The sequence below is a fragment of the Pistacia vera genome, unplaced genomic scaffold (assembly GCF_008641045.1).
Source record: "Pistacia vera cultivar Batoury unplaced genomic scaffold, PisVer_v2 Contig198, whole genome shotgun sequence".
NCBI lineage: Eukaryota > Viridiplantae > Streptophyta > Magnoliopsida > Sapindales > Anacardiaceae > Pistacia > Pistacia vera.
Genome location: NW_022195999.1, coordinates 32,776 through 140,952, shown reverse-complemented (window position 1 = coordinate 140,952; position 108,177 = coordinate 32,776). Strand labels below are relative to the sequence as shown.

The 108,177-nt window shown below is 33.4% G+C and overlaps 3 protein-coding genes, 1 long non-coding RNA gene, 1 other non-coding gene and 1 pseudogene across 45 annotated transcripts; 2 read left to right on the top strand and 4 right to left on the bottom strand.

Annotated features, from left to right (window-relative positions):
- Positions 1–9,491: 9,491 nt before the first annotated feature.
- Positions 9,492–10,380, bottom strand: LOC116128237 (ethylene-responsive transcription factor ERF036-like). The gene has a single exon (XM_031413959.1). The coding sequence runs from the start codon at positions 10,370–10,372 to the stop codon at positions 9,623–9,625; it is 750 nt and encodes a 249-aa protein (XP_031269819.1). The 5' UTR covers positions 10,373–10,380; the 3' UTR covers positions 9,492–9,622.
- Positions 10,381–16,540: 6,160 nt separating this feature from the next.
- On the top strand, positions 16,541–16,613 carry TRNAR-UCU. The gene has a single exon. It is a non-coding gene; the product is annotated as a tRNA-Arg (tRNA).
- Positions 16,614–20,756: 4,143 nt separating this feature from the next.
- Positions 20,757–25,296, bottom strand: LOC116128206 (annotated as a pseudogene).
- A 3,058-nt stretch (positions 25,297–28,354) lies between these two features.
- LOC116128207 lies at positions 28,355–74,556 on the bottom strand. Of its 12 annotated transcripts, none has more exons than XR_004127713.1 (13): positions 74,179–74,556; positions 73,849–73,922; positions 73,361–73,674; positions 72,881–73,268; positions 72,723–72,787; positions 72,075–72,283; positions 71,804–71,999; positions 71,490–71,634; positions 71,192–71,400; positions 70,388–70,982; positions 69,501–69,682; positions 69,239–69,363; positions 28,355–28,407 (listed from the first exon to the last, which is right to left on the bottom strand). It is a non-coding gene; the product is annotated as an uncharacterized LOC116128207 (long non-coding RNA). The 12 variants fall into 12 exon arrangements; XR_004127712.1 differs by having other exon boundaries at positions 72,881–73,062; XR_004127720.1 differs by having other exon boundaries at positions 72,881–73,062; positions 73,361–73,477.
- A 20,770-nt stretch (positions 74,557–95,326) lies between these two features.
- LOC116128221 (putative disease resistance protein RGA4) lies at positions 95,327–106,211 on the bottom strand. 30 transcript variants are annotated; one of them, XM_031413916.1, is made up of 18 exons: positions 103,250–105,185; positions 102,914–102,991; positions 102,787–102,838; positions 102,547–102,655; positions 102,254–102,460; positions 101,483–102,029; positions 101,292–101,390; positions 101,059–101,176; positions 100,482–100,916; positions 100,182–100,230; positions 100,002–100,057; positions 99,059–99,513; positions 98,702–98,892; positions 98,097–98,277; positions 97,687–97,860; positions 97,289–97,553; positions 96,075–96,999; positions 95,327–95,987 (listed from the first exon to the last, which is right to left on the bottom strand). In XM_031413916.1, the coding sequence occupies exon 1, from the start codon at positions 105,167–105,169 to the stop codon at positions 103,289–103,291; it is 1,881 nt and encodes a 626-aa protein (XP_031269776.1). In that variant the 5' UTR covers positions 105,170–105,185; the 3' UTR covers positions 95,327–95,987; positions 96,075–96,999; positions 97,289–97,553; positions 97,687–97,860; positions 98,097–98,277; positions 98,702–98,892; positions 99,059–99,513; positions 100,002–100,057; positions 100,182–100,230; positions 100,482–100,916; positions 101,059–101,176; positions 101,292–101,390; positions 101,483–102,029; positions 102,254–102,460; positions 102,547–102,655; positions 102,787–102,838; positions 102,914–102,991; positions 103,250–103,288. The 30 variants fall into 30 exon arrangements, with proteins under 30 accessions (XP_031269776.1, XP_031269805.1, XP_031269785.1 ...); XM_031413945.1 differs by lacking the exon at positions 95,327–95,987 and adding an exon at positions 105,843–106,211 and having other exon boundaries at positions 96,053–96,999; positions 103,250–105,092; XM_031413925.1 differs by lacking the exon at positions 95,327–95,987 and adding an exon at positions 99,698–99,872 and having other exon boundaries at positions 96,053–96,999.
- On the top strand, positions 96,464–97,520 carry LOC116128241 (ankyrin repeat-containing protein NPR4-like). Its single transcript, XM_031413965.1, has 4 exons — positions 96,464–96,659; positions 96,749–96,826; positions 96,935–97,062; positions 97,224–97,520. Exons 1-4 carry the CDS (start codon positions 96,464–96,466, stop codon positions 97,518–97,520), a joined length of 699 nt encoding a protein of 232 aa, XP_031269825.1.
- Positions 106,212–108,177: the final 1,966 nt, after the last annotated feature.

The window sequence follows — 108,177 nt, the reverse complement described above, 5'->3', positions numbered from 1 at the left end:
TGTCTTTCCATTGGGTGACAATTTTGTTAGGTGTTAATATTATTGATTAATAAATTTGAATTACAGCTAATTGAGTTTAAATATATTATTGTTATCCCAAGTGTAATTTAATTTAGTTTAATTATAGCCACTGAATTCTGATGAACTAGTTGCATATTAGTCAATTCAAGATCAAGGTTGCCCAATTAAAATAAAAGACTAGTAATTTAAACTACAATTATTTAAACGGACTCAAGTTTTTATTATTATTATTATTATTTTTTTTTTTTTTTAATGAACAATGACTATATGGTAAAATTTTGTTGGTGTACATGAATTAAATTTTTAGAAAAAAAAAATTTACCAACTGTTAAACTCGTAACAACCGGAGATATCCAATCGACCGTAATAGGACTAAGTAGGATGTGTGTGTGATTATAGATAACTAGCTTAGAATGAATTAAAATATCCACAAGGGAAGAACAAAGAAGGTTTTTAAAGTGGTTCAACAAGTTAGAATCAAGCCTAAGTCCACTGATATATTATCGCTTTTATATTTGTTTTACACATAGAGTGATTACAAATAAAACATGTAAAAACGAGATTAAAACCCTCTTTCTAAGTGGTTTTCTATGCTTGTGTGAGTAATCGATTCCCAAAACGGAGATTGTTTCTCCCTTTTATACACACCATTTGACAGTGGTTGAGAGTGATTTTTACCTGGTGGATTACACGCATAATCTCTTGTAACCCAAATCTAAGTCAGACCTTCTCATGCTTTAGTCTGAGCACCTGATAATCTTGTTGATGAAGTTATCTGCTGTGGGGATAACACATGGGGCGAGCTTGACTGTTAGATCCCGACAATAGTGTATAGACAGGTCGTACAAATCTGTTCGTCAAAAAGTCTGCAGAACACCAACATTTTTTGTAATATCAAATTTGCAACTTGAATAAGACTGTGCAACTATTATAGAATTGTTTAATAATGGCAAGTGTTACAAGAAATTGATTCGATAATGTTATTATTATTAAATCAATGAAATTGTTAGATTAAGAAGTTAATATAACATAGTATTGATCCAACGATTACGATGAGTCCATAATGTTACCGTTATTGGTAGCATAGTGAATGTACTATTACATACAGGAAAATGTCATATTCAAACAGGCAAAGGAAAAGGCAAGGGTCATTTTCATAATTGAATTATATAATAATGTCTCTATGTCTCCAAAAAAGTAAACCCAAAAACATAGGGCTATGGTTCTTGACATTGACATGGGAGCAAGAAACTTTGGCTCATTTGTGGTTGTGCTTTTACTGAATTTATAGTTTTTCTCGTTATTTATTTATTTTATTTTTTAAACAGGGCATTCACACCAGTTTGTGACGTAATTCAACTAATCTTTATAAATGACATGATCACTTGTTTAAATCCTAGAAGTTAGAAAGATTCGAACTTGAGATCGTGTGTCTTAATTACACATCCCAGCGCTCATTACCACCTGAGCTACCCGAGGGTGGGTATATAATGTTTTAATTCTAACTAGTTTGCCTTGTTTCACATGGAATTTTGAGTGCACTATTTAAAACTATTACAAAGTAAACGCTTTGTAAAATTATTTCTAACTTGTTTTGTTATTCATTGTTGAAAGTTATCAAGTACAGAAATCTTCCTGTTAGAATCTTGAATGAATTAACATGTTTTCAGTGAATATGTCTGTTTGAAGCTCGAAAACGAATATATACGAATCTAATCAAATAATTACTTGTTACAATTGATATCAGCGTGACTCACAATTTGACTATGTTAGGTAAAGGTTGTTCATGTGATACATGCAAAACATTCACAAAATTAAATAATTGTGACCTATATATTTTTTTTTAATATTTATTCTATCTTTACATTTTAACATAAAATAAATAACATTTATTTATTTATTTTCTTCGATTTTCCTAGATTCCATTTGTATATGATTGGAGAAAAGATAAGTGGGATTTGGGAAGAAGAAATGAGCTCTAATGTTAATTAAATTAGGCATTTCATCTTTAATAGTGTTTGATTAATTCTAGATCTCAAAGTATTAATTTCTGGAAACATTGACTTATAATTTTAATTTTGCAACTACAGAATTATTTTTAATAGTTTTTTTTAGATGTATGAATCATGCGCATACATAGAAAATAATATTCTAAGTCATTTACAATTTTTCAATCTTTGACTTTAATATATAAAGTTTATACCACCCACTAGTATCGTTATTATTAGTTAAATGTAATAGTTTAAGAAATAAAAATATATTTTGAATAAATAATTAATATTTTTTTATCAAATAATTGGAATTTTTAAACTAAACGGTTGATCGTTTAATGGGGTCAAACTTATGTATTAATTAAAATTAATGGGTTGATTTGGTTTAATTTAAAGGCATGAGTAGGATGATATAGCATATTGGGTGAGCTACAATGTGGATTGGATTATAATCTGACCAAACAAATTTGTATAATTTTGTTAATGTATGATTTGTAAGTTACAAGTACATACTTAGGTGAAAAGGTTTAACAACATTCTTCCACCTTTTCCTTCATATTTACAATTGATATCGTTAAGTTGTATTTGTACTATATCGTCAATTTAGTGTGTTGTTATGGACTCACGGTATATATATGTGATTGGGTTCTCTTTTCTTTTAAGTTAGCTTTTGGGTTTGAGTTCTACCCCAGCTCATTTATTATGGTATCAAAGCCACTCTTGTTTGGATGGTTCCACATTCCGAATTTATAATTTAGGGGCTGTTATAATGTAGATATGTGATAGGGTTGGTATCGCTCTTGTTTTGATTGTTTCACATTCCCAATTTAGGGGTTTTCATAGTGTATATATGTGGTTTGGTGCAATTTGGGGATTGTTATGAGATATATATGTGGTTGGGTTAGACTTCCTCTTCTTTTGAGCTAGTTTTTGGACTTAAGTCATATCTAAGCCCGTTTATCAAATTTCTATAAAATAAGCTGACAAATAAAAAAAAAAAAATTTATACAATGAAAATATATTGTGTATTATATGGGAAGCTATTTTTACTCCCCATCAAAAGAAGATCGAACGGTAGTTCTATTTTAATCATTCTGCATGATACACCCGTCCACATGGCCCAAGTTGAGTCACTGTCCAATCTTCAGTGGCAGCCATTTTTCATTTGGGCTAGACTAAAAATTGAAATATGGACCAAAAACGGGCTCTTTGAAGAGCAATAGGACAAATATATATATGGGCTTCGAAGAACGGTTCTCCAACCTCAATATAATATAGCTAATATTATAATATAAATTGAGCTCTTTAATTATTTAAATAAAAAAACAACTTAACTTGTAAATGTAAAGAAAGAGATCTAATTGCCCACCAACACCAATTAAAATATTTTCAATCCAACTTGGTGGGAACGGCATGTCGTTTTTCACGATTATTCTTACTATGTTTCCCCTTTCTTTATAGCAAACTATATGCATACTCATTTTTATTTAATAGATAGATGATCTTAAACCCCAAGATGTTGGCTTGGTGGCCGAGAAGATTTGTTTCCGTCATTGACTTCTTGGATTCAAACTAACTTGAGGTCATCTACCACATTTGTGGTTTACCTTGGAACATTAAGCTTGTAGGGTGTTCAATAGACCTTGAGGATTAGTTGAGGTGTACGCAAGCTGGATCGAACACCTTGGTTATAAAAAAAAATTTGGGTTTGTAGGATGTTCAATGGGCCCTAGGGATTAGTTCAATGATCCTTGAAGATTAATTGAGATACGCGTAAGTTAGCCCGAACACCTCGATAGAAAAAAAAAAATAGATGATCTTATTAATTGATTAATTACTTTTGGTTATGTGACATGGACATATACAAATTGATTAACTTGCTTGATTTTGATCTAATTATATCAATGTGAAAACCCTAACGTTAAAAGACATAAGTTATTGATATCCAAGGTTACTTGCTTTAATTTAATTAATAAAAACAACTTCACTTTTGTATATTACTATAAGCTATGTCTTTCCATTGGGTGACAATTTTGTTAGGTGTTAATATTATTGATTAATAAATTTGAATCACAGCTAATTGAGTTTAAATATATCATTGTTATCCCAAGTGTAATTTAATTTAGTTTAATTATAGCCACTGAATTCTGATGAACTAATTGCATATTAGTCAATTCAAGATCAAGGTTGCCCAATTAAAATAAAAAACTAGTAATTTAAAACTTCAATTATTTAAATGGACTAAGGGGTTTTTTTTTTTTTTTTTTTTTTTTTTTTTTTTTTTTTTTTTTTTTTTTTTTTTTTTTTTGATAAACAATGACTATATGGTAAAATTTTGTTGTGTAAATAAATTAAATTTTTAGAAAAAAAATTTACCAACTGTTGTTATGAAAACTTGCAACAACCGGAGATACCCAATCAACTATGATAGATTAGGTAGGATGTGTGCGTGATTGTAGATACCTACTTAGAATGTTAAAATATCCACAAGAGAAGAACAAAGAAGGTTTTTAAAGTGGTTTAACGAGTTAGAATCAAACCTAAGTCCACTATATATTATCGCTTTTATATTGTTTTACACATAGAGTGATTACAAATAAAACATGTAAACGAGATTAAAACCCTCTTTCTAAGTGGTTTTCTATGCTTCTGTGAGTAATCGATTCCCAAAACGGAGATTGTTTCTCCCTTTATACACACACATTTGACAGTGGTTGAGAGTGATTTTACCGGGTGGATTACACGCATAATCTCTTGTAACCCAAATCTAAGTCAGACCTTCTCATGCTTTAGTCTGAGCACCTGATAATCTTGTTGATGAAGTTATCTGCTGTGGGATACACATGGGGCGAGCTTGACTGTTAGATCCCGACAATAGTGTGACAGGTCGTACAAACTGTTCGTCAAAAAGTCTGCAAACACCAACATTTTTTGTAATATCAAATTTGCAACTTGAATAAATGCAAACTATATAGAATTGTTTAATAATGGCAAGTGTTACAAAGAATGATTCGATAACGTTGTTATATTATTAAATCAATGAAATTGTTAGATTAAGTTAATATAACATAGTATTGATCCAACGATCACGATGAGTCCATAATGTTACGTTATTGGTAGCATAGTGAATGTACTATTACATACAGGAAAATGTCATATTCAAACAGGCAAAGAAGGCAAGTCATTTTCATAATTGAATTATAATATAATGTCTCTATGTCTCCAAAAAGTAAACCCAAAAACATAGGGCTATGGTTCTTGACATTGACATGGGAGCAAGAAACTTTGGCTCATTGTGGTGTGTGCTTTAATTTATAGTTTTTCTCGTTATTTATTTATTTTTTTTTTAAACAGGGCATTCACACCAGTTTGTGACTTATCAACTAATCTTTATAATGACATATCACTTGTTTAAATCCTAGAAGTTAGAAGATTCGAACTTAGATCGTGTGTCTTAATTACACATCCCAGCGCTCTTACCACCTGAGCTACCAGGTGGGTATATAATGTTTTAATTCTAACTAGTTTGCCTTGTTTCACATGGAATTTGAGTGCACTAGTTAAAACTATTACAAAGTAAACGCTTTGTAAAATTATTCTAACTTGTTGTTATTTGTTGAAAGTTATCAACTACGAAATCTTGTTGTTAGAACTCTGACTTAATTAACATGTTTTGAGCGAGTATGCCTGTTTGAAACTCGAAAACGAATATATACGAACCTAATCAATAATTACTTATTACAATTGATATCAGCGTACTCACAATTTCTATGATAGGTAAAGGATGTTCATGTGATTCATGCAAAACATTCACAAATTAAATAATTATGACCTATATATTTTTTTTAATATTTATTCTATCTTTACATTTAACATAAAATAAATAACATATTTATTTATTTTTCTCTTCGATTTTCCTAGATTCCATTTGTATATGATTGGAGAAAAGATAAGTGGGATTTGGGAAGAAGAAATGAGCTCTAATGTTAATTAAATTAGGCATTTCATCTTTATAGTGTTTGATTATTCTAGATCTCAAAGTTATTAACTTCGGGAAACATTGACTTATAATTTTAATTTTGCAACTACAGAATTATTTTAATAGTTTTTTTTAGATTATGATCATGCGCATACATAGAAATAATATTCTAAGTCATTTACAATTTTTCAATCTTTGACTTTAATATATAAAGTTTATACCACGCACTAGTATCGTTATTATTAGTTAAATGTAATAGTTTAAGAAATAAAAGATATTTTGAATAATAATTAATATTTTTTATCAAATATTGGAATTTTAAACTAAACGGTTGATCGTTTAACATTTTAATATAAAATTAGTCGATCATTTGCAAAACCTTATTTAGAGATGTTAGTTGAGTTTTCTAAAACTAAGGTGAAAGTTTTTGCACCCTCTATATATTAAGCATACATTTTAGTTTTTAACTGATTAATAATATTAAAAAAATTAATAGAAATTAAATTTTAAAAATAGTAGTTGTAGAAAATATGTATTTTATTTTATTATATTTTACTTTCAAAGTAATCAAATTTGAAAGTTAGTAAGTGGTTGAAAAAATTAAAACCCAGAAACCCTTTTTTCTTATTATTGTCTCTCTTTCTAGAATAAATAGTAGTTGCAGAAATTAAAAAAAAAAAAAAGATATTTTGAATAAACAATTAATATTTTTTGTTGAACAATTTGGAATTTTTAACAAAACGGTTGATCGTTTAGGTATTATTAATGTGAAATTAGTCGATCATTTGATCAAAACCGTCATATGTTTCTTCAAAATATTACTTTCACCGTTGATAAAACCTTTATTTAGAGATGTTAGCGTTAGTTTTTTAAAACTAAAGGTAAAACGTTTATATATTAAGCTTACATTTAGTTTTTACTTATCAATAAAAAAGAAAAAAAAAATTAGTAGTAATTAAAATTTAAAAACTAGTAGTTGTAGAAAATATGAATTTTATTTTATCTTAATTTATTTTCAAAGTAATCAAATTTGACTGTTAGTAAGTGGTTGAAAAGATTAAAAGCTGCCATTTTTTCTTATTATTGTCTCTCTTTCTGTAATAAATAATAGTTGTAGAAATTAAAAAAATAAAAAATATTTTGGATAAACAATTAAAATTTTTTGTCAAACAATTTGGAATTTTTAACAAAACAGTTGATTGTTCAGGTATTATTAATGTGAAATTAATTACTCGTATGATCAAAACCTTCATACTTTTCTTCAAAATATTATTTCACCATTGATAAACCCTTTATTTAGAGATGTTAGCATTAGTTTACTAAGACTAAAGGTAAAACGTTTATATATCAAACTTACATTTAGTTTTTACTGATTAATTAAAAAAACAATTAAGTAGTCATCAAAATTTAAAAACTAGTAGTTGTAGAAAATAAGAATTTTATTTTATTTTAATTTACTTTCAAAGTAATCAAATTTGACTATAAGTAAGTGGTTGAAAAGATTAAAAGCCACCATTTTTTCTTACTAGGTTGAAAAGATTAAAAGCCGCCATTTTTTCTTACTATTGTCTCCGTGTCTACAATAAAAAATAATTGTAGAAATTAAAAAAATAAAAAATATTTTGAATAAACAATTAATATTTTTTGTCGAACAATTTGGAATTTTTAACAAAAGGGTTGATCGTTCAGATTAATGTGAAATTAGTTAGTCGTTTGATCAAAACTATCATACGTTTCTTCAAAATATTACTTTCACCGTTGATAGAACATTTATTTAGAGATGTTAGCGTTAGTTTTCTAAAACTAAAGGTAAAATGTTTATATATCAAGCTTACATTTAGTTTTTACTGATTAATTAAAAAAACATTAGTAGTAATTAAAATTTAAAAACTAGTAGTTGTAGAAAATATGAATTTTATTTTATTTTAATTTATTTTCAAAGTAATCAAATTTGACTGTAAGTAAGTGGTTGAAAATATTAAAAGTCGCCCTTTTTTCTTATTATTGTCTCACTTTTTGGAATAAATAATAGTTGTAGAAATTAAAAAAAAATTAAAAAATATTTTGAATAAATAATTAATATTTTTTGTTGAGCAATTTGGAAATTTTAACAAAAGGGTTGATCGTTCAGATTAATGTGAAATTAGTCGGTCGTTTTATCAAAACTGTCATACGTTTCTTCAAAATATTACTTTCACCATTGATAAAACCTTTATTTAGAGATGTTAGCGTTAGTTTTCTAAAACTAAAGGTAAAACGTTTGTATATCAAGCTTACATTTAGTTTTTACTAATTAATTAAGAAAAAATAATTTAGTAGTAATTAAAATTTAAAAACTAGTAGTTGTAGAAAATATGAATTTTATTTTATTTTAATTTACCTTCAAAGTAATCAAATTTGACCGTAAGTAAGTGGTTGAAAAGATTAAAAGCCGCCATTTTTTCTTGTTATTGTCTCTCTTTCTGGAATAAATAATAGTTGTAGAAATTAAAAAAATAAAAAATATCTTGAATAAATAATTAGTATTTTTTGTCGAACAACTTGAAATTTTTAACAAAAAGGTTGATCGTTCATATTAATGTGAAATTAGTCAATCGTTTGATCAAAACTATCATACGTTTCTTCAAAATATTACTTTCATCGTTGATAAAACCTTTATTTAGAGATGTTAGCGTTAGCTTTCTAAAACTAAAGGTAAAACGATTATATATCAAGCTTACATTTAGTTTTTACTGATTAATTAAAAAAAAAAATTAGTGGTAATTAAAATTTAAAAACTAGTAGTTATAGAAAATATGAATTTTATTTTATTTTAATTTACTTTCAAAGTAATCAAATTTGAAAGTTAGTTAGTGGTCTGTGGTTGAAATGATTAAAAGCCAAAACCCTTTTTTCTTATTATTATCTTTAGATATTTTCTCTCTTTCTGGACTTGTTTGAATCTTCTTGGCATAAACTGCACTCCGTTAGGTAAGAAAAAATTGCAGGTTTTTTTTAGCCTTTTCTGAGGAAATATCTAAAAAAAAAAAAAAAATTATAAAAAATAAAAATCAAACAAGAGAAATTCAGCTAATTTAAAGTAAAATAAAAAGTAAAATAAAAGGGATCTCTCTCTCTGTCTTCTGCAATTTGTCGAACATGTTGTCTACATTCTCATGAAAGTCTCTGAATTTCCAAAAACCTGGCAACGGCACATATTTTTTTGTTCATATGTATATGTCATATGCTTTTCAACTTCCAAAACAGTACTTTCCTTCAGTTTGTTCTATTCTTCAGAATCCAAATTCCAAACTTTATAATATAAAAATAAATAAAATAATTTAGTAGGGGTTTTGATTAATTACTTACATTAACAAAACAAGAATATTCATGTGCTAAAGATTGAATCAAAGAAGGACAAAAAAAAAAAAGAAAAAAATGCAGAATTTAAGGAGAAAAGTGATGACCCAAGTGGAACTACTTTGTCTTTTTTTGAGTATTAGATGTACTAATAGCTATGGTGTATATTTGCATAAAATTTTGTGTTATGATACAATAATTGAAGTCCGGCGGTCAGCAATTAATTAAAGTAGAAAATTATAAACAAACTAAATTAATTATAGCTGCTAAACACCAATTTTGCAGAATTAAATTAGTCCCAAACTGAAGAACAAGCTTCAAAGTTGCTTGGAATCAGGCACTCTGCTCCGAATATTTGCTCTGAAAATTCGCTGGAAAATTCTTCTGGAGGATACACCCACCCGTCAAACAAGTCAATTGAGATCACTTCAAAGCCACTCCCTTCTATGTTTGGTAGCTCCACAATCTCCCCCAGCTCCTCTGATTCCGCTGACACGTCAGCTGATGACGACGGTGGTTGTGACGGTGATTGTGACTGTGATGATGAAGAATCAAACTTTATCATTGAAGCAGCTTTAGTGGCTGCAGATTGAATATCGCGTGGCAGAAGCGACAATGGGCGAGGTAAAAGCTCTGCAAGTTCAGGAAAATTCAGCACGGCGGAGTCGCCTTTAATGCTTAAAGCTGCAACATCATGAGCTCTGGCTGCCATTTCTGGAGTGGCGAAAGTTCCAAGCCAAATGCGAGATTTTTTTCTCGGTTCACGAATTTCGGATACCCATTTGCCCCAACTCCGCATTCTTACTCCTCTGTAAACCGGGTGTTTGCTCCCTGAGGCAGGTGTGGTGTCACTTGCCGCTGATCTTGGTCTTTTAGCTGGTCGTTTACCGGGTTCGGAGTGAGTGGACAAGTGAGAGGGGGAAGTTTGGTGGGATTGTGAAGAGAACCCGGATGAAGATGGTGAAGGAGGTGAACAGGAAGAAGAGTTGCTGGTACTTTCAGCTTCAGAGGGGAAGTACTTGGGTTCTGAAAGTTGTGTCATGATCAGAAGAAAAATGAGGTCAAAACAGACAGAAGAGAGCAATGGCGGAGAAAAGAGAGAGAGAGGAGAGAGAGAAGGGGTTTGAGAGAAAGAGAGAGAGAGAGAGATGGAGAAGAGAAGAGTGAAGAAAAGGGTTTTTGTAGAGGAATAGAGAATACGCTCCATACATAGTGACCCTTAACCTACCATCCTTTCACCATGACAAAAACTTACTAACAGAGAGTTGGAGTTTTTAATTAATTGATTACATTTTTTAATACTTGAAGAATGTACGTTTATTTAATTTCATTGACCTTCCAAAATATATATATATATATACTGAATATATTAAAAAAAAAAAACACCCAATTAATTTTGTAATTTTGGAAGAATTTTTTCTTCTGTTTTAAATTAGCGTATGACATAAGAAAATTTATCCTACCATAAAGTGTATAAAACCCACCAATCATACCGTGTTACATCACGAAGGATTGTAGTATGTATCCTAGTCAAATTAAATTCAATTTTGGACCTAAATACCTAATTAAATGAAATCAACCAAGTAGTTAGGAAGATTATTAAGTAAGATTAATTATGTAATTACACCGTCGTCTTGTAATGTTGATAAATTAATTATCAAATTGAGATATTAACTAAAGCAAAAACAAAAACAATTTATAGAGTTAAGTGTTAATGAGACCTTTTCCCATCCAAATAATAGTTTAATGACAATTTCTCACTTACAGACTTTTAAAATACAACTTTATTATCAAAACTTATATTCTGGTAACGAACAAAGAGCAAACTCAATCTAGACTGTTGGGGTTTTTGAAGAGAGTAGGCCGATGAGTCTTTTGGTATTGGAAGGTTGGATTTCGATGGTTGTGATTAATCGGAACTTGACTTGGGAGGGGCGACTATGCAAACCCTAATCGCTCAATTGCCGACGATTGGCGGGGTCGACGGGAGTAGAGTTTGAGGGATTTTGGTGAGTGGTGATCAGAAAAGAGAATAGTGGTGGCGTAGAGTCGAAACGATGCTAGAATCAGAAATGAAATATAAGTTTAGGTAATAAAGTAGTATTTTAAAAGTTTACGGGTAAGAATATGTCATTAAACTATTATTTGGATGGGAAAAGGCCATTTAGTCCTATTTATAAAAGGAAAAAGACGAGAAGCATGGGGTTGAGGGGGGGCCCCATAAAAATGGAAAATGGGCAACGTTCAATTAAGTTTCTAAAATGTTCTTGGTGTATTCCTACGTCCACATCTTATTGTATGCCGTTAACGCTTGTTTAATTTTTTGTCTTTATTTATGTATGTATTTTAACACTCTATGATATGCCTTTATGTTGTTCAATGCCATTTATATAAAATAATGATGCCTAAATTTAAGTGGAATTTGCAGACTAGGAAAAGCACTTTCGTCTACAAGTGATTTTTAGCTTTTTGCTTTCAAATCTTAAGGTTCCTTTTTGGATATGGGGTTTTTAAGTGATTATTTCAATTTTGAATCTTTCCAAAGAGATTACAAACGGTTGTGTTGAATTTATGATACTTAGAATTATTTTATCTCAATTTATTATTTAGTCTTTCATTATTCAAAATTGGATGTCTTAATCAAGAGAGGGAAATTAGAAAAAGGGTTACGTATGTTAAACATGATTCTTTTTTCAAATTTCTATAAGTTTTTTTTCTCGTCAAAATAATTGAATTATGTTAAGAACTAAATAACACTACTGAAAAACTGGTCTTCAATAACACAAGAAATACCTTTAAGAATATATTTTCACATCACCTAGAGAATCCTTCGAGCTCTCCCTTTGTGGTCGAATGACAAACCCTTTAGTCATTATAATTAGTTATACCTATAAATTTTGTGTTGAGTCGCAGGATAATCATAATTGTGCAACCACCTTAGTCTATTGAGCTTGTAGAGGGTGTTCTGTGACGCTAAGAATTAGGCAGGCCCGCCTGACAATTATGCTTGAATATCTCAATTATTAAATAAATAATTAAAAAAAAGATAAAAAGAATCCTTAGATGCCAACCACATATTCTCTTACATACAAATGAATGTTGGCTTTATAGATATATTAAGATTTGTTTGTAACTTATTTATTTATTTATTTATTTTTACTTCATGTATTTATATATTTAAATTAAAAAATTCGTTAAGGTAAGACTCATTACATAAATCTCTTATTTATTGATGTAATTTTCTATAAAATAATGTAGTTTGTGAAGTAAATGTTTATTTTTAAAAAATAAAGATAAAGAGAGTAAAAATAGAAACCTTTAGTGGGTGGTGTTTTGGCATGTAGCAAAAAGATTCCACTTGCATCACAAATCATGCCAGCAAAAACAAGTCAATAAATCATGGGTTTTCATAAAATGGTCTATTCATTGAATTTTTTGTTTTTTGTTTTTTTTTTATATTATAAGATATATTTTCACACATGTGACAAAGTTTTAGTAGATACAATAATTGGCCCAGAAATAAATATTAAAATTGCTCTCATCATTCAATCTATAAAAAGATTATTTTGTTTTTATTCAATTATTTAATTTTTATTTTAACTCTTATACTTCTGTTGGAGATATAGATTTGTAAACTAACTCCACTACACATTTTAATTATAAGATTTAGTTCTACTCATATTAATTAACAATTAATTATTGCATAATTGTGTTCTTGTAGTTTGTTAGAGCTTCATAATCTCTTCAAATCTCAAATTTTTTATTTGTGGGATCAGAAAATTATGGCATTATTTATTATTATTATTTTTTTTTGGAAATTTCCTTTTCTTCTTGAGATTTGATTTGTTTGGTATCAACTACCTAACATTTTCCCTTGCAAATTTCTATTTTTAGTTTTTCAAATCCATTTGTTTAACAATGTGATCAATTGGGTTAGTAGAATTAATTTAATTAATGGATTTTTTTTCCCTATATTGTAATAATCTTCCCGTTTTCTTAATTATTTCAAAGTGTATTGAATTGGATTGAATTTTTAATTTATTTTCTCAATTTAATTAACGTTGTTAGATTTATATAGTTTTGGATTGACCTTGGTCCAATTTAATTAACGTTGTTAGATTTATATAGTTTTGGATTGACCTTGGTCCTTCCAAAAAAAATAATTAAACCAAATATTAAATGAGCTTACAGGGTTCATATCCCTTCACGAACACCTGCTTGACTAAGAACCATCTTTTTTCACATTATGATAATTATAGAATGAAGGTTCCGATTTCGAATCTAGTTTAAAAAAGGCGATTTTTAACCTAATCTACTATTCATTTCAACTACTTGTTGTTGTTTTAAGCCACATTACAATTGTGATTAAATTCCAAGTCACATCTCACCATATCAAATTTGTTTTTAACACTGAATAAACAAATGGGTTGCCAATTGTGACTTTAGTATTAAGGTTTCAAATGATTAATTATGCTATGTACTAAGACAAAAAGACAAAATTTATATTGATTACAATATCAGAAATTTCCTTTTCACATGAATATTAAATTAGATCTAGGTGAAACTTCTTTCATGATTTTCTCAAATATAAAATTTCACATATTTTCTTGTTAATTAACATGTGTTTTTTCCTATTTAAAACATGCTAGAATTGGTCTTTACAATGAAGTAATTTGCAATCCAAAGAATTAGATTTCACTTGTTTATAGATTTATTTAAAAATTAATTATATGGGTATGTGAGAAGGAATAAAATTGAAATAATTGGACTTAATAGAGATAATAATTCAAAAAATAAAATAATAAATTAGGAACTACAAACTATATAGTAAACTATATTTTGACTTTGTTACGAGAATTTTTTTTTTTACTAAATAAAATATCTTAAAAATGACAAAAAATATATATCTAAACGTCTTAATTGTGGAATTTGATGATGAAAAACGTGTCAAATAATTGTGGGTTTTGATTGATAGACTATTTTCATTTAAATTAAGTTTTTATTTTATTTATTTATTTTTATGAGGTTGGTCCCTCGGCCAAGGTTACGTCAATTATATTTTTGGTTATTAATAGGGGAGGAATTAGGTGTATTGATTTTTAAAGAAGTGAGTGAACATCGAATATCGTATACCATATATTTAGTTTTAATGGAATATTCTATAAATCTCTTCAAATTTTACTCATTTTCTCACCCAATCCTTGCCTTTCCCTATTAGAAATTTCTAATTTCAACTTTGATTCTAAAACATTTTCAAAGAAAACACTATAACTGTATTGCATGTTATAGGTCCAGTCATGTAAATTTTATCTGCTTTGTACTCAATTTTAACGAATTTACCTTTGAATTTTACATAATCATCACTTTATACAAAACGTACGGTTAATTGAGAGAACCTAAGATTTATAAGTTGACTTAAGTTCTCATTTGTTAGTGACGTAAGATGTGACAAAACCAATCTTCTAAATTTTTATAGTTAACTTAGTCAGATTGATCTCTTGAAATGATTTGATTTACTTATGACTTTCAAAAGTTTAATTTATATTTGTAAGTAATATTTTAGAAAAAAAAAAAAAATATATCAATGAGAGGCCAGTTGAAGTTTACTCCCATATTATTTGATGTTCGAGTTATTTCATGAACACCTAAATAACCAAAGGTTATTGTTTATTACTTCCCAAAGATTGTATGATTCGTAAGGACTTCAGCTTCAAACTCAAGTGACGGCAAGATATTTTGAATTATATAAAAAAGTAATATTGTTAAAAATAAATAAATTTATTTATTTATATATTTTCACTAATAATACAAAGTAGATTCATTTTGACAAGAGTCCTACCAGCATTAATAGCATTGTCCCTAAAATGCTCACCTTATTATGAATTTTTTTGGGGTACCATCCCTCGCTCTCAAGGGCAAAATCTTCTATGGACAATTGAATAGGGTAGGTTTGCCTTTATGTGGTTGAAAAGGCAATTGAAATGACATTGGTTGTGGCCCTTGTATAGTTTTAATATACAAAATTGTGAGGTTTATATTTCATATAAAAATATTTGATGTAAGATTTTGTCCCAAATACAATAAAATTTGCATTAACCAAACTGACCCTCTTACAACCAATAATATGGACCCAAATATGACCTTATCAAATTGTGTCCTTCATGAAGGTTGGAGGTGCAAGGCTAAATTTAAGTTATAGTCATTTCTCCTAGTCAAATCAAATAATTTATGATAACCCTTCAAATATTTGTATTTTTTCACTTTCTAATTTGGTTTGATTTTCTCCCATTTTTGTTAGGTTGGTTTTAAGAAATGAATCTAATCAATTCGTTGATTTGAAAAATAGCTTGATATAATATCAGATTTGAGCGATCCTTTCAAGGATTCAACTCATAATTGATTTTGAAATGATTGATTTTTTTCTTCTAAAAAAACATTTGATGAATTTATTCATATAAATAAACAGCAAAAATATGAAAAAGCGTCAAAAATAATAAAGATACAAACGTAGTATTGACAAAAGATCTGTAGCGTTCAAATTTATAATAAATTAACTCATCGTTTTCCTATGATTATACGCGTTAAACCTTGTTTGCAAAGAATTCCAACCTCTACATCCCAAGATAAGGTATGTTCATAGATAACGATGGATTAAGTGATAATTAACTTTTTGAGTGCCATAATCAAATAATTAGCCTCTAATCATTCTCCAAAAGTCAAGTACTTTGATGTTCATTACTTAATTGGTATTAAAATCCTTCAATAATCCAAGCTGATAATTTGGTAGTTAAAATGGTATAATCACAGCCCAATTGGACAAATATTAGCTGGAAATGAGCTTATAAATGACTTTAATTTTGGCTGTTATTTACTCCAAAATTTTTATGGGGTTTATGATATGACATTTGCTTAATTGCTTTGATTTTCCTGCTATGATTTGTATTAATTAAGTTCATTTTTCAGTATAATTTAAGATTTTATTTCATTTCAATTCAATGTGAGTCTCTAGATAAAATCATTCAATAATGCTCAACTATATTCTTCATTTATTGTGAATATGCATTGTATAATTAAATTAATGTTTCTTCAGCTAATTTTGTTATTTAGTGTTATTATTTTGTGACAATTTGAATAAATGTAAATTTTTATAATAATAAATTTTTATAATAATTGAGATAAATAAATTAAAAATTATAGCATTGTCAAATGAGCGCCCATGGCCTAATGGATAAGGCGCTTGACTTCTAATCAAGCGATTGTGGGTTCGAGTCCCACTGGGCGTGCTTCTTTTTTTTTCCTTTTTAATTTTTTTTTTTCTGCTTTAAAATTGTTTGTATTATTAAAAGAATACTTCAGAATAATTTCATAAAGAAATATAAAATATGTTTTTCCTTTTTGATAAAAAAAAAAATAGTTAATAATATGCGTATCAAACTTTAAAATTCTTTTTATTTTCAAAAGAAAACTTATAATAAATTCTGTACACTTAAATTGATGTTGTGAATTGGTCAACTTGCGTTAGATTACAATAAAGTAATATATAAATGTCACCAACCAAAAAATAATTACCAACTTTATAATATGAAACTCTTTAGATCCAAATCTTGTTTTAATCTTTTTGCTGTGCTTGATTGATTCATGTCTTTCCATGGCAATAATGGGAAACAGTCTACTTCTAGTTGGCACTAAACAATTGATTTGATTGTAATTAACAGATCCATGTGAGAGAAGAAGACATGTATATATCATCTTTTTCATTTAGAATATTCTTGATTTAGACCTTCATCCCTAACGTTTCACCAAATTGTTTTAGCATTGAATGGTTTGAAAGATGTATAAATACATCCCTTGGACTCTATCGACGATGGCGTTCAACTATTGGGGGTAATAGTCCTTTCGCTTTAAAGTTCTCCATCCAACACGTAGTGATGACAACGATATTCATTATGACCATCCCACGTTGGATATAAATGAGTTAGATCTTGAACTTTATGAGGGTCGACATGAAACATCGTTGGTTATGTTTGATTTTTTTAGTAGTCGGTAAGTGTTTGTCGACCATAAGTGGTATTATTAGAGCACACACTTGTTATTGTAAACTATGTGGGCTTTTTTTCATGAGTTTGATTGATCAGGTCATGTGATAAGGTGGAGGAGAATGTTTAAAGAGAATTTCACGTAAGATAGAACCGGATTTGTTCACGGGCTTGCATATGACAAAAAAATCTAGAATATCGCGGTGATACTACTTCAACCGTATTATGAATCGACAAATCAATTTCTCTTGTAAAATCTTTACAAATAATATGATTAAATTGAATTAGATAGAGGAGAAATAAAATAGCTATTGGTGATTGCTGATGGATATGGGATCCTGAATCAAAGCCTTTTTCAATCCTATTCAAGATGTTTAATGCTTTCTAATAATGCAAAAGAAAAAGGACCACCAATAATTTTGGTGTGTTGCATTATTTTTTTTCTATATTTCAAGCACGTGTGGTTTACATTTAATATTTAGCTTTTGCAACCTGTTGTTTTCTTTAGAAAAAATTATATCAACACTTTGTGGGAAAAAGCAATCAAGAAATTTGTGGTGAGAAATAGATTTATTTGAGGTATTTAAATGGAAATACTACTATTTTAGAATGTTTTTATTTATACATACCCCTTCTTCATCTATTAAACCCCATTTTTAGATACATTTAAAACTTACTAGGCCCCTGAGGTTTAGTTTAAATACCAAGTCCCCCTTGAGGTTTCTAAAATAACAAAATTACCCTATCATTAGTAAACCGTTGATGAGAAAACTTACACTTCTTACTGTTTATTTTAACACCTGAGATTTTTGCTATTTTAGAAACCTAAGGGAAATCTTTTCTATTTAATGGGAAAAAGTATTAACTCTAAAATTTATTCTAAATGAAAAAAAAAATAAAAATATATCTTTCTCGTAGTTTGTGAAGTCCAAAAACACATTTAAGCATTCATTTTTTTAAATGGTGACTAAAGAAGATACTAGAAGTTTACTTTGGTTAGGGCCCTTGAAGATTACTCCAGTAATCAATCTTTTAATCTGTATTATCTTGTTTGGTTCAGCAAGTAAAAAGTTACAGTAATATTTATTACTCAAGTATTAAGAGTGATATAAGGGTTATGTATTATTGACTCAAATGGTAGTATTTTAAGGTATATATATCATCTTTTATTCCAATTTACCTTATTTATAAAAATTTGGACACAAATGCTCATTAATTAATTGGTTTGGACAAAATGCCATAGAATATAATCGTTAAATGACATTTCATTGAATAATATCTAAGTTTTTGTAATTACTATCACGAAACATATTAATTATTTATACAGCTCACACAAACCAAACATAATAATAATTTCCACCCATTAATTTTATGTTACGTATCTCATGATATCCATATTTTTAATAATAAAACATGTCGAAACAAACGCATCAAGAGTAATGTTAAATACTAAAACCCTTTGACATGAGCAAATTTGTTCCATTTGAAATGATTTCTTGAAGCAATTTCACATCCCAAGTTATTGCATCTTGGAACTATCAGACCAGTCATATAATTAATCAAATTCATGCAATTGATTTTAGTCTTTTAATCTAATTTAATTAATATAAAAATTGAAGTACAGCTATATATGTGAAAATGACCGCATCTCAACCAAAAAAAAAAAAAAAAAAAAAAAAAAAAAGGAAGAAAATTGCTTATGCACATAAGTTTCATAACTAAAAGTTTAATTAGCAATATTATTAGTCAAAATAATGTAGTTGGTAAGGTGTTAAATCATTAATTTATTTCCTTTTGGGGTCGTGTAACTTGTTTTTGTGTGCTTTCTTGTCAACACATGTAAAAGGCTTTATTATGCATGAAACTTGGGGGGACCTATTGAGTATTATATTTATTTTTGTTTAGATATTTCACGTAAAATGATTTCTTGAAAATGACCCATTTGAGCTATAAGATAATATATATTCTAATTATTTCCTTCTTTGTATTTTGATTATCATTCAATCATTTGGATTGAAACCACTAAGAGATGTTTTAGGCTTTTTGGGTTGATTTCAAAGCTCAATTGCTTCATGATCCCTTTTAATAATAATAATAATAAAAAGATTGAGTGAGAGAGAGAACCTAATAAATAAACCCTAATCACTATTATTGACAGGTTAAATAATAATGAAAACAAAATTTGGCAACATGTTTGTGCTTTTATGTGTAATAACAATTGTTATATAAACTTGGAGACACTTCTTTTCTCTTATAAAAGAGTTTCTATTTACCTCATGAGGTTTCCTCAGATAACAAAATCTCCCCTTAGATAATCACTTGGCTTGTGGTTCGATGACAAAAACTCAGATTACTTAGAGATTTTGTGTTCGAGTCCTGTCAAGTGGCCACCTACCACATTTGTAATTTACTTGATTAATTAGACTTGTAAGGTGTTCAATGGATCTTGAGAATTAGTCGAGATACGTGCTAGTTGGCCTGAACACCCCGTTCACCAAAAAAAAAAAAAAAAAAAAAAAAAAAAAAAAAAAATTTCTCCCCTTAGATTTCAGAAATAACTAAACTTTCCCCCTCTTGCCACTTTTTCTGTTAGGATTTCTGTTAATTGACCTACACATTCTACACTTAATCTGTTAAAATATATACTTAAACTCAACCAAATACTGATACTAAATTGTTGTTTATGATATCTAAGGGGAAATATTACTACTTTGAAAAACCTTAGGGGGGAAAATGTATTGCACTCCTTATCAAAAAAATGTCAAAGTCATGTTAAAAAAGCAAACATTTCTCGTGGGATTTTGTTGCAATCTTAGATAGTGATTTATGAAAGTGGTGGGTTCTCTTCATAATTGTTACTAAAATGATTGTGCTTTATAATTTTCATTTGATTTTTTTTTTTTTTTTGATATTTTTTTTCTTGCAATACATCTATGTAGGTTGATGTCATAGTGAACTAGACAATTTGTATTATAATAAATAATAAAATAATAATTAAAAAAAGAAAAATATTGTTGGGAAAAAGTGTGGCCTAAAACTTATAGGTGCCATATTTCCATGACTTCAAACCCCACTAGAAGAGTTGGGAAAAAAAAAGAAAAATCAATATAGAAAATGACAAGAAAGAAGATATAGATCTTTCATATCTTCAAGCAATAACTTGGGAATTTTTGTATAAAAATAAATCCTAGTGATATTTATCATTCAAGAGGGCTTCAAAGGCGACATAATTTTTCTATATATATATAAATATATTTTGCAAAATAAAATATGTGTGTTTGCCTCTGTTAACAGGAAATTTTATGTTAAATTGAATTGAATCTTAAAAAAAAAAAAAAAAAAAAAAAACAAACAAACAAAGAACCACATGTAAAAATCAATGAAGTTTCTTTATTTATACTTTAAATGCGTAGCAATTTCTTGCTGATACAATGCAGCCCTTTTGCTAGAACAAAACTCAATCCTACCACCTTCTATTTTTGACAGTTTGATTGGAAAATGGAAAAAAAAATCAGCCAGCATCCTACTCATTATACTGCTAAGAAGGTTAAAAAATTGTGGTCTGAACTCTGAAGGTGCAAGGACTTGAAGTTTAATCTTTCGCGACATCTCATCTGATATGATGATATTGACTGGTAAACAAACTTGAACGTGGTGTTTGCCTTGTTATGATCGGTATCCGTATCCTGATTACATGCAACAGAATGTGGTTAATCAATCAACTATATTGCTGTTTAATATTTCGAGTCATAATAGGATGATGATGTTGTAGAGAGATGTTGGTGCAAACCTGAGTTGTCCATGGGGTTTCCTGCAGCTACAGGTTCAGGTTCCTTGATGTCAACAACTACAGCATCTGATGTGAGGAAAGTCTTCGCGACAGAAGCTGCGTGTTCCACGCAGCATCTTACCACCTGTAGTTTAAGACCATGAAATTGTTTGATTGACATCAGATGTCTAACTTAACAGGCTACCAAACATAAAGAAATAGTTAATATATGCAAAAGTAATTGCGTTTTATTGAAGTACCGTCTCTATTTATGCAGTACCACAAAACAGAAGAAACATCGGATTAGAAGGGGGCAAAGAAAGAGCTAGAAGTGGCCTATATTACTACTGAAAACGAAGCAACTTGAGGAACCCTTATACATGATGCAGTTTATGCACATGTTGGTCAATTCTATCATAATCGAGATCTATAGTATTCCAGCAATGTTATGCTCCTACCAAAAATCCACACTGAACATAAAGTCATATAATCAACCGTAAACCTGGGGCTCAAGATCCTCGATTCTGCTCATGCTAAAAGGCATGAACTATGTTAATCATAACCATTAATGCATCACTTTTTTCCTATATAAATCTGATATTCCAAAGAATTTCAGTCACCTTTTTGGATCAATGATACCAGCAACCATCAGATCCTCATATTTTCCAGTGGCAGCATTGTAACCATGCTTAGGGTTGTCACTGGATAGCACCTGAAATGAGAAAAAAAACATTTAGAAGATAACATAATTTAACCATAAACCTTATCCAACAGATAAACGAATTAATGTATAGCCACTTGAATTGCTTGCCTTTTCAATCACAACGCTTCCATTGACCCCTGCATTCTTGGCAATTAACTTCATAGGGTAGCTCAATGCCCTTTTAACAATATCTGCTCCGACCTGAGAGTTATTCATGGAAAATCAAATTAAGGATCATACAATAAAATAACAAACAAATGAAAGAGACTCAGAGTAAGCATTAAGAACCTTTTGCTCATCATTGTCGAGACTTTGTTTAATGGCATCAACTTTTGCTGCCAGCCGCAGCAGGGTGCATCCACCACCAACTACAATACCTTCCTCCACAGCTGCCTGGAAAAGATTGTCTATTCTAATAGAGCTTGACTTCAAATATAATGTCAGAAGATACAAAAGTAAAAATAACCACAAACAGTATAATACCTTTGTTGCATTAAGAGCATCTTCTACTCTCAATTTCTTTTCTTTAAGTTCTGTTTCCGTTTGAGCTCCAACCTTGGTTTGCAACATGTAAATTATATCAATTAAAAAAATGGAAATGGTATTCTACAAATTAACAAAATCAGCCAGAATCTGTATTCTGTAGAAGCAAGCAAGGAATTACCTGAATAACAGCAACACCACCTGAAAGTTTTGCAATCCTTTCATTAAGCTTCTCCTTTTCATAGTCCTGCTCTGCTGCCTGCATCACGATACGTTAACAGCAGAAAGTGGTTCCCCAAATGGAGAAGGTAAAGTAATGGAAGAAGTTAGCTAAGACATACCTCAAGAAGGTTCCTAATTTGTGAAACTCTTCTGTTTACTGCATCTTGGGTGCTGCCATCACCTACAATTGTTGTTGTTTCCTTGGTAAGCACTACTTTAGCAGCGTGTCCAAGGACTTCTTTCTCAGCTTTATCCAGTGATAGTCCAACCTCATCTCTTATTACAGTTCCTGAATACACCATATAAAGTCAATATCTTCTGTTCTTTCTGATAAAAATGTTATCTCATAAAACTTTATGGGAGATGAAGAAGCAGATGAAAGTTCTAAATTTCACTGTCAGAAGATATGAGACTAACCGCTAGTCAGGATTGCAATATCGTCAAGATATTGGCTTTTGCGCTCTCCAAATCCAGGGGCTTTAAGTGCAGCAATCTTCAATGATCCTCTGAGCTTGTTCACAACAAGAGTAGCAAGAGCTTCCTGCTCAATGTCTTCGGCAATAATCACAATTGGGTAGCTGCCTTTAATAGCATCTTCCAGAACATGAATAAGATCTCTTGCATTTGTTATCTTTTTGTCAACCAGAAGCAACTAAATAAACAACATCCAACTATCAGTAGAATCTAAAAGAGGTAACCCCTTAGGAAATACAGTGAAATGGAAGATCTAGATTTGGAGATGATACTGCAACATACCTTACAATTTTCATATTCAACTGCCATTTTCTCACTGTCTGTGACAAAGTAAGGAGAGATGTAACCACGGTCAAAATGCATCCCTTCCACAACATACAAGTTACTGTCCGAACTGCTTCCTTCCTCAAGAGTCACCACACCTTTCCTCCCCACTTTACTCATGGCTTCAGCTATCATATTTCCTATTTCATAGTTGTTTCCCGCACTCACAGCAGCAACATCTGCTAGTTCACTGTCCTCCACCTGCAAAACATATCCACGGAAAATGTGCCATCCTGATTTAGTAAGTGAACCTTGCAAAGTAACAAGTAGGTTCAAAAGCCAAATCAGCGTAGTCTATCAATGGGGTTTGGGTAAAAATAAAACAGAAGCATCCAGACCCAAGCTGTCATAACCAGGTTGAAGCATGTACTAGCTTACCTCTTTTGACATTAATTTGAGATCAGCGACAAGAGCTTTAGTGGTTTTCTCAATGCCCCTAGTAATTTGAATTGGATTTGCACCAGCTGCTACCACCTGCATGATACAGAACCAAATAAGCAACGTGAATTCAACTCTAATAATTGATCTTGACATAACTGTTAATATCAATCCATGCTGTTATATATGTAAATGTAAATTACCAACCTTAACACCTTCAGTAATCAAACCTTGTGCCAGAACAACAGAAGTGGTTGTTCCATCGCCAGCCAAATCGTTGGTCTTTTAAGCAGCCTGTCTAACCAATCTAGCACCTATGTTCTCCACAGGGTCCTCCAATTCAACCTAAAATTCCACCATATTATTAAAAGTCGACATGTGAGTGTAACCCTGCTGGGCCTAACAGATGCATACCTCCTTAAAACCAGATTAACTTAAGGTTCAAAAATCAAAACACATGAGAATTTATGGAAAAGGGAACCACTAAAAAGGTGCTTCCTAAATGACAAAACTGAAATAGTAGAGAGATGAATTATTAAAGCCAAATTCTTCTTTTATTGCTTCGATAAATGGAATGGTGGCTATGGACTGATAGAGTTACTTATTGTAAGTATACCTCTTTCGCAACAGTCACACCATCATTAACAATTTTTGGGGATCCATACTTGCTCTCTAAAACAACATTCCTCCCTTTCGGACCAAGAGTGACACCCACTAAATCTGCAAGCTTGTTAACACCTGCCTGAAATGAAAGAACTAGTAAAGTAATGATTGAACAAATTGATTCTTCTCTGCGAATTATCGCAACTACCAACTGCTAACTTACTTGTAGCTTCTTAATGGCATCACCATCCTGGTTAAAGTGCAGTTCCTTAGCCATGCTAACCTTGAGGGACCACCTTTTCTGCAGATTTACACTTTCTTCTACCAACAAAGGCACTTGAAGACATGGAAGCCAACGATGACAATCTACTCGAAGAACTCAAAATCTATCATCCATTCTGCACGGCAAGGAGATGCAAGGGATGCAACAGAGGATGTGGCAGTAAAAGATGATGCCATTTTCTTCTAGAACCAGTAAACTCAATAATTAAAAGGGGTTAAACAATTCTTACAACAATGTTACACAATCCCAATGCCGCAAACTGTAAGCCAATAAATTTCATTGAGCACAAAATCAGAAACATTGTCACAGAAATCGTTTATCGAAATCTTCCATGTTGAAATTAAAAACATTTAACCCTTCAAACCGAAAACCAATACATTTTTTCCCATATTTTCCCAGCAAACAAACACATTCCAATTATCACTCTATCACAAGAGAATAAAATCCCATTGACTAACACAGCAAGTTGAGTTAGTTAAAATGAGTTTTGTCTCACTATCAACCAAAAGACATAAAAGTTGAAAAGTTTCTTTTCTTATCGCCAGTTTGACTACATACAAAGCAAAAACAAAACGCATAAAGGAATTACAAAGAAAGAAAGTTGAAGGGAGTTTACCTGAGAAATATGTTGGGGGTTAAGGAGGGTTTGAGGGGATAAGGTTTGAGTTCGAAGTTAACTCTTCACAGTTATGCGCAAACTGAAGAGATTGTAGTTAACAGGTAGTTTCACTTTTATGTATGGACAAGATAACAAAATATAATAATATTTTAATAAATCGGAAGGATTTTTTTTTTTCTACAATTAAATGATAAGTAATATCACTTATTATCTGAAAGTACTTTAGGAAAACAAATATTTGCCTCAGCATTTTAGAGAAAAGATAGAATACCAAAAGTGTACCCGATTTATGTATCGAATGACAGACAAAATCTTGACTATGATTAATATTAACTTATAATAAATTAACAATCATTTTTGTCACGTCATTCGGTGCATACCGTTGTAATTGTAACATACTCTTTTTAGAAATTAGTTGAAATGTGGATAGGTAATCATTTTTGGCCCATCAAATGATAAGTACAATAATGCATATTGACCCCAATCATTCCTAGACTACATAACACTTTTTTTTTTTTTTTTTTAAATCAAGAAATTGGGATGCTTAGCGTGTTTTAACGAATCCTTGGAGGAGACTAGTGCAGTAAACCCTACCATCACGACCTCCCACTTAAATTATGGATGTTATATAGGAATCAAAATTGAGCCATGCGATCTATCCATAGTATCCCAAATTCGTCCTAATTATCTGAACAATTCAGTAGTGTCTATAACACTATTTATATATTATTGTAGACCTTTTTTTTCTATATAATTTAATATGGTGTTCTTTATAAATCACTGATAAGGTAGATTGAAATGGGTTCTGGTAGAATATTCATCCACATCGAATAAAAATGGAATCTCGAAGCGCCAGACGGTAGTTATCTTTTTGTAGACTTATCTTAAGGTTTCTCTTTTCATTTATGGTTCTTATAAAACCATTCATTTTCAAAGCAGAAGTGAAAACAGAAAGGTATACTATGCAGTTTCGGCGGTAAAAGATTCTTCTCAAAACCAGCTGACTGGGTCCTGAGGAATCTAAATGGCAAATCTGGATAGAAAAAGGATCTTCAAAGACAGCTCATAAACAATTCATGCCTTACTGTATGCCATTCCAAGGTTGTCTTGTTCACTTTGTACCACCAGAAGTCGTTTTTCCTAACAAGCCTGGCTACCATTTCAGAAGATGGATGCCACCTGTTTTTCTTTCTATAGCTGTTATAGCTTCAACTTCTTACAAAAGCTAGAGCTTTGTTTACTGACAGGAATTGAAGCCGCAAGAATTATGAATGTGTGAAGAAGAAGTTCCTGGAAAGAACCTAATAATAACATGACACGTATTACATGAGGAAAGTAGAAAGTTGACTATAAAGTAGAGTCAATCAAGTTTTGTAGGATAACAGCTCATCAATGGATTGATAGCAATAGTATATATATGTAATAACTCTAACATTACTTCACATCACAAAATTTGTACAATATTTTCTGGATTTCAAGAGATTTGAAGCATTTGAAGCAAGAAGTTAAGAAAGGGACATGGATTCAAGGCTTTTCGAGGCAGTTGCAACAATGATAGAGATGCCTTGACAATTTAGTTCAAGACAACGAAGGAATTCTGGAACAGAGAACTGATTATCACTTGAACACCGTGCTGCACCTTGCCTCACGGTTCAGGCACTTCGAATTGGTGAAGGACATCATTGAGTTGCATCCTGAAATGGTTGAAACTGTGAACAAGAAGCTTGAGACTCCACTGCATGAAGCTTGTCGACAAGGTAGAGCAGATGCGGTAATGCTGCTCCTGGAGACAAAGCCTGGGTAACTACTAAGCTTAACTATGAAATGAAGTGCATTTTTCATAGCTTGCAGACAGGGGCATCTTGATGTGGTGAAGCTCATGATGAATCAATCTTGGCTGATGGACTTTGAAGAAGATGGGATTGATCTAACTGCCTACATGTTGCCACAGCAATGGGGCACACAGGTAATAACTGTATTCTTTTACTCTAGAACAAAAGTTGGAGCTGATCAACTTGTTTTTCTGAACTCATTTAAGTGCGTTATATGCAGAATTGTTCAGAACATATTGGAGGTGCGGCCAAATTTTGCTCGAAAGAGCACAAGAGGATATTCTCCGTTGCACTGTGCTGTAGCAGAGGATACTTGGAGATAACAAGATTGTTTTTGAGGCTTGACCAAGACCTTGCTCTGCAATACAATGACAAAGGTTATACCCCATTGCACTTGGCAGCCATACATGGCAAAGTTCCAATCCTTGAAGAATTCATGTTAAGTTCTCCCATCCTTCCAGTACTGACAAAGAGGAGGAAACAGTGTGTCATCTTGCTGTAAGATTCAACCAATATGATGCACTTGTATGTCTGGCAAATTTTCTCATATCATCTGATCTTCTCCTCAAGAAAGATCAATGTGGCAACACCATATTACATCTTGCAGTCTCTAGAGGAAACTACCAAGTAAGAATTTAACTTAAATTGTTTCAGGATTTCAGATAAAGAACAAAACATTTTGCGTTTTGATTTAATTAATATCTAATGATGTTTTATCTTGAAATGATTTCAGTTAGCCATGTACATTGTGAATACAACAAAGAGATTCTAAACTGCCGCAATAATAAAGGACATACGGTACTTGAAATTCTTGAACTGTCTCCAGGTAATGCAGAAAGCAAGCAGTTAAAGAAGCCGTAAAGGCAGCTGCTGGTAAAAGAACCGAGTTGTTGCTCTTTTCAGGGGCAAAGAAACTAATGCTCGACACAGACACTTGAAAACTCAAAGATATACTTGAGACAAAAAACAGGAGCCTTCTTCAATATCTGATTGATATAGGCAACGGTTGTGAGCTGCCCTTAGACTTCAAACTCGGCTACCAGCAGAGGTTGTGCCTACACCAAGCTCAAGCATGTCAGCAAAATCTAGGAAGGATTCAGGGAGTGTCTAATAAAAGAAAATATGATAGTCATGACAGTAGCCGAATAAAACTACAGAGCCAGAAGGAAAAACTGGATATGCTTCTCCCGGCCTCGACAAGCGCCATCAGAATCTTGTGGTTTCTTGCCACACCAAGCATGGAACCAATGTCAACAGGATTTACTTGAGGCTCACCCTTTGAGAAACCAGAAATTCAAGATGACAAGCCATTAGAACCAGTGTCCTTAACAGAGCAAAGGATTTGTGCGATCTGAAAGAATTCAGGACGCGCTAAGAGATATACACAGGAGAGAATTGAATAACTTTCCAAAAGTCGCAATAAAAAGCAAAAGCAATATGAGATATACAGAGAGGCTCTACAAAATGCCAGGAACACAATTATAATGGTGGCAATTTTGATTGCACAGTTACTTTTACTGCGGCACAACCTCCTGGTGGGGTCTTCCAAGAGGGGCCTGAAGGAAAATCCACGTTGGCAGAACAACAGCTTTTAAGGTCTTTACAGTAAGCAACAACATTGCATTTTTCACATCTTTGTGTATTGTTGTTGTCTTAGTTAGCATCATCCCCTTCAAGAAAACAAATGATGAAAATGTTGGTGATTACTCACAAGGTCATGTGGGTGGCTGTGTCGTTCATGGCTATGCTTACATTGCTGCAACATGGTGGACCATGCCACATTGTAGAGAATCAGGAGGATGTTTGAAGTTTACTGGCTATCAGTGCTGGGACCGTAGGAGTGTTCTTGTATCTGGCAATTGCGCTGACAAGACATTGGTTAAGGAAGTTGAAGTGGAGGGAAGAGAAAGAGTAAGAGGAGGAGAAAAACTGCAACCATTCAAGATAAAGCTCAGTCAAACATGACAGAACTAATGCTGAAGGAGAAATCCATTCAGAATCACATCTCAGATGTTGACAGTTCCACCTCATTAGGATATCATGCATATTGAAAATTTAAATCCACAAAGATAATGTCAAGTCTTTCTTTTCTTTTTAATGGAGAAGGGCGAATATCGTGTATCAAACATATAAATACTTCTGTAACTGCTTGCCAATATTTACGAGCAAAACATTTCAGAATTAGATTCTTTCAGTTCTTCAATATTGCCTAGAATTTAGCTACAGGATGTTAACGAAATTGAAAAAGTTTAAAAGAATAAAATAACGCTAGAGCAAAATGTTAAACTTAGAGGCTAGTGGCTTAAAGTTCCACTCTTAAGTGTTCAGTCAGAGCTAATGACAAATGAAGCATGAAAAATGCAAGTTGCAAATCTTGACATTTATCACATTAAGTTTTCATTCACCATTCGGTTATAGAATTAGCTTTTCAATAAAAATTCAAGTCGAAAATTCCTCTAGATATTTACGTATACAAGTAGAGAGAAATTTGTTGCAAGTAACATAGTAACAAATCATTAAGAAAAATATCTTGCTTCCAGAGTTAATCAATACTATAAATAAACAATTACTACAATAGAAAGAAACAGCAACTTACATGCCTCTAAAAGCAAGCACATATCAGCATAATGCACTTGAGCATTATTGAATAATTAACCAGTCAAAATCTTCTGTTATATGTTTTCAACTAGCATAAATAAAGAGAAAGAATAGAGAGAAGGTACCAAGCATAACTAACTGGTATATGATTGTGGTTTGCTTCCTGGCACTGTTCTCAATTGTAAGTACCATCATTTAGAACGAAATCTGTAAACCTAATCACATTTCCCCCTATGACGTGCAGTATCTGCAGTGAGACGAGAAATATTTGTTTAGGGGCTGAAAGTTTAAGCTTTGAATATAAAGTTCCATGTCTTAATAACGACAATTGCACTTAAAAACTAAATCAGACAATATAATTGTGAAAAGGGGTTTGCAACTTAAGGACGGAGGTTATGTTATATATTCCACGGCACATTGCTCTGTCTATCTTGTGCAGCATGATAACGACTCTGTAGATGAAATTTGATGCTTGGTTTTCAATAAGTAACCCTGTCTCGAAATTATGAGGAGAGAAAGATGAACTCAGATATTTTGATTGATAAACTTTCCAATTTCAACTGGTTCACAAGAACTTAAATACGTTAGCCTGAAACTTTTGGACGAAAATAAAGAATTGAAGTGTGGACTGGACTTGCGAAAGCATTTCAGCCCATCAAATGATTAGGTGATTTTGAGACTATTTCGGCTTGCAAAAACAATCCAAGCAATTTCTTAACTCTTCAAATACTCCTTCACATATGATTCATATAATAATAAGGTGTTTTCTGATAATTATCAATTTCTGTATTGTTAATCATTCACTATGTCTTTAGAGTGTTGTTCCTGTCCTTACAAAAAATATTGCTTCTTCACACTGCAAGAATTAATTTGTTAAGAAGAAAGGTTCCAGGAAATAACCTAATGAATTCCATGAAGAATCAAAGAAGAGGATACTTTCAGTCAAAGTTGAGTATAAGTACACCTCATCAATGGATGAATAAGAACACAAAAAGAGGAATTAACACTGTGATAACTTCTTCAACATTACTTCACTTTACAAGATTTGTACAGTTTCTTGAATATTTAGTAGCAGAGGCAATTAAAAAGAAGGAATGGATTCAAGGCTTTCCAGGAAATTGCCAACAATGATAGAGGTTTCTTTGACAATTCTGTTAAGACAAAGATTCTGGTACACACACACACAGGAAAAAAAAAAAAAAAAAAAATTCTGATTATCACTTGAACGGTGTTGTACCATGCCTCAAGGTTCAGGCGCTTCAAATTGTTGCAACTGAACAGAAGCTTGAGACTCCATTGCACGAAGCTTGTCATAAGGGAAAGCAAATGTGGTAATGCTGCTCTTGGAGACTAATCCAGGATGCCACAAAGCTTAACTATGAAAATGGAGGTGCAATTTCCATTGCCTGGTAAAAAATGGCATTTGATGTGGTGAAGCTCATGATGAATCAATCCTTGTTGATGGATCTTAAAAAGGATGAGGAGATTTAACTGTCTATATGTTGCCACAACAAGGGGAACACAAGTAAAAATCAAATCTCATTCTAAAGTCTAGAGAAACATGGTTATAACGCAGAAGTTGTCAGAGCATATTGGAGGTGCTGCTAAAAAACCAACAAGACTGGATATTCTCTCCATTGCACTGTGCCTGTAGCAGAGGACTCTTGAAGATAACTAGATTGTTTAGTTCACCAAGACTTGCTCTGAAATACAATGAGAAAGGTTACACCCTATTGCACTTTGCAGCCATCATGGCAAAGTTCAATCCTTGATGATTTCTTGTTAAGTTCTCCGCCTTAAGGAGTACCTAACATGAGAGAGAAACTGTGTCATTTTGCTGTAAAATTTAGTGGAAAGTTTCAAGACTGCAAATAAAGAACAAAATGGTTTGCGCTCGCATTGATTTTAATTGTACTATCTGAAGATGTCTATTTCAAATTAATTAGTTAGCAGTATAATTTTTGATAACAACAGAGAACATCAATTGCTGCTATTGTGAGGGACATACGGTGCTAGAAGTGATGCAGAAAGCAACCAGTTCAAGAAGTCTTAAAACAGCTGCTTGTAAACAAAGCACAGAATTGTTAATTCGATCACCAGTGGTCTCAGAATACATTCTCAATAGCTGATACTTCAAAACTCCAAAGGATTGATATGGGCAACAGTGTGACTGCCCTTAGACTTCCAACTTTGCCAGCAGGCAGAAGTTGTGCCTACATCAAGCTCAAGAATGTCAGCAAAATCTAGTAAAAGACTCCAGGGAGTGTCAAATTAAATAAAAATATGATAGTCATGACAGTACCATAAAAAAACCACAGATCCAGAAGCAAAAACAGGATATGCGCCCCACCTGGCCTGACACAAGCAGTCAACAATGTTTTGGTTTCTTGCCTACATCAATCATGGAACAATGTGAACAGAGGATTTACTTGAGCTTCCATCCCTACAAAAACCAGAAATTTAAGGCAATAAGCAATTAGAATCAGTCACCTGACAGAAGCAAAAGATTTGTGCAATCTGAAAGAATCAGGACCCTGAGTGATAGACACAGAGAGAACTGAACGAAATTTTCAAAATTTGCCAGAGAAAGCAAAGGCAATATGAGATATACAAAGAGCGCTTCAAAATGCCCAGAGCTCAATTATAATGGTGGCAAGTTTGATTGTCGCAGTTACTTTTACTGCTGGCATAAACCTTCCTGTGCAGCCTTCCAGGAGGGTGGTTGAAAAGGAATTCAACGTTGCAGAACAACGGCTTTTAAGTTCTTTACAGTAAGAAACAACATTGCATTTTTCACATCCTCCTGCATTGTCATTGTTCTGCTCAGCATTATCCCCTTTCAAGGAAAACAAATATAAATGGTGATGATTACTCACAAGGTCATGTGAGTGGCTGAATCATTCGTGGCTACTTCTTCCGTGCTGCGACATGGGAAAACTTCACATTTTTCAGGATCAGGATGGATAATTAAGGTTCTAATGGCTATCAGTGCTGGGACTGTCGTAACCATGTTCGTGTATTTGGGACTTCTTTTGTAAGAAGCCTAATCATCTTCCTCTGCTGTTGTGCATAAACTACACGAGACAAAAAAAAAAAAAAAAAATTTTTTAGGGCTAAAGTTGAAGCGTTGAAAATAAAGTCGAGGTCCTAATATTATAATTGCAGTTAATAACTAAAACAGATAATAATCTATGAAAAGTGGGTTTGCAACCCTAAAGAAGTAAGTACAGAGGTTCTGTTGTTTTTCAAGGTGATTGCCTCTGTCAATCTTGCCCGCATGATAAGAGCTCTGTAGATAAAATTGGATGCTTGGTTTAAATAGGAAACTATTTGTAAAGCCAAAAAAGAAAAATAAAATACAAAGAATGAAGTAAAAAGAACCTCAAAATGCCAAGCTCCTGTCATACATGGTCTTATGATCTTCATTCGTCGAGAATATTTAATGACATATAAACCTTGGTTCACTGCATCAAAACTAAATTATGGACATTATGAAGCTTCAAGTTCCCTGTTGTAACTGCTTTTGACTGGTCTGAAAATCCAGGTTGTTATTTTGAGATGACTGCAAGTACATTATCCAGAGAAAAATTAGGTAAAAGGAAGTTACAGAGAACTAAACCAGACCTCAAAATATGTAATTGCATAAATGACTTCAAATCTTTTTTTATCTTCCGGCTTGTCACATTTTGATCTTCTATCCGTTGTAGACCACAAACATTATAGCACTTCAACAACTTAAATATGTGCTGCTGAATGAGTCTATCCAGTAACATTAATCAAGATTGTTAGCATTGAAATCTGGAGTGATAAAAAGTATGCATAAATTGGAGACCATGGTCCAATGTAATACCTGCATGGTTTCTGAGTGTCCTATGGAGAAGGCACCCTGACAGTATTGTCAGCATTAGTTGTACGAGAAGAATATAGTCCTGATTGATTCTTCTTTTCCTTCTTCCATCCTTCTAATCTCATCATTGGAGATATTTCAATTTTGAGAAAAAGAATAACTGATGAAGATAATACTATCAAACTTCCCAAGACCTTATCATTCTCTTCGATAGATGGCAGAATCCAGCCACTCTCTCAAGCAAGCCACAAAGCATTAAAGCCAATACTTGAACAAGTAAATTTGTGCCTTTGAAATGAATCTAAAACTGTAACATATTTAGTGATAATTACAATTAAATTCGAAATGACAGAAATATTTGATAATGCCTATCATCAAAAAATTTACCTTTCAAGAGAGGTATAAAAAACAAAAAGAAAATAGAAATATAGATATCAGGGAAGGACTAAAGAATATATGGAAAGGAATGGCCAATCACCTGGTTTCATTTAGACATGCATCGCCCCAGAAAAGTCATGGATGCTTGTGAATACCAAATTTCTTTTAACCTGTACCAATTGAACATATATAATCAACAATCGACCACATAAACTTCAAATTCGAAATAGTAATAAAGTTTCTAGCAGAATTAATCATACCCGCAAACTAGCATTTTCAATAAGTAAATTAAAATAAAAGAAATTGAAGGTTTGAATATTAATCCAGAAATTCAAAAGATAAGTTTGTACTATTGCTCCAAACACTAATGCAACATGTAATTTGATTAAACAAAGACAATATATACATAAGTAATTACCTTTGGCTGTGGTTGATAGTTACTGCCACCGTTTGTCCCATTTATAACCAATTTCAATGTCTTGGGCCGTCCTCTCCTATTCCTCAAAGTATCGATCTTCTAGAATACGAGAAAAATAGATTTTCAATTCCTTGAGTGTCGTCCTCTGGAGAAGGCTGTCTGGGAGTGCCTTAGCAAGCAAGGGCATGAATCTAATATGTTCTTCTTCTTCTCCCTTCTTTGTATTATCGTAAGTCCACTCTTCCCATTTGGCTAAATAAAAAATTGGAGTTGTTTCATTTGGGAAGAAACCAGAGCATGAAGATGATGAGAGGCTCCGTTTCAATTCCCCAAAATTCACTATCCAATTTGTCCATCCTGGATAGTTCTTCAAGGGATGGTAATTTCCCAAGGGTAAGGCTTCGTTTGGCTCAAGTATGGAAATCTACTTTAGTATACCCATAAAGTTAAATAGTAAATATCAAAGCTACAATATTATTCAATTTTTTTAAACTTCTAAATTTATTAATTAATTAAATACCCTAAATATTTTTTAAATTATAAAAACCCCTAAACCCACATTATACAGATTCCACACCACTGTCGAAAGTTGGCCTGAATCTATGGTAGGAAGCACACTACCAGTGGATCTTGCCGAAAGTGTGCCGATCTAGCTTTTCTGACCAGATCCACGTGGATCTGACGAAAAATGCCAGATTTAAGACCAAAGATCTGGACGTGCTGTAACCTGTCGTCAACAACGCCAAATAGGTCATCGTGACCATCAACGACGGCCGTATCTTGTTCGTCATTGATGAAGATCTACAGCTAGATCTAGCCGTGATCTAGCCTTGCTACTAGATCCGTGATCGGCCGAAAAAGGCATATCGAAGCACGACCGGTAAGATCAGCGGTCATATGTCGTACGGCGACTCGGCACCCTTCGGCGGTGGTGGCCGGTGTCCGTATTGATGGGTGGGTTAGGGGTGTTTTTGTTAATTTTAATATTTATATAGGGGTGTTTTGTAAAAAAATAAACATAGGGGGTATTTAAATTGTAAATATACATTGTAATACCTCCATCAACTTTTTTTTTTTTAAATTTTCTAAAACGTAAAAATATGAACCAAACGGAGCCTTACAATTTGAGCAAGGAAAAGTGCTTTGCTGTCATGATGAACATCACCACCTAATTCCTCCATCCCTTTGGCCGAAAGACATGCACCCACCCATACTTTGTCAGAAAGAATGTGATACCCAAAAAGTAAGGAATGACAAACAGCCACTCTCCGTTAGAATCTGTTAGTGAATTCCGTTTGAAGAAGGACAGAGTGGTAATTTTGGGCCACTTTCCTCTCTTTTTCTTTCCTTTTATTTTCTTCACATTTTTCTTTTTACTGTTGTGCCACTCCAAGAAGAAGCAGAATTTCCCCCTCTTTTCTCCTTTCTCTCTTTTTTTTTTTTTTTTCTTTCTTCCTCTTCTCTTCAATTTTTTCTTTCTTTGAAGATCTGCCAGCCGCTTCTCCTTTTTCTTCTTTTGCGGATCTGGCCAGTATTCAGCCATTTCTTTTTGCGGTGATATGAAAAACTACGACTGAGTTGCCTAGGTATTTACTCTTAATTTTTTAATTAACCTCTCTTTCACATCATATGTCGAATACATCTCAAGATTAAAACTCTTTCTAGAGAATTCAAGGTTGCAAAGCTTTGTATGCATTATTCACAACAATTCCAAAAAGCTCTTCATCCCAAACATGAGCAAGAAAAACGTTAAGCAAATGTGTGGTGAAGAGAGATAAAAAGATGCCGTCTGTAGTTTTGAATACAGATTGAAATGATGTGTAGACATGTACAGGCATTTAAGTGTAGTAAGAATAAAAAAAGAGATAAGTGAACAAAGTTTTGAAGAAAGTTTTGATTTGCGATTCACAGACGGTAGAGAGAGGGTTTTGATATTGTAGTCTAACTAACTTTAATAAGTTATCCGATGGTGGTGATAGAGATGAATTTGATATGGAGGAAGACTTCTTGGTGGATTGGCCACTGGTGGTGGAGGAGAGGAATTGTTGGTGGAGTAAATACTGGTGGTGGTGGAGGTGAACTCCTTGGTGTATTTGGAGGCGGCACGTAGTAGAAACATTCGAAAAGAAAAGAAAGAAGAAAAGAGAGGAAGTGGCCTCTTTAGAAATGCAAAATTACCACATTTCCTTCTTCAAAGGAATTCACTAACAATTCTGACGGAAAAGGGTTGTTTGTCATTTCCAAACTTTTTGAGACCAAGTGGTCTTTACCGAAAACTATGGTGGGTGTATGTCGTTCAGCCCCATCCCTTTGGAATGTAAAGTGGTGAATGTGTCTCCTTATTATCAAATGCTCAAATTTACTAACTTTTCTATCCCTTTAACTAGAGAATAAAGTCTACAAAACACAAATGTAGCCTATAATATTTTGTGACTAATATCTAAGGCTTCGTTTGGTCATTATTCATAGTTTTTAAAATAATCTTTTGAAAAAAGTTAAATTGGAGCGGGTATTACGATGTGGATTTGAAATTAACGAAAGTATCATTATGTTTGTTCATTTACTAAACACCCCAAATAAAATATTAAAAGTTAACAAAAACACCTCAACCCACCCATTAATACGGACAACTGGCCACCACTGCTGGGGGTGGCCGGAGGTGTTGCAATTTTAAAAAAATATTTGGGGGTGTTTAGTTAAAATAACAAATTTAGGAGGTTTAAAAGAAATTAAAAAATATAGAATAATATTTGGGAATAATAACATTTTAATGTTAACTTTTTTGGGAAAATAATAATAGTATTCCCAAAAGCGAACAAACGAAGCCTAAGATATCTTAAATGTATAAAATAAAATTTTATTTTAAGAATAATGATGATGGGGAATAACATAAGTGAAGGAAATTAAGTGAAACATTTTAAAAAATAGAATAAAGGGCATTTATGAAATTTATGGGTGACATAAAAAAAGAAAAAAATTAATTAAAACTTTGAAATGGATTGTAGTAGGAAATGCAGCTCTTTAGCCCATTAGCCGGGCACCAATAGCACCATCTATTCAAATTGTGTAATGTGTACCACTTGATTTTTTATAAATTTGGATCAAAATTCTCACCTGAAGAATCTGAAAAAAAAAAAAAAAAAAAAACAAAAAAAAAACAATTACTACCAAATTTCTAACGTAAAATCCTAAAAGAATAAATAAATTGTCTTATAGTGGATTCTTCAAGTTAGAAATCCTAATTGATTACAATTCGAAGAAATATTCTTCAAGTTTCTAAAAATACTTAAAAATCAGCTAAATTACATATAAGAGCCCAACTAGAGCTATAGCTTGTTTGTTGTTGGACTCCTTGTCTTAACAATTCATCCTTTCGAAGCACACTGTAACATTAAATTAAATACAATTATTATAATAAGATTACAAAATAATTCCTCCTATACTAAATTAATAACAGTTCTAAATTTATTTTCATAAGCAAACTTTTCTGATAACTACTTACTTTTAAGCAACCTGTATAACCATTTGAATCCAATGATCAATTATCTACTGGTGTCATCCACAGTTTATATAACAAAGACTTGTCACTAATAACTTCTCTTTATCTCTTATGTAATCAAAGTTGTGGATGGAAATCAATGATTATTTAATAAGTTATAAGATAAAAAAATGTTTTAGTATACGTGACATTTAGTGAGAAAGTTTATGTAAAAAGAACCTCATTTTGCCATGTTCCTGTTGCACGTCTTCGGACCTTGATTCCTTGAGAATGCTGCATGACATATTAAACTTGCTTCATCCTTTGAAATGGAAATATCCAAATCAGTTTATTATCAACAACGAAATAACTACCAAGAGCGAGTCTGACACCACTAATCTGCAAGCTGGTTAACACCTGCCTGAAATGAAAGAACTAGTAAGGTTATGATTAAACAAGTTGATTCTTCTCTGCGAATTACCGAAACTACTCACTGCAATTACTTCGCTTTTAATAGCATCGCCATCCTGGTTAAAGTGCAGTACTTCCTTGGCCATTGTAACCTTGAGGGACTGCCTTTTCTGCAGATTACATCCTTTCTTCTACCCACAAAGGCACTTGAAGATATGGAAGCCAACGACGACAATCTACTCGAAGAACTCAAAAACTATTTCCGTTCTGCCACGGCAAGGAGATGAAAAGGGATGAACCAATTTGGTGGAATTGGAAATGCATTAGATCCGGTCCGAAGATATGCTGCATGTATAGTTCTCGTGAGATATAGATAGGGATTGGGTTCGGCTGAATGTGAGAGTGAGACACTTTTAAATATCTCAAATTCTGTGCATGTAAATTATTGAGTTCTATTATATAATGTTTTGATGAAAATTGTTAGTTAATTGTGATATTTGTTAAATCTAGCTTGCATGTCTCGGCTGAATGATTTTTGGATGTGTTGCACTGGATCTGCCTCTAAAGAATGTGATACATGCTGTAGGGTTACTACATTCATATATGGACATTACATTTGAGATGCTGGGAAATTTTACTTAAAAATTGAAACATGTCATTTTATTAGATATATTGGCGTGCACTTGGAATGTGATAGTCCTGTATTGGAACTTCTTGTCTTGGTTTTGAATGCTGAAATTGGGGTGTGAGGATAGTGTTTAATATGTGATGACGTTGAAGATGGATTATGTGATGCGGATTTTTTTTTTTTTTTTCTTTTAATGGGATTGTGTGGGTTTGCCAAACTGGAATGGTCACGGTTATATCGAAATGAAACTTTCCGAACGAATATTTATTTTGTCCATAATATTTATATTATGGAAAACCACTTTATAGTCATAATGGTAGAGCTAACTAATTTTATTATTATAGAAAGAAACTTTACGAACGAATTATTATTTTGTGTACATATACATTTATATTATAGTAAAACCTCTCCATAGTCATAATGGTAGGACTAACTAATTTATTACTATATAAGAGAGTATTAATTAATAGAGTGTTAATTATAAATTTTTTTATTTTATAATTTGTCTTAGTAGTACAATATAGGATTTATATTCATGTTTAATAGTATTAGGATTTCAAATTCAGCGTTCAATTGCCTACTTTGAAATAGATAGAAATCATGTCTTAGAACTAACAATATAAGTGCCCTTATGGAATTGTAAATGCATTGTTGCATAGTCCATTGATGTAAAGCCAAGACAATTGCCAATTATTTTAAACATTGCAAGATTAAGACCCCAATGTCGATGAGACAGACCCGCCTCGACCCTCTACCCATAAGCTCCAAAAGCACCTATGGACTCGGGCGTCGAGACATGCCGTTGGGAATCTAACAAAACGGTATTCTAAATTCGTTTTTCATAAAAACATTCGCTTGGATTCTTTGAAAGCATAAACACATAAGATATATATACATTTGAAAATCTGATAGCTAACTCGTACGTTCAAAAAAATCCAAAAACGGATGGTATCAAATCTTCATATCTTTATAATCAACACAGGAGATAAACATGGGATAAAACATAACTCTGTAGCAGGAACAGTATGACATTTTACACACATGATGAGTCGGTGAGTGTGGCCCAACTCGAGAGAACGCTCCTCAGCAGGACTCTACTTGTGAACCGGGGAAAATGGTCTAAAAAGGGGTGAGCTGAAATACTCAGTGAGTGGGGAGATTGGGGAGAGTTTGCAAAACATTCTTCAAACAATAGTCATGGTATGCAATAGTTCTTATGAAATCCTGAAAACAACATTATTCTATGAACGTGTTATGGAAGTAACTAAATCATTCCTGTATGCATGTATAACTCATTTTCTAATATTGGTCTAAGTATTGTTATTCTATCATTTACGCTGAAAACAAATTCTGAATATAACTCATCATTGATGCTTAAAATTCTTTTTTTTGGAAAATTAAAACATAAATGTAAGTGCTTATGCTTTCGGAACAATGTTTCTATAAGTCATGTTGCAACCATCTATGTCATCACTCAAGAATGCATATGATTTGAAAATAATAACTCTACTAGTCATGCTGCAAACATCCAAACCATCATCAAGAACACTCATGATCCACAAAACAAAATCTGGTAACAAATTTATAAACTGTGTGATGATATAAAATTGAAAGCTATTTTTCTGAAACATGCACTGGTAAAGATTTTGGAATACTTTAAACTTATGCTGATAACTGAACTTTAAATGAATACTATAGCTTTTATTGATACTGAAAAACTATAAGTTGGTATCTTATTCTGAAACGTGGCTAATACTGAAAGCTCTCTTAATTATTCTAAAAACTCATATTGAGACTATCGCTCATAGCAGATGCTAAAAACTGAATGTGATTTTGAACATTCTAAAACTGATTATGATATTAATAACAACAAAACTCTCACCACAACTAGTACCTGGGGAAATCTGTCTACTGGTGGGCGTCCCGCACATAGGCAGAACAAGAGATGTACTTGTCATACCTGGCAAGATCTATCATCGCGCGGACAGAGTCACTGAAACTGTATACTTGGCGGACCACTCAAGCCCCAGACAGAGCCAATAAAATCTGTCATAAACATGGGCAGAGCCAAAATCTGAAACTATCATACTCGATGGAATCCTGCATCGCTCGCGCAGAGCAAAAAATTTGTATCTCTGGGGAAAGGGTACTTTGCAGGGGTTTTTTAAGTCATTACATATTTTTCTTAACCCAATACATTATATTCTTCAAAACATAGGCCTTTATAAAATTATTAAAACATTATGAAATAATTTATGGTAGTGTATTCTGGGCTAAAATGTAAAGACAAGTAATGAAATAAACATGAGGGAGCCAGAAGAAAACTTTACACAATTATTAAATGAGTCTACATTCACGTGACAGACACTTCCACAAAACTCGGCATCCTGTTTCAAAGACACCCCATACTCTTAAGCTTAACACTTAAAACCCTGACAAAATTGTAACATGTAATATTAATTAAGGTTTGCACTCCATGTGAGTATCATAGACATGAAAAGCATTGGCTTGCATTTAATCTTCAGTCTCAGTGCAACACACAAAAAGAATATCAATTTTCTATAGCCGTAATATTTGACTACTGGACTCATAAGAAAAATATCAGATTATTCAGCTTTCTATTGAGCCCCATATGTTCTCAAACTTCAAACAACTTTTAGAAAAGGGAATAATATGTTAATGGAAAATCAATGCATTCTCTTCAACTATTTGACGAATATCCAACAAAGCAATCAATAAATTATTTATAACCTTTTATCATTAACACCCAAGAAAATACACGGTTTGTCTTTAACTAATAAGATATTTGGTAAAACCTTTTTAATTAACTAATACTGAAGGTTCTCACACAACTATCTCACGTAATCATCCGAGTAGTATATAAGTCAAGAGCATATTATATAAGTTCTTATAAATCATGCATATTTGACATAATATTCAAAAATCATGTTTAGGGTGGAAACTGCAAATTTTCAAACATGTTTCAAAACTGATTTCTTGAACATCACATTAACATCGCATATGTCCGACACTCATCATAGATATATAACACATTTTGTATTAGAACAAATCATGCCAAAACTTATGAAATTCCATGCAAAATGGGGGGTAGAATGAAAGTTTTAAAACAACTTTCAAAACTGACAGAATGCACCCTTCTCTTTTACCAAGAAACCATTTAACAACTCACAAACCTCAACCGTATACAATTCAACCATTCCCTATTCTCTACAGCAACATTTATTCTATAGCATGGATATATATAAATTCTATATACCAAACTTCATCAATTCACAACAATTCAAAGTAATTCAAGGAATTTGGAAGTAACAAATAAATTACATACTAGCTTAAAATGTGAATTTTTTTAGAAAAACCATTTAATGTCTGCACTCACTAGTCTCTTAACTAACAAAAATTTTCCCAATTTAAGGCCATTTTAAAGAATAAACCCACAATAATACACTTTATATATATATATAAAACAAAGGTTAAAATTATAGTAATATCTCATCTTATATCATAAACATACCCATTTAACAATTTAACAGCCAACCTCAACACTCCGCATTAAAAAATCTGCAGGAATCTCCCTTTGATTATGCATTTCTTCTCTTCCAGATTTTTTTCAACAAGACAAGACAATATGTTAAAGACACGTTTTTGACAAATAAAGGAAAAAGAACATTTAAAACTCACCTTACTGCACACGCAACATCCCTTCTCTAACTACTCATTTCTTCTTCAACTAATTACCAACCTTACATTCATCTCACCCAGATAAGACAACGTTTCCAAGCATTTGACAAGCAAAGCTTACCCAAAACTCAACTCAGTTGACAACCCTCAATAACCCAATACACTTTCCGCCAAATTACCTTAACTCCCATGATTTTAAACACCATTCATCCATTATCACAAAGACATCCAGCCGATTAATGTAATCATAGTATCCAGCTGTGAAGAAGATGGACCTTGGACAGATGGAAACAATCAGGGAGACAACACTGGTGACATGTGTCTCCATCCACAGGTCTCTAACCAAATCGCCAGGTCTCTAACAAAATAATATTCTCTGTGGTCCTCGTGTTGCTGTGCTGTCACTCTCTCATACGTGCTTGTCCACCACGTTTTGTAAATTGGTCAGGAAGCTTCTGAATCAGTTATGTAAAGGGGTATAAATCACGTGAACTGTATATGATATAATCTCTTCCATTTTCAAGCTTAATACTACTCCGTTTTCTTTGGTACTCCTTCTCTTCTCTCACTCTGCTTTCTCCTTTTCTCACTTGGTATCAGAGCAGGTAAGAAGAAGATGGCAGACTCCACTCCAGGAGATTCAACACCTCGTCCCCACAAACTATAAATACCATCAACACCACACTTTCAACCACGTTCCAACCTCCAACTTCAACTTCACTGTACCCACTAAGCTTGATCTAAAAATTATCTTTCATGGAAGACCCAGGTAATACCTCCGATCAGAGCCAATGATCTTGAGGGCCTGATTGATGGAACTAAACCAAAACCAGCTCCTTCCTCACACCAAGTCCAGGAACAACAGAAACTGTCAACTTACCAAATCCAGATTATCTAATCTGGAAAAAGGCAGGAACAGACCCTCCTCGGCTGGCTGCTTTCCACCACTCAGATGGTATTTTGAGAAAATCAACAGGTGCAAAACCTCTTGAGAAGTCTGGGACAGCCTCGAAAAATCTATGAAGCTCAATCACAAGCTAGAGTACTTCACCTGAAAATCCAGCTCCAAAACACCAGGAAAGGGCAATTGAAAGTAATGAATTTTTTGACAAAATGAAGGATATTGCAGATGAGCTAAATCTGGCTGGCCACACTATCCGGAAGAGGAACTCATCTTAAAATATAGGTTGACTGGGGATTGAGTTCGAAACTGTGGTTCAATTGCCACCTCTCTAGAACTATTCCCTCATTGCAAGAGACTTACACCTTGCTTCTCAACCACAAGTCCAGATTGGAAAGGATGCCACCAACTCAACATTGAGGTGCAACAAAATCCTTCGCTCAGTTTGCCAAAAGCAACATCAAAGACAGTTTTCATCTAACAAAGTCCTAATTAATACAATAGGAACCAAGCCAACGAGGAAGAGGCAGGGACAAATCCAAAAATTTTGGAAATAGGAATGGTTTTGGGACCAGACAACTGTTAGTTGTGTCTAAAATAGGTCATTCAGTTGAAGTTTGCTATCACCGATATGACAGAAACTTTGCTCCTCCCAAACCAGTAACCCAGAACCAAGGAGCACCAAATCAAGTTTATGCTGCAGCCTCTAGCCACATTTCCACCATCCGAATACTCAAGTGAGGGGATGGTACATGGACAGTGGAGCATCAACACTCATCACCAACGACTTAAACAACTTAAGCCAAAAAGTGAATACCAAGGACAGAGAAGGTAACGGTGGGAAATGGCCAAGCTCTCACATAACCCATTATGGTAAGGGCTTCCTAAACTCTTATTGTTCTACTCCATATACTAAAGAACATCCTAGTTGTCCCTAAAATCACCAAAAATCTCTTGAGTGTATCTCAACTCACCACTGATAATAATCTTTGTGTACTTTTTCATGGGAAATTTTGTTTCATAAGGACAAGAAGGGGAAAACTCTACTGGAAGGAGGGCTGACGGAGGACTTAAAGCTGAACCCTCACATGGAACCAAACGCAAAACTCAAAGGAAAAGAGGTCCAGTGCTATCTCACTTTTAGCTTTCCAAGAAGTTGATTTTCAACACAATTCTTCCTAGTTACTGAAAAAGAAAACAACCTTGTCTCGGTCATTGTAAACCTGGAAAGGATCACTTTAATGAAATTTTGTCTGATTCAAATTCTTGTGTCAATGACAAAGTCACACTTGACCTACTACACCAAACGTTTTGGACTCCAAACCTTATACTCTAAACCATATCTAAAGTCATGTCTCATCAAAATTCACAACTCCGAGAAGATTCTCACAAATTTTTGCCAAGCCGTAGGCTAGGGAAAATGCATGAAATTCACTACCGAATTCTAAAAAAAAAATCAAGTCATCCTCTGGAACTAATTCATGGACCTATGGGGTCCAGCACCCATATCTGCAACCAATGGAGCTAGGTACTACCTAGTGTCCTAGATGATTACTCAAGATACACATGGCTTTACCTATCACTTAAAATCCCAGACCTTAGATGTTTTTAAACAATTCAAAACCATGGCAGAGAAAAACAATTCACAAGCCTATCAAAACCATTCAAAAAGATATGGGAGGAGAGTTCATTGCCCTCTCCACTTTCTCAAGGAAAATGGAATTGTCCATAGATTCTCCTGTCCACATACCACTATCAAAATGGCAAAATAGAAAGGAGCTAGGCACCTTGTAGAGAATGGTCTAACCCTCTAGGCCAAGCTAGTATGCCTTTGGATTATTGGTGGGAAGCTTTCCTCACTTCTGCATACTATAAACAAAATGCCTTCTCCAGTCATTGAACAATCTATCACCCTATGAAAACTTACTCAAGGTTAGACACCGATTACAGCTTCCTTAGGTGCTTCGGATGTGCTTGCATCCATACCTGAGAGCCTACATAGACACAAGTTTGATTCCACACTAGCAAGTGCATCTTCATTGGCTACAACCCAACCACAAAGGCTTCATGTGCTTGCATGAAACTGGTAGAGGTTACATTTCTAGAGAGTGATTTTTGATGAACAGACTTTCCCTTCAACAAAATCATGACAAGCTACCACAAAGTCTGAAAACATTTAAACACAACTCTACACCCCAATTCCTAACAACCGCAATAGCAGAATCTCCCACAGTGTGATGGGTCAACAATGAGCAGTCCACCAACAGCAACTCCTCAAGTAAGTTTAACCACCTTCTCTGTCTCAAAATTGTGATAATCCATCCATTCAAGCTCAATCTAATCCAGACAAGATCAACATCTGTAATCAATGATGAACCAGTAGAATTGATGAAACCACTCAAAGAGAAGCTCCCGAAAACACCAACCATGGTGACAAGAGCCAAGGCTTGGAATTTATAAGCCTAAGGTTTTCCAAGTGACCTTTGACACTGTCCTAACTCATCATGCACTCAAGATGCTCTAAATCATCCGAAATGGAAAAAAGCCATGAAAGATGAATTCACTGCACTATGTAAAAAACAAACCTGACTTTGTACCAAGAAACTCAAACACCAGACTGTGGGTGCAGTGGATTTACAAAATAAAACACAATGCAGATGGAAGTGTGTCAGATACAAGGCAAGACTAGTGGCCAAGGGTTTCTACACGACTGCAGGGGTAGATTACTTTGAGACTTTCAGCCCTGTGGTGAAATGTAAACAAATCAGATCAAGTTAAGATTAGCCCAACACTAAACGGGAAAAAGACAAGTGGACATCAACAATGCCTTCCTCAATGGAGAAATACGAGGATGTTTCATGGACCAACCAGAAGGTTTTGAGGATCCAAGACACCAGACTTCATTTGCAAACTCAACAAGGCACTTTACGGACTCAAACAGGCCCCCAGAGCCTGGTTCCACAACTCACAGAAGCTCTTAAAAAAAATGGGACTAAAGGGTCAAAAACTGACTCATCTCCTCTTTACCTACACGAGGAAAAGACTTAATAATTCTTTGGTGTATGTGGAGACATCATCATACCTGGAAGTTCAAGCCTTCTGATAAATCAAGTTGTTCAAGACTGAAAAACAAGTTTGCTTTAAGGACATGGGGAGAGCTATCCTACTTCTTAGGAATTGAAGTAAAAGACAAGGATCCTCAATGCACCTGTCTCAATGCAATTATACCAGGACCTTTATTAAAACTCATATGGAGCTGAGTAAATCATGTCCTAACCACATGATCACTAGGCACAAATCACAAGTAACGAAGGAAAGTCTCTACCAAATCTTCCTTATATAGAGTGAATAGGGTCTCTGTAGTATGCAACAATTACAAGACCTGATATTGCACAGTGTGAACAAGTTGAGTCAATTTATGCAAAATTTTTGAAGATCATTGGCAGGCAGTTAAAAGGGTCCTAAGGTATTTAAAGGGAACTTCGGAGTATGGCCTCTCTTACAACCCAGGGGGAAAGTGTGAAATCCAAGCCACTCTGATGCAGATTGGGCTTGTGACACTGAGGACAGGAAGTCTACGGAGGCTACTATATATGCTAAATGGAAATCCAGTAGCAGGAGCTCAAGGAAACAGAGAGGGGTGTCTAGATCAAGCATGAAAGTGAGTATAGGCTCTTGCTCAAGCTGGAGCGAAATAGCCTGGCTAACTTCTTTGCCAGAACTGAGAATATGGATTCCTCAACACCAAGACTGGTGTGATAATGTTTAGTGCCGCAGCCCTCTTTGAATCCTATCTTACACGGGAAACCAAACACATTGAGGTGGACATTCATTTTATAAGAAGAAGGGAGTAATGGAGACGTTGAAGTCAGCTACATTCCATCAAGAGAACAGGTAGCAGAATATTCACAAAGCCAGTCCTAAGAACCACTTCGAATGGATGAGAAACAAACTTAAGGTCCTACACAGAGACCTTAGTTTGAGGGGGATGTGAAGAAGATGGACTTGGACAGATGGAAACAATCCAGGGAGACAACACTGGTGACATGTGTCTCCATCCACTAGGTCTCTAACAAATACGCCAGGTCTCAACAAACTAATATTCTCTGTGGTCCTCTGTTTGCTGTGCTGTCACTCTCTCACTGCTGTGCTGTCCAACACGTTTGTAAATTGGTCAGGAAGCTTCCTGAATCAGTTATGTAAAGGTGTATATCACGTGAACTGTAATATGAATATCATCTTCCATTTTCAAGCTTAATACTACTCCGTTTCTCTGGGTACTCCTTTCTCTTCTCTCACTCTGCTTTCTCCTTTTTCTCACTCCAGCCACCATCACATTATTGAAACAACCAAATGCATGCAAGTTCAATTAGCAAACAAATTACATTCCATTTTAAAACTCAAATCAACCACTCTAAAATCTGTCCGAAAACATGCAGAGAAGGTAATCAAGCAAGCTTCACATTTAGCTCAAACCTCATCAAAACACAACCTGGCATACCACAATTAACATGCAAGCATAGATCTGAAATTTTTAAGGAAAGTTTTCATTAAATCCACTCACCATTCAGCTCAACCAAACTTCCAGCAAGCTTCAAACATCTCTTTTTTTTTTGTTTCCCTCCAATCGAGCTTAGATTGCGGTTAATCTTGCTCGGTTTTTGCTCTCCCCACCGATTCAACGTCACTCTCACTCCTCTCGGCTGAACCTCACAGTCCCTTCTCTTTTTTTTTTTTTTTTCTCTCTTCCTCTCCGTGTTTCTTCTCTCCCAGTCTCTCTTCCTTAGCTGGTCGAAAATCAGCTTTCTTATATTTTTAATCCTTCTAGAATTATACGTCTGCCCCTAGATTACAGATAATTCCGGTAAACCCCTGCCATAAGCATTTCTTCCAAAAAAACTCCAGAATTTGCCCCTTGGTACATGCAACCCAGCAGGTTCCTTTTCTTGCAATGTCTTCCCAATAAAACTTTAAAACTAACAAATCCCCTTCCATAAAAATAAAACACAAGGAATAGTAATATATTAGGATTAAAAAAAAAACAGGGTTTCACAGATGAATTGAAGTTACAAATTAAATGGAGGAGGAGAATCAAAGAGTTATAGAAGTGTTATTTTAATTCGACGACACTTTACTACACTAATCGAATGGATATTAATCTTTCTCAATCATCCAATGAACAACAGGTCATATATACTTTATTTGAAGAAGAAATCATTGCTACAATTAGATAAGTATAAAGGAAAATAATATGAATATGATAGTATGGATACAAAAAAAATTTGTGTCAAGAAGCTCTAAAATCTATGAGACGTATAAATATTTTGGCTTCAACATACTCTGATACAATGTTTTTGTAAACCAATTTCTAAGTTGGCTCTTTCGAATATTTTTCTAGTTGCACCACTGTCATTATAGTTTCTAAACTATTTAGAAAAAAAAAACCTCACCTCTCTTGGATCTTGAGTCCCTCGGGCATTCGGATTGACTGATATGGAATACTGGGGAAGGGGTGTGACACAACTCATAAGGGATGCAACAGAGGTGTGTTGTATAAAAGATGATGTCATTTTCTTTCAAGAATTGTAACTCACTAATAAAAAGGTGTAGGGCAAAAATCATCATGGGCCTTACTAGGTGCAAGCATAAACATCTACTATAGGTTTAGGGCCTGGACTAACTTTGGCTAGGTTATCTTCAAAGGTTCTAGAGTCATACCACAACCCTAAGACATCTACTTCCTATTCCATACTCATCCTAATTCATCAAAGACATGAATCTTATATGAATTAGGACTCTTACTCCTTTAAAGACAAGTAAATTAGGACTTTTCTATTTATTGGAACTGTACCATTATGGACTCAAGTCTTACTGAGATTCAAAAATCCTATGACCACTATATAAATAGAGTATTGCCTCTCATAAAGGATCCATTATTTATATCACCTACAGCTCCTAAAGTTCATGTTCCTAAGAACTTACACCTTCCTCGTAGCTCTAATATGTCATCAGACTCTGGTAACTGTTCCTGTCCCTAGCCCTCATAAATAGCTTCTTTCAGCTTGTTGATTGAGCGCTTGGAGTGTCTTGGTATACACCACATCGGTGTTTACATAAGCTTCACGCTTGTTTCTCTTTATAAGCTTCACCGTTGTTTTTTTGTGTGTACAAGTTCAATGATGTTAGTGGCTCAACCTCATAGATCAGTCCGTCCGTAACCGTAGATTTTTATCATCTACAAAAGGGAGTAAACAATCTTTTACAAAATGTTACACAATCCAAAGTATTCACACTGTAAGCCATATAAATTCTAATTGAGCACAAAATCAGAAACATTGTCACGAAATCATTTATCGAATCTCCCATGTTGAAATTAAAACTTTTAACCCTTCAAAACGAAAACCAAATACATTTTTCCCCTTATTTTCCCAGCAAACCAAACACATTCCATTATCCCACTCTATCAGAAGAGAAGTAAATCCATTAGACTACACAGCAAGTTGTAGTTAGTTAAATGAGCTTTGTCTCACTATCAAACCAAAAGAACATAAAAGTTCAAAATTTTCTCTTCAATTATCACCAGTTTGACTACGTCTACAAGGCAACAAACAAAAACGAATAAAGGAATTACAAAGAAACAAAGTTGAAGGGAGTTTACCTGAGAAATATGTTGGGGGTTTAAGGAGGGTTTGAGAGGATAAGGTTTGAGTTCGAAGTTAACACTTCACAGTTATGCGCTAACTGAAGAGAGACTAGTTAACAGATAGTTTCACTTTTATGTATATACAATATAGCATAAATATAATAATACAGTAGAACCTCTCTACAGTGATACTGTATATAAGAATAACTTCCATGTAATCATAAAAAATTATGATCTTAACTTGGGCCAGTTATAAATAAGAATAAATTTCACATTGTAATAAGTTATAATTTTTCTAGGTCTCATCCTAAGGAACTTGCCTCTACATAGTAATAATTATATGTATATTGTAAAAAATATATGTTATGTTACATCAAAGGTTTAAAATGAAATAAAATATTTATCTAAAGTTTTTTGGGACAATGATTTATGTTTTAGAGTTGTTACCATATTTTTTATCTTGCGGGTATATAATAAGTCACCAACATAGATACATTCTTGTTGAAGCCAAAACATTTTTAGTTTCTCAAGCATATTTAGAGTTTCTTAACAAGAAACTTTTGGTATTTTTGTACTATCATCCTCAGGATTATCCCCTTATTATTCTTGTTTAATTCCAGTAATGAATTTTTCTTTAATTAAAATATACACGAGTTGTTGCTCATTTGGATGATTGATGAATACATTAATATCCATTTGATTGTAGTAAAGTTGTCGAATCTGATCACTCAATTTTGCAATGACTCTTTGATATCAATTTTCGTTACTATCCTAATGCTACTAAAACAATAAATTGAAAATATAATACTATTAAAACATGAATTATAAAATAAGAAATCAAAACAATAATTTTTGAATCAAAACAATAATTTTTGTAACTACATCTTTATTAAGTTATAACCTCCTTATAGTTATAAATTTAGTTGGTCCTAACATTATAACTATAGAGAGGTTCTACTGTATTTTAATAAATTAGACAGATTTTTGTTATCTACAACTAAATGATAAATAATATCAACTTATTATTTAAAAATACTTTATGAAAACAATATTTGACTTACTCAACATGATAAGGGTAAACATTGAATAGGATATGGTAGAGTATTGTCATCCACATCGAATAAAAATAGAATCTCGAAGCGCCATGACATTAGTCATCTTTCTTTGTAGCCTTATCTCAAAGGTTTCTCTTTTCATTTATGGTTCTTAGAAAACCATTGATTTTCAAAGCAAGAATTGAAAAAAGAAAGGCATACTATTGCAGTTTTGACTGTAAAAGAACCTTCTCAACACCAGCTTGATGAGGAAAGAATCTTCAAAGACAGCTCATAAACAATTCATTCCCTACTGTATGCCATTCCAAGATTGTCTTGTTCACTTTCCACCCCGCTTCCCACCGCCAAAGTCTGTAACAGGTGCTACCATTTCAGAAGATGGATAGCACCTGTTTCTCTTTCTATAGCTGTTATAGCTTCAAATTCTTTCAAATAACTGGAGCATTGTTCGCTAACAGCGCTAAAAGGAAACTTGAAGCCTGCAAGAATTATAATGTGTGAAGAAGACGAGTTCCTGGAAAGAACCTAATTAATAACATGACACGCATTACTTGAGGAAAGTAGAAAGTTGACCATAAAGTAGAGTCAATCAAGTGTTGCAGGATTACAGCTCATCAATGGATTGATAGCAATAGCATATATATATAATAACTTCTTCAAAATTACTTCACATCACAAAATTTGTTCAATATTTTCTGGATTTCAAGAGTTTTTAACGCATTAGAAAGCTAGACAGTTAAGAAAAGGAAATGGATTCAAGGCTTTTTGAGGCAATTGCCAACAATGATAGAGGTGCCTTCGACAATTTAGTTCACGACAATGAAGGAATTCTGGAACAAAGAACTAATTATCACTTGCCTCAAGGTTCAGGCACTTCGAATTGGTGAAGGAAATCATTGAGTTGCATCCTAAAATGGTTAAAACTGTGAACAAGAAGCTTGAGACTCCATTGCATGAAGCTTGTCGACAAGGTAGAGCAGATGCAGTAATGCTGCTCCTGAAGACTAAGCTGTGGGTAGCTTCTAAGCTTAACTATGAAAATGAAAGTGCATTTTTCATAACTTGCAGACAGGGGCATCTTGCTGTGGTGAAGCTCATGATGAATCAATCTTGGCTGACAGACTTTGTAGAAGATGGGATTGATCTAACTGCTCTACATGTTGCCGCAGCAATGGGGCACACAGGTAATAACTGCATTCATTTTTACCCTGGAACAAAAGTTGGAGCTGATCAACTTGTTTTTCTGAACTCATTCATAGTGCAATGGATATTCTCCGTTGCACTATGCTTGTAGCAGAGGATACTTGGAGATAACAAGATTGTTTTTGAGGCTTGACCAAGACCTTGCTCTGCAATACAATGACAAAGGTTATACCCCATTGCACTTGGCAGCCATACATGGCAAAGTTCCAATCCTTGAAGAATTCAGGTTAAGTTCTCCCACTTCCTTCCAGTACCTGACAAAAGAGGGAGAAACAGTGTGTCATCTTGCTGTAAGTTTCAACCGATATGATGCACTTGTATGTCTGGCAAATTTCTTCATATCATCTGATCTTCTCCTTAAGAAAGATCAATGTGGCAACACCATATTACATCTTGCAGTCTCTAGAGGAAACTACCAAGTAAGAATTTAACTTAAATTGTTTCAGGATTTCAGATAAAGAACAAAACATTTTGCGTTTTGATTTTAATTAATATCTAAATGATGTCTTTATCTTGAAATGATTTCAGTTACCCATGTACATTGTGAATACATGCTGCATGGGTTTTTTTTTTGGGGGGGGGGGGGGGGGGCATATAACATAAGTGAAGGAAATTAAAGTGAAACATTTTAAAAAATAGAATAAAGGGCATTTATGACATTATGGGTGACATAAAAAAAGAAAAAAATTAATTAAAACTTGAAGATGTAGTAGGAAATGCGCTTCTTAGCCCATAGCCGGGCACCAATAGCACCACTCATTCAAATTGTGTAATGTGGTACCACTTGATTTTTTTAAAATTTGGATCAAATTCTCACCTGAAGAATCTGAAAAAAAAAAAAAAAAAAAAACAATTACAACCAATTCTAAAGTAAAATCTAAAAGAATAAATAAATGTCTTTAGTGGATTCTTCAAGTTAGAAATCCTAATTGATTACATATTCGAAGAAATATTCTTTCAAGTTTCTAAAAATACTTAAAAATCAGCTAAATTACATATAAGAGCTCCAACTAGAGCTATAGTTGTTAGTTGGGACTTCTGTCTTAAACAATTCATCCTTTCGAAGCACACTGTAACATAAATAAATACAATTATTAATAAGATACAAATTAATTCCTCCTATATATATAAACAGTTCTAAATTATTTTCATAAGCAAACTTTTCTGATAACTACTTACTCTTTAAGCAACCTGCTGTTAACCATTGAATCCAATGATCAATTTATCTACTGGTGTCATCACAGTTTATATAACAAAGACTTGTCACTAATAACTTCTCTTTATTTATGGAATACAAAGTCTGTGGATGGAAATCAATGATTATAAATAAGTTATAAAGAAAAAAATGTTTTAGTATACGGTGACATTTAGTGGAGAAAGTTTATGTAAAAAGAACCTCATTTTGCCATGTTCCTGTTGCACTCGTCTTTGACCTTGATTCCTTGAGAATGCTGCATGACTATTAAACTTGTTCACCTTGGAATGGAATATCCCATCAGTTTCTATTTCAACAAATGAATAACATACCAAGAGCGAGTCTGACACCCACTAAATCTGCAAGCTGGTTAACACCTGCCGAAATGAAAGAACTAGTAAGGTATGATTAAACAAGTTGATTCTTCTCTGCGAATTACGCAACTACCACTGCTACTTACTTTAGCTTCTTAATAGCATCGCCATCCTGGTTAAAGTGCAGTACTTCCTTGGCCATTGCTTAACCTTGAGGGACTGCCTTTTCTGCAGATTTACATCTTTCTTCTACCAACAAAGGCACTTGAAGAATGAAGCCAACGACGACAATCTACTCGAAGAACTCAAAATCCTATATCCGTTCTGCCGGCAAGGAGATGAAAGGGATGAACCAATATTGGAAATGCATTAGATCCGGTTCCGAAGATGAGTTGTGATGCGCATGTTATGTAGATATAGGTATAGTTCTCGTGATATTATAGATAGGGATTGGGTTCGCTGAATGTGAAGAGTGAGGAGCACACTTTAATATTCAAATTCTGTTGCATGTAAATTATTGAGTTCTATTATAATAAGATTTTGATGAAAAATTGTTAGTTAATTGTGATATTGTTAAATCCTAGCTTGCATGTCTCGGCTGAGTGTTTTGGATGTTTTGCACTGGATCTGCCTCAAAGAATGTGATTACATGCTGTAGGGTTACTACTTCATAATGGACATTACATTTAGAGATGCTGGGATTTTACTTAAAAATTGAAACATGTCATTTTAAGATTATATTGGGTGCACTTGGAATGTGAGTCCTGTATTGGAACTTGTTGTCTTGTGTTTGAATGCTGAAATTGGGGTGTAGGTAGTGTTTATATGTGATGACGTTGAAGATGTATGATTATGTGATGCAGATTTTTTTTTTTTTTAATGGGAGTGTGTTTGGTTTGCCAAACTATGGAATGGTCACGGATTATAGAATGAAACTTTACGAATGAATTATTATTTGTGTACATATACATTTATATATATAGTAAAACCTCTCATAGTTTAATAATGGTGACTAACTAATTTTATTACTATAAAGAAGTTATTACTTAATAGAGGTAGTTATAAAATTTTTTTATTATAATTATGTTTTGTGTACAATATTAGGATTTTTATTCATGTTTTAATAGTATTAGGATTTCAAATTCAGCGTTTCAATTGCTTACTTTGAAATAGATAGAATCATGTCTGAACTACAAATATATGTCCTATGGAATTGTAAAGTATTTGTTGCATGTCCATTGATGTAAGCCACAGACAATTGCAATTTTTTAAACATTGCAAGATTAAGACCCAATGTCGATGATGACAGACCGCTCGACCCTCCCTATCCCATAAGCTCGATCGCACCTATGAGACTGGGCGCGAGACTGCCGTGTGGGAATCTAAAAAAAACTGGTATTCTGATACGTTTTTCATAAAAACATTTGCTTGGATTCATTTTGAAAGCATAAACACATAAGATATATATACATTTGAAAATCTGAAAGCTAACTCGTACGTTCATAAAAAATCCAAAAAACGGATGATATTAGATCTTCATATCTTTATATCAACAAGGAGATAAACATGGGAATAAAACATAACTCTGTAGCGGACATGCATGACATTTTTACACACATGATGAGTCGGTGATGTGTGGCCCAACTCGAGAGGAAACGCTCCTTAGCAGACTATACTGTGAACCTGGGGAAGGTTAAAAAGGGGTGAGGAAATACTCAGTGAGTGGGGGATTGGGGAGAGTTTGCAAAACATTCTTCAACAATAGTCATGACATGCAATAGTTCTTGTGAAATCCTAAAAACAGATTCATGAACGTGTTATGGAAGTAACTAAATCATCCTGTATGCATATATAACTTGTTTTCTAATATTGTTTAAGTACTGTTATCTCATTATTTAAACTGAAAACAAATTTTGAATTATAGCTCATCATGAATGCTTAAAATTCTGTTTTGGAAACTTAAAACATATGTAAGTGCTTATGCTTCTGGAACAATGTTTCCTATAAGTCATGTTGCAACCATCTATGTCATCACTCAAGAATGCATGATTATGAAATAATAACTCTACTAGTCATGCTGCAAACATCCAAACCATCATTCAATGAAACTCATGATCTACAAAACAAAATCTAGTAACTAAATTTATAACTGTTGTGATGATATAAAATTGAAAGCTGATTTTCTGAAACTAGCACTGGTAAATGATTTTGGAATACTGTAAACTTATGTGATAATGATTTAAATTGAATACTAGGCTTTTATAATACTGAAAAATATAAGATGTATTTATTCTGAAACTGGGCTAATACTGAAAGCTTCTTTAATTATTCTAAAAACTCATATTGAGAATATACGCTCATAACAGATGCTAAAAACGAATGTGATTTTGAACATTCTAAAACTAGTTATGATATTAATAACAGAAAACTCTCACCACACTGTACCCTCGGGGAATCTGTCTTACCTGGTGGGGCGCCCACACGTAGGCAGAGCAAGGGATGTATGTCATACCCAGCAAGATCTATCATGCGCGGGCAGAGCCATTGAAACTATCATACCTGGCGACAGTGGCGGATCCAGGTTTTTGTCTAGGGGGGCCTCGGGGCTCCGCCATTATTTGCCAATAAACTAGTGAAAACATTAAAAAATCATTAAACCTTAATTAAAAAAAGAATGTCAATACACAATATTTCTTACTTGAATAAATCTATAAGAAGCAAAATTTTGAGTAAAAATGTTGAGTAAATTTTGAACAAAACCTTCTTAATATTTTTATTTTGGCTTTCAAAATTACAATATAAATTTTCATAGCATTGATAAACCTAGCATTATAAGCTAAAGTCAACCAAAACTTAAATACGTCAACGTTACTTTAACTTTTAATATGAATTAATAAAAGAGGGGAATTTTTTTTAGTTAAACATAGATAGTAACTCAAATTTTTAATAATTTTGAACAACTGAACGGTGAAGTTTAAAATGTAGAAAAGGGTGGGTGAAGAGTGAAGAATAACGTCCTTTAAAATATAGTTAAGGTTTTAATTTAAGAAAACAGATTCATCTTAGACAGAAAATAAAAAATAAATCACAAGATTAATATCTTTTTCTCTCAAATTAGAATAAAAAACCTCAAAAGAAAAAAATGATCCAATCCTTAATAAACTAATTGAAATGAATACCAACTCCTAAAATTGATAAACAAAAAACGGAGCTAATTATGACACCTTGAGTAGTGAAAATTTACAATTTAGTCTTTAAAATTTCAAGAGTGAATAACATGAGAAAGAGAAAGAGAGAGTAAAGAATTAGGGGATAAAATCATAAAAAACAGGTAAAGTGTGTAGAAAAACACTAAAGAGAGTTTTAAACTTTAATATGATGTGAGCTTGGAATATATATATATATATATATATAATAAGTTTTTGTAGACCTAGATATATAGTATGTTATCTGAAGGTGGGTTTGGGTAATATGTTAATTAACAATTGTTTTTTGCCTTTATATTAATAATTTTTTTTCAAATTGAGGGTATCCGCCCCTGCTGCGGACCACTCAATGCCTAGCAGAGCCAATAAAATATGTCATACGCATGCGCAAGCCAAAACTGAAACTATCATATATATATATATATATTAATAATAAGTTTTTTTATAGACTAGATATACAGTTGTATATCTGAAGGTGGATCTGGGTATATATGTTAATTAACATTTTTTTGGCCTTTATATTAATAATTTTTTTTTCAAATCTGAGGGTATCCGCCCTTGTTGGCGGACCACTCAAGCCTAGGCAAAGCCATAAAATATGTCATACGCATGCGCAAAGCCAAAATCTGAAACTATCATACCCTGCGGAATCCTGCATCGCTCAGGCAGAGCCAAAATCTATATCTCTGGGGAACGGGTACTTTGCAGGGTGGTTTGTAAGTCATACTATATTTTCTTAACCCAATACATTTATTTCTTCAAAACATAGGCCTTTATAAAATTATTAAAACATTATGAAATAATTTATGGTAGTGGTATTCTGTGCTAAAATGTAAAGACAAGTAATGAAAAACATGAGGGAGCCAAAAGAGACTTTACACAATTATTAAATAAGTCTACAATTCACGTGACAGACACTTCCACAAAACTCGATGCATCTAGTTTTAAAGACACCCTCAATACTCTTAAGCTAACACTAACCCTGCAAAAATTGTAACATGTAATTCTTAATTAGGTTTGCACTCCATGTGAGTCTCATAGATATGAAAAGCATTGGCTTTGCTTTTCTTCCCGTGTAGACACACCAGCAAGCAACTATCAGTATATTATTATGTCTATTTATGACTACTTGGACTCGTGAAATTATCAGATTTATCAGTTTTTATGAGCCCCATATGTTCTCAAACTTTCAACAACTTTTAGAAAAGGGAAAATATGTTAATGGAAATATTCAATGCATCTCTTTCAACTATTTGACCGATATCAAACAAAGCAATAATAAATTATTTTAACCTTTTATCATTAACACCCAATTGAAAATACACGGTTGTCTTTAACTAATAAGATATTTTGGTAAAACCTTTAATTAACTAATACTGAAGGTTCTCACCACAACTATCTCACATATAATCAAGTAGTATAAAGTCAAGAGCATATTAATAAGTCTTATAAATCATGCATATTTGACAAATATTCAAAAATCACGTTTAGGGGTGAACTGAAATTTTCAACAATGTTTCAAAACTGATTCTTTCAACATCACATTACCATAGCATATGTCCGACACTAATCATAAGATATATACCACATTCATATAGAAGCAAATCATGCCAAAACTTATGAAATTCATGCAAAATGGGGGTAGAATGAAAGTTTTAAACATACTTTCAAACTGACAGAATGCACCCCTTCTCTCCTTTTACCAAGAAACCATTACCAACATCACAAACCTCACCGTATACAATTCAACCAATTCCTATCTTACAGCAACATTTATTCATATAGCATGAATATATAAATTTCTATACCAAACTTCATCAAATTCACATTTACAATTCAAAGTAAATTCAGGGAATTTGAAGAATAAATAAATTTACATACTAGCTAAAATGTGAAATTTTTTAGAAAACCATTATGTATGCACTCACTAGTCTTTAACTAAAATTTTTTTCCCATTTAAGCCCATTTTAAAGAATAAACCCACCAATAATACACTTATATATAATATATACAAATAAAACAAAGGTAAAATTATAATAATATCTCATCTTAATCATAAACATACCCATTTACAATTAACAGCCAACCTCAACACTCCACATTATTAAAAATCTGCAGAATCCTCCCTTAATTATGCATTTCTTCTCTTCCAGATTTTTCAACAAGACAAGCAATTATGGTAAAGACACATGCATGGTTTTCACAAAATAAGGAAAAAGAACATTTAAAACTCACTTACTGCTCACGCCAAAACTCCTCTCTAACTACTCACTTTCTTCCTTCAACTAATTACCAACCTTTACATTCATCTCTACCTAGATAAGACAACGTTTCCAAGCATTGAAAGCAAAGCTTACCCAAAACTCAACTCAGTTGACAACTCTCAACAACCAATACACTTTCCAGCCAAATTACCTTAACTCCCTCATTTAAAACACCATTCAATCTATATCACAAAGGCATTCCAGCCGATTACATGTAATCATAGTATCCAGCCACCATCACAATTGATTGAAACAACCAAATGCATGCAAGGTCAATAGCAAGCAAATAACATTCCATTTTAAAACTCAAATCAACCATCTAAAATCTCGTCCGAAAACATGCAGAGAGGTAAATCAAGCAAGTTACATTTAGCTCAAACTATCAAAACACAACCATGGCATACCACAATTAACATGCAAGCATAGATCTGAATTTTTAAGGAAAGTTTTCATTAAATCCACCACCATTCAGCTCAACCACAACTTCAGCAAGCTCAAACATCTCTTTTTTTTTTTTTTTTTTTCCCTCCAATCCCAGCTTAGATCTGGGTTAATCTTGCTCGGTTTTGCTCTCTCCACCGATTCCAGATACACTCTCACTCCTCTGGCTGAACCTCACAGTCCCTTCTCTTTTTTTTTTTTTTTCTTTTCTCTCTTCTTCTCTCGTGTTTCTTCTCTCCCAGTCTCCTTCTTCTTCATCTGGTCGAAAATCAGCTTTCTTATATTTTAATCTTTCTGAATTATACGACTGCCCAGATTACAGAAATTCGGTAAACCCCTGCCACATAAGCTTTCCTTCAAAAAAAATCCAGATTTTGCCCCTGGTACATGCAAACCCAGCAGGTTCCTTTTCTTGCAATTTCATTCCCATAAAACTTTAAAACTACAAAAATCCCCTTCCATAAAAATAAAATCACAAGGAATATGTAATATATATTAGGATTAAAAAAAAAACAGGGTTTCACAGTGAATTGCAAGTTACAAATTAAGTGGAGGAGAGAATCAAAGAGTTACAGTAGAATTGGTGATTATATTCGACAACTTACTACAATAATCGAATAGATTTAATATCTTTCTCAATCATCCAAATGAACAACAAGTCATATATACTTTATTGAAGAAACATTGCTACAATTAGATAAGTTAGAAAGGAAATAATCATGAATATGATATATGGTATACAAAAAAATTTGTCAAGAAGTCTAAACATTTGAGACGTAGAAATATTTTGGCTTCAACATACTCTGATACATTGTTTGTAAACCGATTTCTAATGTTGGCTCTTCAGAATATTTTCTAGTTGCACCACTGTCATTATAGTTTCTAAACTATTTAGAAAAAAAACTCACCTCCTCTTGGGATTTGAGTCCCTCGGTGCATTCGGATCTGACATGATATGGAATACTGGGGAAGGGTGTGACACACTCATAAGGGATGTAACAGAGGGTGTTGTAGTAAAAGATGATGTCTTTTCTTTCAAGAACTTATAACTCAATAATTAAAAAGGTGTATGGGCAAAAATCGTCATGGGCCTTACTAGGTGCAAGCACAAAAATCTACTATATGGTTTAGGGCATGGACTAACTTGGCTAGGTTATCTTCAAAGGTCTAGAGTCATAATCAAACCCTAAGACATCTACTTCCTATTCCATACTCATCCTAATTCATCAAGAATCATGAATCTTATATGAATTAGGATCTTACTCCTTCAAAGACAAGTAAATTAGGACTTTTCTATTTATTGGAACTGTACCATTATGGACTAAAGTCTTACTGAGATTCGAAATCACTATGACACCATTATATAATAGAGTATTGCTCTCATAAAGGACCATTATTTAATTACATACTAACTCCTAGTTCCTGTTCTAGAACTTACACCTTCCTCGTAGCTCTAATATTCGATCAGACCTGGTAACCGTTCCTTCCTTAGCCCTCACTAAAAGCTTTTTTCAGCCTTGTGACTTGAGCGTTGAATGTCTAGGTAGACACCACACGGTTTTTACATAAGCTTCACGCTTGTTCTTTTATATAAGCTTCAAGCTTGTTTTTTGTGTGTACAAGTTCAAAGATGTTAGTGGCTTCAACTCTAAGATCATGTCACGTGTTATTTTACCATTACAAAAGGGAGTAAAAAATCTTTACAAAAAATGTTACACAATCCAAAGTATCACAAACTGTAAGCCATATAAATTTAATTGAGCACAAAATCAGAAACATTGTCACGAAATCGTTTATCAAATCTCCAGTTGAAATTAAAAACTTTTAACCCTTCAAACGAAAACCAATACATTTTTCCCCATATTTTCCAGCAACCAAACACATTCCATTATCCCACTCTATCAAGAGAAAGTAAAATCCCTTAGACTAACACAGCAGTTGAGTTAGTTAAAATGAGCTTTGTCTCACTATCAAACCAAAAGAACATAAAAGTTCAAAAGTTTCTCTTCAATTATCACCGTTTGACTAGTTTACAAGGCAACAACAAAAACGAATAAAGGAATACAAAGAAACAAAAGTTGAAGGGAGTTTACTGAGAAAATGTTGGGGGTTTAAGGAGGGTTTGGAGGATAAGGTTTGAGTTCGAAGTAACACTTCACAGTTATGCGCTAAACTGAAGAGAGAGTAGTTAGTTTCACTTTTATGTGATATACTATAGCATAAATATAATAAATACATTGAACCTCTACAGTGATACTGTATATAAGAATAACTTCCATGTAATCATAAAAAATTATGATCTCAACTTAGGCCAGTTATAAATAAGAATAAATACATTGTACTAAGTTATAATTTCTAGGTCTCGTCCTAAGGTCTGCTTGGAGTTTTTTTTTCATTGGTTTTGGAGGGTTTTTAATTAGACTGGTTTTGAGGTGTTTAAAAACCCTCTACTTGCCAGATTTTTAATAGGTGTTTTGAGGGGTTTAAAAACCCCCTAAAACCGTGTAGTGTATTTTGGGGGTTTATAACCACCCCAAATGGGGTGTTTTGACTGGTTTAAAACTTTTAATCCCCAAAAAACCCCTTCCACTCCCTTTTACAATTTGTCGCTGCTGTAGATTCTTCTAGCACACAAATCTCTCAATCTGTCATTGATGTTCTCTCTCTAGCACACAATTCTCTTTCGCTCTCCTCACTTTCAGCAAGGAGAGATAGGCTTTCTTCTTTTCATGGTTTTTAACACGGCAAAAGGGTAGACAGCAAAAAGGATCCAAAGAGAGATATATGTTAACTATTGCACAAAAAGAATGACTTTATAATTCTTTCGAAAATTATATCATAGCTAAAATATTACTTATGGTCACATGTTTTATTTGATGTAGGAATTGAATTAATTATAAAGTTAATAAAAGCTGTTGTGTGAAAATTGAATTAAGCAAATGTTTTAAAGGAGCCAAAATGTAGCATTTAGTTGTATATACAAAGTTAATTAAGCAAAAGAGAGTGTTTTACTTATGGATATATATGTAAATTTATCATTTTAAAAAACGGTCAGAATCGCTGGAAAATAAACTCCCAAGCACAAGTTCGATGTTTTAAAACCGTACTAAAAAACCCCTCAAAACCACTACGGTGGTTTACCCCAAAACACGTACGATGGTTTACCTCATAAAACGTACTGAAACTCCAAGCAGACCTACAAGAAACCGTTAAGCAAATCGTGTAGTGAAGAGAGATATAAAAAGATGCCGTCTGTAGTTTTGAATACATGATTGAAATGATGGTGTAGACATGTACAGGCATTTAAGTGTAGTAAGAAATACAAAGAGATAAGTGAACAAAGTTTTGAAGAAAGTTTTGATTTTGCGATTCACAGACGGTAGAGAGAGGGTTTTGATATTGTAGTCTAACTAACTTATAATAAGTTATCCGATGGTGGTGATAGAGATGAATTTGATACTGGAGGAAGACTTCTTGGTGGATTGGCCACTGGTGGTGGAGGAGAGGAATTCGTTGGTGGAGTAAATACTGGTGGTGGTGGAGGTGAACTCCTTGGTGTATTTGGAGGCGGCACAGTAGTGAGAAACATTCGAAGAAAAGAAAAAGAGAGGAAAGTGGCCTTCTTTTTCAGAATGCAAAATTACCACATTATCCTTCTTCAAAAGGGAATTCACTAACAAATTCGATGAAAAGTGGTTGTTTGTCATTTCCAAACTTTTTGAATACCAAGTGGTCTTCACGGAAAACTATGGGTGGGTGCATGTCGTTCAGCCCCATCCCTTTTGGAATGTAAAGTGGTGAATGTGTCTCTTTATTTATCAAATGCCTCAAATTTACTAACTTTTCCATCCCTTTAACTACTAGAGAATAAAGTCTACAAACACAAGTGTAGCCTTATAATCTTTTGTTAACTAATATCTAAGGTTTCGTTTGGTTCATTATTCTGATAGTTTTTAGAATAATCTTTTGAAAAAAGTTAAATTGGGCGGGTATTACGATGTAGAATTTAGAAATTAACGAAAATATCCTTTATGTTTGTTCATTTACTAAACACCCCTATAATAAAATATTAAAAGTTAACAAAAACACCCTCAACCCACCCATTAAATACGGACAACTGGCCACCACCGTTGGAGGGTGGCCGGAGTGTTTTTGTAATTTTTAAAAAAAATATTTGGGGGTGTTTAGTTAAATTAACAAATTTAGGAGGTTTAAAAGAAATTAAAAAATATAGAATAATATTTTGGGAATAATGACATTTTACTGTTTAACTTTTTTTAGAATACTAATAATAATATTCCCAAAAGCGAACCAAACGAAGCCTAAGATATCTTAAATGTATAAAATAAAATTTTATTTTAAGAATAATGATGATGGGGAAGGTTCTCCGCCTTAAAGGAGTACCTAACATGAGGAAGAAACTGTGTCATTTGCTGTAAAATTTAAGTGGAAAAGTTTCAAGACTGCAGATAAGACAAAAAAAATGGTTTGCGCTCGCATTGATTTTAATTGTACTATCTGAAGATGTCTATTCAAATTTAATTCAGTTAGCAGTATAAATTTTTGATAAACAACAGAGAACATCAATTGCTGCTATTGTGAGGGACATAAGTGCTAGAAGTGATGCAGAAAGCAACCAGTTCAAGAAAGTCTTAAAGACAGCTGCTTGTAAAACAAGCACAGAATTGTTAATTCGATCACCAGTGGTCTCAGAAATACATTCTCAATAGCTGATACTTCAAAACTCCAAAGGATTGATATGGGCAACAGTGTGAACTGCCCTTAGACTTCCAACTTTGCCAGCAGGCAGAAGTTTGGCCTACATCAAGCTCAAGAATGTCAGCAAAATCTAGTAAAAGACTCCAGAGTGTCAAATTAAATAAAAATATGATAGTCATGACAGTACCATAAAAAAACCACAGATCCAGAAGCAAAAACAGGATATGCGCCCCACTGGCCTCGACACAGCACGTCAACAAAGTTTTGGTTTCTTGCCTACATCAATCATGGAACCAATGTGAACGAGGATTTACTTGAGCTTCCATCCCTACAAAAACCAGAAATTTAGACAATAAGCAATTAGAATCAGTCACCTTGACAGAGCAAAAGATTTGTGCAATCTGAAAGAACTCAGGACCCTGATGAAGCACAGAGAGAACTGAACGAAATTTTCAAAATTTGCCAGAGAAAGCAAGGCAATATGAGATATACAAAAAGCGCTTCAAAATGCCCAGAGCTCAAATATATGGTGGCAAGTTTGATTGTCGCAGTTACTTTTACTGCTGGCATAAACCTTCCTGTGCAGCCTTCCAGGAGGGTTGGTTGAAAAGGAATTCAACAGTTTGCAGAACAACGGCTTTAGTTTAAGTTCTTTACAGTAAGAAACAACATTGCATTTTTCACATCCTCCTGCATTGTCATTGTTTGCTCAGCTTATCCCCTTTCAAGGAAAAATTATTAAATGTTGATGTTACTCACAAGGTCATGTGAGTGGCTGAATCATTCATGGCTACTTCTTCCGTTGCTGCGACATGGGAAAACATTCACATTTTTCAGGTCAGGATGGATAATTAAGGTTCTAATGGCTATCATGCTGGGACTGTCGTACCATGTTCGGTATTTGGGACTTCTTTTGTAAGAAGCTAATCATCTCTCCTGAAAGAAACAGAAAAAAAAAAAAAAAAAATTGTTTTTTAGGGTGAAAGTTGAAGCGTTGAACATAAAGTTGAGGTCCTAATATTATAATTGCAGTTATAACTAAAACAGATAATAATCTATGAAAAGTGGGTTTGCAACCTAAGAGTCTGAATCAATTTGAACGTCCCTATGAGTGATAAGAGCTTTAATGTAGATAAATTGGATGCTTGGTTTAAATAACAGAAAATAAATACTTGTAAGAAAAAGAAAAAAAAATAAAATACAAAGATGAATAAAAAGAACCTCAAAATGCCAAGCTTCTGTATACATGGTCTTATGATCTCATTGTCGAGAAATATTTAATGACAATATAACCTGGTTCACTGCATCAAACATAAATTAGGACATTATGAAGCTTCAAGTTCCCTGTTGTAACTGCTTTGCTGGTCTGAAAATCCAGGTTGTTATTTTGAGATGACTGCAAGTACATTATCCAGAGAAAAATTAGGTAAAATGGAAAGCTTACAGAGAACTAAACCAGACTCAAAATATGTTAAATTGCATAAAATGACTTCAAATCTTTTATCTTCTTCGGCTTGTCACATTTTGATTTCTATCTGTGTTAGACCACAAAACATTATAGCACTTCAACAACTTAATATATGTGTGCTGAAATGAGTCTACCCAGTAACATTAATCAAGATTGTTAGCATTGAAATCTGGAGTGATAAAAAGTATGCATAAATTGGAGACCATGGTCCAATGTATACCTGCATGGTTTCTGAGTTGTCCTATGGAGAAGGCACCCTGCGAAGTATTGCAGCTAGTTGTACGGAATGAAGATATGTCCTGATTGTAATCTTCTTTTCCTTCTTCCATCCTTCTAATCTCATCATTGGAGATATTTCAATTTTGAGAAAAAAGAATAACTGATGAAGTAATACTATCAAACTCCAAAGACCTTTTCATTCTCTTCGATAGATGGCGGATCCAGACCACTCTCTGCAAGCAACACAAGCATTAAAGCAATACTTGAACAAGTAAATTTATGTGCCTTTGAAATGAATCTAAAACTGTAACATATTTAGTGATAATTACAATTAAATTCGAAATGACAGAAAATATTGATAATGCCTATCATCAATAAAATTTACCTTTCAAGAGAGGTATAAAAAACAAAAAGAAAATAGAAATATAGATATCAGGGGAAGGACTAAAGAATATATGGAAAGCGAATGCCAATCACCTGGTTTCAAATTTTGAGACATCCAGAAAAGTCATTGGATGCGTTGTGAATACAAATTTCTTTAACCTGTAAATTGTAACAATATAATCAACAATCGACCACATTGAACTTCAAATTCGAAATAGTAATAAAGTTTCTAGCAGAATTAATCAACCCCGACAAACCTAGCATTTTCAATAAGTAAATTAAAATAATAAGAAATTGAAGTGTTGAATATTAATCCCGAATTCAAAAGAAGTTGTTACTATTGCTCCAAACACTAATGCAACATGTAATTTGATTAAACAAAGATCATATATATACATAAGTAATTATCTTGGCTGTGTGGTTGATAGTTACTGCCACCGTTTGTCCATTTATAACCAATTTCAATGTCTTGGGCCAGTCCTCTCCTATTCCCTCAAAGTATCGATCTTCTAGAATACGAGAAAAATCGATTTTCAATTCCTTGGTGTGGTCCTCTGGAGAAGGTGTCTGGGAGTGCCTTTAGCAAGCAAAGGGCATGAATCTAATATGTTCTTCTTCTTCTCCCTTCTTTGTATTATCGTAAGTCCACTCTTCCCATTTGGCTAAATACAAAAATTGGAGTGTTTCAATTTGGGAAAGAAACCAGAGCATGAAGATGATGAAGAGGTCCAGTTTCAATTCCCCAAAATCACCATCCAATTGTACCTCCAAGATATGGATAGTTCTTCAAGGGATGGTAAAGGCTTGTTTTGGCTCAAGTTTGGGAATAAAGTAAACAGTAAAATACAAAAAAAACTCATAATATTATTCAATTTTTTTAAACACCTTTAAAATTGTTAATTAATTAATATCTCTAAATATTTTTTTAAATTTAAAAACACCTCTAAACCCATATATAATAGATTCCGACCACACATCGTAAAGTTGGCCAAAATCTGTGCTAGGATAGAGTCACACTATCAACTGGTCTATCGGTAGTACGTCGATCTAGTTTTTTCTGGCCAGATCCACGAAAAAGGCCATATCGAAGCACAACCGGCAAGATCAACCGGCATATGTCAAACGGCGACTGAGCCTATCTTCGGCGGGGTGATGGCCAGCTGTTCGTATTTGATGGTGGTGGATTAGGGGTGTTTTGTTAACTTTTAATTTTATTATATGAGTGTTTTTTAAAAAACAAAATATGGGGTATTTTATTAATTTGTAAATATTATAGTAATACCCATCTAATTTTATTTTTTTTAAAATTTTTCCAAAAACGTAAAAATATGAACCCAAACGGAGCCTTACAATTTGAGCAAGGGAAAAGTGCTTTGCTGTCATGATGAACATCACCACTTAATTCCTCCATCCCTTTGGCCGAAAGACATGCACACCACCCATACTTTGTCCGAAAGTGTGATACCCAAAAAGTAAGGAAATGACAAATAGCCACTCTCCGTTAGAATCTGTTAGTGAATTCCGTTTGAAGAAGGACAGAGTGGTATTTGGGCCACTTTCCTCTCTTTTCTTTCCTTTTATTTTCTTCACAATTTTTCTTTTTACTGGGTGCACCTCCAAAGAAAGCAGCAAACCCTCTCCCTCCCCCCCTCTTTCTTTTCTCTCTTCTTTTTTTTTTTTCTTGTCCTCTTCCTCTTCAATTTTCTTCTCTTTTGAAGATCTGCCAGCCGCTTCTCCTTTTTCTCTTTGCGGATTCGGCCAGTGATTCAGCCAATTCTTTTCGCCGTTGAATATGAAAAACTACACTGAGTTGCCTAGGTATTACTCTTAATTTTTTAATTACCTCTCTTTCACATCATTGTCAGATACATCTCAAGATTAAAACTTTCTAGAGAATTCAAAAGGTTGCAAAAGCTTTGTATGCATTATTCACAACAATTCCAAAAAGCTCTTCACTCCCAAACCATCTCAGATGTTGACAGTTCCACCTCATTAGGATATCATGCATATTGAAAATTTTAAATCCACAAAGAATAATGTCAAGTCTTTCTTTTCTTTTTATATGGAGAAGGGCGAATATCGTGTATCAAACATATTAAATACTTCTGTTAACTGCTATGCCAATATTTACGAGCAAAACATTTCAGAATTAGATTCTTCAGTTCTTCAATATTGCCTAGAATTTAGCTACAGGTACTGATTTAACGAATATTGAAAAAGTTTAAAAGAATAGAAATAACGCTAGAGCAAAATGTTAAACTTAGAGGCTAGGTGGCTTAAAGTTCCACTCTTAAGTGTTCAGTCAGAGCTAATGACAAATGAAGCATGAAAAATGCAAGTTGCAAATCTTGCACATTTATCACATTAAAGTTTTTCATTCACCATTCGGTTATAGAATTAGCTTTTCAATAAAAATTCAAGCTCGAAAATTCCTACTAGATATTTACGTATACAAGTAGAGAGAAATTTGTTGCAAGTAAACATAGTAACAAATCATTAAGAAACATATCTTGCTTCCAGAGTTAAATCAATACTATAAATAAACAATTACTACAATAGAAAGAAACAGCAAACTTACATGCCTCTAAAAGCAAGCACATATCAGCATAATTAGCACTTGTAGCATTATTGAATAATTTAACCAGTCAAAATCTTCTGTTATATGCTTTTCAACTAAGCATAAATAAAAGAACGAAGAATAGAGAGAAGTTACCAAGCATAACTAACTGGTATATGATTGTTGGTTTGCTTCCTGGCACTGTTCTCCAATTGTAAGTACCATCATTTAGAACGAAATCTGTAAACCTAATCACATTCTCCCCTATGACGTGCAAGTATCTGCAGTGAGACGAGAAATATTTGTTTAGGGGCTGAAAGTTTAAGCTTTGAATATAAAGTTCCATGTCTTAATAACGACAATTGCACTTAAAAACTAAATCAGACAAATAATAATTTGTGAAAAGTGGGTTTGCAACCTTAAGGACGGAGGTTATGTTATATATTCCACGGCACATTGCTCCTGTCTATCTTGTGCAGCATGATAACGACTCTGTAGATGAAATTTGATGCTTGGTTTTCAAAAAGTAACCCTGTCTCGAAATTATGAGGAGAGAAAGATGAACTCAGATATTTTGATTGATAAACTTTCCAATTTCAACTGCATTCACAAGAAACTTAAATACGTTAGCCCTGAAACTTTTGGACGAAAATAAAAGAATTGAAGTGTGGACTGGACTTGCGAAAGCATTTCAGCCCATCAAATGATTAGGTGATTTTGAGACTATTTCGGCTTGCAAAAACAATCCAAGCAATTTCTTAACTCTTCAAAATACTCCATTCACATATGATTCATATAAATTAATAAGGTGTTTTCTGATAATTATCAATTTCTGTATAATGTTAACTCATTCACTATGTCTTATAGAGTGTTTGTTCACTGTCCTTACAAAATAATATTTGCTTCTTCACCACTGCAAGAATTAATTTGTTAAGAAGAAAGGTTCCAGGAAATAACCTAATGAATTCCATGAAGAATCAAAGAAGAGGATACTTTCAGTTCAAAGTTGAGTATAAAGTACACCTCATCAATGGATTGACATAAGAACACAAAAAGAGGATAATTAACACTGTGATAACTTCTTCAACATTACTTCACTTTACAAGATTTGTACAGTTTCTTGAATTATTAGTAGCAGAGGCAATTAAAAAGAAGGAAATGGATTCAAGGCTTTCCAGGAAATTGCCAACAATGATAGAGGTGTCTTTGACAATTCTGTTAAGACAAAGATTCTGGTACACACACACACAGGAAAAAAAAAAATAAAAAAAAAATTCTGATTATCACTTGAACATGGTGTTGTACCTTGCCTCAAGGTTCAGGCGCTTCAAATTGTTGCAACTGTGAACAAGAAGCTTGAGACTCCATTGCACGAAGCTTGTCATCAAGGGAAAGCAAATGTGGTAATGCTGCTCTTGGAGACTAATCCATGGATGGCTACAAAGCTTAACTATGAAAATGGAGGTGCAATTTCCATTGCCTGGATAAAAATGGCATTTGATGTGGTGAAGCTCATGATGAATCAATCCTTGTTGATGGACTCTAAAAAGGATGAGGATGATTTAACTGCTCTATATGTTGCCACATCAATGGGGAACACAAGTAAAAATCAAATCTCATTCTTAAAGTCTAGAAGAAACATGGCTTATAACGCAGAAGTTGTTCAGAGCATATTGGAGGTGCTGCTAAAAAAACCAACAAGACTGGATATTCTCTCCATTGCACTGTGCCTGTAGCAGAGGACTCTTGAAGATAACTAGATTGTTTTTAAGGGTTCACCAAGACCTTGCTCTGAAATACAATGAGAAAGGTTACACCCTATTGCACTTTGCAGCCATGCATGGCAGAGTTCCAATCCTTGATGATTATTCTTGTTAAGTTCTCCGCCTTAAAGGAGTACCTAACATGAGGAAGAAACTGTGTCATTTTGCTGTAAAATTTAAGTGGAAAAGTTTCAAGACTGCAGATAAAGAACAAAATGGTTTGCGCTCGCATTGATTTTAATTGTACTATCTGAATGATGTCTATTTCAAATTTAATTCAGTTAGCAGTATAAATTTTTGATAAAGCAACAGAGAACATCAATTGCTGCTATTGTGAGGGACATACGGTGCTAGAAGTGATGCAGAAAGCAACCAGTTCAAGAAAGTCTTAAAGACAGCTGCTTGTAAAACAAGCACAGAATTGTTAATTCGATCACCAGTGGTCTCAGAAATACATTCTCAATAGCTGATACTTCAAAACTCCAAAGGATTGATATGGGCAACAGTGTGAACTGCCCTTAGACTTCCAACTTTGCCAGCAGGCAGAAGTTGTGCCTACATCAAGCTCAAGAATGTCAGCAAAATCTAGTAAAAGACTCCAGCCAGTGTCAAATTAAATAAAAATATGATAGTCATGACAGTACCATAAAAAAACCACAGATCCAGAAGCAAAAACAGGATATGCGCCCCACCTGGCCTTGACACAAGCATGTCAACAAATGTTTTGGTTTCTTGCCTACATCAATCATGGAACTAATGTGAACAGAGGATTTACTTGAGCTTCCATCCCTACAAAAACCAGAAATTTAAGGCAATAAGCAATTAGAATCAGTCACCTTGACAGAAGCAAAAGATTTGTGCAATCTGAAAGAATTCAGGACCCTGAGTGATAGACACGAGAGAACTGAACGAAATTTTCAAAATTTGCCAGAGAAAGCAAAGGCAATATGAGATATACAAAAAGCGCTTCAAAATGCCCAGAGCTCAATTATAATGGTGGCAAGTTTGATTGTCGCAGTTACTTTTACTGCTGGCATAAACCTTCCTGATGCAGCCTTCCAGGAGGGTTGGTTGAAAAGGAATTCAACAGTTTGCAGAACAACGGCTTTTAAGTTCTTTACAGTAAGAAACAACATTGCATTTTTCACATCCTCCTGCATTGTCATTGTTCTGCTCAGCATTATCCCCTTTCAAGGAAAACAAATTATTAAATGTTGATGATTACTCACAAGGTCATGTGAGTGGCTGAATCATTCATGGCTACTTCTTCCGTTGCTGCGACATGGGAAAACTTTCCACATTTTTCAGGATCAGGATGGATAATTAAGGTTCTAATGGCTATCAGTGCTGGGACTGTCGTAACCATGTTCGTGTATTTGGGACTTCTTTTGTAAGAAGCCTAATCATCTCTTCCTCTGCAGTTGTGCATGAAACTACACTGAGACAAAAAAAAAAAAAAAAATTTTTTTAGGGCTGAAAGTTGAAGCGTTGAACATAAAGTTCGAGGTCCTAATATTAATAATTGCAGTTAATAACTAAAACAGATAATAATCTATGAAAAGTGGGTTTGCAACCCTAAAGAAGTAAGTACAGAGGTTCTGTTGTATATTTCAAGGTGAATTGCCTCTGTCAATCTTGCCCAGCATGATAAGAGCTCTGTAGATAAAATTGGATGCTTGGTTTAAATAGGAAACTATTTGTAAAGCCAAAAAAGAAAAATAAAAATACAAAGAATGAAGTAAAAAGAACCTCAAAATGCCAAGCTCCTGTCATACATGGTCTTATGATCTTCATTCGTCGAGAAATATTTAATGACATATAAACCTTGGTTCACTGCATCAAAACTAAATTATGGACANCCTTAAAGAAGTAAGTACAGAGGTTCTGTTGTATATTTCAAGGTGAATTGCCTCTGTCAATCTTGCCCAGCATGATAAGAGCTCTGTAGATAAAATTGGATGCTTGGTTTAAATAGGTAACTATTTGTAAAGCCAAAAAAGAAAAATAAAAATACAAAGAATGAATTAAAAAGAACCTCAAAATGCCAAGCTCCTGTCATACATGGTCTTATGATCTTCATTCGTCGAGAAATATTTAATGACATATAAACCTTGGTTCACTGCATCAAAACTAAATTATGGACATTATGAAGCTTCAAGTTCCCTGTTGTAACTGCTTTTGACTGGTCTGAAAATCCAGGTTGTTATTTTGAGATGACTGCAAGTACATTATCCAGAGAAAAATTAGGTAAAATGGAAAGCTTACAGAGAACTAAACCAGACCTCAAAATATGTTAAATTGCATAAAATGACTTCAAATCTTTTTATCTTCTTCGGCTTGTCACATTTTGATCTTCTATCTGTTGTAGACCACAAAACATTATAGCACTTCAACAACTTAATATATGTGCTGCTGAAATGAGTCTACCCCAGTAACATTAATCAAGATTGTTAGCATTGAAATCTGGAGTGATAAAAAGTATGCATAAATTGGAGACCATGGTCCAATGTAATACCTGCATGGTTTCTGAGTTGTCCTATGGAGAAGGCACCCTGACAGTATTGTCAGCATCTAGTTGTACGGAATGAAGATATGTCCTGATTGTAATTCTTCTTTTCCTTCTTCCATCCTTCTAATCTCATCATTGGAGATATTTCAATTTTGAGAAAAAAGAATAACTGATGAAGATAATACTATCAAACTTCCCAAAGACCTTTATCATTCTCTTCGATAGATGGCGGAATCCAGCCACTCTCTGAAGCAAGCCACAAAGCATTAAAGCCAATACTTGAACAAGTAAATTTATGTGCCTTTGAAATGAATCTAAAACTGTAACATATTTAGTGATAATTACAATTAAATTCGAAATGACAGAAAATATTGATAATGCCTATCATCAATAAAATTTACCTTTCAAGAGAGGTATAAAAAACAAAAAGAAAATAGAAATATAGATATCAGGGGAAGGACTAAAGAATATATGGAAAGCGAATAGCCAATCACCTGGTTTCAAATTTTAGACATGCATCGCCCCAGAAAAGTCATTGGATGCTTGTGAATACCAAATTTCTTTTAACCTGTAGAAATTGTAACATATATAATCAACAATCGACCACATTGAACTTCAAATTCGAAATAGTAATAAAGTTTCTAGCAGAATTAATCATACCCAGCAAACCTAGCATTTTCAATAAGTAAATTAAAATAATAAGAAATTGAAGTGTTTGAATATTAATCCAGAAATTCAAAAGATAAGTTTGTACTATTGCTCCAAACACTAATGCAACAGGTAATTTGATTAAACAAAGATCATATATATACATAAGTAATTACCTTTGGCTTGTGGGTTGATAGTTACTGCCACCGTTTGTCCCATTTATAACCAATTTCAATGTCTTGGGCCAGTCCTCTCCTATTCCCTCAAAGTATCGATCTTCTAGAATACGAGAAAAATCGATTTTCAATTCCTTGAGTGTGGTCCTCTGGAGAAGGCTGTCTGGGAGTGCCTTTAGCAAGCAAGGGCATGAATCTAATATGTTCTTCTTCTTCTCCCTTCTTTGTATTATCGTAAGTCCACTCTTCCCATTTGGCTAAATACAAAAATTGGAGTTGTTTCAATTTGGGAAAGAAACCAGAGCATGAAGATGATGAAGAGGCTCCAGTTTCAATTCCCCAAAATTCACCATCCAATTTGTACATCCAAGATATGGATAGTTCTTCAAGGGATGGTAATTTTCCCAAGGGTAAGGCTTCGTTTGGCTCAAGTATGGAAATACTACTTTTAGTATACCCAATAAAGTTAAATAGTAAAATATCAAAAAGCTTACAATATTATTCAATTTTTTTTTAAACTTTCTAAATTTATTAATTTAATTAAATACCCCTAAATATTTTTTTAAAATTATAAAAACACCCCTAAACCCACATTATACCAGATTCCAGCCACCACTGTCGAAAGTTGGCCTGAATCTGGTAGGATAGCACACTACCAGCTGGATCTTGCCGAAAGTGTGCCGATCTAGCCTTTTCTGACCAGATCCACGGTGGATCTGACCGAAAAATGCCAGATTTAAGACCAAAGATCTGGACGTGGCTGTAACCTGTCGTCAACAACGACCAACATATGGTCATCGTTGACCATCAACGACGGCCGTATCTTTGTTCGTCATTGATGAAGATCTACAGCTAGATCTAGCCGTAGATCTAGCCTTTGCTAGCTAGATCCACCGTGGATCTGGCCGAAAAAGGCCATATCGAAGCACGACCGGTAAGATCCAGCCGGTCATATGTCGATACGGCGACTCCGGCCACCCTTCGGCGGTGGTGGCCGGCTGTCCGTATTTGATGGGTGGGTTAGGGGTGTTTTTGTTAACTTTTAATATTTTATTATAGGGGTGTTTTGTAAAAAAATAAACATAGGGGGTATTTTAAATTTGTAAATATTACATTGTAATACCCGTCCAATTCAACTTTTTTTTTTTTAAATTTTCTAAAAACGTAAAAATATGAACCAAACGGAGCCTTACAATTTGAGCAAGAGAAAAGTGCTTTGCTGTCATGATGAACATCACCACCTTAATTCCTCCATCCCTTTGGCCGAAAGACATGCACCCACCCATACTTTGTCAGAAAGACAATGTGATACCCAAAAAGTAAGGAAATGACAAATAGCCACTCTCCGTTAGAATCTGTTAGTGAATTCCGTTTGAAGAAGGACAGAGTGGTAATTTTGGGCCACTTTCCTCTCTTTTCTTCTTTCCTTTTATTTTCTTCACATTTTTCTTTTTACTGTTGTGCCACCTCCAAAGAAAGCAGCAGAATTTCCCCCCCTCTTTTCTCTTTTCTCTCTTTTTTTTTTTTTTTCTTTCTTCTCCTCTTCCTCTTCAATTTTTTCTTCTCTTTTGAAGATCTTGCCAGCCGCTTCTCCTTTTTCTTCTTTTGCGGATCTGGCCAGTCATTCAGCCATTTCTTTTTGCCGTTGAATATGAAAAACTACGACTGAGTTGCCTAGGTATTTACTCTTAATTTTTTAATTAACCTCTCTTTCACATCATATTGTCGGAATACATCTCAAGATTAAAACTCTTTCTAGAGAATTCAAAAGGTTGCAAAAGCTTTGTATGCATTATTCACAACAATTCCAAAAAGCTCTTCAATCCCAAACATGAGCAAGAAACCGTTAAGCAAATCGTGTGGTGAAGAGAGATAAAAAAAGATGCCGTCTGTAGTTTTGAATACATGATTGAAATGATGGTGTAGACATGTACAGGCATTTAAGTGTAGTAAGAAATACAAAGAGATAAGTGAACAAAGTTTTGAAGAAAGTTTTGATTTTGCGATTCACAGACGGTAGAGAGAGGGTTTTGATATTGTAGTCTAACTAACTTCTAATAAGTTATCCGATGGTGGTGATAGAGATGAATTTGATAGTGGAGGAAGACTTCTTGGTGGATTGGCCACTGGTGGTGGAGGAGAGGAATTTGTTGGTGGAGTAAATACTGGTGGTGGTGGAGGTGAACTCCTTGGTGTATTTGGAGGCGGCACGGTAGTGAGAAACGTTCGAAGAAAAGAAAAAGAAAGAAGAAAAAGAGAGGAAGGTGGCCTTCTTTTTTAGAAATGCAAAATTACCACATTATCCTTCTTCAAACGGAATTCACTAACAAATTCTGACGGAAAGTGGTTGTTTGTCATTTCCAAACTTTTTGAGTACCAAGTGGTCTTTACCGAAAACTATGGATGGGTGTATGTCGTTCAGCCCCATCCCTTTTGGAATGTAAAGTGGTGAATGTGTCTCCTTATTTATCAAATGCCTCAAATTTACTAACTTTTCTATCCCTTTAACTACTAGAGAATAAAGTCTACAAACACAAATGTAGCCTTATAATATTTTGCTGACTAATATCTAAGGCTTCGTTTGGTTCATTATTCTAATAGTTTTTAAAATAATCTTTTGAAAAAAGTTAAATTGGACGGGTATTACGATGTAGGATTTGAAAATTAACGAAAGTATCATTTATGTTTGTTCATTTACTAAACACCCCTATAATAAAATATTAAAAGTTAACAAAAACACCATCAACCCACCCATTAAATACGGACAACTGGCCACCACTGCTGGAGGGTGGCCGGAGTGTTGTTGCAATTTCTAAAAAAAATATTTGGGGGTGTTTAGTTAAATTAACAAATTTAGGAGGTTTAAAAGAAATTAAAAAATATAGAATAATATTTTGGGAATAATAACATTTTAATGTTTAACTTTTTTGGGAATAATAATAATAGTATTCCCAAAAGCGAACAAAACGAAGCCTAAGATATCTTAAATGTATAAAATAAAATTTTATTTTAAGAATAATGATGATGGGGAAATATAACATAAGTGAAGGAAATTAAAGTGAAACATTTTAAAAAATAGAATAAAGGGCATTTATGAAATTTATGGGTGACATAAAAAAAGAAAAAAATTAATTAAAACTTTGAAATGGATTGTAGTAGGAAATGCAGCTTCTTTAGCCCATTAGCCGGGCACCAATAGCACCACTCATTCAAATTGTGTAATGTGTACCACTTGATTTTTTATTAAATTTGGATCAAAATTCTCACCTGAAGAATCTGAAAAAAAAAAAAAAAAAAAAACAAAAAAAAACAATTACTACCAAATTTCTAACGTAAAATCCTAAAAGAATAAATAAATTGTCTTATAGTGGATTCTTCAAGTTAGAAATCCTAATTGATTACATATTCGAAGAAATATTCTTTCAAGTTTCTAAAAATACTTAAAAATCAGCTAAAATTACATATAAGAGCTCCAACTAGAGCTATAGCTTGTTATGTTGGGACTCCCTTGTCTTAAACAATTCATCCTTTCGAAGCACACTGTAACATTAAATTAAATACAATTATTATAATAAGATTACAAATTAATTCCTCCTATACTATATTAATAACAGTTCTAAATTTATTTTCATAAGCAAACTTTTCTGATAACTACTTACTCTTTAAGCAACCTTGTCTAACCATTTGAATCCAATGATCAATTTATCTACTGGTGTCATCCACAGTTTATATAACAAAGACTTGTCACTAATAACTTCTCTTTATCTCTTATGTAATACAAAGTCTGTGGATGGAAATCAATGATTATTTAAATAAGTTATAAGATAAAAAAATGTTTTAGTATACGGTGACATTTAGTGAAGAAAGTTTATGTAAAAAGAACCTCATTTTGCCATGTTCCTGTTGCACATCGTCTTCGGACCTTGATTCCTTGAGAATGCTGCATGACATATTAAACTTGCTTCACTCCTTTGAAATGGAAATATCCAAATCAGTTTCTATTTCAACAACTGAAATAACATACCAAGAGCGAGTCTGACACCCACTAAATCTGCAAGCTGGTTAACACCTGCCTGAAATGAAAGAACTAGTAAGGTTATGATTAAACAAGTTGATTCTTCTCTGCGAATTACCGCAACTACTCACTGCCAACTTACTTTTCGCTTCTTAATAGCATCGCCATCCTGGTTAAAGTGCAGTACTTCCTTGGCCATTGCCTTAACCTTGAGGGACTGCCTTTTCTGCAGATTTACATCCTTTCTTCTACCAACAAAGGCACTTGAAGATATGGAAGCCAACGACGACAATCTACTCGAAGAACTCAAAATCCTATTATCCGTTCTGCCACGGCAAGGAGATGAAAAGGGATGAACCAATATTGGGTGGAATTGGAAATGCATTAGATCCGGTTCCGAAGATATGCTGCATGTATAGTTCTCGTGATATTATAGATAGGGATTGGGTTCGGCTGAATGTGAAGAGTGAGACACTTTTAAATATCTCAAATTCTGTTGCATGTAAATTATTGAGTTCTATTATAATAATGTTTTGATGAAAAATTGTTAGTTAATTGTGATATTTGTTAAATCCTAGCTTGCATGTCTCGGCTGAATGATTTTTGGATGTTGTTGCACTGGATCTGCCTCTAAAGAATGTGATTACATGCTGTAGGGTTACTTACATTCATATATGGACATTACATTTAGAGATGCTGGGAAATTTTACTTAAAAATTGAAACATGTCATTTTATTAGATTATATTGGCGTGCACTTGGAATGTGAATAGTCCTGTATTGGAACTTCTTGTCTTGTGTTTGAATGCTGAAATTGGGGTGTAGGATAGTGTTTAATATGTGATTGACGTTGAAGATGGATTTATGTGATGCGGATTTTTTTTTTTTTTTTTTTCTTTTAATGGGATGTGCTGTTGGTTTGCCAAACTGTGGAATGGTCACGGTTATATCGAAAATGAAACTTTCCGAACGAATTATTTATTTTGTGTCCATATATATTTATATTATAGGAAAACCACTTTATAGTCATAATGGTAGAGCTAACTAATTTTATTATTATAGAAAGAAACTTTACGAACGAATTATTTATTTTGTGTACATATACATTTATATTATAGTAAAACCTCTCCATAGTCATAATGGTAGGACTAACTAATTTTATTACTATAAGGAGATTATTACTTAATAGATGTGTAATTATAAATTTTTTTTATTTTATAATTCATGCTTTAGTAGTACAATATTAGGATTTATATTCATGTTTTAATAGTATTAGGATTTCAAATTCAGCGCTTCAATTGCCTACTTTTGAAATAGATAGAAAATCATGTCTTAGAACTAACAAATATAAGTGCCCTTAATGGAATTGTAAATGCATTTGTTGCATAGTCCATTGATGTAAAGCCACAGACAATTGCCAATTATTTTAAACATTGCAAGATTAAGACCCCCAATGTCGATGATGACACGACCCGCCTCGACCCTCTCTATCCCATAAGCTCCAAAAGCACCTATGAGACTCGGGCGGTCGAGACATGCCGTGTGGGAATCTAACAAAAACCTGTATTCTAAATTCGTTTTTCATAAAAACATTCGCTTGGATTCATTTTGAAAGCATAAACACATAAGATATATATACATTTGAAAATCTGATAGCTAACTCGTACGTTCAAAAAAATCCAAAAAACGGATGGTATCAAATCTTCATATCTTTTATAATCAACACAGGAGATAAACATGGGGATAAAACATAACTCTGTAGCAGGAACAAGTATGACATTTTTACACACATGATGAGTCGGTGACGTGTGGCCCAACCTCGAGAGGAAACGCTCCTCAGCAGGACTCTACTTGTGAACCTGGGGAAAATGGTCTAAAAAGGGGTGAGCTGAAATACTCAGTGAGTGGGAGATTGGGGAGAGTTTGCAAAACATTCTTCAAACAATAGTCATGGTATGCAATAGTTCTTATGAAATCCTGAAAACAACATGATTCTATGAACGTGTTATGGAAGTAACTAAATCATTCCTGTATGCATGTATAACTCATTTTCTAATATTGGTCTAAGTATTGTTATCTCATCATTTACGCTGAAAACAAATTCTGAATTATAACTCATCATTGAATGCTTAAAATTCTTTTTTTGGAAACTTAAAACATAAATGTAAGTGCTTATGCTTTTCGGAACAATGTTTCCTATAAGTCATGTTGCAACCATCTATGTCATCACTCAAGAATGCATATGATTCTGAAAATAATAACTCTACTAGTCATGCTGCAAACATCCAAACCATCATTCAATGAACACTCATGATCCACAAAACAAAATCTGGTAACAAAATTTATAACTATTGTGATGATATAAAATTGAAAGCTAATTTTTCTGAAACTATGCACTGGTAAAGGATTTTGGAATACTGTAAACTTTATGCTGATAACTAAACTTTAAATTGAATACTATAGCTTTTATTGATACTGAAAACTATAAGTTGGTATCTTATTCTGAAACTGTGGCTAATACTGAAAGCTCTCTTAATTATTCTAAAAACTCATATTGAGACTATCGCTCATAGCAGATGCTAAAAACTGAATGTGATTTTGAACATTCTAAAACTGATTCTGATATTAATAACAACAAACTCTCACCACAACTAGTACCCTTGGGGAAATCTGTCTTACTTGGTGGGCGTCCCGCACATAGGCAGAACAAGAGATGTACTTGTCATACCTGGCAAGATCTATCATCGCGCGGACAGAGTCACTGAAACTGTTATACTTGGCGGACCACTCAACGCCCAGACAGAGCCAATAAAATCTGTCATACACATGTGCAGAGCCAAAATCTGAAACTATCATACTCGATGGAATCCTGCATCGCTCGCGCAGAGCAAAAAATTTGTATCTCTGGGGAACGGGTACTTTGCAGGGTGGTTTTTAAGTCATTACTATATTTTTTCTTAACCCAATACATTATATTTCTTCAAAACATAGGCCTTTATAAAATTATTAAAACATTATGAAATAATTTATGGTAGTGTATTCTGGGCTAAAATGTAAAGACAAGTAATGAAATAAACATGAGGGAGCCAGAAGAAACTTTACACAATTATTAAATGAGTCTACAATTCACGTGACAGACACTTCCACAAAACTCGATGCATCATAGTTTCAAAGACACCCTCAATACTCTTAAGCTTAACACTTAAACCCTGACAAAATTGTAACATGTAATTATTAATTAAGGTTTGCACTCCATGTGAGTCTCATAGACATGAAAAGCATTGGCTTGCATTTAATTCTTCAGTCTCAGTGCAACACACAAAAAGAATATCAATTTTCTATAGCCGTAATATTTGACTACTTGGACTCATAGAAAATTATCAGATTATTCAGCTTTCTATTGAGCCCCATATGTTCTCAAACTTTCAAACAACTTTTAGAAAAGGGAATAATATGTTAATGGAAATATTCAATGCATTCTCTTTCAACTATTTGACCGAATATCAAACAAAGCAATCAATAAATTATTTATAACCTTTTATCATTAACACCCAATTGAAAATACACGGTTTGTCTTTAACTAATAAGATATTTTGGTAAAACCTTTTAATTAACTAATACTGAAGGTTCTCACCACAACTATCTCACGTATAATCCCGAGTAGTATATAAGTCAAGAGCATATTATATAAGTTCTTATAAATCATGCATATTTGACATAATATTCAAAAATCATGTTTAAGGGTGAAACTGCAAATTTTCAAACATGTTTCAAAACTGATTTCTTGAACATCACATTACCATAGCATATGTCCGACACTAATCATAAGATATATACCACATTTCGTATAGAACAAATCATGCCAAAACTTATGAAATTCCATGCAAAATGGGGGTAGAATGAAAGTTTTAAAACATACTTTCAAAACTGACAGAATGCACCCCTTCTCTCCTTTTACCAAGAAACCATTTACCAACATCACAAACCTCAACCCGTATACAATTCAACCAATTCCCTATTCTCTACAGCAACATTTTATTCATATAGCATGAATATATATAAATTCTATATACCAAACTTCATCAAATTCACATTTACAATTCAAAGTAAATTCAAGGAATTTGAAGTAACAAATAAATTTACATACTAGCTTAAAATGTGAATTTTTTTAGAAAACCATTTAATGTCTGCACTCACTAGTCTTTAACTAACAAAAATTTTCCCAATTTAAGCCCATTTTAAAGAATAAACCCACCAATAATACACTTTATATATATATATATATAAAACAAAGGTTAAAATTATAGTAATATCTCATCTTAATCATAAACATACCCATTTAACAATTTAACAGCCAACCTCAACACTCCGCATTATTAAAAATCTGCAGGAATCCTCCCTTTGATTATGCATTTCTTCTCTTCCAGATTTTTCAACAAGACAAGACAATTAATGTTAAAGACACGTTTTTGACAAAATAAAGGAAAAAGAACATTTAAAACTCACTTACTGCACACGCCAACATCCCTTCTCTAACTACTCACTTTCTTCCTTCAACTAATTACCAACCTTTACATTCATCTCTACCCAGATAAGACTAACGTTTCCAAGCATTTGACAAGCAAAGCTTACCCAAAACTCAACTCAGTTGACAACCCCTCAATAACCCAATACACTTTCCAGCCAAATTACCTTAACTCCCATGATTTTAAAACACCATTCAATCCATTATCACAAAGACATTCCAGCCGATTACATGTAATCATAGTATCCAGCTGTGAAGAAGATGGACCTTGGACAGATGGAAACAATCCAGGGAGACAACACTGGTGACATGTGTCTCCATCCACTAGGTCTCTAACAAATACGCCAGGTCTCTAACAAACTAATATTCTCTGTGGTCCTCTGTTTGCTGTGCTGTCACTCTCTCACTACTGTGCTTGTCCACCACGTTTTGTAAATTGGTCAGGAAGCTTCCTGAATCAGTTATGTAAAGGTGTATAAATCACGTGAACTGTAATATGAATATCATCTTCCATTTTCAAGCTTAATACTACTCCNTTGATCTTAAATATTATATGCTTTTGGAATTAAATATAAAATTTTTATAAAGGAGTGAAAGAAGAAATCACATGTACATCACAGGTCTACTACCCTTTTGAAAACTTAAGGATGGCCTCAAAATTTCAAGGAAGGAAGAGGTTTGGAATTTGAGAGATCTTGGGCCAGTAGTCTTCTGTTCCCTCTTTGCATCGCTCTTTTAGAATAGGACATTGTTCAATATCCAATTTATTCAGTGTTACCCTTTGAAGAAGCTGATCTGGTATTGCCTTCAACTTGGAGCACCGAAACAATCTCAAGGAAGCAAGACATAGCATGATTGAAATATTTTCTTCTTCTTCTTCTTCCTTCTCTTAAATCCGGCATTCCCATTCTTCTACAGCTCTGAATTGGAGCAATTTCAATTTAGGGAAGAGAACAAGTGATGAAGATTTGGCATTGCTTTCTATTCCCCAAAATTCATTACCCAGTCTTTGCAAATTCCTCATATATAATAGAAACATGCATTCAAGCGATGGCAATTTTCCTAAAGGAGGCAATTGCAAACAATTTTCTAAATCCGAGAGCATTAAATACCTCAATTTTGTTAACGATATCATCCAGTTGGGAGAAAGCGTGATGCCTCTGTAGTAATATATTCTTGATGTTTCTTAATTTGGAGGTAATTTTAAGGCTTCAAGAAGTACTTCATTATCCTTATTTATCCCCTCCCTTTCTCTATAGGTATCGAAATCTAGGTTCAAACTAAAGAGTTTTTATTATTAGTAAGTACTTCTATTCTGTCAGTCTCACTCAACATTTGTCAATTTACTCAACCCTCTTATCCTAAGATTCCCTTGAAGATTATTCAAGTCTTTCAAACATTCAATTATATTATTAGCTTTCCTTTCACCACCATCACTGTCACCACTTACGATGAATTCACTTAATATTATTAGACAAGTTAACCTCTCTAATCCTATTGGTATGTATCCTAAAAACTCGAGTAATACTATACATACAATATTTTTATACAACATGATGTGGCAATAAATAATTGAGTGAAAACAGGATGAAGCATGATACCGAACCATGTAAAAATGGGTGTGTTTTTACTTGCTTTGATGTATGTTTTCTTAGTTTCTCAAAACTCAGATGCTCTAAAATTTTGAACAAACAACCCATTCTGCATAGTTTTAATCATTTGGTAATCTTTTAAAACTTACACTATCTAACAAGCTGCATAAAGGATTCAGCTGTAAGAATAAGCCAATGACAGAATTTTAAATAGAGCTCCAAGTTTGGTGACAAAAAAATGCTCTGCTTCTGAAAATATTTCTTTCCTCCACCTGATAGGAAATTAAGTGTTATTGTGATTATAACCTTTCAAAAGACCTTATTTCTAGGATAATCAATATACAACAAACCTTTTGAAGAAAACCGAACCAGAACTCACACCGATAACAAAAATGAAGGATGTTACTGAAAATCCTCTTCTCTTTGGTTGATGACTGTTTGCTATCTGCTCCACAAATAAATTTACGTCAATATGAAATAAATATTTCATTGTCAAGTGAGTTTGAAATTAATGAAAGATGATACTGTATATAATGCCAAATGCCAATTACCTGGTTTTCTTACTAAGGCTAAAAGTTTTTGACAATATATAGGCATATGCAAACCTCATTTACTGAGTGGTTTAATGTAAACGGAGAAGTTATCTACCAAGCTGCATACAGGATTCGACCATACGAATAGCCAATGACAGCAATTTAAGTAAATTTCAAGGCTCCAAATTTGGTTGTAGATATATGCTTTACTTCTGAATATTTTCTTCCTCCACCCGACAGAAAAATATATTTTATTTGGGCTTGTCAACCCGTAAAATCCAAAAACGGATGGTATCAAATCTTCATATATTTTATAATCAACACAGGAGATAAACATAAGGATAAAACATAATTTTATAGCGGGAACAAGCATGACATTTTTACACACATGTTGAGTCGATGACGTTTGGGCCCAACCTCGAGAGGAATCACTTCTTAGCATGACTCTTCCTGTGAACCCGGGGAAAAGGGTCTAAAAATGGGTGAGCTGAAATACTCAGTGAGTAGGGGATTGGGGAGAGTTTGCAACACATTCTTCAAACAATAGTCATGGCATGCAATAGTTCTTATGAAATCCTAAAAATAACATGATTCTATGAACGTATTATGGAAGTAACTAAATCATTCTTGTATGCATGTATAACTCGTTTCTAATATTGTTCTAAGTACTGTAATCTCATCATTTAAGCTGAAATCAAATTCTGAATTATAGCTCATCATTGAATGCTTAAAATTCTTTTTCTAGAAACTTAAAACATAACTGTAAATGCTTATGCTTATGGGAACAATGTTTCTTGTAAGTCATGTTGCAACCATCTATGTCATCACTCAAGAATGCATATGATTCTGAAAAGAATAACTCTACTAGTCATGTTGCAAACATCCAAACTATTATTCAATGAACACTCATGATCCACAAAACAAAATCTGGTAACTAAGTTTATAACTATTGTGATGATATAAAATTGAAAGCTGATCTTTCTGAAACTATGCACTGATAAATGATTTTAGAATATTGTAAACTTTATGTTGATAACTGAACTTTAAACTGAATATTGTAGCTTTTACTGATACAGAAATCTCTAAGTTGATATCTTATTTTGAAAACTGTGGCTAATACTGAAAGCCCTCTTAATTATTCTAAAAACTCATATTGAGACTATCGTTCATAGCAGATTCTAAAAACTGAATGTGATTTTGAACATTCTAAAACTGACTCTGATGTTAATAACAAAAAACTCTCACCGCAACTAGTATCCTTGGGGAAAACTGTCTTACCTGGTGGGCATCCCGCACACAGGTAGAGCAAGGGATGTACTTGTCATACTCGGCAAGATCTATCACAAAGTATACTAACATCGTTTTGTTTTGCAACCAGGGGACTGCAGTGATAGCTTCCAAAATCAGAATAGCCTCCAAAATCAGAATAGCCTCCCAACTTAACTTATTGCTCATCCATTTAGGCCAATAAAAGTAAGCTGAAGCCCAGAAACTGCGTCATGTGACAAGTACAGAATCTCTCTTAGTAACAATTTATGTTATTGATATATAAACAATAACATGTTCAAAATCATAATCAGCAATCATGTTTGGGAATAGAAGTGTATATTCCCAGGACAATCACCTAGTATTTTTTTTTTTTTTCCCTTGAAGTATAAATATGAGGAACCGCACTGGGCAATTCAATGACAAATCAGACATTGATTGTAAACTTGTTTCATTAACCACATTTACTTTCTGCTTCAAGAACATGAATGAACTTTCAGCGATTGATCAATATCAGTCGTTCCTTCATTACTTTGGCTTATGATGATCAATGGGAGTAACAGAATCATAAATTCAAGTATTAGCCAGCATGGCTAGGAAATTCAAGATCTGCTTATTAAAAGAAAAAACAGTCCCAAAGTGTTGTGATGTGCTTTAGAAACTATTTTTAATTGTCTAAAGGTCGATTTATCTGTTGGTGTCATTAGATACAACATTAGAGTAAAGAATTCCACTAAGACAAGAAATACCATTTTTAGGTTGAAATTGAGAAAAGAAACTTACACTTTCATGTTTATCTGTTGGTGTCATTAGATACAACATTAGAGGAAAGAATTCCACCAAGAAAGAAATACCTTCATGGTGCCTTAATGTTAGACAATCCTTTCTCTTCCAGCATTATAAAATCTACTATAGATGGAATCTGATGTCTGGTACAGATTAATAAAAAAGAATAAAATAACTTGACGTGAGGTATCTTTTGATGGAGAAACGGGTATGTGTTGCTTTTGTTTGTGGTTACAAGTTTCTTGTACAAAAAGTAAAACACAAAAGTTCGTTTTAACTTTTTTGTCCCCCAACTCTTGATGTATTAAACTCTATATATTCCTGTTTTTTTGCTGTCTTCTTCAAGTACCATTTGCTTTCCTCTCTGAATACTCTTTGAGGTATTTGTTTTGGTTAAGGTTTCTTACTATGCTTTGGTAGACTTATAATTACCTCTCACCTTGTCCTTGTGTGATGTGTTTGCAACCTGATGAGTACTTGTGCGTAAGTTATTGTCCTGAAGATATGTCTTCATTGTTGAAACTTGAGAGGAGCTCAATTTCAACATGGTAATGTTGTGCATTGTGAAGCTTGCTGTGAGGACTTGAATTTCAACCAAAGAACATAGAGTTGTCGTGTGGAAAACAGGAAGTGTTTTTGCAATTTTGGTTATCTTGCTTTGTATTTAAACTCATAAGTATTTCATAGTGAATTTCCTTCCTCTGGACTTGGTTCCATGGATGTAGGCATGATACCGAACCATGTAAAAATGGGTGTGTTTTTTACTTGCTTTGATGTATGTTTTTCTTATGTTTCTCAAAACTCAGATGCTCTAAAATTTTGAACAAACAACCCATTCTGCATAAGTTTTAATCATTTGGTAATCTTTTAAAACTTACACTATCTAACAAGCTGCATAAAGGATTCAGCTGTAAGAATAAGCCAATGACAGAATTTTAAATAGAGCTCCAAGTTTGGTGACAAAAAAATGCTCTGCTTCTGAAAATATTTCTTTCCTCCACCTGATAGGAAATTAAGTGTTATTCGTGATTATAAACCTTTCAAAAGACCTTATTTCTAGGATAATCAATATACAACAAACCTTTTGAAGAAAACCGAACCAGAACTCACACCGATAACAAAAATGAAGGATGTTACTGAAAATCCTCTTCTCTACTTTGGTTGATGACTGTTTGCTATCTGCTCCAACAAATAAATTTACGTCAATATGAAATAAATTTATTTCATTGTCAAGTGAGTTTGAAATTAATGAAAGATGATACTGTATATAATGCCAAATGCCAATTACCTGGTTTTCTTACTAAGGCTAAAAAGTTTTTTGACATCAATATAGGCATATGCAAACCTCATTTACTGAGTGGTTTAATGTAAACGGAGAAGTTATCTACCAAGCTGCATACAGGATTCGACCATACGAATAAGCCAATGACAGCAATTTAAGTAAATTTCAAGGCTCCAAATTTGGTTGTAGATATATGCTTTACTTCTGAAATATTTTCTTCCTTCCACCCGACAGAAAAATATATTTTATTTGGGCTTGTCAACTTGATCTTAAATATTATATGCTTTTGGAATTAAATATAAAATTTTTATAAAGGAGTGAAAGAAGAAATCACATGTACATCACAGGTCTACTACCCTTTTGAAAACTTAAGGATGGCCTCAAAATTTCAAGGAAGGAAGAGGTTTGGAATTTGAGAGATCTTGGGCCAGTAGTCTTCTGTTCCCTCTTTGCATCGCTCTTTTAGAATAGGACATTGTTCAATATCCAATTTATTCAGTGTTACCCTTTGAAGAAGCTGATCTGGTATTGCCTTCAACTTGGAGCACCGAAACAATCTCAAGGAAGCAAGACATAGCATGATTGAAATATTTTCTTCTTCTTCTTCTTCCTTCTCTTAAATCCGGCATTCCCATTCTTCTACAGCTCTGAATTGGAGCAATTTCAATTTAGGGAAGAGAACAAGTGATGAAGGTGTGGCATCGCTTTCTATTCCCCAAAATTCATTACCCAGTCTTTGCAAACTCCTCATATATAATAGAAACATGCATTCAAGCGATGGCAATTTTCCTAAAGGAGGCAATTGCAAACAATTTTCTAAATCCGAGAGCATCAAATACCTCAATTTTGCTAACGATATCATCCAGTTGGGAGAAAGCGTGATGCCTCTGTAGTAATATATTCTTGATGTTTCTAAATTTGGAGGTAATTTTAAGGCTTCAAGAAGTACTTCATTATCCTTATTTATCCCCTCCCTTTCTCTATAGGTATCGAAATCTAGGTTCAAACTAAAGAGTTTTTATTATTAGTAAGTACTTCTATTCTGTCAGTCTCACTCAACATTTGTCAATTTACTCAACCCTCTTATCCTAAGATTCCCTTGAAGATTATTCAAGTCTTTCAAACATTCAATTATATTATTAGCTTTCCTTTCACCACCATCACTGTCACCACTTACGATGAATTCACTTAATATTATTAGACAAGTTAACCTCTCTAATCCTATTGGTATGTATCCTAAAAACTCGAGTAATACTATACATACAATATTTTTATACAACATGATGTGGCAATAAATAATTGAGTGAAAATTTATTTTTAATTTAAAATCAGACAATCATCTTTTATCACATCATGTTGTATAATAAATATTGTATATGTAATATTATTCTAAAAAATTAGTCCCCTTATCTAACAATTGCCTCAAGTTATCAACTCACCCATCCCCTCAAGGATTTCCTTCATGATTAGCTAATCATGTTTTATAATGTCAAGAAATTAGCTCATAATACTTTATATATGTCGTGATATTAATGTTCGAAATCACCTTCATCTCGATTCACAAAAGTCCAAAAATACTTTAACAAAAGGTATACCAAAAAATGAATAAATCATCACAACTTGCCAATTAATTGATATTAGTGACCAACAAGATGATCCAATGACTTAATTTAGTTATAATTAGAGGCACATAATTAATGAATTTGGCTAAAGTTCATTCATTTTCAATAAATAGCATTGATTTAGTTTTAAGAGTAATTATGCAAATATAATTTTTGTATATAAACTCAATTTGTATTGATTTATTTTACACTAAATCTTGTATTATTCTAGTTTTAAAGCCGATAAAAAAAAAAAAAAAAACACTGATGGTATGCATAAATTAAATTAAGTTATAATCTCACCTAGCCTTATACATGCCCACCTTCGTTTTCTTTGAAATTAAGCATATAAAAGAAAAAGATGTGTGACACTTGCATATATGGTGGGATTAATTAATTAATAGGGCAAAGGAGTACCCACATAGACACCCCATGATTAAAAAAGTATGTGACAAAGCTGACATGAATGGAATAACACTAACAACTAATTCCTATAAATAAATTGTGTAATTATTATGTGACATAGGCCCTATTGTTCATTAATTTTTGTTATATATGCATTGACTTAAAGTCAGATTAATTAATTCTATTATTCTACTTTTGACACCTAAACCTAATTGATTGAGTTTGTGAAAAGGATTTTCTTCATCGCTTGTTTGTGGGACTTATTTAAGCATATGCATTGGAAATGAAATTAATGGACTTCATAGAACAGTTTCCCTACTAGAAAACCAGTTTATTTATGAGTTGATTACAACAACTATATGTGTTAAACTGATTTATAGAGACAAATTGTGTTGCTATGCAACAGATTCCCTGTTTTCATTAATTTTTGTCTAATTAATTAATTAATGGCAAAAAAAAAAAAAAATTGCAAACCCTACATACGAAGATCACATTTTGCTTTGTAATTAAATCTTCTCTTACCTCGCTCTCTCTTTTTTACTTGTTGTCCCTATTGATAACTTTATATAAAGGTTTTTAGGTTATTCTTATCACCTAATCAATTAACTATATTTAAAGGTTATCTTCTTCACTTTCTACCCAAATTTCAAGAAAAATGGAAGTTAATCATGTTTTATAATAATATCAAGAAATTAGCTCCTCATGCTTTATACGTGTCGTGATACTAGTGTTCTAAATCACTTTCATCTCGTTTCACAAAAGTCCAAAAATACTTTAACAAAAAGTATTAAAAAAAAAAAATTTCATCACAACTTGCCAATTACTTGATATTAATAGCCAACAAGATGATCTACTTACTTAATTTAGTTGTAACTAGAGACACTTAATTAATGAATTTGGCTAAAGTTCATTCATGTTCCATAAATATTACTGATTTTAGTTTTAAGAGTAATTCTAGAAATATAAATTTTGTATATAAACTCAATTTGTATTGATTTATTTTACATTAAATCTTGCACTATTCTAGTTTTAAAGCTGATATTGAAAAAAAAAATAATAATAATAACTCATAGTATGCATAAATCAAATTAATTTATAATTTCACCTAGCCTTATACATGCCTACCTTTGGTTTCTTTGAAATTAAGCATATAAAAGCAAAAAGATGTGTGACACTTGGACACATGGTGGGATTAATTAATTAATTAATAGGGCAAAGGAGTACCCACATAGACACCCCTTAATTCAAAACGTATGTGACAAAGTTGATGTGAATGGAATAATACTAACAACTAATTGCAATAAATAAATTGTGCAATTATGTGACATAGGCCCTGTTCTTCATTAATTTTAGTTATATATGCATTAACTTATAGTCAGATTAATTAATTCTATTATTCTACTTTTGAAACCTAAACCTAATTGATTGAGTTTGTGAAAAGGATTTTCTTCATCACTTGTTTGTGTGACTTATTTAAGCATATGTATGGGAAATGATATTAATGGACTTATTTAAGCATATGTATTTGATCAAGATTCTCACTTGAAGAATCTACAAAAAGAAAAAATTACAGCTAAATTTCTAACTTAAAATTGCAAAAAAATAAATAAATTGTCTTTTAATGGATTCTTCACGATAGAAAATGTAATCGTAAAATTCTAAAAGATATTTTTAAATTACGAAATCATTGCTCAATTTTTATTCTTTCCATGCACGAAAGCATAGTGACTATTATTACTAATTAATTTTTCAATTAATCTGAAGTGGGGGAGGTTCTAATTAAGAGTAATATTTTGTAGTTGACAACCAAAATTTCTGTTTTTTTTTTTTTTTAATAAACAGAAAAAAAAAATTGTATATTAAGCTTAATTTGTTTTTGAAACACCCATGAATCAGCAATAAATGTATGGTTAAAATTATTATAGCCCAAAATGGAATTAGATTATATCATTTGGGCCAAAACAAAAATAATTTCACTTTGAAACCTTAAACCATATTAATCAACACCTTTTGATTTAACAAAAACACCTCTTATATAAAAACTATTACACATTAACTTAGAGTCATTCATTGAGCTTTTTGAAAAAAAAAGAGAAACTAACTGAAATTAAAGGGAAAAATTGAGATTTATAAAGGATTTTGGGTTTCCGATCGAACGCTTGGGAGAAAGGGAGGGAAAAAAAGCGTTTTGTAGTATGCAGATCACATTTTGCTTGTAATTAAATCTCCTCTACCTCGCTTTTTTTTTTTTTTTTTTTTTAATACTGTTGTCCCAATTGATAACTTTAACAAAAGTTTTAGTTATTCATCACTTAATTGATAATTTAATATAAAAATTGTAATTAAATCTCCTCTTACCTTGTTTTTTGTTTTTTTTTTTTTCTTGTCCCTGATTGATAACTTTAACAAAAGATTTTAAGTTATCTTATCACCTAATTGATAATTTAATATAAAAATTTTACGTTATTCTTATACCTAATCAATTAACTATATTTTAGGTTATCTTTTTACTTTCTACTGAAATTTCAGGGAAAATGGAAGTTAATCATGTTTTATAATATTAAGAAATTAGCTTTGATACCTCGTTTCACAAAAATCAAAAAATACTTTAACAAAAGAATAAAAAAAAAAAAAAAATCATTACAACTTGCAGATACTTGATATTAGTGGCCAACAAGAATTACTTAATTTAGTGTAAGTAGAGGCACATAATTAATGAATTTGGATAAAGTTCATTCATGTTCAATAATAATATTTGCTTCGTTGGTTGGTTTTGGGAATACTACTTTAGTATTCCCAAAAAAGTTAAACAGTAAACACCCAAACTCAACAAATATTATTCAACTTTATTCAACATTTTTTAAACCCCCTAAATTTGTTAATTCAATTAAATACCCCTAAATATTTTTAATGTTTTTGTTACGGCGACTCCGGTCACCCTCCGGCGGTGGTGGCCGGCTGTCCGTATTTAAAGGTGGATTGGAGGTGTTTTAGTTAACTTTTAATGTTTTATTATAAGGGGTGTTTTGTAAAAAAATAAACATAGGGGGTATTTTATTAATTTGTAAATCCTACATCGTAATACCCGCCCAATTCAACTTTTTTTTTAACTTTTTTCAAAAAACTTTTCCCAAAAACACAAAATTGGTTTTAAGAGTAATTCTACAAATATAATTTTTTGTATATAATCTCAATTTGTATTGATTTATTTTACACTAAATCTTGTATTATTCTAGTTTTAAAGCTGATAAAAAAAACTTAAGGTATGCATAAATCAAATTAATTTATAATTTTACCTAGCCTTATACATGCCCACCTTTGGTTTCTTTGAAATTAAGCATATAAAAGCAAAAAGATGTCTGACACTTCGCATATGGTGGGATTAATTAATTAATTAATTAATATGAACATATGGCTACATTGAGAAGTTGCTAAACAATGCTGTTATATTTACAATTCGGCTGGGTTAAATTGAAAAATATTTGTGGATTGGAAATGGTGTTTGCATGAGTGGAGATAGTTAGGTTGTTGAGGGAAAGATTAATTTGATGGAAAAGCATGAAATGTTTTCAAGAATTTCTTTTTCTTTTGGAAGTTCCCATACATCATTCATGTTAGCCTTACTATATTTTTGGTTGTCTTAGCATTTTACAAGAATTGAATTGGCTATTTTCTCTAAACATTCACGGTGTAACGTGTTATATATTGTGAGAAGTGTATGTATATGGTTATGTCTTTTATAGAAGCAACTATGAATTAGTGCTTAAAATAGGTGAAGTTAGTAATATAAATAGGAGTTAGTTTTACTTAAAAATGAAACATGTTATTTTATTAGATTATATTCGCATACACTCGGTTGGAATGTGCATAGTCATGTATTGGGAACTCGTTGCCTTGTGTTTGAATGCTGAAATTGGGGGTGTATGATAGTGTTTAATACGTGTTGTGGTTGGTTTTATAGAAAGGAGTTTGGGTTCGGTTTGATTGAGGTTGGAGATATGGGCTGGATATTAAATTATAATAAGATTCTAATTTAATTTGTGTTGAAGGGCTTAATGGAGTTGATGAGCTTAATTAAATTAGTGGAGTTAGTTTGGTGGGCTGGCCTAATTTAAAGTAGGCCCAGATTAAATTGGTTTGGGTTTTATTGTCATAGTGGGCCGGCTTATTATTACTTTAAGGCCCAGTTAATTTTGGGCTGTTGGGGTTATTTAAATTGGTGGGGTTCATTGAATTAAAAAGGCGAATTTGAAATGGCAACCAATGGTATTCGAAAATCTGGTACAAGGGTTTGGATTATTGTGTCTGGCACAAGTTGAGATGATTGTATACTCAATTTTGATGATGGGTGTATCGGTTTAGGTAAATTTGATATGGCGACCCATGGTATTTAAAAATCTGGTACGAGGATGTGGATTATTATGTTTGACATGAGTTGGTACGATTTAAGGTTTGACGGTATCCAAAATTATATTGGGTTACTGTTCCATCATTACATGAGCATTTATGGTGTTGTATGACAAGCAAACAGACTTTTCACATGCAAGTTTTAATGATAAAGCTATTTTCGTAAACAATATTTACTTATTCACTAGGTTTCTAGCTTACTGTTTTATGTTTTTTCCACAGGTTTGCATACAGGGTACATGAGGCGCATGTTACACATGGTTGGCCTACAAATGCATATTCATCGGCATGATATTTGTACATTTAGCAGCACTCTGATGCAATGTTTTTGTAAACTGATTTCTAATGCTGACACTTTCAGAATTATATTTCTAGTTGCACTTTTGTCATTAAAGTTTTGTAAACTGTTTTAAAAAAATTCACCCTCCTCTTGGGATCTTGAGTCCCTCAGAGCAACCAGATATGACAAGATAGAGAATAGGCGGGAGGGGGCGTGACACAACTCATAAGGGATGCAACAAAGGATGTTGTAGTAAAAGATGATGCCATTTTCTTTCAAGAACCTGTAACTCAACAATCGAAAAGAAAGTAAACAATCTTTTACAACAATGTCACAATCCAAAGCATTCATAAACTATAAGCCATATAAATTCTAATTGAGCTCAAAATAAAAAACATTGTCACAGAAATCGTTTATCAAAATCTCCCATGTTGAAATTAAAAACATTTTAACCCTTCAAAACGAAAACCAAACACATTTTTTCCCCATATTTTCGCAGCAACCAAACACATTCCAATATTCCACTCTATCACAAGAGAAGTAAAATCCCATTAGACTAACACAGCAAGTTGAGTTAGTTAAAAGGAGTTTTGTCTCACTATCAAACCAAAAGAACATAAAAGTTCAAAAGTTTCTCTTCTATTATCTCCAGTTTAACTACAAATTAAAGCAACAAACAAAAACGCATAAATAGGTTTTGGTAGAATATTGTCATCCACTTCGAATAAAAATGGAATCTCGAATTGCCAATGGCATCTTTCTTTGTAGACTTCTCTTAAGGTTTCTCTTTTCATTTATGGTTCTTATAAAACCATTCATTTTCAAAGCAAGAAGTGAAAAAAGAAAGGTATATACTATTGCAGTTTTGACTGTAAAAGATCCTTCTCAAATCTGGATGATAAAAGGATCTTCAAAAACAGCTCATAAACAATTCATGCCTAACTGTATGCCATTCCAAGATTGTCTTGTTCACTTCCCACCGTCAAAAGCCTGTCTTCCCTAACGAGCCTAGCTACCATTTCAGAAGATGGATAGCACCTGTTTTTCTTTCTATAGCTGTTATAGCTTCAACTTCTTTCCAATAGCTGGAGCTTTATTTGCTAACAGGAAACTTGAAGCCTGCAAGAATTATGAATGTGTGAAGAAGAAGAGTTCCTGGAAAGAACCTAATTAATAACATGAAATATCATAAGGATACTTTCGTACACGCATATTATTTGAGGAATATAGAAAGTTGACCATAAAGTAGAGTCAATCAAGTGTTGCAGGATTACAGCTCATCAACGGATTGATAGCAATAGTATATATATGTAATAACTTCTTCAGCATTACTTCACGCAAGACAGTTAAGAAAAGGAAATGGATTCAAGGCTTTTTGAGGCAATTGCCAACAATTACAGAGGTGCCTTCGACAATTTAGTTCAAGACAATGAAGGAATTCTGGAACAGAGAACTGATTATCACTTGAGCACCGTGTTGCACCTTGCCTCAAGGTTCAGGCACTTCGAATTGGTGAAGGACATCATTGAGTTGCATCCTGAAATTGTTGAAACTGTGAACAAGAAGCTTGTCGACAAGGTAGAGCAGATGCGTTAATGCTGCTCCTGGAGACTAAGCCGTGGATAGCTACTATGCTTAACTATGAAAATGAAAGTGCATTTTTCATAGCTTGTAGACAGGGGCATCTTGATGTGGTGAAGCTCATGATGAATCAGTCTTGGCTGATGGACTTTGAAGAAGATGGGATTGATCTAAATGCTCTACATGTTGCCCCAGCAATGGGGCACACAGGTAATAACTGTATTCATTTTTACTTTGGAACAAAAGTTGGAGCTGATCAACTTGTTTTTCTGAACTCATTCAAGTGCGTTGTGGAGCAGACACTGTTCAGAACATATTGGAGGTGCGGCCAAATTTTGCTCGAAAGAGCAACAAGAATGGATATTCTCCGTTGCACTGTGCTTGTAGCAGAGGATACTTGGAGATAACAAGATTTTTTTTGAGGCTTGACCAAGACCTTGCTCTGCAATAAAATGACAAAGGTTATACCCCATTGCACTTGGCAGCCATACATGGCAAAGTTCCAATCCTTGAAGAATTCATGTTAAGTTCTCCCACTTCCTTCCAGTACCTGACAAAAGAGGGAGAAACAATGTGTCATCTTGCTGTAAAATTCAACCAAAATGATGCACTTGTACGTCTGGCAAATTTCTTCACATCATCTGATCATCTCTAGAGGAAACTATCAAGTATTTAAGTGGAAATGTTTCAGGATTTCAGATAAAGAACAAAACATTTTGCATTCTAATTGATTTTAATTGATAACATGATGTCTTTATTTTGAAATGATTTCAGTTAGCCATGTACATTGTGAATACAACAAAAGAGATTATAAACTGCTGCAATAATAAAGGACATACGGTACTTGAAATTCTTGAACTGTCTCCAGGTAATGCAGAAAGCAAGCAGTTAAAGAAAGCCGTAGAGGCAGCTGCTGATAAAAGTACAGAGTTGTTGCCTCTCTTAGCAGGGGCACAAGAAACTAATTCACAACAGCAGACACTTGAAAATTCCAAAGATATACTTGAGACAAAAAGCAGGAGCCTTCTTCAATATCTGATTGATATACGCAAAGTTGTGAGCTGCCCTTAGACTTCGGACTCGGCTACCAGCCAGAGGTTGTGCCTACACCAAGCTCAAGCGTGTCAGCAGAATCTTGGAAGGATTCAGGTAAGTGTGAAATAAAAGAAAAATATAGAAGTCATGACAGTAGCCAAATAAAACTACAGATCTAGAAGAAAAAACTGGATATGCTCACCACCCAGCCTCGACACAAGTGCATTAGCAAATCTTGTGGTTTCTTGCCCACACCAAATATGGAACTAATGTCAACAAAGGATTTACTCGAGGTTCCATCCTTTGAGAAACCAGAATTCAAGATGAAAAGCCACTAGAACCAGTGTCTTTAACAGAAGCCAAGGATTTGTGTGATCTGAAAGAAATCAAGACCGTGAGTGATAAACACAGGAGAGAATTGAACCAGCTTTCTAAAAGTCGCAATAAAAAGCAAAAAGCAATATGGGATATACAGAGAGGCCGTACAAAATGCCAGGAACACAATTATAGTGGTGGCAATTTTGATTGCCACAGTTACAGCCACCACTTGACCTTGTTGGTGAGTACTAACAAGGTCAAGTGGTGGCTGTGTCATTCATGGCTATTGCTTACATTGCTGCAACAACGGTGACCATGCCACATTGTATAGAATCAGGGTGGATGTTTGAGGTTCTACTGGCTATCATTGTTGGGACTGTAGGAACTGTGTTCATGTATCTGGGACTTGTGCTGACAAGACATTGGTTGAGGAAGTTGAAGTGGAGGGAAGAGAGAGGTCAGAGGAGGAGAGCAACTGCAACCATTCAAGGTAAAGCTCAGTCACAACATGACAGAACTAATGCTGCAAGAGCAATCTATTCAGAATCCACCATCTCAGATGTTGACAGTTCCACCTCATTAGGATATCATGCATATTGAAAGATTTTAAATCCACAAAGAATAATGTCAAGTCTTTCTTTTCTTTTCATTTGGAGAAGGCCGAAAATCGTGTGTCAAACAAATTAAATAGTTCTGCTAACTGCTATGCCAATATTTACGAGGAAAAACCTTTCAGAATTATATTCTTCAGTTCTTCAATATTGCCTAGAATTTAGCTACAGGCAGTGATTTAACAAATATTGAAAAAGTTTAAGTGAATAGAAATAAACCCGGAGCAAAATGTTAAACTTAGTTTGAATCCCTTTCTCCAAATTACGAGGAAAGAAAGATCAACTCACTCCAATATTTTGATTGAATAACTGCTCAATGAAAGCTCCTTTGCGAGGGCTTGGAATTTGCACCATTGCCTTCCTTGAATTCTCCGTGACCTTTCCAAGGAGGCTCGACAGGACTTTGCTTGCGGATGGAGAAAGGACTTTGCAGGTGGTTCCTCTCTTCTTCAGCTGCTCACACTCTTTCTGTTTTATCTCTTGTAGACCACAAAGCATAAATGCATGACCAATAGCATTAAAATTTGGAATGGTAAAAAGTATGGATAGTAAATCAAAGACTATATAAAATGCCATGGTCCAATATGTTAGCTGCATGGTTCCAGTGTTGTCCCTTGGAGAAGACGCCCAAAGAAATGAACTTACCTTGTAGTAACATGATTGTAATTCTTCTTTTGCTTCCCATCCTTCTCATTCCGTAATGTGGAGAACTTAGATAGGTAAGACACGCGTAGAATGAGCAATTATTTCATCTGGTATAGTGTATTTCCTTGATCCTTCACATGCACCAAAACAAAAATATGTACACCAACTTTCCTTAACAAAGAACAAAAAGTATTTTAATATCAATATAAGCATTAACACACCTCAATGAGTAATCAAAGGATTTTATATAGTGAATTTCGAGCAAATGAAGAAGCTACCTACATGATTGATCCCTCATAAAGAATACCCAAATTATGGATTTTTTTTTTTTTAATTACTGCTTTAGTCTAGTCTGAATCTATTTTTACATTGTGCTATCCTCTTGCTTGTGAGCCACAAAACAGTCAAAGCACTTGGAATAACAAATCTGTGCCGCCTCTGAAATGAATCTACCCCTGTAATTAATAATTCAAGAATTAAAAATGACATGATTTCTTATTTCAGGTGCCAACATATCAGATACATATTCAAACTTTGTGGCAGTATCAGCAAACTTACATATAATTAATAATTAGATTAAAAATGTTATGTAGTTCTTAGAGATTAGAAATAATAACAAAGAGCATACATAAATACTACCTGTGGCTTGTGCGTTGACATATAAAATCAATTTGGATGTTAGGGATGTGAGAGATTTTGGGCCACGCCAGTCCAATTTCCTTATTGTACTGTTATTCTTGAATAGGAGATTCAGTTATCTCTAATTCCTTGAGTGTTGTCCTCCGGTGAAGGTTGTCTGGCAATATGCCACTATCTGTATAATCACCTTTTTCTTTGGCAATAACATCTAATTTTTATTTGTTTCTTCTATCTTAACCACAATGTCATTATGTAAAACAACTTCCTTGAAGCAAAAGCAAAGAGAGGGAAAGAAGCAACACACCTTCTTCTTAGGATCAAGAGCCTCCACACAAGCTTATCAGCAAATCTTTCAGTTTCCTTTCATTAAACACAAGTTCTTTTTAGCAACATTGTCTATAAATTGAAAAAAAATGAATAGTACAATGCCTATTATCAATAACATCTAGTATGAAATAGAAATGTAGATCTCATGTCAGCTCACCAAGTTGAACAAGACATCAATTGGACATTTGCTTCATCAGATGCGTTTTCTGTTAATTACAAGAGATGATGTGAAGTTTGCGTGATTGGCCAATAGTATCATAAGTAAATGATAAAGAATAGAGAGAGGTAAACAAGTATAACTAAACAATTTGTTTAGAAGCATTAGAAAGCAGAGGCAATTAAGAAAAAGGAAATAGACTCAAGGCTTCTTGAGGCAGTTTGCAACCATGATATAGCAGCTTTTGTGAATTTAGTTCAAGGCAACAAAGGAATTCTGGAACAAAGAACTGATTATCACCTGACCACGGTGTTGAAGCTGTCGTCCAGGTTCAGGCACAACCAATTGGTAAAGGATATCATTGAGCCGCATCCTGAAATTGTTGCAACTATGAACAAGAAGCTTGAGACTCCATTGCATGAAGCTTATTGTTAAGGGAAAGCCGAAGTGGAATGCTGCTCTAGGAGACTAATCCGTGGACAGCTATTAAGCTTAACCATGATAACAGAAGTGCATTTTCGTAGCATGCAGAGAAAGGGTATCTTGATGTGGTGAAGCACATGATGAAGCAACATGGCTAATGGAATTTTAAGAAGATGAGGATGATTTAACTGCTCTAAATGTTGCCACATCAATGGGACACACAGGTAACACAGAAATACATTGCACTGTGCTTGTAGCAGAGGATACTTGGAGATAACAAGATTGTTCTTGAGGGTTCACCAATACCTTACTCTGCAATACAATGAAAATGCTTACTCCGCATCACCCTTTGCAGAAGTGATGCTAGAAATCATGATGAAAGCAAGCAGTTTAAGAAAACCTTAAGAGCAGCTGCTGGTAAATTAAAGAAGCAAAGAATTGGCAACTCTCTCACCAGGGGTCACAGAAATACATTCTCAACTGCCGATGCTTGAAAACTCCAAAGGGTTGATATGGGCAACAGTGTGAAATGCCCTTAGACTTCCAACTTTGCAAGCAGCCAGGACTTGTGCCTGCATCAAGCTCAAGTGTGTCAAACAAATCTAGAAAATTATCAGAAAAATATGACAGTTGTGACAGCACCCTAATGAAAAAACATATCCAGAAACAAAAACCGGATATGCTCACCACCTGGCCTCGACACAAGCGTATCAACAAATCTTGTGGTTTCTTGCCTACATCATCCATGGAACCAATATCAAGAGAGGAGTTGCTTCAGCTTCCATCCTAAAGAAACCAGAAATTCAAGATGATAAGCAATTAGAACCAGTTACCTTGACAGAAGAAAAAGATTTGTGCAATCTGAAAAAATTCAGGACCTTGAGTGATAGACACAGAAGAGAACAGAGAAAACTTTCGAAAATTTTCCCGAAAAAGCAAAAGCTATATGAGATATACAAAGAGGTACTTCAAAATGCCCGGAACTCAATTATAATGGTGGCAATTTTGGTTGCCGCAGGCACAAACCCTTGTGGTTGAGTCCTGCAGGAGGGGCCATTGAAAGGGTTATCAACAGTTGGCAGAACAACTTTTAAGGTCTTTACAGTAAGCAACAACATTGCATTTTTCACAGCTTTATGCATTGTTGTTGTTTTGTGGATGGCTTGTCATCTTTCTGCATTCACATCTTTACAGTAAGCAACAACATTGATTACTCACAGGGTCTTGTGGATGGCCTTTTACTTTATAGCTATTGCTTACGTTGCTGTGACATGGGAAACCATGCCACGTTGTAGAAGTTGAAGATGGATAAGTGAGGTTCTAAAGGCTTTCAGTGCTGGGACTGTTGTAACCATGTTCATGTATTTGGGACTTCTTCTGTAAGCCTAATCATCTTCTCCTCTGTTGTAGTGCAAAAAAATTGAACTGAGACAGAGAAATATTTGTTTTGGGGTTAAAAGTATAAAAAGTAATAGTTGCACTTAAAAAGTAAATCAATAATTTATGAAAAGTTATGCTATATATTTCATCCTAAGCTATGATAAGAGCTCTGTGGATGAAATATCATTGTTGGTTTAAATAACCTTTTTAACGCCCCGCCCCACACCCACCACCCAGGTAAAAGGTAAAAAGAAGCTCAATATTTGTACCTGCTTCTGGCTGTTCTGAAAATCCAGGTTATTATTTCTCGGTTAACTGTCAAACTTCCCTAGTATATTACCTCCAAAAAAATATAATTAACATAAAATAGAAAGCTTATGGAGAAAACTAAACCAGAACTCAAATAGATGATAAAGTGAAAGCCATTACTGCAAATCTTCTTCTCTTCTTCCGCTGCTCACATTCTGTCTTCTCTGCTGTAGACCACAATGCATTAAATCCTGATTACTAGCACTGAAATCAGGAGTGATAAGAAGTATGGATAAATCAAAGACTCTATTACCTGAAGTCAGACAGGTAAGAGAAATGAAAACCAGTACTTCTTTAATTAGGTATATTGTATGACCTTGATTCTTGAAGAAATGTTTAATGACATCATGTTAAAGTTGCTTCTGCACCAAAAAAGAAAAAAAAAGGACAAAAGGGACAAAAAGGAAACAAAGAGTAATTTAATATCCATATAAGCATAAGCAAACCTCAAAGAGCCATCAAGCTGCATGATCAATCCAAAGGAAAAATGCACCTTTTGTAACTGCTTTTGACTAGCCTCAAACTGCGTACTTTCTTTTCTCCACCTACAACAAAATTAAGGATGTTAGTCTGGGGTGACTATTAAGGAAAAAATTATTATGAAACAGAGAGCTGGTCACCTTGTGCTACTGCTATCCTCTGTCTTGTAAGCATTGATCCAAGACTAATAAATTTGTACCTCTGAAATGAATCTACCCCTGTTACATTGATTGAGTATTAATTAAAGCATTTTAAGTAAATTTCGTAGCAGAAATAACCGTACCCGGCAACCTTAACATTTACAATAAGTAATTTGTTAAAAATAATAATAAGATGGAGTGATAGAATATTAAAGAAGAAATTGAAAAGATAAGTTTTGTAGTGTTGGTCCAAACAATAATTTGATTAAAAAACAAAAAAAAGTAATGTAGTTCGTAGATTAGAAGTAATAACAAGGAGCATACATAAGTTATTACCTGTGGCTAGCGGGTTGATGTTTGCAGCTGCCGTTTGACCTAATTATCGATTTGGATTTTAGGGATGTGAGAGATCTTGTGCCAGTCCTCTCCTGTTCCCTCTTTGTATCGTTCACGTAGAATATTACACGCAAAAATGTTCAATTCTTTGAGTGCTATTCCCTGGAGAAGGCTGTCTGGAAGTGCCTTTAATTTGTGGCAGGAAACAATTCGCAAGGTAGCAAGACAAGGCATGAATTTAATATGTTCCTTATCTTCTCCCTTCTTTGCAATGTTGTTGTCCCACTCTTCACATTCGTTCATATGCCAAAATTCAAGTTTTTCCAATTTGGGGAAGAAATAAGAGGATGAAGATGACGAAGAGGTTCCACTTTCCATTCCCCAAAACACATTATCCACTTTTTTCACATTGTTCATTGAAAATATATATAATCTTTCAAGGGATGGCAGTTTCCCCAATGGATGCAAATTCTCACAATTGGAAACGTTGCGAAGAAATAAAGACTTCAGCTTGGTTAATGACGTGATCCAAGTGGAGGGAAAAGTGTTGCCTCTGTAGTATTCTATCTCCAGCACCTCTAATTTTGGAGGTGGTAGTAAGGCTTCGAGGACTAATTCATAATCTTCACATGATATCCCTCCTCCAGTAGTTATCAACTGGAAACTTCTCCTGTCTATCCTTTTCAACTTATGAAACAGCAGAGTCAAACGAGTGAGGTTTTCCTTATTCGTAAGTACTTGGTTGATTTTACCATCACTCGCAATTTTCACAAATCCCAACCCTCTTATTGTAAGGCTCCCTTCAAGATTATTCAAAAATTTCAATCCTTCGAGACTACATGCTTTGCTGTCATTATCACCTTCACTACTTATAACGAATTCGCTCAATGTTTGAAGACCAGTTAATTTCTCAATCTCTTTCGGAATGTAAAGTAGTCCAACACAATCATTATTTTTTAATCGCCTCAAATTTACTAATTTCCCAATCCCTTGAGGCAATTCAACTATAGAAAAACAACCAATAATGACTAAAGTATGCAAATTATATAATTCGCACAAGCTTTCTGGTAATTGTACTATATTTTGTAAACTCAAATCAAGATATCTTAAATGAATCAATTTTTTTATATCTTTTGGAATCTCTTCAACTCTACATTTCGGGAATTTCAATGACCTTAAACATGTCAATTTACATAAATTTTGTAAAACATCACCGGACAATGCATTATAATCTCTGTCATCACTAATCATGAGGAGACTACGTAGACTTTTGACACTACAAATGGACATTGGAAATGAAACCCCTTTATTAACTTTTAACATTAAATGACGAACATTTTTGTTAGAAGAGTTTATAAAAGGATCCTTATCACCAATATTGACTTCTATAGCAAGACATTCACCGTTACTCAAAAATAGCGCAAAGTCATGCACTATATCATGCATCTTATAACCCGATATAACATCTTCATATTTTACAAATTCTTGTAAGAAAGATCGTGTAGCTAAGTGATCAAAACACTCTTCACCTATTGTCTCTAACTTTGCATGTTTTTCTAACTCTAAATAACCTTGCGCCATCCATAATCTAATCAAATCGACTTTATCTATATTGTAATCTTTAGGAAAGATAGCACAATAAGAAAAACATCGTCTTATTATGGATGGCAAATCGTAATAACTCAACATCAAAGGGGAAAAAAGACCTTTTTCTATCTCCTCGAATTCCCAGAGTTCACTATCTAAAACACGTTGCCATTCATCTCTAGTCCTCTTACACTGCAAAAGACGCCCAATAGTTTTTGTAGCAAGAGGTAACCCTTTGCACTTCTTTACAATTTCCCTGCCAATTTCTTCTAACTCATGAGAAGGTCTTTCAAAAAGAGCTAGCTTTGTAAACAACGACCAATTTTTCCTCATCAGACAATTTATAAACATTGATAATATCTGAGTTCATTTTTTGTGCAACAGACTGTTTACGCGTGGTAATTAAAATTTTACTTCCATGGAGACCGTTCTTCAAACAATGATAGAATGGTTCCCATTTATTGTAATCTTCATTCCACACATCATCTAAAACAAGGAGAAATTTCTTGTTTTTGATATATTTCTGAATTTTTTCAATAAGAGAATTAAATTCTACTAAATTAGAGGAAGAGTCTTCTAAAGCTTCAAGGATAGCTTTGGCAATCCTAAATTCATCAAAAGAATCTGATACACACACCCAGATTCTTTTAGTAAAAATTTTCTTCACCTCATCATCATTGTAGGCAAATTGGGCAAGAGTTGTTTTACCCATTCCAGGCATCCCCACAATTGAGATGATGTGAAGGTTATTTTCACTACTACCATCACACAACTTCCTTATTAAAGTTCTCTTCTCATCATCTCTACCACATATTTCAGACACATCAAATACAGAGGTACTATCTATTCGCCTGGGTCTCTCAATAGTTGGACTGAATGAATAATTATCTTTTTGTTTGGCAATTTCATCTAAATTTTCATTTATTTCTTTTATCTTGCTAGCGATGTCATGACGCAGAACAACTTTTCGGACGCCAAAGCAAGAGGAGGTAAAGAAGGAACATACCGAAGCAAGGTGATCAGCAAAAAGAGCAAGAGCGTTTTGATCATCATGACCTTCCTCGATTTGCAGTTTCATCATTGCAGTATGCCACTCATCCAACACATCTTCCACGTCGTAGGATGCATCTTTGAGGTTACGTAGCCAAACTCTTACAGCTTCATCCTTCACTTGCTTTTGCTCTGCATCAACGACCACAGCTTGAATGGATCGAAGATTACTCTTAATTTTTTCTACTTCTTTCTCAACACCCACTACTAGCTTCACCTTTTTATTTATCTCTTCAGCAGCAATTGAACCCAGCTGCTTCAAGGAGCCATAAAAAAATGCTTCTGCAGCCATGGTAAATAAGATTGAATAAGTTGCAAAAGAGAAGAAATTACTCAAGTGCTCAAGTATTGTGATAGTGAATGCTGCCATCCTTTCGGTACTTATATATACATCATGGAGGAAGTCACATGTGACATTTCATTTCTAAATTAATTTCCAATTTCTATGGGCCATGAAAATAAGAAATAAACCTGAGAATATACCTGTATAAGCAAGTATTTTAAATTTAAAAACCCAAATGAAGTCTGTATAAGGACTCTTCATATTTTAAGGCAGCAAGTATACCTGTCCCCGTGTAATACCATGTAAGAGGTTGAGTATGATTCTTAAAATATGCTTAATTTTTTCAAACATGAATTATTCTATAACTTTTATCCATTTCTTTTGTTATTGTTAAGTAATATGACAAAACAATCTGACAGTTAGATTGTTTTGTCATATTAATTACCCACCTTATATTTTATTATATATTGTTAATAACATGAATACGACCTTAACCGACCATAACTTTTACTGGATAGGATATATATTTTTGTAATAACATGATTAGGACCTTAACCCAACTTAAATTATATTGGCTAGCCAATTCATGGGCGATCATAATTTAAACAATTATATAAATTTTTTATGCTTTTGGACAAATAAGTCATCACTTATCTTCACACCTGCCATGCCAAACAAGCAGTGACGGTCATTATTTGAACAGTCCTACATTGATTTAGTATTTTAAATTTAATAAAACACAAGTGGAGCTATTTATTTAAAAAAACCCAGATGCAGTCTGTATAAGGAATCTCCATATTTTAAGGTAGCGAGTATACCTGTCCCAATGTATAGGATATATATTTCCAGTAACATGATTAGGACCTTAATTTAAACAATTAATAATTTGAATAATAAGTATATAAAATATTTATATGTCAGTAGTTAACAGCATCTTTTGCTTTGTAATGGAATCTCTTCTCTTTCCTGGCCGTCTCTAATCTTCAACTATTTCTTGATTTCTACTTTTCCTTAATTAAATAACTATATTGTCTTTTCTAGACATTTAAATTCTGTATATTAAATTTTTAAATATAAATCAATATACACAAAATGAATGATATATAGATCTCATACAAAAAGCTAATTCAGTAAATATTGAATAAATAAAAATGAAAAAAATGGTTGAATATAAAATTTTGTATCTTGTATATAGAAAGTTTTTCTATCACTTTCCATCTAAATTTCCTGGAAATTAATCTAAAGGTGAAGATGAAGCAAAGGAAATTTCGTCATTCATCATGCCTCAGAGAGCAGCCCACTTAAGCTTGAAAGTGTCATTAGCTCACATTTACCAATCATGCCTTCTAAATTTTGTGTTATAATTAGTAAATGCTGCCATATATATATACTATCCTAAAATTATTGCACATGGCAGAAGTTAACCGCATTTAATTTTGAAATGTGTTTTTTTTTGTTTCTTTTTTTTTTTTTTTTTTTTTTCCCATATGTGTGAAAGTAAAGTTATGTTTTTTTAATTTTGGGATTTTATTTAACCCCCCAAGATTTGCCGAAAACCATAAGTCCCCTCAGGTATTGGTATTATGCTCCTCTCTCTGCTGTCAAAATCTCTCAGTTGTTTTAACAAGATAAAGAGTAAAAGAGTAAATGTTCCTAAAAATTACCACATAAGCCCCCTGCTATAGTTTTTCTTGCTAAATATGAGAGTTGACCAATTTGACTAAACACGTTTTGAGTTTACCTAATTATATTTTGAACTTGACTATTTACCCCTAAAATTGATTAACACTCATTTTTAAATTTAAAGAAAAGTAAAATAAAAGATATTTTTCTTTATTCCTAAATTATTCTAACCCTTAACCCAAAATTAACAATATTTAATAACAAAAAATTTAAAATACTTTAAAGAATTTAGAAAAATAAAAATACTTTACAAAAAACTAAAACAACAAAAAAAAAAAAAAAAAAAAAAGCTGAAGTCTAAAAATATTTGTCCAGCTGCCGACCT

Coding starts and splice junctions, on each gene's coding strand:
- LOC116128237 (XM_031413959.1), bottom strand. CDS start 10,372: ATGACACAACTTTCAGAACCCAAGTACTTCCCCTCTGAAGCTGAAAGT.
- LOC116128241 (XM_031413965.1), top strand. CDS start 96,464: ATGCTGCTCCTGGAGACTAAGCCGTGGATAGCTACTATGCTTAACTAT. Junction 96,660..96,748: donor CCCAGCAATGGGGCACACAG/GTAATAACTGTA, acceptor GTTGTGGAGCAG/ACACTGTTCAGAACATATTG. Junction 97,063..97,223: donor TCAACCAAAATGATGCACTT/GTACGTCTGGCA, acceptor AAATGATTTCAG/TTAGCCATGTACATTGTGAA.
- LOC116128221 (XM_031413916.1), bottom strand. CDS start 105,169: ATGAGGAAAAATTGGTCGTTGTTTACAAAGCTAGCTCTTTTTGAAAGA.